Source organism: Ascaphus truei, unplaced genomic scaffold (genome assembly GCF_040206685.1).
Source record: "Ascaphus truei isolate aAscTru1 unplaced genomic scaffold, aAscTru1.hap1 HAP1_SCAFFOLD_371, whole genome shotgun sequence".
Taxonomy (NCBI): Eukaryota; Metazoa; Chordata; class Amphibia; order Anura; family Ascaphidae; genus Ascaphus; species Ascaphus truei.
This window is the reverse complement of record NW_027456702.1, coordinates 259,665-382,660: the sequence shown is the minus strand read 5'-3', so window position 1 is coordinate 382,660 and position 122,996 is coordinate 259,665. Positions and strand designations below refer to the sequence as shown.

Sequence of the window (122,996 nt, the reverse complement as noted above, 5' to 3'; positions counted from 1 at the left end):
CGTTTGTTTGTATGGCAGAAGCAACGAAATCTCAGAAACGGCACCACGTAGCACCACAAAATTTTCACTGTACATTCTGCTGCGGATTTGTAGGCCAACGCAACTATTTTGATCTTCCAATGTGACTCACATCCCAAATTATGGACATTCTAATGTCCAGCAAATCTCTTACAGCAGGAGCAGGGAGGGGGTGGGCGTGGCTACTAAGGGAGGGGGCATGGCTACCAAGGGAGGGGCGTGTTTGTGCCTGCTTCATTGCTGTGTGTCTGATGTGAGATGTGACGGGGGGGGGAGAAAACGGAGTGAGTGGGGGAAACGGAGTGAGTGGGGGAGGAGAAAACTGAGTGAGTGGGGGAGGAGAAAACAGAGTGAGTGGGGGGAGAAAACGGAGTGAGTGGAGGGAGAAACCGGAGTGGAAGGGGGGAGAAAACGGAGTGAGTGGGGGAGAAAACAGAGTGAGTGGTGGGGGGTGGAGTGAGTGGGGGGGAGAAAATTGAGTGGGGGAAGAAAATGGAGTGAGTGGGGGGGCAGAAAATGGAGTGAGTGGGGAGAGAAAACAGAGTGAGGGGGAGAGAAAATGGAGTGAGTGTGGGGGGAATGGAGTGGGGGGATAAAACAGAGTGAGGGGGGGGAGAAAACAAAGTGAGTGAAGGGGGGAGAACACAGAGGGAGTGAGGGAGGGGTAGAAACAGAGGGAGTGAGGGGAAGAAGAAAATCGAGTGAATGGGGGGAGAAGAAAACAGAGTGAGTGGGTGGGGGGAATGGAGTGAGTGGGGGGAATGGAGTGAGTGGGGGGAACAGAGTGAGTGGGGGGAGGAGAAAATAGAGTGAGTGGGGGAGGGAGAAAACTAGCAGTATTTATTTATTAGTGTCTCAACCAAAATGATGCTAAAAATATCACCACATTTATTATAGAAAATATAAAATTCTAGTAGAAAACACCTTTTTTATTAGATAAATCTGGGGGAATGGGGTTGTACCTGAATTATCCTAGTTTTGCAAGGCAGAGGGAACGCAGAAAGAGGATGATCAGGATAGAAAGGTGTGTGTGTGTCCGGTACAAATGGAGGGAGACAAAAGGAAGACTGCAAGAGATAATCACAGCACACAGCACTCACAGCACACAGCACTCACAGCACACAGCACTCACAGCACACTCTCACAGCACACTCTCAGCACACAGCACACTACACCACACCTCCCACTCCCCCTCCCTACCTTTGGTGTCGGCTGCTGAGATCGGAGCGGAGCTGGCATCAGGAGGAGGGGGTGTCGGGAGGGGGGGGTTGTCGGGAGTAAGGGAGGGGGGGGGTGTCGGGAGGAGGGGGGGGGGTGAGTGAGGAGCAGGCTGGGACTCGGAGGGCCGCGTGGGCTATGCCGCCGAGGGAAGGTAGGTGTGGGAGCCTGGGGGGGGAGGAAATGGATGCCGGTTGGTGGGAGGTAAGGAGCAGGTTGCGGCTGGACTTGCCATTGCTAGGGGACGTGTAGGGCTTCCGGCCACCTTCCTTTCTTCCTTCCCTCCTCACTCCCTCCCAATCAGGCGTGCGGCGGCCATTTTTTTTAAAAAATTAGCGCGACCCCGGTTCTAGCGTGGTCGGATCGGGTGGCCCCCGAGGACCGCGCTATAACGGGGTTTAGCTAGCTGTATGTTTAATATTTAGGAGCATACCACTGCCATCTAGTGGTTGAATAAACGTGAACAACACATCATTATACTGGGAAAACAGAAAACAGCCTGGATTGTAAATTGCTATATTGACTAAATATTGAAGGCATTAATTAAAAATTCTCCTTCAAATCATACAAATAGGATACATGTACTGTCGCGGCCGAGTTTATTCTAACACTTACCCGGTCTCGGCCGCAACAGAAACCGGGCGCGCGCCGGGGTGTCCCGTGCGCGCGCCGAAGCCTCGGAGGAACGGTCCTCCGATCGGGGCTTCCCCCTCCCCTCTCCGGGTCCGCCGGGTCCCCCGGAACCCCCCACCGCCATCCCCCACATCTCTGGACACCAGGGCTCCCTCGGGGAGCCCTGGGCACGCGCGCATGGCGCGCACGCACCCGATGAAGCGTGACCGCGCGTCACGCCGAGGGGATTTGTTTAGAAAGCCGGGAAACCTCCCGGCTTGTGGCTCTAGCCGAATTTAAATAAAACGTGTCGCCACTGTATGTGCAAATCTATGATTCCGGTATGTGATTATCGCAATAAAGATGTGAAACAGAAATAATGTATATGCATATTACTCATACTAAATATTTTGTATCCCAAGTTGTAATATTACATTTACCATATATAGATAACAGTAAAGGCAGCTAGCCAAGATCAGTTATATGCCTTAAAATGATACTGGTTTATAACTAACTTTATAGTCTAATAACAGTAGAAATATGAAAATAGAAATTCTTGATTGTCAGCAGAGTTATAATAATAGACATTATTTCAACTTGAGAATAAATGTAAAGAAATCAAGTCAAACTCAATATTGTGGAAAGCAAAATACCCGGGCGCTACCTGTATGTATAATAAGTACGGGATATAGGTATAATAACAACCTTAGAAGTTCGTAAGGTATCCCTCCGCTTCTTTGTCTCCTCCTGTGACTCAAACAACCCCAAAAAGGATCTACCCGGGATCCTTAATAATACAGGGAAACAAGAGAAAGAGATGGGGGAGCACAGGTGGAAGGGTGAAATAGAATAAAATATGGTTCAGGTGTGTTAAACCCTGAAGCAATAACAGTGGGGTTTTTAAGTGTGTATTAAATCTTAACACTCACAAGGCCTTGTGCAAATGCTGTCGCATCAAGGTATCTTTTGGTCTTCCCCTCTCTGTCTTGTAGATTCGTTCTCCACTCTGCATCTGCGCTCTTCTTCTTTCGTGTGGTATCACCCTCAGGATAAACGAATAAACATATGAGCAGAAAGCATTCACAATATTATAATGTTCCAAGGGATACAAACAGGGTTAAAATATACTATAAACACACACGGGCATGTGTGAGTGCACTCTTTGGGGGGGGCTTCTTTGGACTCCAGGGAACAGTACCGATTCTCCAATAGAGTATAAAAGGTCTGTGATCAAACCCAAAAATATGTCAAGCAATGGGAGGTATATAACAGGGTACTACTACTCACACGGCCAAGTGTGAGTACACACTTGGAATGGTATCTTTGTTGCTCCTCCTGTAATCCCCGGGTCGAAATTCAAAGCGGGGTGGGGTGATGAATTCTCACTCCAGAGTGGTAAGTAAAGGTTTTAAACCCAGAAGGTAAAAGCCAAAGTTTTTATTAAAACAATTCACAGAAAAACACCGCTGACTCAACAAGTGAGCCACGCTGTACAGTAGCAAATAAAAAAGCCAGTCTTTAGGAAATATAGTGCAGGACTCGTGGTTTTGCAGCAAACTCCCTCTGCGTCCGGATGTAGTGCTGCGCTTCCCTTGTCCAACTCCCGACGGTGGCTGCAAAGGTTCAAAACATTGGGGGTTTTGAGCTATGCGTTTCGCCCTTTTGGGCTTCCTCAGGCTCCGTAGTAAGAACGGAAGTTACTACGGTGCCTGAGGAAGCCCAAAAGGGCGAAACGCATAGCTCAAAACCCCCCAATGTTTTGAACCTTTGCAGCCACCGTCGGGAGTGGGACAAGGGAAGCGCAGCACTACATCCAGACACGGAGGGAGTTTGCTGCAAAACCACGAGTCCTGCACTATATTCCCTAAAGACTGGCTTTTTTATTTGCTACAGCGCGGCTCACTTGTTGAGTCAGCAGTGTTTTTCTGTGAATTGTTTTAATAAAAACTTTGGCTTTTACCTTCTGGGTTTAAAACCTTTACTTACCACTCTGGAGTGAGAATTCATCACCCCACCCCGCTTTGAATTTCGACCCGGGGATTACAGGAGGAGCAACAAAGATACCATTCCAAGTGTGTACTCACACTTGGCCGTGTGAGTAGTAGTACCCTGTTATATACCTCCCATTGCTTGACATATTTTTGGGTTTGATCACAGACCTTTTATACTCTATTGGAGAATCGGTACTGTTCCCTGAAGTCCAAAGAAGCCCCCCCAAAGAGTGCACTCACACATGCCCGTGTGAGTGTTTGTAGTATATTTTAACCCTGTTTGTATCCCTTGGAACATTATAATATTGTGAATGCTTTCTGCTCATATGTTTATTCGTTTATCCCGAGGGTGATACCACACCAAAGAAGAAGGAGAAGAAAAGCGCAGACGCAGAGTGGAGAACGAATCTACAAGACAGAGAGGAGAACACCAAAAGATACCTTGATGCATCAAACTCAATATTGTGCCCCAGAGGGGACAGGTTTTTTTTTATGTTTCCATAAGAGTTAAGATATTTTTTTTTTACAAAAATAAAATCAATAATTGTCAGAGTGCTATATTACAAAGTAAACTTGTGTGAGCAAAACATTGTCGACATTTAGAGCAAACATCATTTTTCTCCGGTGTGAATTCTCTGATGTTTAACAAGACATAACTTATAAGCAAAACATTTCCCACATTCAGAACACACAAATGGTCTTTCTCCTGTGTGAATTTTCTGATGATTAACAAGATTAGAGTTCTGGGTAAAACATTTCCCACATTCAGAACATACAAATGGTCTTTCTCCTGTGTGAATTTTCTGATGTGTAACAAGAGTAGAGTTACGGGTAAAACATTTCCCACATTCAGAACATACAAATGGTCTTTCTCTTGTGTGAATTTTCTGATGTGTAACAAGAGTAGAGTTCTGGGTAAAACATTTCCCACATTGAGAACATACAAATGGTCTTTCTCCTGTATGACTTCTCTGATGTGTAACAAGATGAGAGTTAAATGTGAAACATTTCTCACATTCAGAACATACAAATGGTCTTTCTCCTGTGTGACTTTTCTGATGTGTAACAAGATTAGAGTTACGGGTAAAACATTTCCCACATTCAGAACATACAAAGGGTCTTTCTCCTGTGTGAATTTTCTGATGTGTAACAAGAGTAGAGTTCTGGGCAAAACATTTCCCACATTGAGAACATACAAATGGTCTTTCTCCTGTATGACTTCTCTGATGTGTAACAAGATGAGAGTTAACTGTGAAACATTTCCCACATTCAGAACATACAAATGGTCTTACTCCTGTGTGTATTATCTGATGTGTAACGAGATTATAGTTATTTGTGAAACATTTCCCACATTCAGAACATGCAAATGGTCTTTCTCCTGTGTGACATCGCTGATGTTCAAAAAGACTAGAGTTCTGAGTAAAACATTTCCCACATTCAGAACATACAAATGGTCTTTCTCCTGTGTGTAGTCTCTGATGTCTTCCAAGATCAGAGTTCTGGGTAAAACATTTACCACATTCAGAACATACAAAGGGTCTTTCTCCTATATGAATTCTCTGATGTTTAAGGAGAGTACAGTTATATGTGAAACATTTCCCACATTCAGAACATACAAATGGTCTTTCTTTTACTGACAAGTTCTTGTGAACGTTCCCTGCATTCATGTTTCCTTTGTTACACGTTGTAATAGGAGTAGATGCATAGTCCGTCCCTGTATGTTCTCTGATAGTATAAATGTGGGATTCTGGGAGATTTCCTTCTTCCTGTGAGGTTGATTCCTTAACCATAATGCTCACAGTTTCTCTCAGACTCTGGTTTGGTAAATCCTGACTAATGTGATTTGCTCCGGGATACATTTGGGTAACACTGGTATCTTCCATTACACAATCTGGTGAACAGAGCAAAATGTGATATCCTTCAGGGAAATTCCTGCTCACGAATCCATCAGCTGGGGAAAAAAATTGGAGTAAAGAAAAGCATTAACATCCGACACAAAAATGATTTTCAAACGGCAGATTTAGTTTAAGGCCGAGTCCACGCTGCCCTGAGCTCGCTCATGTTTGAGAGCATTGACATCAACATGAGCAATAGGCTGTCCTGCAAATTTTTGGAGCAGGAGCGGGGGGGGGGGGAATATCGGGTATTGCAATAAACTTAATTTGTGAGGATATTGCCTACCAGCGATATATATATATATATGAATAAATCTACCAGTCCAGGGAGAGATTATGCGCCTGAACCGTCGTCCAAACGTGTGACACACACACACACACACACATACATACATACATACATTCATACATACGTATACCACATACATTTCCACTTTATTATGGGAAAGGTAAAGTTACAAAAGGACATTAGAACTTGATAGATATACTAATTTGTGATAAAGTTTCTTTTTTTTATGAAATATGCTATATAATTATTGTTCCTAGAGCACGCACCACTTGTAAGGAATTGGGGGAACACATCCCTTGCGACATGTTCCCTCCTTACCTGCCACTGCTGCTGCCTCCGTTCCGGTCCCTGGTCATGTGCGCACCCCCGCTCTAATTACAGAGCGCGTGCACACCCGAAGCTCTTCAGGCCGTGCCACTGAGCTCGAATCCGCCCCCCGGATGTGTCACGCCTCCCTCACGCGCGGCACGCACACGTGACGACGTGCACCGATACCCAGCTGCGAGTCAACACTGCTAAGTGCCCCTTGTCTCCTGCAGCCTATAATAGCCTCCGCAGAGGCCGCGCCTCCGCTCCTCCTCCCTCCCTACTGGTTCCTGTTTCCTTTAAATACCTGGTTCAGTCATTCAGTCCTTGCTCAGTCATTCAGTCCTTGCTCAGTCATTCAGTCCTTGCTCAGTCATTCAGTCCTTGCTCAGTCATTCAGTCCTTGCTCAGTCATTCAGTCCTTGCTCAGTCATTCAGTCCTTGCTCAGTCATTCAGTCCTTGCTCAGCCTTGTTGCTTCCACGTCAGTTGTGCCTTGCCTTCTCCAGTCTTGTTTTGCAGATTAACCTCTTGTGTACCGACCCGGCTTGTAAGTGAACCCCTCTGGATAGTAACCTCGGTTTACCCTCGACTACGGCTCCTTCTCCAACCCACAATCACGGAACCACGGACTTTGACAATTCTGATATCTACAATCCCAGACCACTTCTTAATGGACTTCTACGATTCTGCTCTCCAACCCAAGGACCCAGCAAGTGTACGGATTAACCCGCTCTCTGCAACCCAGACCGGCAACGCGAAACAATCCGCCTTCCAGGCACGCCTCCGCTGCTGTGAGTGCGTGGTTTCCTACCTTCCCACCTCAGTGCCGGGGTCTTAACTTGTTTGTGGGTAGCGCAAGCGTTACACCACTAAAGTATAAATTACTCACCAGTGCTGATATCTGTAGGACTTTCCTTCTCCTTATACTGCTGGGGACCCCTTAAATACGGCTCTTCTCCGCGCTCAATCATTGATACAATCTCAGGCGTCACATTGACACATCCTGTATATGTAAGGGGAGATACGTATATATTTAATGTGTTTGCACCATAGAAAATTCTTATTCCCATTATCTGCTGTATTATTGTGTCACGGTATTACTGCTGTGCAGTGCTATGTACACGGATATCGCTATATAAAGATATACAGTCAGTTCCTGTAGTTTTGGAAATCAAATTACACACCCACACACACACATATTTTCTAACCTAGAGAGCAGAGAGCCTGGTAATTCTCCATCATCACATCCTTGTAAAGTTCCTTCTGTTCTTCTGTTAAATAATCCCACTCGTCCTTGGAGAAGTAAATTGCAACTTTATCAAACTCAACTGGTTCCTGAAACAGAGAATTCTCCAATTGTTGTTGTTTGTTGGTCAGGAGGAACAAAATCATCAGAGCTGCCTCTGTTATTTCTGAGAGCCTCTTACTGTTCAATAAAGTGTCTTGTGGCATCGCTCAGACTCTGCAATCAGTACATAGTGTATTCCCTGCTATATTACATTATCTGTCCTACTATTAGGGGAGTATCTTCTACAGTATGTTACTAAACAGTTAGAATGCGAGGCTAAAATATAAAGTAGTATCAACAACAGAATCAGTCTGTATAAAAGCTTATAATTACTACATAATGATCCGTTGTAAGTTGTACATAAAATTATGAAAAAACAGTTTACAGAGAAAAATGAATAGAAATATAACAAATATAAAACGGCACAATTTCTGTGCACTTTTGTCTTCTCGTTTTGCATTTTTGATGCTAAATTGTACATTGCTGATTAAATTATCCCGTTCATTTATTTATGTGAAACACCCATCATTTTGTACTTGCTGGAAGATTATAGTAGGAATGTATTGTCAATTATTGGTTACCTAAAGGCCATTAAAATTGACTGAAATCATTATCCATTAACCTAGTTTTTTTATCTGTTGATTCTTCTACCTATTAAGTCAATATGTTTGGAAGTTTCAAATGTTTCTCCAAAATCATGTTATTATATGTTGTACAAATCAGATCTCCGAGTAAACACTGATTAATATTTCATTTGCAACAAAATAGGTGAATATAACATTGAATCTATATTGTACTGCAGGGAAATTAACATGAATAAAACATATAAAAATGAACAAGTAAACATAAATAGCACAAGTTAAATAAAATGCAATCTAACAAACAAGTCGTGCGAAATAAATCTCAATATAAATACAACATCAAAGTATGAATTGTATAAAGTGATGTATATTTAGCCAAATACTCACCATCTGGAGCTGGTTCAGGAGCTGGAAGACAAAGGGACATGTTGTAGAAAGATGATCACAAACACACTGATAAGAACTGTATCAGCTCCCGCCTTTTATACCATGACCTGCTGTGTCCTGGTCCCTCCTCCGCCTCCTCTGTCCAATAGGGAGCTCTGGTCAGATCCCTGACCAATCAGAACATTGGAAATGGCCACACTTATTTATATTATACACTGTGATTATTATATTTCCTGCTCTTGATGCCTTAATAGTGTTAGTTGTGTGAGGGAGAGGATAACATTGTGACAATTAATGCTATTCTCACCTAATGATTCAGGACATACAGGATATGTAAGGATTATTTGCACAATAACTGTACAGCTGAGTGTTACGGTGAGACAAGATGGGGGGGGGGGTGACCTGCCGACTGTGTCACTGTGCATCTGTCACACTCTCTCTCTGACACACACACATACACACTCTCTCTGACACACACACACACACACACACACACACACACACACACACACACAATGTGCATTGAGAGCAGGGAGGGCTCTGAATAGCTCCGCCCCCTCTAAATAGCTCCACCCCCTCTGAATAGCTCCGCCCCCGGTCACTATCTAGCCCTGCTGCAGTTCTCACCCGGCCGGTGCCTCCCGGTCTCCCATCTCCCCTCACTGAGAATCAGGTCAGTCACCTCTGAATAGCTCCGCCCCCGGTCACTATCTAGCCCTGCTGCAGTTCTCACCCGGCCGGTGCCTCCCGGTCTCCCATCTCCCCTCACTGAGAATCAGGTCAGTCACCTCTGTGCACACAGGTGCATGCGGGGGGACAGGGCACTATAGGCACCCGCTAGTTCCATCCCTGCACTGACTACAATGTTATATATAGAAGTAGTGCGAGTGTATATATAGAGTTTACACTAAGAACTGATAGAACAAACGTCCCAGATGGGGCGATTGGATCAGTGAAAAAAACCCTATTGAACAGCACTCAATCACATAATGTAAGTGTAAAAGTATATTGTAAGGTTCGAGCTAAGATGTCCATAATGTGATATGATGATAATACTAAAAACACTTTTAATAGTAGAAAAAAATAAAACACAGGGTGTTAAATATACCCAAACAGGCAATTAAGCTACAACAAATTGAAGCATAAACCTAAAAAGGTAGGATGATGACTGAGGCAGGTAAGCCTATCAAAAATAGAACTTGAGCCTATTAAGAGGAAGAGAGTTCCTAAGCAAACTCCCCCCTTCCACGACCACTCTACAACTGGAAACTATATTAAATTGTAAACAGAAACCAAAAATAGTGTGTATAGATCAGTACATGGTAACTATGGGTCACTGCAAACAAGTGCACAGCATGTGCTGTACATATACAGACCAACCCACCAAATACTTGACATATGTATAGGTGGGGACTGATAGTTGTAATCAGTAATGACAAAATCTGTATACTTACTGTATAGGGCAAATAGTGTCCAAGATGTAGTGAACTCTAAGCACACAAAAATAATGATAATGCTAGTGTGATATCCCTGAATAGATAACCAGGAAAAGAGAGATCCATATATAGGCATTAACAAAGTACAATACTTGCATTATGGTGATCTCTCAAAGAAGCGCCTACACATGCTCCCTATGTAGTGCCCATAAGGACGGCCGTTTCGCAAAGGCGCTTTGTCCATACAGAGTGTAAGCTCTGTGGGACAGTAACTCTCTCACACTGATTAGACTGTTATATATACAGTAGAGGCAACGCTTATTCTAACATTTGCCTTAAACTAGCCGGGTTACATTCAGGGTATGTGCTGGGTATGTTCTGGGCTAGTTTGAGGCACGTTTAAGGCATTTCTGCATTGACTAACGACCCATAGGATTAACACAGCAGGGATCCCTGGCAGTCCAATTCAGTTTGAATGGGACTGCCAGGGACCCCCGCTGTTAATCTGATAGGCCATTAATCAATGCAAAAATGCTGGGGCTAGTTTAAGGAAATGTATTCAGAATGTACCTGGGTCTTTTGGGGAATTGCCACTGGTTTTTGTTAGAATAATCGCTGCCTCTACTGTACAAGTAGTTTGCGTGTATATACAGTGTAAGCACTGTGGGATAGTAACTCTCTCACACTGATAACAATGTTATATATAGAAGTAGTGTGAGTGTATATATAGAGTGTAAGCTCTGCGGGGCAGTAACTATCTCACACTGATAACAATGTTATATATAGAAGTATTGTGAGTGTATATATAGAATGTAAACTCTGCGGGTCAGTAACTCTCACACTGATTACAATGTTATATGCAGAAGTAGTGTGAGTGTATATATAGCAGTGATTCCCACCCTTTTTTGTTTGGAGGAACCCTTTAAGTATTTCATGAAATGTCGGGGAACCCCTATCTGGAAGACACATTTTCGACAGTGGTAAATCACAAAATCGACGTGTAAAGCAGTAGGGGTAATAAATAATAATGAACTCGTACTTTTGAATAAACAATGTGTACATATTTTGTAATGATTTTGGTTTAAACATCACCCCCCCCTTGCATCTCTCAAAACCCCCATGGATCGATCCCTCTCCCTCCTTTCTCCTCTCCCCCCTTCTCTCTCCTCTCCCTCTCTCCCTTCTCTCCTCTCCATCCTTCTCTCTCCTCTCACTCTCTCCCTCCTCCTCTCCCCCTCATCTTCCTTTCACCCTCCTTCTGACACTCTCTCTCTCACACACGCTCTCCCTTCTCGCGCTCTCTCCCTCCTCGTACTCTCTACCTCCTTGCCCTCTCTCTACCTTCTCGCGCTCTCTCTCTCTCCTCGCGCTCTCTCCCTTCTCGTGCTCTCTCCCTCCTCGCACTCTCTCTCCCTCCTTGCGCTCTCCCTCCTCGCGCTCTCTCTCCCTCATCGCACACTCTCTCCCTCCTCGCGCTCTCTCTCCCTCCTCACACACACATGCAAACAGCGTTTACAGCAGAAGCTGTAGCTCAAATGCAAAGTTACAGCCGACACCACGGATCACCCTCTCCCCCTTCCCCCGGTGCAGCAGTGAGTGCGGGCGGCCAGGCGGAACCCCTGCCACTGCTTCGCGGAGCCCCGGTTAAGAATCACTGATATATAGAGTGTAAGCTCTGTGGGATAGTAACTCTCTCACCCTGATTACAATGTTATATATAGAAGCAGTGTAGTGTGTATATCTGTATATATATATAACTGAAACTGTTGTTTGTGAGTCCCTGTAGACCATTTGATTGGTCCGTTGGTCTGCCCCCCACGGCTCATTGGACGGTGTGTTTGGCCCCCCCGTGTGTCCCGCCCCCCCACGCTACACTGCGTGTCCCTCTGAGCGGGAGACAAACGCAGTGCAGCCACAGATTCTCCTCCTCACCTAGCGCTGCCAGCCGCTGCAATCCCCCAGCTCACACCCTACACCCAGCCCGCCACCTCACCTCCATCCGCACCCCCGGCGGATCAGTCCCTCACTCCGCCACCTCACATACACCCGCCCCGCCATCAGTCCCTATCACCGCCGCCTCCAACCTACACCCGGGCCGCCGCATCACCGCACTCACGCTGTCCTGCCCGCCGCCTCTCTCCACGCACGCCATTCTCCCAGTCAGGATCTGGATTGGCAATTCATTCAGGCATCAGGTAACAAGTAGTTGTAGTCACGAAGACTCCACGAAAACACAAACGAAGACAATGGGTATAGGGTTTACACTGGTTTATATGGGATTCCAGCCCTATACATTCACAGAGAGTGTCATGCATTGGACATCAATTACCTCCACCCAACGACCCTTTGCCAGCTAACGTGGGAAGCATTGTTAGATCATGCCCCAGTTAGTTGGTACATGCGCACATCTGGCCCTTGGGGTCTCATTTCTTTAGCCCCACACAAAACTCATGGCGCCTAAAAGTCTACCAGACTTGTATCTGGTCAGGAAATCCTTTGTCTGTAAGTGTGAATCACAGCACTTACAGACCCCTCAAGCCCTGCGTTTCTCCGCCCTAATCTATACAACCAGAGTGGTTGAGTCTTTGATCAGGGGGTCTGTTGTAGACAAATGGGTCGCCCCCCTGAGCATTAACATTACACAGAGCCAGTGACTTTCCGGGCTCTTATACCAGCCTTGCAAAACAGTATATTCTTTAATATCTACACATATTAAAATAATCCATTCGGCTGGACTGAGTGGGTTGATAGTTGCCGGACCCTCATGCCGGAGGGGACTCTCCATGGTGGCCAAGTTTCAGCTCGCTGTGACCCACCGAACCGGAGATACACACTTACACACTTACAGGTTTAAAAGCACATTTTCCAAAGAGGCTTTTTTCTACCATGCAAGTCAATGGCAGAAACCCCAACTTTACAATTACCTTGACTCCGTTATGTTGCCCCGAGAGGGTCGGTATTTGCCATGCAATCCTGCCGGAATTAGGACTACATGGTGGCCGAATCTCAGCCCTCTAGGTTGAACAGAACCGGAGTTATGGGTTCAAGGTGCTCATTCCGACTTAGGGGTCTATGCACTAAGCAGCGGAAAAATGCATTAGCCAGGTTTTGAATTCTCCATGTTTTTGGAGTGTTAACCTCGCTGTATGCAGGAAGGGCTTAATCCCTGGTGAATTAATGCGCCAGCACCATTTAAAATAAGGGCGAATAACCTGTGACTAACCTGGCGAGAAGCTGTCAAGAAGCCGTCCCCTGCCAAGATGTGTTTGCAGCAGAGAGAGATCCACTGCTCTCTCGGCGCAAACATTGGCACATTAAAAATTATTTTAAATACAATTTTATTCATAGTGTACATGTGCAGGGGGTCTCCGGAGCTGAATCGCATTGGTTTCAGGTCCGGGGACCCCCTGCTTCCTGAGATACAGGCCCCTTTATGAGGTGCCGGTATCCCTCTGCATTTAAATGTCCTGATCACGTGACCGCGGAATGTAAACAAAGCAGAGGGATACCGGCACCCCCTAAAGGGGCCTGTATCTCGGGAAGCAGGGGGTTCCCAGACCTAAAACCAAAGCGGTTCAGCTCCGGAGACCCTCTGCACATTTACAGTATGAATAAAACACAGATATCAATAAACACTCATTCCTTACCTTTGCGGCTATGTGCTATGGTAACGAAGCAGCATGAATGTATTTTTAATAATATTGTACAGTGAGCAGGGGGTCCCCTGAGCTGAACCGCATTGCTTTGTGGACCAGGGACCCCCTGCTTCCCGAATTACAGGCCCCGGTATGTGTCATCGGGTGGCAGTGTCGCTGCCATCTTTATAGCCTCACATGGTACGGTAGCCAACCAGAGCGTGGGAAATACATCCCAACTCTGATTGGCTCTAGTACCATGTGACAGGCTTTCAATGACGTCACATCCGTTCTCCCCCAAGCCTATGTCAGATGGTCTACTAGAGCCAATCAGATTAGGGATGTAGTTCCCACGCTCTGATTGGCTACCGTACCATGTGAGGCCGGCCATGTTTCTTTTCATGGCGTCATCTTAAAGGCAATTGAAGCACAGCCATTCTGATTGGCTGTGCTTTCATTGCCTTTAAATTGACGTCATAATTTTTTTTTGTTCGGCCAAATTCACATGTTTTTTACGGCCCAATCAGGACCGTGGGAAACATTTGAGCAAAATGTGACATCATAGGCCTATAAAAGCCTATGTCACCTCATTTTGAAGCTAGTCGCCGAGGAGGGAACATCTCCCCTCCTAAGTAGAGAAGAAGGGCGTGGCCTAAGAAGATGGAAGAAGCCGGAGAAGACCCCAAAAGAAGAAAAGAAGACCCCAAGACAGACGGGAAGGATTACAAATAGAAGAACAAGACACTGTTATGGATTGTAATGGTTTTTTATTTTATGGTTTACCTGTGGATTGGTTCCTGTGCTTCCGGGCTGCCTGGATTTCGGTGAGTGGGCATCTAATGGTGAGTGAACAAAAGAAATGTTTATTATTTTTACTTTTACAGGTTTTTTTGATTTTTCATTCATGTCTTTTATTTTTTCAGTCCCATTTAATGCCCGTGAATGTAGCTATGTACCTATCTATATACATACATTCACGGACACTGAATGGGTGTATTATATGTGATTTTTGTATGGAAATGCATTGTTTTTTATGCTGTATTATTGCCCCTGTATTTTATGTATATCTATCTATATGGATAGACATACAGGGATAATAATTGATTGTTTTGCTAATGTTTATGTTCTTTTCATGTATGGCTAATGTATGTATCAGCTTTATTTTGTCATTGTTGTGAATAATGTAATTTGTATTTAGTTACAGGTTAATTGTAATGGCTTCTTTATGGTACTTAGATTAGAATGATGGTTGTTACTTTAAATTAGAATTGTTTTGGCAATGGTTTGGCTTTAGGAATTGAATAGGGAATTGTATAATTGAATTGTATTGTATTATAATTGTTTGAGGAAATGGATTAATTGATTGATGCTAATTGTATTGATGTTGCTTAGTTTATATTGGATTCTCCTGATGGCATTGCTGGTTAACCACCCGAGGTCCCTGAGACACCTGTGGGTCTGACCCGGGGCTCCCAGACATCCGCAGGCCTACTGTGGGGACCCAATTGTGGCCCACAGTGACCCGCGGAGACCACCTGGGGGCCATGGCGCTTGGTGGGACCCACCAACAGGCCTCCAGAGCCTGTATGAAACAAGTTGCTGGTACCCTGTAGGTCTGACACGTCAGGCCCGCCAGGGACTCGCATGGGGCTGGGGTATGAACCCCGTATGTAAAAGAATAAATCATGTATTTATGGGGGGGCACAGGGGGTGGGTAATGTATTTAATAAATAAAATAATGTTTATTGTGGGTCTGTGTATTGTTTTAATTGTGGGTACTGGGGGTGGGGGGAGGGGGTATTGGCCCCAAGGGTATGTGGGTAGGCCTCCCTTGTGGGTAGTGGGTGAGGGTGGTTAGGCCTCACGGGGTGGGGGGTTAGTGGGGGAGGGTATCTAGGCCTCCCGAGTGGTGGGTGAGGGCGGGTTAACCCCTTAATGACTGTACCGGTTAATAACCGCTATGGTGAGTAAGGGGTTAGGGGACATTACTTTAGATGTTTTTATTCTTGTTTCTGTTTTGCAGCAGTGGAGGGGGCATTAGCAGGATGAAGATGAGGATAGCCTTCATCGTGGCAGCCGGGCAAGGGTGAGTGCTATATGTATTTAATGTATTTTTTGTTCTGTATGTTTCTAAAATGGGCACATTCACTGTTATCCATTTGTGGATAATAGTAATTGTGCCCATTACTATACTGTATGTGCATATATGTGTATGTTAGGGGGGTATAGGGGTTGTTGGGGTAATTTTATATATATATATATATATAGATATATATAGATATATTTATTTATTTATATTTATTTATTTATTTAGTGTGGGAATGTTGTGTGTGTTTTCTTTTTATTGTAGGTAGCGGGGGTGGGTGAAAGGGGTATTTAGCCCTTGTTGTTTGTTTAGGGCTTGCGGGTGGGTAGCGGGAGGGCTTAACCCCTTCATGACCGTAGCGGTATTAATCGCTAAGGTCGTGAAGGGGTTAAGTGCACCCGCAACCCCCCCGCAAGCCCTAAACAAACAACAAGGACCAAATACCCCCTTCACCCACCCCTGCTACACACAATAAACCTGGCACGGCGGCTTAACCCCTTCATTGCCTTAGCGGTTAGCCGCTAAGGTAATGAAGTGGCCTTTAAATGCATTTTTCCTGCCTCGGATGCATGCCGGGTGAGTCCGGTGCTGGTATTAATCGTATCAGCTCCGGAGACCCCCGGCATCAATCACAGCCAGGAAAAAGGCCTGAATTTTTTCTAAGTGCCGATCCGCCGCCCATCCGCAGCATCCGCAGCCTCTCAGCATCAACTTGCCTACTTTTTGTGATGTGTCGGATTCGCCAGAAAAACGCCATTCTAGAGTGGCGAATAGTGGCGCAAAACTACTCGCCACTACTAGAATTGAGCGTGGCGGAAAAAATGGGAAGTTGAGGCGAAAAGTGCCTTTTCGCCCGCGCCGATGGCGGGAAAAAAAAAAACGCCAAACACATTGGCGGTTTTTTTTGCTTTTCGCCTAGTTTTTTTTATATATATATATATATATATCTTATATATATATATATATATCTTAACCCTGGCTGTGCTCAAAGCTGTGACCCTACAGCAAGCTTAAGCCTATAGGGAACCATGTATAAAATGGTTTTTGAAGCAAAAAGTGGCACTGTGTGCTCATTTGCATGTCATTTCCCAGAATCCCTTGCTGCAGTGGAAGTGCTGTGTGCTGGGTGATAACGGTGAAAGGCGGGGTTGCAGACCTGCCTAAGAAATGCAAATGAGTATACAGTATATTTGCATTTGCTATATATATTTGCTATATATATATATACAAATACAAATATATATATACAAATATACTGTATACTCATTTGCATTTCTTAGGCAGGTCTGCAACCCCGCCTTTCACCGTTATCACCCAGCACACAGCACTTCCACTGCAGCAAGGGATTCTGGGAAATGACATGCAAATGAGCACACAGTGCCACTTTTTGCTTCAAAAACCATTTTATACATGGTTCCCTATAGGCTTAAGCTTGCTGTAGGGTCACAGCTTTGAGCACAGCCAGGGTTAAGATGCATAGCCAGAAAACCCACCCACAGACAGCTGTATCGACCTTAATGGGTCTCATCAGTGTGGGGTTGGTTAACTGGCTATGCAATGAAGTGAAAGGATGGGGTTTACCATACTGAGTTAAGTTATGGTGAGTAAAAAAAGTGACAAAAACCTTCCACAGCAAAGCATATAGCAAATGCAAATATACTTTATGCTCATTTGCATGTCTTAGGCAGGTCTGCAACCCCGCCTTTCACCATTATATATATATGTATATATAAAAACATTTTTGAAACTTAAAGTTTTATTGGGTTTACACAGACTATCCAGATAACATCTCGTTTTTTGAAATTAACAAATAATATCCAATGACCGCAACCCTTCAAAATCTCTGTGGGGAGGGGGGGTAGTAAAGCGGGGAGGGCAAATGTTCTCTTTTATCTTTTGGTCCATGTCTTCGATGTTTTATCTTTCCCTTGTTGCCATCTTGTGCCTTATCCTCTCCCATGCGGTCTCGAACACCTATTATCGCCACTAGGGTCGGGTATAGACCTCCTAATCTTCTATCTCTTTTTAGACTGTTAATGTAATATTGTTGGAATGAACATACTGTAGAAATTGATGACATGTGGATGACATTGACTGGGGGGGGGGGGGGTCTCTGGAGATGAGGGTGTTGATGATGTGCAGAATCTATTCCGTCTCCATTTTGTCTGTCTTTGTCTCACAAGTCTCTGTCTTACTGTGTGTCTCACACTGTGTTCCTGCAATCATTCACATGTGAAAGAATGTGTATGCTGCAAGTGTATCAGGTTGGCTACCAGGAGAATCAAGGACAAAATCGGCCTATGGCTCAATGCCCAGAAATGAGGAGGAAGCTCGTATTCTGCAGCATATTCAGACTCAGAGATACAGATGTATCCTAATATACCGTGTCCATTGAAAAGAAAGATAAAATCACCCGGCTCTCTTGTGAAAAAGCTAATAATGATAAACAATGTATATAATAATAAATAAAAATATCTAAAGTGTATAGTGAAAATATTACAATATGTATACAATAAAGTGGTAATAATGGTTATAAGACAGCTTTAAGAGAAAGCTCTCTATCTGTGCTCGGAAAAAAGCTTACATCATGTAGTGTATCCAAATGTAACATCACTCCCACATTAATAACAGGTAATAAGCCTTTATAATGCCTTGCTTGAAGAATCAGTCAGGTGATTCTCCTTTTAGACGGAGGGATGAGTCAAAATTACACATCTAGGTTGACCAAACTATTGAAATGAAATGAACAGCAGGACCCCAGTTAGCAACTTCATGTACATCAGAGCCCCTCCCCTGGAGCGAGACTGAGGAGCAGTAAAGTACTGTAATGACACCCAGATAAAGGAAAGTACTCACATGTAGCCACTGATCCTCTAGTCTGCGTGCAGCTGCGAGATAGATACTGAGGGTAATGCCCAAGGAAAGGACGTGCAGGCAGAGCACAGCTTGTAGGTAGTGAGAGCAAAACCAGGTGCGACGGTGGCGGGGTCACTTTAGCAATAAAAATAGCTTCTTTATGAAAGATCTAACACAGTTACATGGCGCTGTGAAGAGGTGCTCTGATGCGTTTCAGGCTCCCCGCCCTTTATCAAAGAGTATAATACTTCTTAATCAAGTGCCGGTATAAGAAGGGAGCCCCCTGCTGCGCGTCCCGTCCACATCGTGACATCACGAAGGTAAAAGCCAATGGGAGGAACGAAGGGGGCGGATGCACCACACACACCAATCAACCCCGCGGCGACGGAGTCTCAGACAGGCACAGGCACCACAAACACAATCTCAGACAGTGAAGAGTATTAGGCAACAACAAGGGGGGAGAGGAGGGGAGAGAAGGTGAGGGAGAGGGGATGAGGGGGGAGAGGAGAGGGGGAAGAGAGAGGGAGGATTGAAGGGGGGGAGAGGGGAGCGGTTCCTGAGATCATCAGCCCTTTGATGCAGCGATCTGAAAGCATTTTACTGATGTGCCTGTTATTTCTGCTACATTGTAAGCAGCCTCTGTTGCTTGCGCAATAGTTTTGCTCATAAACGTACTTCACCATATTGGTATTTTTTTCATTAATAGGTATATCTCGTGGTGGAATTCGAATATAGGACTTGTTCCCGTATTTATCCTTCAGGTGTTGTGTATCTATGCACCTGTATCTCTGATTTGCGCCTTTGGGGTGTTTTTTGTATTTTGTATTCTCTTTGGGGTGGTGTACACCCATTACATTGGCAGCACTCATAGACATCATTGCAACACTATTTTAAATCAGTTTTGCGCACCTTGCAAATTTTTTCTTTTTATATATATATATATATATATATATATATATATATATATATATATATATATATACATGTGTGTCAAATGACATCGCGTTACTATGGCAACTCAAAGCCATGTGACATTCACGGCGTCATTTGATGCTGCGATTCGCAAGGAGGAGGAAGGCGGCAGCAAGGAGGCGTCTGATCATATATATAGCAAGCATAAACACACACAGCTAAACTTATGCAGCCCCTGCAAGCTCAGATTCCAAAACCAGCACTGCTAAAGCTAACCCAGGCCCTCATTCTCTCCCGTCTCGACTATTGTAACCTCCTGCTGTCTGGCCTTCCTGCCTCTCACCTGTCTCCCCTACAATCTGTAACTGTGCTCTGTATATATTGTATTCTCTCCCGTCTCCTGTAACCTCCTGCTGTCCGGCCTTCCTGCCTCTCACCCGTCTCCCCTACAATCTGTAACTGTGCTCTGTGTATATTGTATTCTCTCCCCTCTCATGTAACCTCCTGCTGTCCGGCCTTCCTGCCACTCACCCGTCTCCCCTACAATCTGTAACTGTACTCTGTATATATTGTATTCTCTCTCGTCTCCTGTAACCTCCTGCTGTCTGGCCTTCCTGCCTCTCACCTGTCTCCCCTCCAATCTGTAACTGTACTCTGTATATATTGTATTCTCTCCCGTCTCCTGTAACCTCCTGCTGTCCGGCCTTCCTGCCTCTCACATGTCTCCCCTACAATCTGTAACTGTGCTCTGTATATATTGTATTCTCTCCCGTCTCCTGTAACCTCCTGCTGTCCGGCCTTCCTGCCTCTCACCTGTCTCCCCTACAATCTGTAACTGTGCTCAATATATATAGTATTCTCTCCCGCCTCCTGTAACCTCCTGCTGTCTGGTCTTCCTGCCTCTCACCTGTCTCCCCTACAATCTGTAACTGTACTCTGTATATATTGTATTCTCTCCCGTCTCCTTATCAAGAAACTCTATCTTTCTCTGTTGAATTACCCAGATACAATTACCATTTCCCCACACGATAAAATGTTATGACATGTGACTTCCACGGCGTCATTTGATGCTGCAATTCGCAAGGAGGAGGAAGGCGGCAGCAAGGAGGCGTCTGATCATATATATAGCAAGCATAAACACACACAGCTAAACTTACGCAGCCCCTGCAAGCTCAGATTCCAAAACCAGCACTGCTAAAGCTAACCCAGGCCCTCATTCTCTCCCGTCTCGACTATTGTAACCTCCTGCTGTCTAGCCTTCCTGCCTCTCACCTGTCTCCCCTACAATTTGTAACTGTGCTCTGTATATATTGTATTCTCTCCCGTCTCCTGTAACCTCCTGCTGTCCGGCCTTCCTGCCTCTCACCCGTCTCCCCTACAATCTGTAACTGTGCTCTGTGTATATTGTATTCTCTCCCCTCTCATGTGACCTCCTGCTGTCCGGCCTTCCTGCCTCTCACCCGTCTTCCCTACAACCTGCAACTGGGCTCTGTATATATCGTATTCTCTCCCGTCTCCTGTAACCTCCTGCTGTCCGGCCTTCCTGCCTCTCACCCGTCTCCCCTACAATCTGTAACTGTACTCTGTATATATTGTATTCTCTCTCGTCTCCTGTAACGTCCTGCTGTCTGGCCTTCCTGCCTCTCACCTGTCTCCCCTCCAATCTGTAACTGTACTCTGTATATATTGTATTCTCTCCCGTCTCCTGTAACCTCCTGCTGTCCGGCCTTCCTGCCTCTCACATGTCTCCCCTACAATCTGTAACTGTGCTCTGTATATATTGTATTCTCTCCCGTCTCCTGTAACCTCCTGCTGTCCGGCCTTCCTGCCTCTCACCTGTCTCCCCTACAATCTGTAACTGTGCTCAATATATATAGTATTCTCTCCCGCCTCCTGTAACCTCCTGCTGTCTGGTCTTCCTGCCTCTCACCTGTCTCCCCTACAATCTGTAACTGTACTCTGTATATATTGTATTCTCTCCCGTCTCCTTATCAAGAAACTCTATCTTTCTCTGTTGAATTACCCAGATACAATTACCATTTCCCCACACGATAAAATGTTATGACATGTGACTTAAGCCCCAGTGGCCTAATGGATAAGGCACTGGCCTCCTAAGCCAGGGATTGTGGGTTCAAGTCCCATCTGGGGTGGTTATATTTCATCCGCAAAACGTTAGTTTTTATTTCAAAACATATTCAGTCCAGTGTTACTTATCATGAATAAATTAGGCAACAATTCCAAATGTTTTCATACAGACCAAGCAATGTGACGTATTTTACCCAGGTACAGACAGGATTGCGGGATCTTATTCACGACATCATGTAGCTTCTCGTTGCCACGTCAACGCGACGCCATTTGACGCAGCGTGGCCATTTTAACTGGAGCTGCAGGGGGTAAAGATGAATTTGTAGGAGAAGACTGGGAGACGCCGGGGGACTCTGTCGCAGGTAAACAGTCGACAGCGGACAAAATGCAGTCGCCCGTGACAACCGATCTAGTGCATTTATCGACCCCTGGCTATAGGTAACCAAGGAAACCTTAAACATGTCATGCACATTGCTCTGGGGAGTTCCTAACACAGCCTACAGGAACACTCATGCACCATTCGCATCACAATCCAAAAAAATTATAAAAACTAAATGCCAAGATATCATTCTAAAGCAAAGAATTCTCACTGAAGAAATCTGATGCCCTGTTATACACTTTTTTCAATGTTTCCACTTCTTGAGTCATTTCTTTCTACTTTTATCGGTGTATACGTTCTTTTCATAGTACATATTAAAAATAGTTGAAGAACAATACACAATAAAGCCTCACAAAGTACAATGATTAAAGGATGCATGGGGAAAAAAATACCCAATACTGACACACTGTAACAGATTTTTTTAAACTTTGCCCCCCAAGCTGAACCTGTCATTACTGACCATTCATGTTCTATCTTTTTAAATTTACCCTTTACCTATTGAGAAACAATTTCTCCTTCTTTTAATTGTTTTTGTAAAACTGGAAGTCAACCTTCTTCTTTCTTAATTTTTACACATAGGAAATTATTCTTTCACTATTTCATTGTTCTCAATACGACCTAAAATGAAGTGTGATTATGAAAGCATGAGTGATAAATAATCTTGGCCTGGTGTGGTAAACAAATTAATTTAGAATTCAAATATAAACAAGCAATAAATTTTACATGTTCAAATCTTGCCGGAATGGTGTAAAAAAAAAAATCAGGACTTTGGAGATTATAAACTAATAAATGAGTATTGCTAATGAGTATTCCTAGCACTGTCTTAGGAAGTAAAACTCGTTCATTTCCTAGTATGGGTATTAAAGAATTAGTTGTACATACATCATTTTTACATCCCAACCACTTATTTACCCATAAATCTGTATGATTTAGAACAAATACACATTTTTCTGGCAAACTTTGTCGTATTCCTAGGATGTCATACACCCTTGTACTTTTTTCCCAATAGTAATAGAAATAATAGATTTTTTGTTCTTTTTCCTAAAAAGTGAAAACATATTTAGTCCCATAGGTGATTCTTTGCTTTAAAACACAATATTTTGACATATTTAGAGCCCAGCTGACTACATACAGGCATACCCCACATTAACGTACACAATGGGACCGGAGCATGTATGTAAAGCGAAAATGTACTTAAAGTGAAGCACTACCTTTTTTCCACTTATCGATGCATGTTCTGTACTGCAATCATCATATACGTGCAGAACTGATGTAAATAACGCATGTGTAACAGGCTCTATAGTCTCCCTGCTTGTGCACAGCTTCGGTAAAGGTAGGGAGCCGGTATAGCTGATCAGGACGTGCTGACATGCGTGAGCTGCCGTTTGACTATTGGGCCATATGTACTTAGTCGCGAGTGTACTTAAAGTGAATGTCCTTAAACCGGGGTATGCCTGTATACTGGATATATAATGCAACAGTGCCACCATGTAGGTATTGTTACCAATATTGTCCTGGAACAGGATTGCATATTTTCTGTATTTTTTTCTCGGCTCTCACACTGTCAGCTCTCCCCAGGGAAGTTACATCTTTTTTCCAAGCTCTGAAGAAACCAGAGCTGTGTATATTGCAACATAGTTGTTACAAGTAATCCCCTTTACACAGCCTCTAGTCAGTTGCCCTGGCAACCTCCCAATGCTCATATTTGAGTATGTTTTAGTCCTCCCCCCCTGCTTTATCTGCATATTGTTATGCCCCTTAGTGTGTTTCTGTCTGACAGGAAAGTGTGCTCCCTCTTTTCAACAAGCAGTCAAAGTGAGTAGACACATCTTCCACTGCTCCCTCAGAAAGGAAATCCTTTTAACCTTCCCCTCAGAGAGGCACTTCCACATAGCAGGACACCTTCCTCTCATCAAGCAATTCTCCTCACAAGGGACATCCACTATTACATTCCACATACAAGAACTTATATACTCCTCTTATAACTGTTATAACTCCCTCAATAATGTTGAAGAAAACAGAAGTGTGCTTTAAAAGGGGACGAGTTAAGCTACAGTACATGGACTTACTCATATGCCACATATGAGCCTGGGTCCAGAATAGATATCCTTCTATTTTTCAATAAAACACTTTTTTTGCTAAATAAAACTTGCGTTGGCCGGGAATCGAACCCGGGTCAACTGCTTGGAAGGCAGCTATGCTCGCCACTATACCACCAACGCATAGTGCTGTATTCTGTAGTGCAGCAATACAGTGCTGGAATATAGTGCAGGAATATAGTGCTGGACTATTTATCCAGAAACTCTATCTTTCTCTGTTGAATTACCCAGATACAATTACCATTACCCCACACGATACAATGTTATAAGACATGCGACATAAGCCCCAGTGGCCTAATGGATAAGGCACTGGCCTCCTAAGCCAGGGATTGTGGGTTCAAGTCCCATCTGGGGTGGTTATATTTCATCCGCAAAACGTTAGTTTTTATTTCAAAACATATTCAGTCCGGTGTTAGTTATCATTAATAAATTAGGCAACAATTCCAAATGTTTTCATACAGACCAAGCAATCTGACGTATTTTACCCAGGTACAGACAGGATTGCGGGATCTATTTCACGACACCATGCAGCTTCTCGTTGCCACGTCAACGCGACGTCATTTGAAGCAGCGTGGCCATTTTAACTGGAGCTGCAGGGGGAAAAGATGAATTTGTAGGAGAAAACTGGGAGACGCTGGGGGATTCTGCCGCAGGTAAGCAGTCGACAACGGACAAAATGCAGTCGCCCATGACAACCGGTCGAGTGCATTTGTCGACCCCTGGCTATAGGTAACCAAGGAAACCTTAAACAGGTCATGCACATTGCTCTGGGGAGTTCTTAACACAGCCTACAGGAACACTCATGCACCATTCGCATCACATTCCAAAAAAATTATAAAAACTAAATGCCAAGATATCATTCTAAAGCAAAGAATTCTCACTGAAGAAATCTGATGCCCTGTTATACACTTTTGTCAATGTTTCCACTTCTTGAGTCATTTCTTTCTACTTTTATCGGTGTATACGTTCTTTTCATAGTACATATTAAAAATAGTTGAAGAACAATACACAATAAAGCCTCACAAAGTACAATGATTAAAGGATGCATGGGAAAAAAAATACCCAATACTGACACATTGTAACAGATTTTTTTAAACTTTGCCCCCCAAGCTGAACCTGTCATTACTGACCATTCATGTTCTATCTTTTTAAATGTACCCTTTTCCTATTGAGAAACAATTTCTCCTTCTTTAAATTGTTTTTGTAAAACTGGAAGTCAACCTTCTTCTTTCTTAATTTCTTACACATAGGAAATTATTCTTTCACTATTTCATTATTTTCAATACGACCTAAAATGAAGTGTGATTATGAAAGCATGAGTGATAAATAATCTTGGCCTGGTGTGGTAAACAAATTAATTTAGAATTCAAATATAAACAAGCAATACATTTTACATGTTCAAATCTTGCCAGAATGCTGTAAAAAAAAAAAATCAGGACATTGGAGATTATAAACTAATAAATGAGTATTGCTAATGAGTATTCCTAGCACTGTCATAGGAAGTAAAACTCGTTCATTTCCTAGTATGGGTATTAAAGAATTAGTTGTACATACATCATTTTTACATCCCAACCACTTATTTACCCATAAATCTGTATGATTTAGAACAAATACACATTTTTCTGGCAAACTTTGTCGTATTCCTAGGATGTCATACACCCTTGTACTTTTTTCCCAATAGTAATAGAAATAATAGATTTTTTGTTCTTTTTCCTAAAAAGTGAAAACATATTTAGTCCCATAGGTGATTCTTTGCTTTAAAACACAATATTTTGACATATTTAGAGCCCAGCTGACTACATACACTGGATATATAATGCAACAGTGCCACCATGTGGTAGGTATTGTTACCAATATTGTCCTGGAACAGGATTGCATATTTTCTGTATATTTTTCTCGGCTCTCACACTGTCAGCTCTCCCCAGGGAAGTTACATGTTTTTTCCAAGCCCTGAAGAAGCCAGAGCTGTGTATATTGCAACATAGTTGTTACAAGTAATCCCCTTTACACAGCCTCTAGTCAGTTGCCCTGGCAACCTCCCAATGCTCATATTTGAGTATGTTTTAGTCCTCTCCCCCTGCTTTATATGCATATTGTTATGCCCCTTAGTGTGTTCCTGTCTGACAGGAAAGTGTGCTCCCTCTTTTCAACAAGCAGTCAAAGTGAGTAGACACATCTTCCACTGCTCCCTCAGAAAGGAAATCCTTTTAACCTTCCCCTCAGAGAGGCACTTCCACATAGCAGGACACCTTCCTCTCATCAAGCAATTCTCCTCACAAGGGACATCCACTATTACATTCCATATACAAGAACTTATATACTCCTCTTATAACTGTTATACTGTAACTCCCTCAATAAAGTTGAAGAAAACAGAAGTGTGCTTTAAAAGGGGACGAGTTAAGCTACAGTACATGGACTTACTCATATGCCACATATGAGCCTGGGTCCAGAATAGATATCCTTCTATTTTTCAATAAAACACTTTTTTTGCTAAATAAAACTTGCGTTGGCCGGGAATCGAACCCGGGTCAACTGCTTGGAAGGCAGCTATGCTCACCACTATACCACCAACGCATAGTGCTGTATTCTGTAGTGCAGCAATACAGTGCTGGAATATAGTGCAGGAATATAGTGCTGGACTATTTATCCAGAAACTCTATCTTTCTCTGTTGAATTACCCAGATACAATTACCATTACCCCACACGATACAATGTTATAAGACATGCGACATAAGCCCCAGTGGCCTAATGGATAAGGCACTGGCCTCCTAAGCCAGGGATTGTGGGTTCAAGTCCCATCTGGGGTGGTTATATTTCATCCGCAAAACGTTAGTTTTTATTTCAAAACATATTCAGTCCGGTGTTAGTTATCATTAATAAATTAGGCAACAATTCCAAATGTTTTCATACAGACCAAGCAATCTGACGTATTTTACCCAGGTACAGACAGGATTGCGGGATCTATTTCACGACATCATGCAGCTTCTCGTTGCCACGTCAACGCGACGTCATTTGAAGCAGCGTGGCCATTTTAACTGGAGCTGCAGGGGGAAAAGATGAATTTGTAGGAGAAAACTGGGAGACGCCGGGGGATTCTGCCGCAGGTAAGCAGTCGACAGCGGACAAAATGCAGTCGCCCATGACAACCGGTCGAGTGCATTTGTCGACCCCTGGCTATAGGTAACCAAGGAAACCTTAAACAGGTCATGCACATTGCTCTGGGGAGTTCCTAACACAGCCTACAGGAACACTCATGCACCATTCGCATCACATTCCAAAAAAATTATAAAAACTAAATGCCAAGATATCATTCTAAAGCAAAGAATTCTCACTTAAAGAAATCTGATGCCCTGTTATACACTTTTGTCAATGTTTCCACTTCTTGAGTAATTTCTTTCTACTTTTATCGGTGTATACGTTCTTTTCATAGTGCATATTAAAAATAGTTGAAGAACAATACACAATAAAGCCTCACAAAGTACAATGATTAAAGGATGCATGGGGAAAAAAATACCCAATACTGACACATTGTAACAGATTTTTTTAAACTTTGCCCCCCAAGCTGAACCTGTCATTACTGACCATTCATGTTCTATCTTTTTAAATGTACCCTTTTCCTATTGAGAAACAATTTCTCCTTCTTTAAATTGTTTTTGTAAAACTGGAAGTCAACCTTCTTCTTTCTTAATTTCTTACACATAGGAAATTATTCTTTCACTATTTCATTATTTTCAATACGACCTAAAATGAAGTGTGATTATGAAAGCATGAGTGATAAATAATCTTGGCCTGGTGTGGTAAACAAATTAATTTAGAATTCAAATATAAACAAGCAATAAATTTTACATGTTCAAATCTTGCCAGAATGGTGTAAAAAAAAAAAATCAGGACATTGGAGATTATAAACTAATAAATGAGTATTGCTAATGAGTATTCCTAGCACTGTCATAGGAAGTAAAACTCGTTCATTTCCTAGTATGGGTATTAAAGAATTAGTTGTACATACATCATTTTTACATCCCAACCACTTATTTACCCATAAATCTGTATGATTTAGAACAAATACACATTTTTCTGGCAAACTTTGTCGTATTCCTAGGATGTCATACACCCTTGTACTTTTTTCCCAATAGTAATAGAAATAATAGATTTTTTGTTCTTTTTCCTAAAAAGTGAAAACATATTTAGTCCCATAGGTGATTCTTTGCTTTAAAACACAATATTTTGACATATTTAGAGCCCAGCTGACTACATACACTGGATATATAATGCAACAGTGCCACCATGGGGTAGGTATTGTAACCAATGTTGTCCTGGAACAGGATTGCATATTTTCTGTATATTTTTCTCGGCTCTCACACTGTCAGCTCTCCCCAGGGAAGTTACATGTTTTTTCCAAGCCCTGAAGAAGCCAGAGCTGTGTATATTGCAACATAGTTGTTACAAGTAATCCCCTTTACACAGCCTCTAGTCAGTTGCCCTGGCAACCTCCCAATGCTCATATTTGAGTATGTTTTAGTCCTCTCCCCCTGCTTTATCTGCATATTGTTATGCCCCTTAGTGTGTTCCTGTCTGACAGGAAAGTGTGCTCCCTCTTTTCAACAAGCAGTCAAAGTGAGTAGACACATCTTCCACTGCTCCCTCAGAAAGGAAATCCTTTTAACCTTCCCCTCAGAGAGGCACTTCCACATAGCAGGACACCTTCCTCTCATCAAGCAATTCTCCTCACAAGGGACATCCACTATTACATTCCATATACAAGAACTTATATACTCCTCTTATAACTGTTATACTGTAACTCCCTCAATAAAGTTGAAGAAAACAGAAGTGTGCTTTAAAAGGGGACGAGTTAAGCTACAGTACATGGACTTACTCATATGCCACATATGAGCCTGGGTCCAGAATAGATATCCTTCTATTTTTCAATAAAACACTTTTTTTGCTAAATAAAACTTGCGTTGGCCGGGAATCAAACCCGGGTCAACTGCTTGGAAGGCAGCTATGCTCACCACTATACCACCAACGCATAGTGCTGTATTCTGTAGTGCAGCAATACAGTGCTGGAATATAGTGCAGGAATATAGTGCTGGACTATTTATCCAGAAACTCTATCTTTCTCTGTTGAATTACCCAGATACAATTACCATTACCCCACACGATACAATGTTATAAGACATGCGACATAAGCCCTAGTGGCCTAATGGATAAGGCACTGGCCTCCTAAGCCAGGGATTGTGGGTTCAAGTCCCATCTGGGGTGGTTATATTTCATCCGCAAAACGTTAGTTTTTATTTCAAAACATATTCAGTCCGGTGTTAGTTATCATTAATAAATTAGGCAACAATTCCAAATGTTTTCATACAGACCAAGCAATCTGACGTATTTTACCCAGGTACAGACAGGATTGCGGGATCTATTTCACGACATCATGCAGCTTCTCGTTGCCACGTCAACGCGACGTCATTTGAAGCAGCGTGGCCATTTTAACTGGAGCTGCAGGGGGAAAAGATGAATTTGTAGGAGAAAACTGGGAGACGCCGGGGGATTCTGCCGCAGGTAAGCAGTCGACAGCGGACAAAATGCAGTCGCCCATGACAACCGGTCGAGTGCATTTGTCGACCCCTGGCTATAGGTAACCAAGGAAACCTTAAACAGGTCATGCACATTGCTCTGGGGAGTTCCTAACACAGCCTACAGGAACACTCATGCACCATTCGCATCACATTCCAAAAAAATTATAAAAACTAAATGCCAAGATATCATTCTAAAGCAAAGAATTCTCACTTAAAGAAATCTGATGCCCTGTTATACACTTTTGTCAATGTTTCCACTTCTTGAGGCATTTCTTTCTACTTTTATCAGTGTATACGTTCTTTTCATAGTGCATATTAAAAATAGTTGAAGAACAATACACAATAAAGCCTCACAAAGTACAATGATTAAAGGATGCATGGGGAAAAAAATACCCAATACTGACACATTGTAACAGATTTTTTTAAACTTTGCCCCCCAAGCTGAACCTGTCATTACTGACCATTCATGTTCTATCTTTTTAAATGTACCCTTTTCCTATTGAGAAACAATTTCTCCTTCTTTAAATTGTTTTTGTAAAACTGGAAGTCAACCTTCTTCTTTCTTAATTTCTTACACATAGGAAATTATTCTTTCACTATTTCATTATTTTCAATACGACCTAAAAGGAAGTGTGATTATGAAAGCATGAGTGATAAATAATCTTGGCCTGGTGTGGTAAACAAATTAATTTAGAATTCAAATATAAACAAGCAATACATTTTACATGTTCAAATCTTGCCAGAATGGTGTAAAAAAAAAAATCAGGACATTGGAGATTATAAACTAATAAATGAGTATTGCTAATGAGTATTCCTAGCACTGTCATAGGAAGTAAAACTCGTTCATTTCCTAGTATGGGTATTAAAGAATTAGTTGTACATACATCATTTTTACATCCCAACCACTTATTTACCCATAAATCTGTATGATTTACAACAAATACACATTTTTCTGGCAAACTTTGTCGTATTCCTAGGATGTCATACACCCTTGTACTTTTTTCCCAATAGTAATAGAAATAATAGATTTTTTGTTCTTTTTCCTAAAAAGTGAAAACATATTTAGTCCCATAGGTGATTCTTTGCTTTAAAACACAATATTTTGACATATTTAGAGCCCAGCTGACTACATACACTGGATATATAATGCAACAGTGCCACCATGGGGTAGGTATTGTTACCAATATTGTCCTGGAACAGGATTGCATATTTTCTGTATATTTTTCTCGGCTCTCACACTGTCAGCTCTCCCCAGGGAAGTTACATGTTTTTTCCAAGCCCTGAAGAAGCCAGAGCTGTGTATATTGCAACATAGTTGTTACAAGTAATCCCCTTTACACAGCCTCTAGTCAGTTGCCCTGGCAACCTCCCAATGCTCATATTTGAGTATGTTTTAGTCCTCTCCCCCTGCTTTATCTGCATATTGTTATGCCCCTTAGTGTGTTCCTGTCTGACAGGAAAGTGTGCTCCCTCTTTTCAACAAGCAGTCAAAGTGAGTAGACACATCTTCCACTGCTCCCTCAGAAAGGAAATCCTTTTAACCTTCCCCTCAGAGAGGCACTTCCACATAGCAGGACACCTTCCTCTCATCAAGCAATTCTCCTCACAAGGGACATCCACTATTACATTCCATATACAAGAACTTATATACTCCTCTTATAACTGTTATACTGTAACTCCCTCAATAAAGTTGAAGAAAACAGAAGTGTGCTTTAAAAGGGGACGAGTTAAGCTACAGTACATGGACTTACTCATATGCCACATATGAGCCTGGGTCCAGAATAGATATCCTTCTATTTTTCAATAAAACACTTTTTTTGCTAAATAAAACTTGCGTTGGCCGGGAATCGAACCCGGGTCAACTGCTTGGAAGGCAGCTATGCTCACCACTATACCACCAACGCATAGTGCTGTATTCTGTAGTGCAGCAATACAGTGCTGGAATATAGTGCAGGAATATAGTGCTGGACTATTTATCCAGAAACTCTATCTTTCTCTGTTGAATTACCCAGATACAATTACCATTACCCCACACGATACAATGTTATAAGACATGCGACATAAGCCCCAGTGGCCTAATGGATAAGGCACTGGCCTCCTAAGCCAGGGATTGTGGGTTCAAGTCCCATCTGGGGTGGTTATATTTCATCCGCAAAACGTTAGTTTTTATTTCAAAACATATTCAGTCCGGTGTTAGTTATCATTAATAAATTAGGCAACAATTCCAAATGTTTTCATACAGACCAAGCAATCTGACGTATTTTACCCAGGTACAGACAGGATTGCGGGATCTATTTCACGACATCATGCAGCTTCTCGTTGCCACGTCAACGCGACGTCATTTGAAGCAGCGTGGCCATTTTAACTGGAGCTGCAGGGGGAAAAGATGAATTTGTAGGAGAAAACTGGGAGACGCCGGGGGATTCTGCCGCAGGTAAGCAGTCGACAGCGGACAAAATGCAGTCGCCCATGACAACCGGTCGAGTGCATTTGTCGACCCCTGGCTATAGGTAACCAAGGAAACCTTAAACAGGTCATGCACATTGCTCTGGGGAGTTCCTAACACAGCCTACAGGAACACTCATGCACCATTCGCATCACATTCCAAAAAAATTATAAAAACTAAATGCCAAGATATCATTCTAAAGCAAAGAATTCTCACTGAAGAAATCTGATGCCCTGTTATACACTTTTGTCAATGTTTCCACTTCTTGAGTCATTTCTTTCTACTTTTATCGGTGTATACGTTCTTTTCATAGTACATATTAAAAATAGTTGAAGAACAATACACAATAAAGCCTCACAAAGTACAATGATTAAAGGATGCATGGGAAAAAAAATACTCAATACTGACACATTGTAATAGATTTTTTTAAACTTTGCCCCCCAAGCTGAACCTGTCATTACTGACCATTCATGTTCCATCTTTTTAAATGTACCCTTTTCCTATTGAGAAACAATTTCTCCTTCTTTAAATTGTTTTTGTAAAACTGGAAGTCAACCTTCTTCTTTCTTAATTTCTTACACATAGGAAATTATTCTTTCACTATTTCATTATTTTCAATACGACCTAAAAGGAAGTGTGATTATGAAAGCATGAGTGATAAATAATCTTGGCCTGGTGTGGTAAACAAATTAATTTAGAATTCAAATATAAACAAGCAATAAATTTTACATGTTCAAATCTTGCCAGAATGGTGTAAAAAAAAAAATCAGGACATTGGAGATTATAAACTAATAAATGAGTATTGCTAATGAGTATTCCTAGCACTGTCATAGGAAGTAAAACTCGTTCATTTCCTAGTATGGGTATTAAAGAATTAGTTGTACATACATCATTTTTACATCCCAACCACTTATTTACCCATAAATCTGTATGATTTAGAACAAATACACATTTTTCTGGCAAACTTTGTCGTATTCCTAGGATGTCATACACCCTTGTACTTTTTTCCCAATAGTAATAGAAATAATAGATTTTTTGTTCTTTTTCCTAAAAAGTGAAAACATATTTAGTCCCATAGGTGATTCTTTGCTTTAAAACACAATATTTTGACATATTTAGAGCCCAGCTGACTACATACACTGGATATATAATGCAACAGTGCCACCATGGGGTAGGTATTGTAACCAATGTTGTCCTGGAACAGGATTGCATATTTTCTGTATATTTTTCTCGGCTCTCACACTGTCAGCTCTCCCCAGGGAAGTTACATGTTTTTTCCAAGCCCTGAAGAAGCCAGAGCTGTGTATATTGCAACATAGTTGTTACAAGTAATCCCCTTTACACAGCCTCTAGTCAGTTGCGCTGGCAACCTCCCAATGCTCATATTTGAGTATGTTTTAGTCCTCTCCCCCTGCTTTATCTGCATATTGTTATGCCCCTTAGTGTGTTCCTGTCTGACAGGAAAGTGTGCTCCCTCTTTTCAACAAGCAGTCAAAGTGAGTAGACACATCTTCCACTGCTCCCTCAGAAAGGAAATCCTTTTAACCTTCCCCTCAGAGAGGCACTTCCACATAGCAGGACACCTTCCTCTCATCAAGCAATTCTCCTCACAAGGGACATCCACTATTACATTCCATATACAAGAACTTATATACTCCTCTTATAACTGTTATACTGTAACTCCCTCAATAAAGTTGAAGAAAACAGAAGTGTGCTTTAAAAGGGGACGAGTTAAGCTACAGTACATGGACTTACTCATATGCCACATATGAGCCTGGGTCCAGAATAGATATCCTTCTATTTTTCAATAAAACACTTTTTTTGCTAAATAAAACTTGCGTTGGCCGGGAATCAAACCCGGGTCAACTGCTTGGAAGGCAGCTATGCTCACCACTATACCACCAACGCATAGTGCTGTATTCTGTAGTGCAGCAATACAGTGCTGGAATATAGTGCAGGAATATAGTGCTGGACTATTTATCCAGAAACTCTATCTTTCTCTGTTGAATTACCCAGATACAATTACCATTACCCCACACGATACAATGTTATAAGACATGCGACATAAGCCCCAGTGGCCTAATGGATAAGGCACTGGCCTCCTAAGCCAGGGATTGTGGGTTCAAGTCCCATCTGGGGTGGTTATATTTCATCCGCAAAACGTTAGTTTTTATTTCAAAACATATTCAGTCCGGTGTTAGTTATCATTAATAAATTAGGCAACAATTCCAAATGTTTTCATACAGACCAAGCAATCTGACGTATTTTACCCAGGTACAGACAGGATTGCGGGATCTATTTCACGACATCATGCAGCTTCTCGTTGCCACGTCAACGCGACGTCATTTGAAGCAGCGTGGCCATTTTAACTGGAGCTGCAGGGGGAAAAGATGAATTTGTAGGAGAAAACTGGGAGACGCCGGGGGATTCTGCCGCAGGTAAGCAGTCGACAGCGGACAAAATGCAGTCGCCCATGACAACCGGTCGAGTGCATTTGTCGACCCCTGGCTATAGGTAACCAAGGAAACCTTAAACAGGTCATGCACATTGCTCTGGGGAGTTCCTAACACAGCCTACAGGAACACTCATGCACCATTCGCATCACATTCCAAAAAAATTATAAAAACTAAATGCCAAGATATCATTCTAAAGCAAAGAATTCTCACTTAAAGAAATCTGATGCCCTGTTATACACTTTTGTCAATGTTTCCACTTCTTGAGGCATTTCTTTCTACTTTTATCAGTGTATACGTTCTTTTCATAGTGCATATTAAAAATAGTTGAAGAACAATACACAATAAAGCCTCACAAAGTACAATGATTAAAGGATGCATGGGAAAAAAAATACCCAATACTGACACATTGTAACAGATTTTTTTAAACTTTGCCCCCCAAGCTGAACCTGTCATTACTGACCATTCATGTTCTATCTTTTTAAATGTACCCTTTTCCTATTGAGAAACAATTTCTCCTTCTTTAAATTGTTTTTGTAAAACTGGAAGTCAACCTTCTTCTTTCTTAATTTCTTACACATAGGAAATTATTCTTTCACTATTTCATTATTTTCAATACGACCTAAAAGGAAGTGTGATTATGAAAGCATGAGTGATAAATAATCTTGGCCTGGTGTGGTAAACAAATTAATTTAGAATTCAAATATAAACAAGCAATACATTTTACATGTTCAAATCTTGCCAGAATGGTGTAAAAAAAAAAATCAGGACATTGGAGATTATAAACTAATAAATGAGTATTGCTAATGAGTATTCCTAGCACTGTCATAGGAAGTAAAACTCGTTCATTTCCTAGTATGGGTATTAAAGAATTAGTTGTACATACATCATTTTTACATCCCAACCACTTATTTACCCATAAATCTGTATGATTTACAACAAATACACATTTTTCTGGCAAACTTTGTCGTATTCCTAGGATGTCATACACCCTTGTACTTTTTTCCCAATAGTAATAGAAATAATAGATTTTTTGTTCTTTTTCCTAAAAAGTGAAAACATATTTAGTCCCATAGGTGATTCTTTGCTTTAAAACACAATATTTTGACATATTTAGAGCCCAGCTGACTACATACACTGGATATATAATGCAACAGTGCCACCATGGGGTAGGTATTGTTACCAATATTGTCCTGGAACAGGATTGCATATTTTCTGTATATTTTTCTCGGCTCTCACACTGTCAGCTCTCCCCAGGGAAGTTACATGTTTTTTCCAAGCCCTGAAGAAGCCAGAGCTGTGTATATTGCAACATAGTTGTTACAAGTAATCCCCTTTACACAGCCTCTAGTCAGTTGCCCTGGCAACCTCCCAATGCTCATATTTGAGTATGTTTTAGTCCTCTCCCCCTGCTTTATCTGCATATTGTTATGCCCCTTAGTGTGTTCCTGTCTGACAGGAAAGTGTGCTCCCTCTTTTCAACAAGCAGTCAAAGTGAGTAGACACATCTTCCACTGCTCCCTCAGAAAGGAAATCCTTTTAACCTTCCCCTCAGAGAGGCACTTCCACATAGCAGGACACCTTCCTCTCATCAAGCAATTCTCCTCACAAGGGACATCCACTATTACATTCCATATACAAGAAGTTATATACTCCTCTTATAACTGTTATACTGTAACTCCCTCAATAAAGTTGAAGAAAACAGAAGTGTGCTTTAAAAGGGGACGAGTTAAGCTACAGTACATGGACTTACTCATATGCCACATATGAGCCTGGGTCCAGAATAGATATCCTTCTATTTTTCAATAAAACACTTTTTTTGCTAAATAAAACTTGCGTTGGCCGGGAATCGAACCCGGGTCAACTGCTTGGAAGGCAGCTATGCTCACCACTATACCACCAACGCATAGTGCTGTATTCTGTAGTGCAGCAATACAGTGCTGGAATATAGTGCAGGAATATAGTGCTGGACTATTTATCCAGAAACTCTATCTTTCTCTGTTGAATTACCCAGATACAATTACCATTACCCCACACGATACAATGTTATAAGACATGCGACATAAGCCCCAGTGGCCTAATGGATAAGGCACTGGCCTCCTAAGCCAGGGATTGTGGGTTCAAGTCCCATCTGGGGTGGTTATATTTCATCCGCAAAACGTTAGTTTTTATTTCAAAACATATTCAGTCCGGTGTTAGTTATCATTAATAAATTAGGCAACAATTCCAAATGTTTTCATACAGACCAAGCAATCTGACGTATTTTACCCAGGTACAGACAGGATTGCGGGATCTATTTCACGACATCATGCAGCTTCTCGTTGCCACGTCAACGCGACGTCATTTGAAGCAGCGTGGCCATTTTAACTGGAGCTGCAGGGGGAAAAGATGAATTTGTAGGAGAAAACTGGGAGACGCCGGGGGATTCTGCCGCAGGTAAGCAGTCGACAGCGGACAAAATGCAGTCGCCCATGACAACCGGTCGAGTGCATTTGTCGACCCCTGGCTATAGGTAACCAAGGAAACCTTAAACAGGTCATGCACATTGCTCTGGGGAGTTCCTAACACAGCCTACAGGAACACTCATGCACCATTCGCATCACATTCCAAAAAAATTATAAAAACTAAATGCCAAGATATCATTCTAAAGCAAAGAATTCTCACTGAAGAAATCTGATGCCCTGTTATACACTTTTGTCAATGTTTCCACTTCTTGAGTCATTTCTTTCTACTTTTATCGGTGTATACGTTCTTTTCATAGTACATATTAAAAATAGTTGAAGAACAATACACAATAAAGCCTCACAAAGTACAATGATTAAAGGATGCATGGGAAAAAAAATACTCAATACTGACACATTGTAACAGATTTTTTTAAACTTTGCCCCCCAAGCTGAACCTGTCATTACTGACCATTCATGTTCCATCTTTTTAAATGTACCCTTTTCCTATTGAGAAACAATTTCTCCTTCTTTAAATTGTTTTTGTAAAACTGGAAGTCAACCTTCTTCTTTCTTAATTTCTTACACATAGGAAATTATTCTTTCACTATTTCATTATTTTCAATACGACCTAAAAGGAAGTGTGATTATGAAAGCATGAGTGATAAATAATCTTGGCCTGGTGTGGTAAACAAATTAATTTAGAATTCAAATATAAACAAGCAATAAATTTTACATGTTCAAATCTTGCCAGAATGGTGTAAAAAAAAAAATCAGGACATTGGAGATTATAAACTAATAAATGAGTATTGCTAATGAGTATTCCTAGCACTGTCATAGGAAGTAAAACTCGTTCATTTCCTAGTATGGGTATTAAAGAATTAGTTGTACATACATCATTTTTACATCCCAACCACTTATTTACCCATAAATCTGTATGATTTAGAACAAATACACATTTTTCTGGCAAACTTTGTCGTATTCCTAGGATGTCATACACCCTTGTACTTTTTTCCCAATAGTAATAGAAATAATAGATTTTTTGTTCTTTTTCCTAAAAAGTGAAAACATATTTAGTCCCATAGGTGATTCTTTGCTTTAAAACACAATATTTTGACATATTTAGAGCCCAGCTGACTACATACACTGGATATATAATGCAACAGTGCCACCATGGGGTAGGTATTGTTACCAATATTGTTCTGGAACAGGATTGCATATTTTCTGTATATTTTTCTCGGCTCTCACACTGTCAGCTCTCCCCAGGGAAGTTACATGTTTTTTCCAAGCCCTGAAGAAGCCAGAGCTGTGTATATTGCAACATAGTTGTTACAAGTAATCCCCTTTACACAGCCTCTAGTCAGTTGCCCTGGCAACCTCCCAATGCTCATATTTGAGTATGTTTTAGTCCTCTCCCCCTGCTTTATCTGCATATTGTTATGCCCCTTAGTGTGTTCCTGTCTGACAGGAAAGTGTGCTCCCTCTTTTCAACAAGCAGTCAAAGTGAGTAGACACATCTTCCACTGCTCCCTCAGAAAGGAAATCCTTTTAACCTTCCCCTCAGAGAGGCACTTCCACATAGCAGGACACCTTCCTCTCATCAAGCAATTCTCCTCACAAGGGACATCCACTATTACATTCCATATACAAGAACTTATATACTCCTCTTATAACTGTTATACTGTAACTCCCTCAATAAAGTTGAAGAAAACAGAAGTGTGCTTTAAAAGGGGACGAGTTAAGCTACAGTACATGGACTTACTCATATGCCACATATGAGCCTGGGTCCAGAATAGATATCCTTCTATTTTTCAATAAAACACTTTTTTTGCTAAATAAAACTTGCGTTGGCCGGGAATCGAACCCGGGTCAACTGCTTGGAAGGCAGCTATGCTCACCACTATACCACCAACGCATAGTGCTGTATTCTGTAGTGCAGCAATACAGTGCTGGAATATAGTGCAGGAATATAGTGCTGGACTATTTATCCAGAAACTCTATCTTTCTCTGTTGAATTACCCAGATACAATTACCATTACCCCACACGATACAATGTTATAAGACATGCGACATAAGCCCCAGTGGCCTAATGGATAAGGCACTGGCCTCCTAAGCCAGGGATTGTGGGTTCAAGTCCCATCTGGGGTGGTTATATTTCATCCGCAAAACGTTAGTTTTTATTTCAAAACATATTCAGTCCGGTGTTAGTTATCATTAATAAATTAGGCAACAATTCCAAATGTTTTCATACAGACCAAGCAATCTGACGTATTTTACCCAGGTACAGACAGGATTGCGGGATCTATTTCACGACATCATGCAGCTTCTCGTTGCCACGTCAACGCGACGTCATTTGAAGCAGCGTGGCCATTTTAACTGGAGCTGCAGGGGGAAAAGATGAATTTGTAGGAGAAAACTGGGAGACGCCGGGGGATTCTGCCGCAGGTAAGCAGTCGACAGCGGACAAAATGCAGTCGCCCATGACAACCGGTCGAGTGCATTTGTCGACCCCTGGCTATAGGTAACCAAGGAAACCTTAAACAGGTCATGCACATTGCTCTGGGGAGTTCCTAACACAGCCTACAGGAACACTCATGCACCATTCGCATCACATTCCAAAAAAATTATAAAAACTAAATGCCAAGATATCATTCTAAAGCAAAGAATTCTCACTGAAGATATCTGATGCCCTGTTATACACTTTTGTCAATGTTTCCACTTCTTGAGTCATTTCTTTCTACTTTTATCGGTGTATACGTTCTTTTCATAGTACATATTAAAAATAGTTGAAGAACAATACACAATAAAGCCTCACAAAGTACAATGATTAAAGGATGCATGGGAAAAAAAATACCCAATACTGACACATTGTAACAGATTTTTTTAAACTTTGCCCCCCAAGCTGAACCTGTCATTACTGACCATTCATGTTCCATCTTTTTAAATGTACCCTTTTCCTATTGAGAAACAATTTCTCCTTCTTTAAATTGTTTTTGTAAAACTGGAAGTCAACCTTCTTCTTTCTTAATTTCTTACACATAGGAAATTATTCTTTCACTATTTCATTATTTTCAATACGACCTAAAAGGAAGTGTGATTATGAAAGCATGAGTGATAAATAATCTTGGCCTGGTGTGGTAAACAAATTAATTTAGAATTCAAATATAAACAAGCAATAAATTTTACATGTTCAAATCTTGCCAGAATGGTGTAAAAAAAAAAATCAGGACATTGGAGATTATAAACTAATAAATGAGTATTGCTAATGAGTATTCCTAGCACTGTCATAGGAAGTAAAACTCGTTCATTTCCTAGTATGGGTATTAAAGAATTAGTTGTACATACATCATTTTTACATCCCAACCACTTATTTACCCATAAATCTGTATGATTTAGAACAAATACACATTTTTCTGGCAAACTTTGTCGTATTCCTAGGATGTCATACACCCTTGTACTTTTTTCCCAATAGTAATAGAAATAATAGATTTTTTGTTCTTTTTCCTAAAAAGTGAAAACATATTTAGTCCCATAGGTGATTCTTTGCTTTAAAACACAATATTTTGACATATTTAGAGCCCAGCTGACTACATACACTGGATATATAATGCAACAGTGCCACCATGGGGTAGGTATTGTTACCAATATTGTCCTGGAACAGGATTGCATATTTTCTGTATATTTTTCTCGGCTCTCACACTGTCAGCTCTCCCCAGGGAAGTTACATGTTTTTTCCAAGCCCTGAAGAAGCCAGAGCTGTGTATATTGCAACATAGTTGTTACAAGTAATCCCCTTTACACAGCCTCTAGTCAGTTGCCCTGGCAACCTCCCAATGCTCATATTTGAGTATGTTTTAGTCCTCTCCCCCTGCTTTATCTGCATATTGTTATGCCCCTTAGTGTGTTCCTGTCTGACAGGAAAGTGTGCTCCCTCTTTTCAACAAGCAGTCAAAGTGAGTAGACACATCTTCCACTGCTCCCTCAGAAAGGAAATCCTTTTAACCTTCCCCTCAGAGAGGCACTTCCACATAGCAGGACACCTTCCTCTCATCAAGCAATTCTCCTCACAAGGGACATCCACTATTACATTCCATATACAAGAAGTTATATACTCCTCTTATAACTGTTATACTGTAACTCCCTCAATAAAGTTGAAGAAAACAGAAGTGTGCTTTAAAAGGGGACGAGTTAAGCTACAGTACATGGACTTACTCATATGCCACATATGAGCCTGGGTCCAGAATAGATATCCTTCTATTTTTCAATAAAACACTTTTTTTGCTAAATAAAACTTGCGTTGGCCGGGAATCGAACCCGGGTCAACTGCTTGGAAGGCAGCTATGCTCACCACTATACCACCAACGCATAGTGCTGTATTCTGTAGTGCAGCAATACAGTGCTGGAATATAGTGCAGGAATATAGTGCTGGACTATTTATCCAGAAACTCTATCTTTCTCTGTTGAATTACCCAGATACAATTACCATTACCCCACACGATACAATGTTATAAGACATGCGACATAAGCCCCAGTGGCCTAATGGATAAGGCACTGGCCTCCTAAGCCAGGGATTGTGGGTTCAAGTCCCATCTGGGGTGGTTATATTTAATCCGCAAAACGTTAGTTTTTATTTCAAAACATATTCAGTCCGGTGTTAGTTATCATTAATAAATTAGGCAACAATTCCAAATGTTTTCATACAGACCAAGCAATCTGACGTATTTTACCCAGGTACAGACAGGATTGCGGGATCTATTTCACGACATCATGCAGCTTCTCGTTGCCACGTCAACGCGACGTCATTTGAAGCAGCGTGGCCATTTTAACTGGAGCTGCAGGGGGAAAAGATGAATTTGTAGGAGAAAACTGGGAGACGCCGGGGGATTCTGCCGCAGGTAAGCAGTCGACAGCGGACAAAATGCAGTCGCCCATGACAACCGGTCGAGTGCATTTGTCGACCCCTGGCTATAGGTAACCAAGGAAACCTTAAACAGGTCATGCACATTGCTCTGGGGAGTTCCTAACACAGCCTACAGGAACACTCATGCACCATTCGCATCACATTCCAAAAAAATTATAAAAACTAAATGCCAAGATATCATTCTAAAGCAAAGAATTCTCACTGAAGATATCTGATGCCCTGTTATACACTTTTGTCAATGTTTCCACTTCTTGAGTCATTTCTTTCTACTTTTATCGGTGTATACGTTCTTTTCATAGTACATATTAAAAATAGTTGAAGAACAATACACAATAAAGCCTCACAAAGTACAATGATTAAAGGATGCATGGGAAAAAAAATACCCAATACTGACACATTGTAACAGATTTTTTTAAACTTTGCCCCCCAAGCTGAACCTGTCATTACTGACCATTCATGTTCTATCTTTTTAAATGTACCCTTTTCCTATTGAGAAACAATTTCTCCTTCTTTAAATTGTTTTTGTAAAACTGGAAGTCAACCTTCTTCTTTCTTAATTTCTTACACATAGGAAATTATTCTTTCACTATTTCATTATTTTCAATACGACCTAAAATGAAGTGTGATTATGAAAGCATGAGTGATAAATAATCTTGGCCTGGTGTGGTAAACAAATTAATTTAGAATTCAAATATAAACAAGCAATACATTTTACATGTTCAAATCTTGCCAGAATGGTGTAAAAAACAAAAAATCAGGACATTGGAGATTATAAACGAATAAATGAGTATTGCTAATGAGTATTCCTAGCACTGTCATAGGAAGTAAAACTCGTTCATTTCCTAGTATGGGTATTAAAGAATTAGTTGTACATACATCATTTTTACATCCCAACCACTTATTTACCCATAAATCTGTATGATTTAGAACAAATACACATTTTTCTGGCAAACTTTGTCGTATTCCTAGGATGTCATACACCCTTGTACTTTTTCCCAATAGTAATAGAAATAATAGATTTTTTGTTCTTTTTCCTAAAAAGTGAAAACATATTTAGTCCCATAGGTGATTCTTTGCTTTAAAACACAATATTTTGACATATTTAGAGCCCAGCTGACTACATACACTGGATATATAATGCAACAGTGCCACCATGGGGTAGGTATTGTTACCAATATTGTCCTGGAACAGGATTGCATATTTTCTGTATATTTTTCTCGGCTCTCACACTGTCAGCTCTCCCCAGGGAAGTTACATGTTTTTTCCAAGCCCTGAAGAAGCCAGAGCTGTGTATATTGCAACATAGTTGTTACAAGTAATCCCCTTTACACAGCCTCTAGTCAGTTGCCCTGGCAACCTCCCAATGCTCATATTTGAGTATGTTTTAGTCCTCTCCCCCTGCTTTATCTGCATATTGTTATGCCCCTTAGTGTGTTCCTGTCTGACAGGAAAGTGTGCTCCCTCTTTTCAACAAGCAGCCAAAGTGAGTAGACACATCTTCCACTGCTCCCTCAGAAAGGAAATCCTTTTAACCTTCCCCACAGAGAGGAACTTCCACATAGCAGGACACCTTCCTCTCATCAAGCAATTCTCCTCACAAGGGACATCCATATACAAGAACTTATATACTCCTCTTATAACTGTTATACTGTAACTCCCTCAATAAAGTTGAAGAAAACAGAAGTGTGCTTTAAAAGGGGACGAGTTAAGCTACAGTACATGGACTTACTCATATGCCACATATGAGCCTGGGTCCAGAATAGATATCCTTCTATTTTTCAATAAAACACTTTTTTTGCTAAATAAAACTTGCGTTGGCCGGGAATCGAACCCGGGTCAACTGCTTGGAAGGCAGCTATGCTCACCACTATACCACCAACGCATAGTGCTGTATTCTGTAGTGCAGCAATACAGTGCTGGAATATAGTGCAGGAATATAGTGCTGGACTATTTATCCAGAAACTCTATCTTTCTCTGTTGAATTACCCAGATACAATTACAATTACCCCACACGATACAATGTTATAAGACATGCGACATAAGCCCCAGTGGCCTAATGGATAAGGCACTGGCCTCCTAAGCCAGGGATTGTGGGTTCAAGTCCCATCTGGGGTGGTTATATTTCATCCGCAAAACGTTAGTTTTTATTTCAAAACATATTCAGTCCGGTGTTAGTTATCATTAATAAATTAGGCAACAATTCCAAATGTTTTCATACAGACCAAGCAATCTGACGTATTTTACCCAGGTACAGACAGGATTGCGGGATCTATTTCACGACATCATGCAGCTTCTCGTTGCCACGTCAACGCGACGTCATTTGAAGCAGCGTGGCCATTTTAACTGGAGCTGCAGGGGGAAAAGATGAATTTGTAGGAGAAAACTGGGAGACGCCGGGGGATTCTGCCGCAGGTAAGCAGTCGACAGCGGACAAAATGCAGTCGCCCATGACAACCGGTCGAGTGCATTTGTCGACCCCTGGCTATAGGTAACCAAGGAAACCTTAAACAGGTCATGCACATTGCTCTGGGGAGTTCCTAACACAGCCTACAGGAACACTCATGCACCATTCGCATCACATTCCAAAAAAATTATAAAAACTAAATGCCAAGATATCATTCTAAAGCAAAGAATTCTCACTGAAGATATCTGATGCCCTGTTATACACTTTTGTCAATGTCTCCACTTCTTGAGTCATTTCTTTCTACTTTTATCAGTGTATACGTTCTTTTCATAGTGCATATTAAAAATAGTTGAAGAACAATACACAATAAAGCCTCACAAAGTACAATGATTAAAGGATGCATGGGAAAAAAAATACCCAATACTGACACATTGTAACAGATTTTTTTAAACTTTGCCCCCCAAGCTGAACCTGTCATTACTGACCATTCATGTTCTATCTTTTTAAATGTACCCTTTTCCTATTGAGAAACAATTTCTCCTTCTTTAAATTGTTTTTGTAAAACTGGAAGTCAACCTTCTTCTTTCTTAATTTCTTACACATAGGAAATTATTCTTTCACTATTTCATTATTTTCAATACGACCTAAAAGGAAGTGTGATTATGAAAGCATGAGTGATAAATAATCTTGGCCTGGTGTGGTAAACAAATTAATTTAGAATTCAAATATAAACAAGCAATACATTTTACATGTTCAAATCTTGCCAGAATGGTGTAAAAAAAAAAATCAGGACATTGGAGATTATAAACTAATAAATGAGTATTGCTAATGAGTATTCCTAGCACTGTCATAGGAAGTAAAACTCGTTCATTTCCTAGTATGGGTATTAAAGAATTAGTTGTACATACATCATTTTTACATCCCAACCACTTATTTACCCATAAATCTGTATGATTTAGAACAAATACACATTTTTCTGGCAAACTTTGTCGTATACCTAGGATGTCATACACCCTTGTACTTTTTTCCCAATAGTAATAGAAATAATAGATTTTTTGTTCTTTTTCCTAAAAAGTGAAAACATATTTAGTCCCATAGGTGATTCTTTGCTTTAAAACACAATATTTTGACATATTTAGAGCCCAGCTGACTACATACACTGGATATATAATGCAACAGTGCCACCATGGGGTAGGTATTGTTAAACATACTGGACACCTAACAAGCTCCTATTAAACCCCCAAAATACCCACAACATATATATATAAGCATATGAGTATCAGAGGAGTGCTACTGAGCATGGCAATATGCATTAAAACCAGAGACATAACATAAAACACAGACAAAGCTCAGTTTTTAGCACATCTAGTGAAACTCATACACGGTACAGTGCCTAAATATATATGGATAAATATCTAATAAGTAAATGGTCTTTTAGTTTGACATTTTTGGCCAAAATTGTTGTAAGCCCCTGAGCCAACGCCAAGGCAGACCACATATCAGGGGTCCCTAACGCTAATATAAATTCTTAATAACCTGTTTAATAACAGGAAGAATGATTTATAGTAAATCTGTCAATATTAGCTGCAAAGTTCTGTCTGACTGAAGCTTTTATTAACCTGTACATTACCAGGAAAAGCACTCTGTATTAGAGATGTCACAGCCAAACTGCAAGCAGGCAAGTTCCCCTGAGTGGAAGATGCTATGGAGTGAGCCCATAACCATTTAAATGTGGGAGGGGGTGAGCTTAAATTAAGTAGGAGGTTGCCAACCTCCAATCAGCCATGACTAGCTGGACAATAATTGTAAAACATACTGGACACCTAACAAGCTCCTATTAAACCCCCAAAATACCCACAACATATATATATAAGCATATGAGTATCAGAGGAGTGCTACTGAGCATGGCAATATGCATTAAAATCAGAGACTCACCCCCTCCCACATTTAAATGGTTATGGGCTCACTCCATAGCATCTTCCACTCAGGGGAACTTGCCTGCTTGCAGTTTGGCTGTGACATCTCTAATACAGAGTGCTTTTCCTGGTAATGTACAGGTTAATAAAAGCTTCAGTCAGACAGAACTTTGCAGCTAATATTGACAGATTTACTATAAATCATTCTTCCTGTTATTAAACAGGTTATTAAGAATTTATATTAGCGTTAGGGACCCCTGATATGTGGTCTGCCTTGGCGTTGGCTCAGGGGCTTACAACAATTTTGGCCAAAAATGTCAAACTAAAAGACCATTTACTTATTAGATATTTATCCATATATATTTAGGCACTGTACCGTGTATGAGTTTCACTAGATGTGCTAAAAACTGAGCTTTGTCTGTGTTTTATGTTATGTCTCTGGTTTTAAGGTAGGTATTGTTACCAATATTGTCCTGGAACAGGATTGCATATTTTCTGTATATTTTTCTCGGCTCTCACACTGTCAGCTCTCCCCAGGGAAGTTACATGTTTTTTCCAAGCCCTGAAGAAGCCAGAGCTGTGTATATTGCAACATAGTTGTTACAAGTAATCCCCTTTACACAGCCTCTAGTCAGTTGCCCTGGCAACCTCCCAATGCTCATATTTGAGTATGTTTTAGTCCTCTCCCCCTGCTTTATCTGCATATTGTTATGCCCCTTAGTGTGTTCCTGTCTGACAGGAAAGTGTGCTCCCTCTTTTCAACAAGCAGTCAAAGTGAGTAGACACATCTTCCACTGCTCCCTCAGAAAGGAAATCCTTTTAACCTTCCCCTCAGAGAGGCACTTCCACATAGCAGGACACCTTCCTCTCATCAAGCAATTCTCCTCACAAGGGACATCCACTATTACATTCCATATACAAGAACTTATATACTCCTCTTATAACTGTTATACTGTAACTCCCTCAATAAAGTTGAAGAAAACAGAAGTGTGCTTTAAAAGGGGACGAGTTAAGCTACAGTACATGGACTTACTCATATGCCACATATGAGCCTGGGTCCAGAATAGATATCCTTCTATTTTTCAATAAAACACTTTTTTTGCTAAATAAAACTTGCGTTGGCCGGGAATCAAACCCGGGTCAACTGCTTGAAAGGCAGCTATGCTCACCACTATACCACCAACGCATAGTGCTGTATTCTGTAGTGCAGCAATACAGTGCTGGAATATAGTGCAGGAATATAGTGCTGGACTATTTATCCAGAAACTCTATCTTTCTCTGTTGAATTACCCAGATACAGTTACCATTACCCCACACGATACAATGTTATAAGACATGCGACATAAGCCCCAGTGGCCTAATGGATAAGGCACTGGCCTCCTAAGCCAGGGATTGTGGGTTCAAGTCCCATCTGGGGTGGTTATATTTCATCCGCAAAACGTTAGTTTTTATTTCAAAACATATTCAGTCCGGTGTTAGTTATCATTAATAAATTAGGCAACAATTCCAAATGTTTTCATACAGACCAAGCAATCTGACGTATTTTACCCAGGTACAGACAGGATTGCGGGATCTATTTCACGACATCATGCAGCTTCTCGTTGCCACGTCAACGCGACGTCATTTGAAGCAGCGTGGCCATTTTAACTGGAGCTGCAGGGGGAAAAGATGAATTTGTAGGAGAAAACTGGGAGACGCCGAGGGGGATTCTGCCGCAGGTAAGCAGTCGACAGCGGACAAAATGCAGTCGCCCATGACAACCGGTCGAGTGCATTTGTCGACCCCTGGCTATAGGTAACCAAGGAAACCTTAAACAGGTCATGCACATTGCTCTGGGGAGTTCCTAACACAGCCTACAGGAACACTCATGCACCATTCGCATCACATTCCAAAAAAATTATAAAAACTAAATGCCAAGATATCATTCTAAAGCAAAGAATTCTCACTGAAGAAATCTGATGCCCTGTTATACACTTTTGTCAATGTTTCCACTTCTTGAGTCATTTCTTTCTACTTTTATCGGTGTATACGTTCTTTTCATAGTACATATTAAAAATAGTTGAAGAACAATACACAATAAAGCCTCACAAAGTACAATGATTAAAGGATGCATGGGAAAAAAAATACCCAATACTGACACATTGTAACAGATTTTTTTAAACTTTGCCCCCCAAGCTGAACCTGTCATTACTGACCATTCATGTTCTATCTTTTTAAATGTACCCTTTTCCTATTGAGAAACAATTTCTCCTTCTTTAAATTGTTTTTGTAAAACTGGAAGTCAACCTTCTTCTTTCTTAATTTCTTACACATAGGAAATTATTCTTTCACTATTTCATTATTTTCAATACGACCTAAAATGAAGTGTGATTATGAAAGCATGAGTGATAAATAATCTTGGCCTGGTGTGGTAAACAAATTAATTTAGAATTCAAATATAAACAAGCAATAAATTTTACATGTTCAAATCTTGCCAGAATGGTGTAAAAAAAAAAAATCAGGACATTGGAGATTATAAACTAATAAATGAGTATTGCTAATGAGTATTCCTAGCACTGTCATAGGAAGTAAAACTCGTTCATTTCCTAGTATGGGTATTAAAGAATTAGTTGTACATACATCATTTTTACATCCCAACCACTTATTTACCCATAAATCTGTATGATTTAGAACAAATACACATTTTTCTGGCAAACTTTGTCGTATTCCTAGGATGTCATACACCCGTGTACTTTTTTCCCAATAGTAATAGAAATAATAGATTTTTTGTTCTTTTTCCTAAAAAGTGAAAACATATTTAGTCCCATAGGTGATTCTTTGCTTTAAAACACAATATTTTGACATATTTAGAGCCCAGCTGACTACATACACTGGATATATAATGCAACAGTGCCACCATGTGGTAGGTATTGTTACCAATATTGTCCTGGAACAGGATTGCATATTTTCTGTATATTTTTCTCGGCTCTCACACTGTCAGCTCTCCCCAGGGAAGTTACATGTTTTTTCCAAGCCCTGAAGAAGCCAGAGCTGTGTATATTGCAACATAGTTGTTACAAGTAATCCCCTTTACACAGCCTCTAGTCAGTTGCCCTGGCAACCTCCCAATGCTCATATTTGAGTATGTTTTAGTCCTCTCCCCCTGCTTTATCTGCATATTGTTATGCCCCTTAGTGTGGTCCTGTCTGACAGGAAAGTGTGCTCCCTCTTTTCAACAAGCAGCCAAAGTGAGTAGACACATCTTCCACTGCTCCCTCAGAAAGGAAATCCTTTTAACCTTCCCCTCAGAGAGGCACTTCCACATAGCAGGACACCTTCCTCTCATCAAGCAATTCTCCTCACAAGGGACATCCACTATTACATTCCATATACAAGAACTTATATACTCCTCTTATAACTGTTATACTGTAACTCCCTCAATAAAGTTGAAGAAAACAGAAGTGTGCTTTAAAAGGGGACGAGTTAAGCTACAGTACATGGACTTACTCATATGCCACATATGAGCCTGGGTCCAGAATAGATATCCTTCTATTTTTCAATAAAACACTTTTTTTGCTAAATAAAACTTGCGTTGGCCGGGAATCGAACCCGGGTCAACTGCTTGGAAGGCAGCTATGCTCACCACTATACCACCAACGCATAGTGCTGTATTCTGTAGTGCAGCAATACAGTGCTGGAATATAGTGCAGGAATATAGTGCTGGACTATTTATCCAGAAACTCTATCTTTCTCTGTTGAATTACCCAGATACAATTACCATTACCCCACACGATACAATGTTATAAGACATGTGACATAAGCCCCAGTGGCCTAATGGATAAGGCACTGGCCTCCTAAGCCAGGGATTGTGGGTTCAAGTCCCATCTGGGGTGGTTATATTTCATCCGCAAAACGTTAGTTTTTATTTCAAAACATATTCAGTCCGGTGTTAGTTATCATTAATAAATTAGGCAACAATTCCAAATGTTTTCATACAGACCAAGCAATCTGACGTATTTTACCCAGGTACAGACAGGATTGCGGGATCTATTTCACGACATCATGCAGCTTCTCGTTGCCACGTCAACGCGACGTCATTTGAAGCAGCGTAGCCATTTTAACTGGAGCTGCAGGGGGAAAAGATGAAAATTGTAGGAGAAAACTGGGAGACGCCGGGGGATTCTGCCGCAGGTAAGCAGTCGACAGCGGACAAAATGCAGTCGCCCATGACAACCGGTCGAGTGCATTTGTCGACCCCTGGCTATAGGTAACCAAGGAAACCTTAAACAGGTCATGCACATTGCTCTGGGGAGTTCCTAACACAGCCTACAGGAACACTCATGCACCATTCGCATCACATTCCAAAAAAATTATAAAAACTAAATGCCAAGATATCATTCTAAAGCAAAGAATTCTCACTGAAGAAATCTGATGCCCTGTTATACACTTTTGTCAATGTTTCCACTTCTTGAGTCATTTCTTTCTACTTTTATCGGTGTATACGTTCTTTTCATAGTACATATTAAAAATAGTTGAAGAACAATACACAATAAAGCCTCACAAAGTACAATGATTAAAGGATGCATGGGAAAAAAAATACCCAATACTGACACATTGTAACAGATTTTTTTAAACTTTGCCCCCCAAGCTGAACCTGTCATTACTGACCATTCATGTTCTATCTTTTTAAATGTACCCTTTTCCTATTGAGAAACAATTTCTCCTTCTTTAAATTGTTTTTGTAAAACTGGAAGTCAACCTTCTTTTTTCTTAATTTCTTACACATAGGAAATTATTCTTTCACTATTTCATTATTTTCAATACGACCTAAAATGAAGTGTGATTATGAAAGCATGAGTGATAAATAATCTTGGCCTGGTGTGGTAAACAAATTAATTTAGAATTCAAATATAAACAAGCAATAAATTTTACATGTTCAAATCTTGCCAGAATGGTGTAAAAAAAAAAATCAGGACATTGGAGATTATAAACTAATAAATGAGTATTGCTAATGAGTATTCCTAGCACTGTCATAGGAAGTAAAACTCGTTCATTTCCTAGTATGGGTATTAAAGAATTAGTTGTACATACATCATTTTTACATCCCAACCACTTATTTACCCATAAATCTGTATGATTTAGAACAAATACATATTTTTCTGGCAAACTTTGTCGTATTCCTAGGATGTCATACACCCTTGTACTTTTTTCCCAATAGTAATAGAAATAATAGATTTTTTGTTCTTTTTCCTAAAAAGTGAAAACATATTTAGTCCCATAGGGGATTCTTTGCTTTAAAACACAATATTTTGACATATTTAGAGCCCAGCTGACTACATACACTGGATATATAATGCAACAGTGCCACCATGTGGTAGGTATTGTTACCAATATTGTCCTGGAACAGGATTGCATATTTTCTGTATATTTTTCTCGGCTCTCACACTGTCAGCTCTCCCCAGGGAAGTTACATGTTTTTTCCAAGCCCTGAAGAAGCCAGAGCTGTGTATATTGCAACATAGTTGTTACAAGTAATCCCCTTTACACAGCCTCTAGTCAGTTGCCCTGGCAACCTCCCAATGCTCATATTTGAGTATGTTTTAGTCCTCTCCCCCTGCTTTATCTGCATATTGTTATGCCCCTTAGTGTGTTCCTGTCTGACAGGAAAGTGTGCTCCCTCTTTTCAACAAGCAGCCAAAGTGAGTAGACACATCTTCCACTGCTCCCTCAGAAAGGAAATCCTTTTAACCTTCCCCTCAGAGAGGCACTTCCACATAGCAGGACACCTTCCTCTCATCAAGCAATTCTCCTCACAAGGGACATCCACTATTACATTCCATATACAAGAAGTTATATACTCCTCTTATAACTGTTATACTGTAACTCCCTCAATAAAGTTGAAGAAAACAGAAGTGTGCTTTAAAAGGGGACGAGTTAAGCTACAGTACATGGACTTACTCATATGCCACATATGAGCCTGGGTCCAGAATAGATATCCTTCTATTTTTCAATAAAACACTTTTTTTGCTAAATAAAACTTGCGTTGGCCGGGAATCAAACCCGGGTCAACTGCTTGGAAGGCAGCTATGCTCACCACTATACCACCAACGCATAGTGCTGTATTCTGTAGTGCAGCAATACAGTGCTGGAATATAGTGCAGGAATATAGTGCTGGACTATTTATCCAGAAACTCTATCTTTCTCTGTTGAATTACCCAGATACAATTACCATTACCCCACACGATACAATGTTATAAGACATGCGACATAAGCCCCAGTGGCCTAATGGATAAGGCACTGGCCTCCTAAGCCAGGGATTGTGGGTTCAAGTCCCATCTGGGGTGGTTATATTTCATCCGCAAAACGTTAGTTTTTATTTCAAAACATATTCAGTCCGGTGTTAGTTATCATTAATAAATTAGGCAACAATTCCAAATGTTTTCATACAGACCAAGCAATCTGACGTATTTTACCCAGGTACAGACAGGATTGCGGGATCTATTTCACGACATCATGCAGCTTCTCGTTGCCACGTCAACGCGACGTCATTTGAAGCAGCGTGGCCATTTTAACTGGAGCTGCAGGGGGAAAAGATGAAAATTGTAGGAGAAAACTGGGAGACGCCGGGGGATTCTGCCGCAGGTAAGCAGTCGACAGCGGACAAAATGCAGTCGCCCATGACAACCGGTCGAGTGCATTTGTCGACCCCTGGCTATAGGTAACCAAGGAAACCTTAAACAGGTCATGCACATTGCTCTGGGGAGTTCCTAACACAGCCTACAGGAACACTCATGCACCATTCGCATCACATTCCAAAAAAATTATAAAAACTAAATGCCAAGATATCATTCTAAAGCAAAGAATTCTCACTGAAGAAATCTGATGCCCTGTTATACACTTTTGTCAATGTTTCCACTTCTTGAGTCATTTCTTTCTACTTTTATCGGTGTATACGTTCTTTTCATAGTACATATTAAAAATAGTTGAAGAACAATACACAATAAAGCCTCACAAAGTACAATGATTAAAGGATGCATGGGAAAAAAAATACCCAATACTGACACATTGTAACAGATTTTTTTAAACTTTGCCCCCCAAGCTGAACCTGTCATTACTGACCATTCATGTTCTATCTTTTTAAATGTACCCTTTTCCTATTGAGAAACAATTTCTCCTTCTTTAAATTGTTTTTGTAAAACTGGAAGTCAACCTTCTTTTTTCTTAATTTCTTACACATAGGAAATTATTCTTTCACTATTTCATTATTTTCAATACGACCTAAAATGAAGTGTGATTATGAAAGCATGAGTGATAAATAATCTTGGCCTGGTGTGGTAAACAAATTAATTTAGAATTCAAATATAAACAAGCAATACATTTTACATGTTCAAATCTTGCCAGAATGGTGTAAAAAAAAAAAATCAGGACATTGGAGATTATAAACTAATAAATGAGTATTGCTAATGAGTATTCCTAGCACTGTCATAGGAAGTAAAACTCGTTCATTTCCTAGTATGGGTATTAAAGAATTAGTTGTACATACATCATTTTTACATCCCAACCACTTATTTACCCATAAATCTGTATGATTTAGAACAAATACATATTTTTCTGGCAAACTTTGTCGTATTCCTAGGATGTCATACACCCTTGTACTTTTTTCCCAATAGTAATAGAAATAATAGATTTTTTGTTCTTTTTCCTAAAAAGTGAAAACATATTTAGTCCCATAGGTGATTCTTTGCTTTAAAACACAATATTTTGACATATTTAGAGCCCAGCTGACTACATACACTGGATATATAATGCAACAGTGCCACCATGTGGTAGGTATTGTTACCAATATTGTCCTGGAACAGGATTGCATATTTTCTGTATATTTTTCTCGGCTCTCACACTGTCAGCTCTCCCCAGGGAAGTTACATGGTTTTTTCCAAGCCCTGAAGAAGCCAGAGCTGTGTATATTGCAACATAGTTGTTACAAGTAATCCCCTTTACACAGCCTCTAGTCAGTTGCCCTGGCAACCTCCCAATGCTCATATTTGAGTATGTTTTAGTCCTCTCCCCCTGCTTTATCTGCATATTGTTATGCCCCTTAGTGTGTTCCTGTCTGACAGGAAAGTGTGCTCCCTCTTTTCAACAAGCAGCCAAAGTGAGTAGACACATCTTCCACTGCTCCCTCAGAAAGGAAATCCTTTTAACCTTCCCCTCAGAGAGGCACTTCCACATAGCAGGACACCTTCCTCTCATCAAGCAATTCTCCTCACAAGGGACATCCACTATTACATTCCATATACAAGAACTTATATACTCCTCTTATAACTGTTATACTGTAACTCCCTCAATAAAGTTGAAGAAAACAGAAGTGTGCTTTAAAAGGGGACGAGTTAAGCTACAGTACATGGACTTACTCATATTCCACATATGAGCCTGGGTCCAGAATAGATATCCTTCTATTTTTCAATAAAACACTTTTTTTGCTAAATAAAACTTGCGTTGGCCGGGAATCAAACCCGGGTCAACTGCTTGGAAGGCAGCTATGCTCACCACTATACCACCAACGCATAGTGCTGTATTCTGTAGTGCAGCAATACAGTGCTGGAATATAGTGCAGGAATATAGTGCTGGACTATTTATCCAGAAACTCTATCTTTCTCTGTTGAATTACCCAGATACAATTACCATTACCCCACACGATACAATGTTATAAGACATGCGACATAAGCCCCAGTGGCCTAATGGATAAGGCACTGGCCTCCTAAGCCAGGGATTGTGGGTTCAAGTCCCATCTGGGGTGGTTATATTTCATCCGCAAAACGTTAGTTTTTATTTCAAAACATATTCAGTCCGGTGTTAGTTATCATTAATAAATTAGGCAACAATTCCAAATGTTTTCATACAGACCAAGCAATCTGACGTATTTTACCCAGGTACAGACAGGATTGCGGGATCTATTTCACGACATCATGCAGCTTCTCGTTGCCACGTCAACGCGACGTCATTTGAAGCAGCGTGGCCATTTTAACTGGAGCTGCAGGGGGAAAAGATGAATTTGTAGGAGAAAACTGGGAGACGCCGGGGGATTCTGCCGCAGGTAAGCAGTCGACAGCGGACAAAATGCAGTCGCCCATGACAACCGGTCGAGTGCATTTGTCGACCCCTGGCTATAGGTAACCAAGGAAACCTTAAACAGGTCATGCACATTGCTCTGGGGAGTTCCTAACACAGCCTACAGGAACACTCATGCACCATTCGCATCACATTCCAAAAAAATTATAAAAACTAAATGCCAAGATATCATTCTAAAGCAAAGAATTCTCACTTAAAGAAATCTGATGCCCTGTTATACACTTTTGTCAATGTTTCCACTTCTTGAGTCATTTCTTTCTACTTTTATCGGTGTATACGTTCTTTTCATAGTGCATATTAAAAATAGTTGAAGAACAATACACAATAAAGCCTCACAAAGTACAATGATTAAAGGATGCATGGGAAAAAAAATACCCAATACTGACACATTGTAACAGATTTTTTTAAACTTTGCCCCCCAAGCTGAACCTGTCATTACTGACCATTCATGTTCTATCTTTTTAAATGTACCCTTTTCCTATTGAGAAACAATTTCTCCTTCTTTAAATTGTTTTTGTAAAACTGGAAGTCAACCTTCTTCTTTCTTAATTTCTTACACATAGGAAATTATTCTTTCACTATTTCATTATTTTCAATACGACCTAAAAGGAAGTGTGTTTATGAAAGCATGAGTGATAAATAATCTTGGCCTGGTGTGGTAAACAAATTAATTTAGAATTCAAATATAAACAAGCAATACATTTTACATGTTCAAATCTTGCCAGAATGGTGTAAAAAAAAAAATCAGGACATTGGAGATTATAAACTAATAAATGAGTATTGCTAATGAGTATTCCTAGCACTGTCATAGGAAGTAAAACTCGTTCATTTCCTAGTATGGGTATTAAAGAATTAGTTGTACATACATCATTTTTACATCCCAACCACTTATTTACCCATAAATCTGTATGATTTAGAACAAATACACATTTTTCTGGCAAACTTTGTCGTATTCCTAGGATGTCATACACCCTTGTACTTTTTTCCCAATAGTAATAGAAATAATAGATTTTTTGTTCTTTTTCCTAAAAAGTGAAAACATATTTAGTCCCATAGGTGATTCTTTGCTTTAAAACACAATATTTTGACATATTTAGAGCCCAGCTGACTACATACACTGGATATATAATGCAACAGTGCCACCATGGGGTAGGTATTGTTACCAATATTGTCCTGGAACAGGATTGCATATTTTCTGTATATTTTTCTCGGCTCTCACACTGTCAGCTCTCCCCAGGGAAGTTACATGTTTTTTCCAAGCCCTGAAGAAGCCAGAGCTGTGTATATTGCAACATAGTTGTTACAAGTAATCCCCTTTACACAGCCTCTAGTCAGTTGCCCTGGCAACCTCCCAATGCTCATATTTGAGTATGTTTTAGTCCTCTCCCCCTGCTTTATCTGCATATTGTTATGCCCCTTAGTGTGTTCCTGTCTGACAGGAAAGTGTGCTCCCTCTTTTCAACAAGCAGTCAAAGTGAGTAGACACATCTTCCACTGCTCCCTCAGAAAGGAAATCCTTTTAACCTTCCCCTCAGAGAGGCACTTCCACATAGCAGGACACCTTCCTCTCATCAAGCAATTCTCCTCACAAGGGACATCCACTATTACATTCCATATACAAGAACTTATATACTCCTCTTATAACTGTTATACTGTAACTCCCTCAATAAAGTTGAAGAAAACAGAAGTGTGCTTTAAAAGGGGACGAGTTAAGCTACAGTACATGGACTTACTCATATGCCACATATGAGCCTGGGTCCAGAATAGATATCCTTCTATTTTTCAATAAAACACTTTTTTTGCTAAATAAAACTTGCGTTGGCCGGGAATCGAACCCGGGTCAACTGCTTGGAAGGCAGCTATGCTCACCACTATACCACCAACGCATAGTGCTGTATTCTGTAGTGCAGCAATACAGTGCTGGAATATAGTGCAGGAATATAGTGCTGGACTATTTATCCAGAAACTCTATCTTTCTCTGTTGAATTACCCAGATACAATTACCATTACCCCACACGATACAATGTTATAAGACATGCGACATAAGCCCCAGTGGCCTAATGGATAAGGCACTGGCCTCCTAAGCCAGGGATTGTGGGTTCAAGTCCCATCTGGGGTGGTTATATTTCATCCGCAAAACGTTAGTTTTTATTTCAAAACATATTCAGTCCGGTGTTAGTTATCATTAATAAATTAGGCAACAATTCCAAATGTTTTCATACAGACCAAGCAATCTGACGTATTTTACCCAGGTACAGACAGGATTGCGGGATCTATTTCACGACATCATGCAGCTTCTCGTTGCCACGTCAACGCGACGTCATTTGAAGCAGCGTGGCCATTTTAACTGGAGCTGCAGGGGGAAAAGATGAAAATTGTAGGAGAAAACTGGGAGACGCCGGGGGATTCTGCCGCAGGTAAGCAGTCGACAGCGGACAAAATGCAGTCGCCCATGACAACCGGTCGAGTGCATTTGTCGACCCCTGGCTATAGGTAACCAAGGAAACCTTAAACAGGTCATGCACATTGCTCTGGGGAGTTCCTAACACAGCCTACAGGAACACTCATGCACCATTCGCATCACATTCCAAAAAAATTATAAAAACTAAATGCCAAGATATCATTCTAAAGCAAAGAATTCTCACTGAAGAAATCTGATGCCCTGTTATACACTTTTGTCAATGTTTCCACTTCTTGAGTCATTTCTTTCTACTTTTATCGGTGTATACGTTCTTTTCATAGTACATATTAAAAATAGTTGAAGAACAATACACAATAAAGCCTCACAAAGTACAATGATTAAAGGATGCATGGGAAAAAAAATACCCAATACTGACACATTGTAACAGATTTTTTTAAACTTTGCCCCCCAAGCTGAACCTGTCATTACTGACCATTCATGTTCTATCTTTTTAAATGTACCCTTTTCCTATTGAGAAACAATTTCTCCTTCTTTAAATTGTTTTTGTAAAACTGGAAGTCAACCTTCTTTTTTCTTAATTTCTTACACATAGGAAATTATTCTTTCACTATTTCATTATTTTCAATACGACCTAAAATGAAGTGTGATTATGAAAGCATGAGTGATAAATAATCTTGGCCTGGTGTGGTAAACAAATTAATTTAGAATTCAAATATAAACAAGCAATACATTTTACATGTTCAAATCTTGCCAGAATGGTGTAAAAAAAAAAAATCAGGACATTGGAGATTATAAACTAATAAATGAGTATTGCTAATGAGTATTCCTAGCACTGTCATAGGAAGTAAAACTCGTTCATTTCCTAGTATGGGTATTAAAGAATTAGTTGTACATACATCATTTTTACATCCCAACCACTTATTTACCCATAAATCTGTATGATTTAGAACAAATACATATTTTTCTGGCAAACTTTGTCGTATTCCTAGGATGTCATACACCCTTGTACTTTTTTCCCAATAGTAATAGAAATAATAGATTTTTTGTTCTTTTTCCTAAAAAGTGAAAACATATTTAGTCCCATAGGTGATTCTTTGCTTTAAAACACAATATTTTGACATATTTAGAGCCCAGCTGACTACATACACTGGATATATAATGCAACAGTGCCACCATGTGGTAGGTATTGTTACCAATATTGTCCTGGAACAGGATTGCATATTTTCTGTATATTTTTCTCGGCTCTCACACTGTCAGCTCTCCCCAGGGAAGTTACATGTTTTTTCCAAGCCCTGAAGAAGCCAGAGCTGTGTATATTGCAACATAGTTGTTACAAGTAATCCCCTTTACACAGCCTCTAGTCAGTTGCCCTGGCAACCTCCCAATGCTCATATTTGAGTATGTTTTAGTCCTCTCCCCCTGCTTTATCTGCATATTGTTATGCCCCTTAGTGTGTTCCTGTCTGACAGGAAAGTGTGCTCCCTCTTTTCAACAAGCAGCCAAAGTGAGTAGACACATCTTCCACTGCTCCCTCAGAAAGGAAATCCTTTTAACCTTCCCCTCAGAGAGGCACTTCCACATAGCAGGACACCTTCCTCTCATCAAGCAATTCTCCTCACAAGGGACATCCACTATTACATTCCATATACAAGAACTTATATACTCCTCTTATAACTGTTATACTGTAACTCCCTCAATAAAGTTGAAGAAAACAGAAGTGTGCTTTAAAAGGGGACGAGTTAAGCTACAGTACATGGACTTACTCATATTCCACATATGAGCCTGGGTCCAGAATAGATATCCTTCTATTTTTCAATAAAACACTTTTTTTGCTAAATAAAACTTGCGTTGGCCGGGAATCAAACCCGGGTCAACTGCTTGGAAGGCAGCTATGCTCACCACTATACCACCAACGCATAGTGCTGTATTCTGTAGTGCAGCAATACAGTGCTGGAATATAGTGCAGGAATATAGTGCTGGACTATTTATCCAGAAACTCTATCTTTCTCTGTTGAATTACCCAGATACAATTACCATTACCCCACACGATACAATGTTATAAGACATGCGACATAAGCCCCAGTGGCCTAATGGATAAGGCACTGGCCTCCTAAGCCAGGGATTGTGGGTTCAAGTCCCATCTGGGGTGGTTATATTTCATCCGCAAAACGTTAGTTTTTATTTCAAAACATATTCAGTCCGGTGTTAGTTATCATTAATAAATTAGGCAACAATTCCAAATGTTTTCATACAGACCAAGCAATCTGACGTATTTTACCCAGGTACAGACAGGATTGCGGGATCTATTTCACGACATCATGCAGCTTCTCGTTGCCACGTCAACGCGACGTCATTTGAAGCAGCGTGGCCATTTTAACTGGAGCTGCAGGGGGAAAAGATGAATTTGTAGGAGAAAACTGGGAGACGCCGGGGGATTCTGCCGCAGGTAAGCAGTCGACAGCGGACAAAATGCAGTCGCCCATGACAACCGGTCGAGTGCATTTGTCGACCCCTGGCTATAGGTAACCAAGGAAACCTTAAACAGGTCATGCACATTGCTCTGGGGAGTTCCTAACACAGCCTACAGGAACACTCATGCACCATTCGCATCACATTCCAAAAAAATTATAAAAACTAAATGCCAAGATATCATTCTAAAGCAAAGAATTCTCACTTAAAGAAATCTGATGCCCTGTTATACACTTTTGTCAATGTTTCCACTTCTTGAGTCATTTCTTTCTACTTTTATCGGTGTATACGTTCTTTTCATAGTGCATATTAAAAATAGTTGAAGAACAATACACAATAAAGCCTCACAAAGTACAATGATTAAAGGATGCATGGGAAAAAAAATACCCAATACTGACACATTGTAACAGATTTTTTTAAACTTTGCCCCCCAAGCTGAACCTGTCATTACTGACCATTCATGTTCTATCTTTTTAAATGTACCCTTTTCCTATTGAGAAACAATTTCTCCTTCTTTAAATTGTTTTTGTAAAACTGGAAGTCAACCTTCTTCTTTCTTAATTTCTTACACATAGGAAATTATTCTTTCACTATTTCATTATTTTCAATACGACCTAAAAGGAAGTGTGTTTATGAAAGCATGAGTGATAAATAATCTTGGCCTGGTGTGGTAAACAAATTAATTTAGAATTCAAATATAAACAAGCAATACATTTTACATGTTCAAATCTTGCCAGAATGGTGTAAAAAAAAAAATCAGGACATTGGAGATTATAAACTAATAAATGAGTATTGCTAATGAGTATTCCTAGCACTGTCATAGGAAGTAAAACTCGTTCATTTCCTAGTATGGGTATTAAAGAATTAGTTGTACATACATCATTTTTACATCCCAACCACTTATTTACCCATAAATCTGTATGATTTAGAACAAATACACATTTTTCTGGCAAACTTTGTCGTATTCCTAGGATGTCATACACCCTTGTACTTTTTTCCCAATAGTAATAGAAATAATAGATTTTTTGTTCTTTTTCCTAAAAAGTGAAAACATATTTAGTCCCATAGGTGATTCTTTGCTTTAAAACACAATATTTTGACATATTTAGAGCCCAGCTGACTACATACACTGGATATATAATGCAACAGTGCCACCATGGGGTAGGTATTGTTACCAATATTGTCCTGGAACAGGATTGCATATTTTCTGTATATTTTTCTCGGCTCTCACACTGTCAGCTCTCCCCAGGGAAGTTACATGTTTTTTCCAAGCCCTGAAGAAGCCAGAGCTGTGTATATTGCAACATAGTTGTTACAAGTAATCCCCTTTACACAGCCTCTAGTCAGTTGCCCTGGCAACCTCCCAATGCTCATATTTGAGTATGTTTTAGTCCTCTCCCCCTGCTTTATCTGCATATTGTTATGCCCCTTAGTGTGTTCCTGTCTGACAGGAAAGTGTGCTCCCTCTTTTCAACAAGCAGTCAAAGTGAGTAGACACATCTTCCACTGCTCCCTCAGAAAGGAAATCCTTTTAACCTTCCCCTCAGAGAGGCACTTCCACATAGCAGGACACCTTCCTCTCATCAAGCAATTCTCCTCACAAGGGACATCCACTATTACATTCCATATACAAGAACTTATATACTCCTCTTATAACTGTTATACTGTAACTCCCTCAATAAAGTTGAAGAAAACAGAAGTGTGCTTTAAAAGGGGACGAGTTAAGCTACAGTACATGGACTTACTCATATGCCACATATGAGCCTGGGTCCAGAATAGATATCCTTCTATTTTTCAATAAAACACTTTTTTTGCTAAATAAAACTTGCGTTGGCCGGGAATCGAACCCGGGTCAACTGCTTGGAAGGCAGCTATGCTCACCACTATACCACCAACGCATAGTGCTGTATTCTGTAGTGCAGCAATACAGTGCTGGAATATAGTGCTGGAATATAGTGCAGGAATATAGTGCTGGACTATTTATCCAGAAACTCTATCTTTCTCTGTTGAATTACCCAGATACAATTACCATTACCCCACACGATACAATGTTATAAGACATGAGACATAAGCCCCAGTGGCCTAATGGATAAGGCACTGGCCTCCTAAGCCAGGGATTGTGGGTTCAAGTCCCATCTGGGGTGGTTATATTTCATCCGCAAAATGTTAGTTTTTATTTCAAAACATATTCAGTCCGGTGTTAGTTATCATTAATAAATTAGGCAACAATTCCAAATGTTTTCATACAGACCAAGCAATCTGACGTATTTTACCCAGGTACAGACAGGATTGCGGGATCTATTTCACGACATCATGCAGCTTCTCGTTGCCACGTCAACGCGACGTCATTTGAAGCAGCGTGGCCATTTTAACTGGAGCTGCAGGGGGAAAAGATGAATTTGTAGGAGAAAACTGGGAGACGCCGGGGGATTCTGCCGCAGGTAAGCAGTCGACAGCGGACAAAATGCAGTCGCCCATGACAACCGGTCGAGTGCATTTGTCGACCCCTGGCTATAGGTAACCAAGGAAACCTTAAACAGGTCATGCACATTGCTCTGGGGAGTTCCTAACACAGCCTACAGGAACACTCATGCACCATTCGCATCACATTCCAAAAAAATTATAAAAACTAAATGCCAAGATATCATTCTAAAGCAAAGAATTCTCACTGAAGAAATCTGATGCCCTGTTATACACTTTTGTCAATGTTTCCACTTCTTGAGTCATTTCTTTCTACTTTTATCGGTGTATACGTTCTTTTCATAGTACATATTAAAAATAGTTGAAGAACAATACACAATAAAGCCTCACAAAGTACAATGATTAAAGGATGCATGGGAAAAAAAATACCCAATACTGACACATTGTAACAGATTTTTTTAAACTTTGCCCCCCAAGCTGAACCTGTCATTACTGACCATTCATGTTCCATCTTTTTAAATGTACCCTTTTCCTATTGAGAAACAATTTCTCCTTCTTTAAATTGTTTTTGTAAAACTGGAAGTCAACCTTCTTCTTTCTTAATTTCTTACACATAGGAAATTATTCTTTCACTATTTCATTATTTTCAATACGACCTAAAATGAAGTGTGATTATGAAAGCATGAGTGATAAATAATCTTGGCCTGGTGTGGTAAACAAATTAATTTAGAATTCAAATATAAACAAGCAATACATTTTACATGTTCAAATCTTGCCAGAATGGTGTAAAAAAAAAAAATCATGACATTGGAGATTATAAACTAATAAATGAGTATTGCTAATGAGTATTCCTAGCACTGTCATAGGAAGTAAAACTCGTTCATTTCCTAGTATGGGTATTAAAGAATTAGTTGTACATACATCATTTTTACATCCCAACCACTTATTTACCCATAAATCTGTATGATTTAGAACAAATACACATTTTTCTGGCAAACTTTGTCGTATTCCTAGAATGTCATACACCCTTGTACTTTTTTCCCAATAGTAATAGAAATAATAGATTTTTTGTTCTTTTTCCTAAAAAGTGAAAACATATTTAGTCCCATAGGTGATTCTTTGCTTTAAAACACAATATTTTGACATATTTAGAGCCCAGCTGACTACATACACTGGATATATAATGCAACAGTGCCACCATGGGGTAGGTATTGTTACCAATATTGTCCTGGAACAGGATTGCATATTTTCTGTATATTTTTCTCGGCTCTCACACTGTCAGCTCTCCCCAGGGAAGTTACATGTTTTTTCCAAGCCCTGAAGAAGCCAGAGCTGTGTATATTGCAACATAGTTGTTACAAGTAATCCCCTTTACACAGCCTCTAGTCAGTTGCCCTGGCAACCTCCCAATGCTCATATTTGAGTATGTTTTAGTCCTCTCCCCCTGCTTTATCTGCATATTGTTATGCCCCTTAGTGTGTTCCTGTCTGACAGGAAAGTGTGCTCCCTCTTTTCAACAAGCAGTCAAAGTGAGTAGACACATCTTCCACTGCTCCCTCAGAAAGGAAATCCTTTTAACCTTCCCCTCAGAGAGGCACTTCCACATAGCAGGACACCTTCCTCTCATCAAGCAATTCTCCTCACAAGGGACATCCACTATTACATTCCATATACAAGAACTTATATACTCCTCTTATAACTGTTATACTGTAACTCCCTCAATAAAGTTGAAGAAAACAGAAGTGTGCTTTAAAAGGGGACGAGTTAAGCTACAGTACATGGACTTACTCATATGCCACATATGAGCCTGGGTCCAGAATAGATATCCTTCTATTTTTCAATAAAACACTTTTTTTGCTAAATAAAACTTGCGTTGGCCGGGAATCGAACCCGGGTCAACTGCTTGGAAGGCAGCTATGCTCACCACTATACCACCAACGCATAGTGCTGTATTCTGTAGTGCAGCAATACAGTGCTGGAATATAGTGCTGGAATATAGTGCAGGAATATAGTGCTGGACTATTTATCCAGAAACTCTATCTTTCTCTGTTGAATTACCCAGATACAATTACCATTACCCCACACGATACAATGTTATAAGACATGAGACATAAGCCCCAGTGGCCTAATGGATAAGGCACTGGCCTCCTAAGCCAGGGATTGTGGGTTCAAGTCCCATCTGGGGTGGTTATATTTCATCCGCAAAATGTTAGTTTTTATTTCAAAACATATTCAGTCCGGTGTTAGTTATCATTAATAAATTAGGCAACAATTCCAAATGTTTTCATACAGACCAAGCAATCTGACGTATTTTACCCAGGTACAGACAGGATTGCGGGATCTATTTCACGACATCATGCAGCTTCTCGTTGCCACGTCAACGCGACGTCATTTGAAGCAGCGTGGCCATTTTAACTGGAGCTGCAGGGGGAAAAGATGAATTTGTAGGAGAAAACTGGGAGACGCCGGGGGATTCTGCCGCAGGTAAGCAGTCGACAGCGGACAAAATGCAGTCGCCCATGACAACCGGTCGAGTGCATTTGTCGACCCCTGGCTATAGGTAACCAAGGAAACCTTAAACAGGTCATGCACATTGCTCTGGGGAGTTCCTAACACAGCCTACAGGAACACTCATGCACCATTCGCATCACATTCCAAAAAAATTATAAAAACTAAATGCCAAGATATCATTCTAAAGCAAAGAATTCTCACTGAAGAAATCTGATGCCCTGTTATACACTTTTGTCAATGTTTCCACTTCTTGAGTCATTTCTTTCTACTTTTATCGGTGTATACGTTCTTTTCATAGTACATATTAAAAATAGTTGAAGAACAATACACAATAAAGCCTCACAAAGTACAATGATTAAAGGATGCATGGGAAAAAAAATACCCAATACTGACACATTGTAACAGATTTTTTTAAACTTTGCCCCCCAAGCTGAACCTGTCATTACTGACCATTCATGTTCCATCTTTTTAAATGTACCCTTTTCCTATTGAGAAACAATTTCTCCTTCTTTAAATTGTTTTTGTAAAACTGGAAGTCAACCTTCTTCTTTCTTAATTTCTTACACATAGGAAATTATTCTTTCACTATTTCATTATTTTCAATACGACCTAAAATGAAGTGTGATTATGAAAGCATGAGTGATAAATAATCTTGGCCTGGTGTGGTAAACAAATTAATTTAGAATTCAAATATAAACAAGTAATACATTTTACATGTTCAAATCTTGCCAGAATGGTGTAAAAAAAAAAAATCATGACATTGGAGATTATAAACTAATAAATGAGTATTGCTAATGAGTATTCCTAGCACTGTCATAGGAAGTAAAACTCGTTCATTTCCTAGTATGGGTATTAAAGAATTAGTTGTACATACATCATTTTTACATCCCAACCACTTATTTACCCATAAATCTGTATGATTTAGAACAAATACACATTTTTCTGGCAAACTTTGTCGTATTCCTAGAATGTCATACACCCTTGTACTTTTTTCCCAATAGTAATAGAAATAATAGATTTTTTGTTCTTTTTCCTAAAAAGTGAAAACATATTTAGTCCCATAGGTGATTCTTTGCTTTAAAACACAATATTTTGACATATTTAGAGCCCAGCTGACTACATACACTGGATATATAATGCAACAGTGCCACCATGGGGTAGGTATTGTTACCAATATTGTCCTGGAACAGGATTGCATATTTTCTGTATATTTTTCTCGGCTCTCACACTGTCAGCTCTCCCCAGGGAAGTTACATGTTTTTTCCAAGCCCTGAAGAAGCCAGAGCTGTGTATATTGCAACATAGTTGTTACAAGTAATCCCCTTTACACAGCCTCTAGTCAGTTGCCCTGGCAACCTCCCAATGCTCATATTTGAGTATGTTTTAGTCCTCTCCCCCTGCTTTATCTGCATATTGTTATGCCCCTTAGTGTGTTCCTGTCTGACAGGAAAGTGTGCTCCCTCTTTTCAACAAGCAGCCAAAGTGAGTAGACACATCTTCCACTGCTCCCTCAGAAAGGAAATCCTTTTAACCTTCCCCTCAGAGAGGCACTTCCACATAGCAGGACACCTTCCTCTCATCAAGCAATTCTCCTCACAAGGGACATCCACTATTACATTCCATATACAAGAACTTATATACTCCTCTTATAACTGTTATACTGTAACTCCCTCAATAAAGTTGAAGAAAACAGAAGTGTGCTTTAAAAGGGGACGAGTTAAGCTACAGTACATGGACTTACTCATATGCCACATATGAGCCTGGGTCCAGAATAGATATCCTTCTATTTTTCAATAAAACACTTTTTTTGCTAAATAAAACTTGCGTTGGCCGGGAATCGAACCCGGGTCAACTGCTTGGAAGGCAGCTATGCTCACCACTATACCACCAACGCATAGTGCTGTGTTCTGTAGTGCAGCAATACAGTGCTGGAATATAGTGCAGGAATATAGTGCTGGACTATTTATCCAGAAACTCTATCTTTCTCTGTTGAATTACCCAGATACAATTACTATTACCCCACACGATACAATTCAATAAGACATGCGACATAAGCCCCAGTGGCCTAATGGATAAGGCACTGGCCTCCTAAGCCAGGGATTGTGGGTTCAAGTCCCATCTGGGGTGGTTATATTTCATCCGCAAAACGTTAGTTTTTATTTCAAAACATATTCAGTCCGGTGTTAGTTATCATTAATAAATTAGGCAACAATTCCAAATGTTTTCATACAGACCAAGCAATCTGACGTATTTTACCCAGGTACAGACAGGATTGCGGGATCTATTTCACGACATCATGTAGCTTCTCGTTGCCACGTCAACGCGACGTCATTTGAAGCAGCGTGGCCATTTTAACTGGAGCTGCAGGGGGAAAAGATGAATTTGTAGGAGAAAACTGGGAGACGCCGGGGGATTCTGCCGCAGGTAAGCAGTCGACAGCGGACAAAATGCAGTCGCCCATGACAACCGGTCGAGTGCATTTGTCGACCCCTGGCTATAGGTAACCAAGGAAACCTTAAACAGGTCATGCACATTGCTCTGGGGAGTTCCTAACACAGCCTACAGGAACACTCATGCACCATTCGCATCACATTCCAAAAAAATTATAAAAACTAAATGCCAAGATATCATTCTAAAGCAAAGAATTCTCACTGAAGAAATCTGATGCCCTGTTATACACTTTTGTCAATGTTTCCACTTCTTGAGTCATTTCTTTCTACTTTTATCGGTGTATACGTTCTTTTCATAGTACATATTAAAAATAGTTGAAGAACAATACACAATAAAGCCTCACAAAGTACAATGATTAAAGGATGCATGGGAAAAAAAATACCCAATACTGACACATTGTAACAGATTTTTTTAAACTTTGCCCCCCAAGCTGAACCTGTCATTACTGACCATTCATGTTCCATCTTTTTAAATGTACCCTTTTCCTATTGAGAAACAATTTCTCCTTCTTTAAATTGTTTTTGTAAAACTGGAAGTCAACCTTCTTCTTTCTTAATTTCTTACACATAGGAAATTATTCTTTCACTATTTCATTATTTTCAATACGACCTAAAATGAAGTGTGATTATGAAAGCATGAGTGATAAATAATCTTGGCCTGGTGTGGTAAACAAATTAATTTAGAATTCAAATATAAACAAGTAATACATTTTACATGTTCAAATCTTGCCAGAATGGTGTAAAAAAAAAAAATCATGACATTGGAGATTATAAACTAATAAATGAGTATTGCTAATGAGTATTCCTAGCACTGTCATAGGAAGTAAAACTCGTTCATTTCCTAGTATGGGTATTAAAGAATTAGTTGTACATACATCATTTTTACATCCCAACCACTTATTTACCCATAAATCTGTATGATTTAGAACAAATACACATTTTTCTGGCAAACTTTGTCGTATTCCTAGAATGTCATACACCCTTGTACTTTTTTCCCAATAGTAATAGAAATAATAGATTTTTTGTTCTTTTTCCTAAAAAGTGAAAACATATTTAGTCCCATAGGTGATTCTTTGCTTTAAAACACAATATTTTGACATATTTAGAGCCCAGCTGACTACATACACTGGATATATAATGCAACAGTGCCACCATGGGGTAGGTATTGTTACCAATATTGTCCTGGAACAGGATTGCATATTTTCTGTATATTTTTCTCGGCTCTCACACTGTCAGCTCTCCCCAGGGAAGTTACATGTTTTTTCCAAGCCCTGAAGAAGCCAGAGCTGTGTATATTGCAACATAGTTGTTACAAGTAATCCCCTTTACACAGCCTCTAGTCAGTTGCCCTGGCAACCTCCCAATGCTCATATTTGAGTATGTTTTAGTCCTCTCCCCCTGCTTTATCTGCATATTGTTATGCCCCTTAGTGTGTTCCTGTCTGACAGGAAAGTGTGCTCCCTCTTTTCAACAAGCAGCCAAAGTGAGTAGACACATCTTCCACTGCTCCCTCAGAAAGGAAATCCTTTTAACCTTCCCCTCAGAGAGGCACTTCCACATAGCAGGACACCTTCCTCTCATCAAGCAATTCTCCTCACAAGGGACATCCACTATTACATTCCATATACAAGAACTTATATACTCCTCTTATAACTGTTATACTGTAACTCCCTCAATAAAGTTGAAGAAAACAGAAGTGTGCTTTAAAAGGGGACGAGTTAAGCTACAGTACATGGACTTACTCATATGCCACATATGAGCCTGGGTCCAGAATAGATATCCTTCTATTTTTCAATAAAACACTTTTTTTGCTAAATAAAACTTGCGTTGGCCGGGAATCGAACCCGGGTCAACTGCTTGGAAGGCAGCTATGCTCACCACTATACCACCAACGCATAGTGCTGTATTCTGTAGTGCAGCAATACAGTGCTGGAATATAGTGCAGGAATATAGTGCTGGACTATTTATCCAGAAACTCTATCTTTCTCTGTTGAATTACCCAGATACAATTACCATTACCCCACACGATACAATGTTATAAGACATGCGACATAAGCCCCAGTGGCCTAATGGATAAGGCACTGGCCTCCTAAGCCAGGGATTGTGGGTTCAAGTCCCATCTGGGGTGGTTATATTTCATCCGCAAAACGTTAGTTTTTATTTCAAAACATATTCAGTCCGGTGTTAGTTATCATTAATAAATTAGGCAACAATTCCAAATGTTTTCATACAGACCAAGCAATCTGACGTATTTTACCCAGGTACAGACAGGATTGCGGGATCTATTTCACGACATCATGCAGCTTCTCGTTGCCACGTCAACGCGACGTCATTTGAAGCAGCGTGGCCATTTTAACTGGAGCTGCAGGGGGAAAAGATGAATTTGTAGGAGAAAACTGGGAGACGCCGGGGGATTCTGCCGCAGGTAAGCAGTCGACAGCGGACAAAATGCAGTCGCCCATGACAACCGGTCGAGTGCATTTGTCGACCCCTGGCTATAGGTAACCAAGGAAACCTTAAACAGGTCATGCACATTGCTCTGGGGAGTTCCTAACACAGCCTACAGGAACACTCATGCACCATTCGCATCACATTCCAAAAAAATTATAAAAACTAAATGCCAAGATATCATTCTAAAGCAAAGAATTCTCACTGAAGAAATCTGATGCCCTGTTATACACTTTTGTCAATGTTTCCACTTCTTGAGTCATTTCTTTCTACTTTTATCGGTGTATACGTTCTTTTCATAGTACATATTAAAAATAGTTGAAGAACAATACACAATAAAGCCTCACAAAGTACAATGATTAAAGGATGCATGGGAAAAAAAATACCCAATACTGACACATTGTAACAGATTTTTTTAAACTTTGCCCCCCAAGCTGAACCTGTCATTACTGACCATTCATGTTCCATCTTTTTAAATGTACCCTTTTCCTATTGAGAAACAATTTCTCCTTCTTTAAATTGTTTTTGTAAAACTGGAAGTCAACCTTCTTCTTTCTTAATTTCTTACACATAGGAAATTATTCTTTCACTATTTCATTATTTTCAATACGACCTAAAATGAAGTGTGATTATGAAAGCATGAGTGATAAATAATCTTGGCCTGGTGTGGTAAACAAATTAATTTAGAATTCAAATATAAACAAGCAATACATTTTACATGTTCAAATCTTGCCAGAATGGTGTAAAAAAAAAAAAATCATGACATTGGAGATTATAAACTAATAAATGAGTATTGCTAATGAGTATTCCTAGCACTGTCATAGGAAGTAAAACTCGTTCATTTCCTAGTATGGGTATTAAAGAATTAGTTGTACATACATCATTTTTACATCCCAACCACTTATTTACCCATAAATCTGTATGATTTAGAACAAATACACATTTTTCTGGCAAACTTTGTCGTATTCCTAGAATGTCATACACCCTTGTACTTTTTTCCCAATAGTAATAGAAATAATAGATTTTTTGTTCTTTTTCCTAAAAAGTGAAAACATATTTAGTCCCATAGGTGATTCTTTGCTTTAAAACACAATATTTTGACATATTTAGAGCCCAGCTGACTACATACACTGGATATATAATGCAACAGTGCCACCATGGGGTAGGTATTGTTACCAATATTGTCCTGGAACAGGATTGCATATTTTCTGTATATTTTTCTCGGCTCTCACACTGTCAGCTCTCCCCAGGGAAGTTACATGTTTTTTCCAAGCCCTGAAGAAGCCAGAGCTGTGTATATTGCAACATAGTTGTTACAAGTAATCCCCTTTACACAGCCTCTAGTCAGTTGCCCTGGCAACCTCCCAATGCTCATATTTGAGTATGTTTTAGTCCTCTCCCCCTGCTTTATCTGCATATTGTTATGCCCCTTAGTGTGTTCCTGTCTGACAGGAAAGTGTGCTCCCTCTTTTCAACAAGCAGCCAAAGTGAGTAGACACATCTTCCACTGCTCCCTCAGAAAGGAAATCCTTTTAACCTTCCCCTCAGAGAGGCACTTCCACATAGCAGGACACCTTCCTCTCATCAAGCAATTCTCCTCACAAGGGACATCCACTATTACATTCCATATACAAGAACTTATATACTCCTCTTATAACTGTTATACTGTAACTCCCTCAATAAAGTTGAAGAAAACAGAAGTGTGCTTTAAAAGGGGACGAGTTAAGCTACAGTACATGGACTTACTCATATGCCACATATGAGCCTGGGTCCAGAATAGATATCCTTCTATTTTTCAATAAAACACTTTTTTTGCTAAATAAAACTTGCGTTGGCCGGGAATCGAACCCGGGTCAACTGCTTGGAAGGCAGCTATGCTCACCACTATACCACCAACGCATAGTGCTGTGTTCTGTAGTGCAGCAATACAGTGCTGGAATATAGTGCAGGAATATAGTGCTGGACTATTTATCCAGAAACTCTATCTTTCTCTGTTGAATTACCCAGATACAATTACTATTACCCCACACGATACAATTCAATAAGACATGCGACATAAGCCCCAGTGGCCTAATGGATAAGGCACTGGCCTCCTAAGCCAGGGATTGTGGGTTCAAGTCCCATCTGGGGTTGTTATATTTCATCCGCAAAACGTTAGTTTTTATTTCAAAACATATTCAGTCCGGTGTTAGTTATCATTAATAAATTAGGCAACAATTCCAAATGTTTTCATACAGACCAAGCAATCTGACGTATTTTACCCAGGTACAGACAGGATTGCGGGATCTATTTCACGACATCATGTAGCTTCTCGTTGCCACGTCAACGCGACGTCATTTGAAGCAGCGTGGCCATTTTAACTGGAGCTGCAGGGGGAAAAGATGAATTTGTAGGAGAAAACTGGGAGACGCCGGGGGATTCTGCCGCAGGTAAGCAGTCGACAGCGGACAAAATGCAGTCGCCCATGACAACCGGTCGAGTGCATTTGTCGACCCCTGGCTATAGGTAACCAAGGAAACCTTAAACAGGTCATGCACATTGCTCTGGGGAGTTCCTAACACAGCCTACAGGAACACTCATGCACCATTCGCATCACATTCCAAAAAAATTATAAAAACTAAATGCCAAGATATCATTCTAAAGCAAAGAATTCTCACTGAAGAAATCTGATGCCCTGTTATACACTTTTGTCAATGTTTCCACTTCTTGAGTCATTTCTTTCTACTTTTATCGGTGTATACGTTCTTTTCATAGTACATATTAAAAATAGTTGAAGAACAATACACAATAAAGCCTCACAAAGTACAATGATTAAAGGATGCATGGGAAAAAAAATACCCAATACTGACACATTGTAACAGATTTTTTTAAACTTTGCCCCCCAAGCTGAACCTGTCATTACTGACCATTCATGTTCCATCTTTTTAAATGTACCCTTTTCCTATTGAGAAACAATTTCTCCTTCTTTAAATTGTTTTTGTAAAACTGGAAGTCAACCTTCTTCTTTCTTAATTTCTTACACATAGGAAATTATTCTTTCACTATTTCATTATTTTCAATACGACCTAAAATGAACTGTGATTATGAAAGCATGAGTGATAAATAATCTTGGCCTGGTGTGGTAAACAAATTAATTTAGAATTCAAATATAAACAAGCAATACATTTTACATGTTCAAATCTTGCCAGAATGGTGTAAAAAAAAAAAATCATGACATTGGAGATTATAAACTAATAAATGAGTATTGCTAATGAGTATTCCTAGCACTGTCATAGGAAGTAAAACTCGTTCATTTCCTAGTATGGGTATTAAAGAATTAGTTGTACATACATCATTTTTACATCCCAACCACTTATTTACCCATAAATCTGTATGATTTAGAACAAATACACATTTTTCTGGCAAACTTTGTCGTATTCCTAGAATGTCATACACCCTTGTACTTTTTTCCCAATAGTAATAGAAATAATAGATTTTTTGTTCTTTTTCCTAAAAAGTGAAAACATATTTAGTCCCATAGGTGATTCTTTGCTTTAAAACACAATATTGTGACATATTTAGAGCCCAGCTGACTACATACACTGGATATATAATGCAACAGTGCCACCATGGGGTAGGTATTGTTACCAATATTGTCCTGGAACAGGATTGCATATTTTCTGTATATTTTTCTCGGCTCTCACACTGTCAGCTCTCCCCAGGGAAGTTACATGTTTTTTCCAAGCCCTGAAGAAGCCAGAGCTGTGTATATTGCAACATAGTTGTTACAAGTAATCCCCTTTACACAGCCTCTAGTCAGTTGCCCTGGCAACCTCCCAATGCTCATATTTGAGTATGTTTTAGTCCTCTCCCCCTGCTTTATCTGCATATTGTTATGCCCCTTAGTGTGTTCCTGTCTGACAGGAAAGTGTGCTCCCTCTTTTCAACAAGCAGCCAAAGTGAGTAGACACATCTTCCACTGCTCCCTCAGAAAGGAAATCCTTTTAACCTTCCCCTCAGAGAGGCACTTCCACATAGCAGGACACCTTCCTCTCATCAAGCAATTCTCCTCACAAGGGACATCCACTATTACATTCCATATACAAGAACTTATATACTCCTCTTATAACTGTTATACTGTAACTCCCTCAATAAAGTTGAAGAAAACAGAAGTGTGCTTTAAAAGGGGACGAGTTAAGCTACAGTACATGGACTTACTCATATGCCACATATGAGCCTGGGTCCAGAATAGATATCCTTCTATTTTTCAATAAAACACTTTTTTTGCTAAATAAAACTTGCGTTGGCATCGAACCCGGGTCAACTGCTTGGAAGGCAGCTATGCTCACCACTATACCACCAACGCATAGTGCTGAATTCTGTAGTGCAGCAATACAGTGCTGGAATATAGTGCAGGAATATAGTGCTGGACTATTTATCCAGAAACTCTATCTTTCTCTGTTGAATTACCCAGATACAATTACCATTACCCCACACGATACAATTCTATAAGACATGCGACATAAGCCCCAGTGGCCTAATGGATAAGGCACTGGCCTCCTAAGCCAGGGATTGTGGGTTCAAGTCCCATCTGGGGTGGTTATATTTCATCCGCAAAACGTTAGTTTTTATTTCAAAACATATTCAGTCCGGTGTTAGTTATCATTAATAAATTAGGCAACAATTCCAAATGTTTTCATACAGACCAAGCAATCTGACGTATTTTACCCAGGTACAGACAGGATTGCGGGATCTATTTCACGACATCATGCAGCTTCTCGTTGCCACGTCAACGCGACGTCATTTGAAGCAGCGTGGCCATTTTAACTGGAGCTGCAGGGGGAAAAGATGAATTTGTAGGAGAAAACTGGGAGACGCCGGGGGATTCTGCCGCAGGTAAGCAGTCGACAGCGGACAAAATGCAGTCGCCCATGACAACCGGTCGAGTGCATTTGTCGACCCCTGGCTATAGGTAACCAAGGAAACCTTAAACAGGTCATGCACATTGCTCTGGGGAGTTCCTAACACAGCCTACAGGAACACTCATGCACCATTCGCATCACATTCCAAAAAAATTATAAAAACTAAATGCCAAGATATCATTCTAAAGCAAAGAATTCTCACTGAAGAAATCTGATGCCCTGTTATACACTTTTGTCAATGTTTCCACTTCTTGAGTCATTTCTTTCTACTTTTATCGGTGTATACGTTCTTTTCATAGTACATATTAAAAATAGTTGAAGAACAATACACAATAAAGCCTCACAAAGTACAATGATTAAAGGATGCATGGGAAAAAAAATACCCAATACTGACACATTGTAACAGATTTTTTTAAACTTTGCCCCCCAAGCTGAACCTGTCATTACTGACCATTCATGTTCCATCTTTTTAAATGTACCCTTTTCCTATTGAGAAACAATTTCTCCTTCTTTAAATTGTTTTTGTAAAACTGGAAGTCAACCTTCTTCTTTCTTAATTTCTTACACATAGGAAATTATTCTTTCACTATTTCATTATTTTCAATACGACCTAAAATGAAGTGTGATTATGAAAGCATGAGTGATAAATAATCTTGGCCTGGTGTGGTAAACAAATTAATTTAGAATTCAAATATAAACAAGCAATACATTTTACATGTTCAAATCTTGCCAGAATGGTGTAAAAAAAAAAAAATCATGACATTGGAGATTATAAACTAATAAATGAGTATTGCTAATGAGTATTCCTAGCACTGTCATAGGAAGTAAAACTCGTTCATTTCCTAGTATGGGTATTAAAGAATTAGTTGTACATACATCATTTTTACATCCCAACCACTTATTTACCCATAAATCTGTATGATTTAGAACAAATACACATTTTTCTGGCAAACTTTGTCGTATTCCTAGAATGTCATACACCCTTGTACTTTTTTCCCAATAGTAATAGAAATAATAGATTTTTTGTTCTTTTTCCTAAAAAGTGAAAACATATTTAGTCCCATAGGTGATTCTTTGCTTTAAAACACAATATTTTGACATATTTAGAGCCCAGCTGACTACATACACTGGATATATAATGCAACAGTGCCACCATGGGGTAGGTATTGTTACCAATATTGTCCTGGAACAGGATTGCATATTTTCTGTATATTTTTCTCGGCTCTCACACTGTCAGCTCTCCCCAGGGAAGTTACATGTTTTTTCCAAGCCCTGAAGAAGCCAGAGCTGTGTATATTGCAACATAGTTGTTACAAGTAATCCCCTTTACACAGCCTCTAGTCAGTTGCCCTGGCAACCTCCCAATGCTCATATTTGAGTATGTTTTAGTCCTCTCCCCCTGCTTTATCTGCATATTGTTATGCCCCTTAGTGTGTTCCTGTCTGACAGGAAAGTGTGCTCCCTCTTTTCAACAAGCAGCCAAAGTGAGTAGACACATCTTCCACTGCTCCCTCAGAAAGGAAATCCTTTTAACCTTCCCCTCAGAGAGGCACTTCCACATAGCAGGACACCTTCCTCTCATCAAGCAATTCTCCTCACAAGGGACATCCACTATTACATTCCATATACAAGAACTTATATACTCCTCTTATAACTGTTATACTGTAACTCCCTCAATAAAGTTGAAGAAAACAGAAGTGTGCTTTAAAAGGGGACGAGTTAAGCTACAGTACATGGATTTACTCATATGCCACATATGAGCCTGGGTCCAGAATAGATATCCTTCTATTTTTCAATAAAACACTTTTTTTGCTAAATAAAACTTGCGTTGGCCGGGAATCGAACCCAGGTCAACTGCTTGGAAGGCAGCTATGCTCACCACTATACCACCAACGCATAGTGCTGTATTCTGTAGTGCAGCAATACAGTGCTGGAATATAGTGCAGGAATATAGTGCTGGACTATTTATCCAGAAACTCTATCTTTCTCTGTTGAATTACCCAGATACAATTACCATTACCCCACACGATACAATGTTATAAGACATGCGACATAAGCCCCAGTGGCCTAATGGATAAGGCACTGGCCTCCTAAGCCAGGGATTGTGGGTTCAAGTCCCATCTGGGGTGGTTATATTTCATCCGCAAAACGTTAGTTTTTATTTCAAAACATATTCAGTCCGGTGTTAGTTATCATTAATAAATTAGGCAACAATTCCAAATGTTTTCATACAGACCAAGCAATCTGACGTATTTTACCCAGGTACAGACAGGATTGCGGGATCTATTTCACGACATCATGCAGCTTCTCGTTGCCACGTCAACGCGACGTCATTTGAAGCAGCGTGGCCATTTTAACTGGAGCTGCAGGGGGAAAAGATGAAAATTGTAGGAGAAAACTGGGAGACGCCGGGGGATTCTGCCGCAGGTAAGCAGTCGACAGCGGACAAAATGCAGTCGCCCATGACAACCGGTCGAGTGCATTTGTCGACCCCTGGCTATAGGTAACCAAGGAAACCTTAAACAGGTCATGCACATTGCTCTGGGGAGTTCCTAACACAGCCTACAGGAACACTCATGCACCATTCGCATCACATTCCAAAAAAATTATAAAAACTAAATGCCAAGATATCATTCTAAAGCAAAGAATTCTCACTGAAGAAATCTGATGCCCTGTTATACACTTTTGTCAATGTTTCCACTTCTTGAGTCATTTCTTTCTACTTTTATCGGTGTATACGTTCTTTTCATAGTACATATTAAAAATAGTTGAAGAACAATACACAATAAAGCCTCTCAAAGTTCAATGATTAAAGGATGCATGGGAAAAAAAATACCCAATACTGACACATTGTAACAGATTTTTTTAAACTTTGCCCCCCAAGCTGAACCTGTCATTACTGACCATTCATGTTCCATCTTTTTAAATGTACCCTTTTCCTATTGAGAAACAATTTCTCCTTCTTTAAATTGTTTTTGTAAAACTGAAAGTCAACCTTCTTCTTTCTTAATTTCTTACACATAGGAAATTATTCTTTCACTATTTCATTATTTTCAATACGACCTAAAATGAAGTGTGATTATGAAAGCATGAGTGATAAATAATCTTGGCCTGGTGTGGTAAACAAATTAATTTAGAATTCAAATATAAACAAGCAATACATTTTACATGTTCAAATCTTGCCAGAATGGTGTAAAAAAAAAAAATCATGACATTGGAGATTATAAACTAATAAATGAGTATTGCTAATGAGTATTCCTAGCACTGTCATAGGAAGTAAAACTCGTTCATTTCCTAGTATGGGTATTAAAGAATTAGTTGTACATACATCATTTTTACATCCCAACCACTTATTTACCCATAAATCTGTATGATTTAGAACAAATACACATTTTTCTGGCAAACTTTGTCGTATTCCTAGAATGTCATACACCCTTGTACTTTTTTCCCAATAGTAATAGAAATAATAGATTTTTTGTTCTTTTTCCTAAAAAGTGAAAACATATTTAGTCCCATAGGTGATTCTTTGCTTTAAAACACAATATTTTGACATATTTAGAGCCCAGCTGACTACATACACTGGATATATAATGCAACAGTGCCACCATGGGGTAGGTATTGTTACCAATATTGTCCTGGAACAGGATTGCATATTTTCTGTATATTTTTCTCGGCTCTCACACTGTCAGCTCTCCCCAGGGAAGTTACATGTTTTTTCCAAGCCCTGAAGAAGCCAGAGCTGTGTATATTGCAACATAGTTGTTACAAGTAATCCCCTTTACACAGCCTCTAGTCAGTTGCCCTGGCAACCTCCCAATGCTCATATTTGAGTATGTTTTAGTCCTCTCCCCCTGCTTTATCTGCATATTGTTATGCCCCTTAGTGTGTTCCTGTCTGACAGGAAAGTGTGCTCCCTCTTTTCAACAAGCAGCCAAAGTGAGTAGACACATCTTCCACTGCTCCCTCAGAAAGGAAATCCTTTTAACCTTCCCCTCAGAGAGGCACTTCCACATAGCAGGACACCTTCCTCTCATCAAGCAATTCTCCTCACAAGGGACATCCACTATTACATTCCATATACAAGAACTTATATACTCCTCTTATAACTGTTATACTGTAACTCCCTCAATAAAGTTGAAGAAAACAGAAGTGTGCTTTAAAAGGGGACGAGTTAAGCTACAGTACATGGACTTACTCATATGCCACATATGAGCCTGGGTCCAGAATAGATATCCTTCTATTTTTCAATAAAACACTTTTTTTGCTAAATAAAACTTGCGTTGGCATCGAACCCGGGTCAACTGCTTGGAAGGCAGCTATGCTCACCACTATACCACCAACGCATAGTGCTGAATTCTGTAGTGCAGCAATACAGTGCTGGAATATAGTGCAGGAATATAGTGCTGGACTATTTATCCAGAAACTCTATCTTTCTCTGTTGAATTACCCAGATACAATTACCATTACCCCACACGATACAATTCTATAAGACATGCGACATAAGCCCCAGTGGCCTAATGGATAAGGCACTGGCCTCCTAAGCCAGGGATTGTGGGTTCAAGTCCCATCTGGGGTGGTTATATTTCATCCGCAAAACGTTAGTTTTTATTTCAAAACATATTCAGTCCGGTGTTAGTTATCATTAATAAATTAGGCAACAATTCCAAATGTTTTCATACAGACCAAGCAATCTGACGTATTTTACCCAGGTACAGACAGGATTGCGGGATCTATTTCACGACATCATGCAGCTTCTCGTTGCCACGTCAACGCGACGTCATTTGAAGCAGCGTGGCCATTTTAACTGGAGCTGCAGGGGGAAAAGATGAATTTGTAGGAGAAAACTGGGAGACGCCGGGGGATTCTGCCGCAGGTAAGCAGTCGACAGCGGACAAAATGCAGTCGCCCATGACAACCGGTCGAGTGCATTTGTCGACCCCTGGCTATAGGTAACCAAGGAAACCTTAAACAGGTCATGCACATTGCTCTGGGGAGTTCCTAACACAGCCTACAGGAACACTCATGCACCATTCGCATCACATTCCAAAAAAATTATAAAAACTAAATGCCAAGATATCATTCTAAAGCAAAGAATTCTCACTGAAGAAATCTGATGCCCTGTTATACACTTTTGTCAATGTTTCCACTTCTTGAGTCATTTCTTTCTACTTTTATCGGTGTATACGTTCTTTTCATAGTACATATTAAAAATAGTTGAAGAACAATACACAATAAAGCCTCACAAAGTACAATGATTAAAGGATGCATGGGAAAAAAAATACCCAATACTGACACATTGTAACAGATTTTTTTAAACTTTGCCCCCCAAGCTGAACCTGTCATTACTGACCATTCATGTTCCATCTTTTTAAATGTACCCTTTTCCTATTGAGAAACAATTTCTCCTTCTTTAAATTGTTTTTGTAAAACTGGAAGTCAACCTTCTTCTTTCTTAATTTCTTACACATAGGAAATTATTCTTTCACTATTTCATTATTTTCAATACGACCTAAAATGAAGTGTGATTATGAAAGCATGAGTGATAAATAATCTTGGCCTGGTGTGGTAAACAAATTAATTTAGAATTCAAATATAAACAAGCAATACATTTTACATGTTCAAATCTTGCCAGAATGGTGTAAAAAAAAAAAAATCATGACATTGGAGATTATAAACTAATAAATGAGTATTGCTAATGAGTATTCCTAGCACTGTCATAGGAAGTAAAACTCGTTCATTTCCTAGTATGGGTATTAAAGAATTAGTTGTACATACATCATTTTTACATCCCAACCACTTATTTACCCATAAATCTGTATGATTTAGAACAAATACACATTTTTCTGGCAAACTTTGTCGTATTCCTAGAATGTCATACACCCTTGTACTTTTTTCCCAATAGTAATAGAAATAATAGATTTTTTGTTCTTTTTCCTAAAAAGTGAAAACATATTTAGTCCCATAGGTGATTCTTTGCTTTAAAACACAATATTTTGACATATTTAGAGCCCAGCTGACTACATACACTGGATATATAATGCAACAGTGCCACCATGGGGTAGGTATTGTTACCAATATTGTCCTGGAACAGGATTGCATATTTTCTGTATATTTTTCTCGGCTCTCACACTGTCAGCTCTCCCCAGGGAAGTTACATGTTTTTTCCAAGCCCTGAAGAAGCCAGAGCTGTGTATATTGCAACATAGTTGTTACAAGTAATCCCCTTTACACAGCCTCTAGTCAGTTGCCCTGGCAACCTCCCAATGCTCATATTTGAGTATGTTTTAGTCCTCTCCCCCTGCTTTATCTGCATATTGTTATGCCCCTTAGTGTGTTCCTGTCTGACAGGAAAGTGTGCTCCCTCTTTTCAACAAGCAGCCAAAGTGAGTAGACACATCTTCCACTGCTCCCTCAGAAAGGAAATCCTTTTAACCTTCCCCTCAGAGAGGCACTTCCACATAGCAGGACACCTTCCTCTCATCAAGCAATTCTCCTCACAAGGGACATCCACTATTACATTCCATATACAAGAACTTATATACTCCTCTTATAACTGTTATACTGTAACTCCCTCAATAAAGTTGAAGAAAACAGAAGTGTGCTTTAAAAGGGGACGAGTTAAGCTACAGTACATGGATTTACTCATATGCCACATATGAGCCTGGGTCCAGAATAGATATCCTTCTATTTTTCAATAAAACACTTTTTTTGCTAAATAAAACTTGCGTTGGCCGGGAATCGAACCCAGGTCAACTGCTTGGAAGGCAGCTATGCTCACCACTATACCACCAACGCATAGTGCTGTATTCTGTAGTGCAGCAATACAGTGCTGGAATATAGTGCAGGAATATAGTGCTGGACTATTTATCCAGAAACTCTATCTTTCTCTGTTGAATTACCCAGATACAATTACCATTACCCCACACGATACAATGTTATAAGACATGCGACATAAGCCCCAGTGGCCTAATGGATAAGGCACTGGCCTCCTAAGCCAGGGATTGTGGGTTCAAGTCCCATCTGGGGTGGTTATATTTCATCCGCAAAACGTTAGTTTTTATTTCAAAACATATTCAGTCCGGTGTTAGTTATCATTAATAAATTAGGCAACAATTCCAAATGTTTTCATACAGACCAAGCAATCTGACGTATTTTACCCAGGTACAGACAGGATTGCGGGATCTATTTCACGACATCATGCAGCTTCTCGTTGCCACGTCAACGCGACGTCATTTGAAGCAGCGTGGCCATTTTAACTGGAGCTGCAGGGGGAAAAGATGAAAATTGTAGGAGAAAACTGGGAGACGCCGGGGGATTCTGCCGCAGGTAAGCAGTCGACAGCGGACAAAATGCAGTCGCCCATGACAACCGGTCGAGTGCATTTGTCGACCCCTGGCTATAGGTAACCAAGGAAACCTTAAACAGGTCATGCACATTGCTCTGGGGAGTTCCTAACACAGCCTACAGGAACACTCATGCACCATTCGCATCACATTCCAAAAAAATTATAAAAACTAAATGCCAAGATATCATTCTAAAGCAAAGAATTCTCACTGAAGAAATCTGATGCCCTGTTATACACTTTTGTCAATGTTTCCACTTCTTGAGTCATTTCTTTCTACTTTTATCGGTGTATACGTTCTTTTCATAGTACATATTAAAAATAGTTGAAGAACAATACACAATAAAGCCTCTCAAAGTTCAATGATTAAAGGATGCATGGGAAAAAAAATACCCAATACTGACACATTGTAACAGATTTTTTTAAACTTTGCCCCCCAAGCTGAACCTGTCATTACTGACCATTCATGTTCCATCTTTTTAAATGTACCCTTTTCCTATTGAGAAACAATTTCTCCTTCTTTAAATTGTTTTTGTAAAACTGAAAGTCAACCTTCTTCTTTCTTAATTTCTTACACATAGGAAATTATTCTTTCACTATTTCATTATTTTCAATACGACCTAAAATGAAGTGTGATTATGAAAGCATGAGTGATAAATAATCTTGGCCTGGTGTGGTAAACAAATTAATTTAGAATTCAAATATAAACAAGCAATACATTTTACATGTTCAAATCTTGCCAGAATGGTGTAAAAAAAAAAAATCATGACATTGGAGATTATAAACTAATAAATGAGTATTGCTAATGAGTATTCCTAGCACTGTCATAGGAAGTAAAACTCGTTCATTTCCTAGTATGGGTATTAAAGAATTAGTTGTACATACATCATTTTTACATCCCAACCACTTATTTACCCATAAATCTGTATGATTTAGAACAAATACACATTTTTCTGGCAAACTTTGTCGTATTCCTAGAATGTCATACACCCTTGTACTTTTTTCCCAATAGTAATAGAAATAATAGATTTTTTGTTCTTTTTCCTAAAAAGTGAAAACATATTTAGTCCCATAGGTGATTCTTTGCTTTAAAACACAATATTTTGACATATTTAGAGCCCAGCTGACTACATACACTGGATATATAATGCAACAGTGCCACCATGGGGTAGGTATTGTTACCAATATTGTCCTGGAACAGGATTGCATATTTTCTGTATATTTTTCTCGGCTCTCACACTGTCAGCTCTCCCCAGGGAAGTTACATGTTTTTTCCAAGCCCTGAAGAAGCCAGAGCTGTGTATATTGCAACATAGTTGTTACAAGTAATCCCCTTTACACAGCCTCTAGTCAGTTGCCCTGGCAACCTCCCAATGCTCATATTTGAGTATGTTTTAGTCCTCTCCCCCTGCTTTATCTGCATATTGTTATGCCCCTTAGTGTGTTCCTGTCTGACAGGAAAGTGTGCTCCCTCTTTTCAACAAGCAGCCAAAGTGAGTAGACACATCTTCCACTGCTCCCTCAGAAAGGAAATCCTTTTAACCTTCCCCTCAGAGAGGCACTTCCACATAGCAGGACACCTTCCTCTCATCAAGCAATTCTCCTCACAAGGGACATCCACTATTACATTCCATATACAAGAACTTATATACTCCTCTTATAACTGTTATACTGTAACTCCCTCAATAAAGTTGAAGAAAACAGAAGTGTGCTTTAAAAGGGGACGAGTTAAGCTACAGTACATGGACTTACTCATATGCCACATATGAGCCTGGGTCCAGAATAGATATCCTTCTATTTTTCAATAAAACACTTTTTTTGCTAAATAAAACTTGCGTTGGCCGGGAATCGAACCCGGGTCAACTGCTTGGAAGGCAGCTATGCTCACCACTATACCACCAACGCATAGTGCTGTGTTCTGTAGTGCAGAAATACAGTGCTGGAATATAGTGCAGGAATATAGTGCTGGACTATTTATCCAGAAACTCTATCTTTCTCTGTTGAATTACCCAGATACAATTACCATTACCCCACACGATACAATTCTATAAGACATGCGACATAAGCCCCAGTGGCCTAATGGATAAGGCACTGGCCTCCTAAGCCAGGGATTGTGGGTTCAAGTCCCATCTGGGGTGGTTATATTTCATCCGCAAAACGTTAGTTTTTATTTCAAAACATATTCAGTCCGGTGTTAGTTATCATTAATAAATTAGGCAACAATTCCAAATGTTTTCATACAGACCAAGCAATCTGACGTATTTTACCCAGGTACAGACAGGATTGCGGGATCTATTTCACGACATCATGCAGCTTCTCGTTGCCACGTCAACGCGACGTCATTTGAAGCAGCGTGGCCATTTTAACTGGAGCTGCAGGGGGAAAAGATGAATTTGTAGGAGAAAACTGGGAGACGCCGGGGGATTCTGCCGCAGGTAAGCAGTCGACAGCGGACAAAATGCAGTCGCCCATGACAACCGGTCGAGTGCATTTGTCGACCCCTGGCTATAGGTAACCAAGGAAACCTTAAACAGGTCATGCACATTGCTCTGGGGAGTTCCTAACACAGCCTACAGGAACACTCATGCACCATTCGCATCACATTCCAAAAAAATTATAAAAACTAAATGCCAAGATATCATTCTAAAGCAAAGAATTCTCACTGAAGAAATCTGATGCCCTGTTATACACTTTTGTCAATGTTTCCACTTCTTGAGTCATTTCTTTCTACTTTTATAGGTGTATACGTTCTTTTCATAGTACATATTAAAAATAGTTGAAGAACAATACACAATAAAGCCTCACAAAGTACAATGATTAAAGGATGCATGGGAAAAAAAATACCCAATACTGACACATTGTAACAGATTTTTTTAAACTTTGCCCCCCAAGCTGAACCTGTCATTACTGACCATTCATGTTCCATCTTTTTAAATGTACCCTTTTCCTATTGAGAAACAATTTCTCCTTCTTTAAATTGTTTTTGTAAAACTGGAAGTCAACCTTCTTCTTTCTTAATTTCTTACACATAGGAAATTATTCTTTCACTATTTCATTATTTTCAATACGACCTAAAATGAAGTGTGATTATGAAAGCATGAGTGATAAATAATCTTGGCCTGGTGTGGTAAACAAATTAATTTAGAATTCAAATATAAACAAGCAATACATTTTACATGTTCAAATCTTGCCAGAATGGTGTAAAAAAAAAAAATCATGACATTGGAGATTATAAACTAATAAATGAGTATTGCTAATGAGTATTCCTAGCACTGTCATAGGAAGTAAAACTCGTTCATTTCCTAGTATGGGTATTAAAGAATTAGTTGTACATACATCATTTTTACATCCCAACCACTTATTTACCCATAAATCTGTATGATTTAGAACAAATACACATTTTTCTGGCAAACTTTGTCGTATTCCTAGAATGTCATACACCCTTGTACTTTTTTCCCAATAGTAATAGAAATAATAGATTTTTTGTTCTTTTTCCTAAAAAGTGAAAACATATTTAGTCCCATAGGTGATTCTTTGCTTTAAAACACAATATTTTGACATATTTAGAGCCCAGCTGACTACATACACTGGATATATAATGCAACAGTGCCACCATGGGGTAGGTATTGTTACCAATATTGTCCTGGAACAGGATTGCATATTTTCTGTATATTTTTCTCGGCTCTCACACTGTCAGCTCTCCCCAGGGAAGTTACATGTTTTTTCCAAGCCCTGAAGAAGCCAGAGCTGTGTATATTGCAACATAGTTGTTACAAGTAATCCCCTTTACACAGCCTCTAGTCAGTTGCCCTGGCAACCTCCCAATGCTCATATTTGAGTATGTTTTAGTCCTCTCCCCCTGCTTTATCTGCATATTGTTATGCCCCTTAGTGTGTTCCTGTCTGACAGGAAAGTGTGCTCCCTCTTTTCAACAAGCAGCCAAAGTGAGTAGACACATCTTCCACTGCTCCCTCAGAAAGGAAATCCTTTTAACCTTCCCCTCAGAGAGGCACTTCCACATAGCAGGACACCTTCCTCTCATCAAGCAATTCTCCTCACAAGGGACATCCACTATTACATTCCATATACAAGAACTTATATACTCCTCTTATAACTGTTATACTGTAACTCCCTCAATAAAGTTGAAGAAAACAGAAGTGTGCTTTAAAAGGGGACGAGTTAAGCTACAGTACATGGACTTACTCATATGCCACATATGAGCCTGGGTCCAGAATAGATATCCTTCTATTTTTCAATAAAACACTTTTTTTGCTAAATAAAACTTGCGTTGGCCGGGAATCGAACCCGGGTCAACTGCTTGGAAGGCAGCTATGCTCACCACTATACCACCAACGCATAGTGCTGTATTCTGTAGTGCAGAAATACAGTGCTGGAATATAGTGCAGGAATATAGTGCTGGACTATTTATCCAGAAACTCTATCTTTCTCTGTTGAATTACCCAGATACAATTACCATTACCCCACACGATACAATTCTATAAGACATGCGACATAAGCCCCAGTGGCCTAATGGATAAGGCACTGGCCTCCTAAGCCAGGGATTGTGGGTTCAAGTCCCATCTGGGGTGGTTATATTTCATCCGCAAAACGTTAGTTTTTATTTCAAAACATATTCAGTCCGGTGTTAGTTATCATTAATAAATTAGGCAACAATTCCAAATGTTTTCATACAGACCAAGCAATCTGACGTATTTTACCCAGGTACAGACAGGATTGCGGGATCTATTTCACGACATCATGCAGCTTCTCGTTGCCACGTCAACGCGACGTCATTTGAAGCAGCGTGGCCATTTTAACTGGAGCTGCAGGGGGAAAAGATGAATTTGTAGGAGAAAACTGGGAGACGCCGGGGGATTCTGCCGCAGGTAAGCAGTCGACAGCGGACAAAATGCAGTCGCCCATGACAACCGGTCGAGTGCATTTGTCGACCCCTGGCTATAGGTAACCAAGGAAACCTTAAACAGGTCATGCACATTGCTCTGGGGAGTTCCTAACACAGCCTACAGGAACACTCATGCACCATTCGCATCACATTCCAAAAAAATTATAAAAACTAAATGCCAAGATATCATTCTAAAGCAAAGAATTCTCACTGAAGAAATCTGATGCCCTGTTATACACTTTTGTCAATGTTTCCACTTCTTGAGTCATTTCTTTCTACTTTTATAGGTGTATACGTTCTTTTCATAGTACATATTAAAAATAGTTGAAGAACAATACACAATAAAGCCTCACAAAGTACAATGATTAAAGGATGCATGGGAAAAAAAATACCCAATACTGACACATTGTAACAGATTTTTTTAAACTTTGCCCCCCAAGCTGAACCTGTCATTACTGACCATTCATGTTCCATCTTTTTAAATGTACCCTTTTCCTATTGAGAAACAATTTCTCCTTCTTTAAATTGTTTTTGTAAAACTGGAAGTCAACCTTCTTCTTTCTTAATTTCTTACACATAGGAAATTATTCTTTCACTATTTCATTATTTTCAATACGACCTAAAATGAAGTGTGATTATGAAAGCATGAGTGATAAATAATCTTGGCCTGGTGTGGTAAACAAATTAATTTAGAATTCAAATATAAACAAGCAATACATTTTACATGTTCAAATCTTGCCAGAATGGTGTAAAAAAAAAAAATCATGACATTGGAGATTATAAACTAATAAATGAGTATTGCTAATGAGTATTCCTAGCACTGTCATAGGAAGTAAAACTCGTTCATTTCCTAGTATGGGTATTAAAGAATTAGTTGTACATACATCATTTTTACATCCCAACCACTTATTTACCCATAAATCTGTATGATTTAGAACAAATACACATTTTTCTGGCAAACTTTGTCGTATTCCTAGAATGTCATACACCCTTGTACTTTTTTCCCAATAGTAATAGAAATAATAGATTTTTTGTTCTTTTTCCTAAAAAGTGAAAACATATTTAGTCCCATAGGTGATTCTTTGCTTTAAAACACAATATTTTGACATATTTAGAGCCCAGCTGACTACATACACTGGATATATAATGCAACAGTGCCACCATGGGGTAGGTATTGTTACCAATATTGTCCTGGAACAGGATTGCATATTTTCTGTATATTTTTCTCGGCTCTCACACTGTCAGCTCTCCCCAGGGAAGTTACATGTTTTTTCCAAGCCCTGAAGAAGCCAGAGCTGTGTATATTGCAACATAGTTGTTACAAGTAATCCCCTTTACACAGCCTCTAGTCAGTTGCCCTGGCAACCTCCCAATGCTCATATTTGAGTATGTTTTAGTCCTCTCCCCCTGCTTTATCTGCATATTGTTATGCCCCTTAGTGTGTTCCTGTCTGACAGGAAAGTGTGCTCCCTCTTTTCAACAAGCAGCCAAAGTGAGTAGACACATCTTCCACTGCTCCCTCAGAAAGGAAATCCTTTTAACCTTCCCCTCAGAGAGGCACTTCCACATAGCAGGACACCTTCCTCTCATCAAGCAATTCTCCTCACAAGGGACATCCACTATTACATTCCATATACAAGAACTTATATACTCCTCTTATAACTGTTATACTGTAACTCCCTCAATAAAGTTGAAGAAAACAGAAGTGTGCTTTAAAAGGGGACGAGTTAAGCTACAGTACATGGACTTACTCATATGCCACATATGAGCCTGGGTCCAGAATAGATATCCTTCTATTTTTCAATAAAACACTTTTTTTGCTAAATAAAACTTGCGTTGGCCGGGAATCGAACCCGGGTCAACTGCTTGGAAGGCAGCTATGCTCACCACTATACCACCAACGCATAGTGCTGTATTCTGTAGTGCAGCAATACAGTGCTGGAATATAGTGCAGGAATATAGTGCTGGACTATTTATCCAGAAACTCTATCTTTCTCTGTTGAATTACCCAGATACAATTACCATTACCCCACACGATACAATTCTATAAGACATGCGACATAAGCCCCAGTGGCCTAATGGATAAGGCACTGGCCTCCTAAGCCAGGGATTGTGGGTTCAAGTCCCATCTGGGGTGGTTATATTTCATCCGCAAAACGTTAGTTTTTATTTCAAAACATATTCAGTCCGGTGTTAGTTATCATTAATAAATTAGGCAACAATTCCAAATGTTTTCATACAGACCAAGCAATCTGACGTATTTTACCCAGGTACAGACAGGATTGCGGGATCTATTTCACGACATCATGCAGCTTCTCGTTGCCACGTCAACGCGACGTCATTTGAAGCAGCGTGGCCATTTTAACTGGAGCTGCAGGGGGAAAAGATGAATTTGTAGGAGAAAACTGGGAGACGCCGGGGGATTCTGCCGCAGGTAAGCAGTCGACAGCGGACAAAATGCAGTCGCCCATGACAACCGGTCGAGTGCATTTGTCGACCCCTGGCTATAGGTAACCAAGGAAACCTTAAACAGGTCATGCACATTGCTCTGGGGAGTTCCTAACACAGCCTACAGGAACACTCATGCACCATTCGCATCACATTCCAAAAAAATTATAAAAACTAAATGCCAAGATATCATTCTAAAGCAAAGAATTCTCACTGAAGAAATCTGATGCCCTGTTATACACTTTTGTCAATGTTTCCACTTCTTGAGTCATTTCTTTCTACTTTTATCGGTGTATACGTTCTTTTCATAGTACATATTAAAAATAGTTGAAGAACAATACACAATAAAGCCTCACAAAGTACAATGATTAAAGGATGCATGGGAAAAAAAATACCCAATACTGACACATTGTAACAGATTTTTTTAAACTTTGCCCCCCAAGCTGAACCTGTCATTACTGACCATTCATGTTCCATCTTTTTAAATGTACCCTTTTCCTATTGAGAAACAATTTCTCCTTCTTTAAATTGTTTTTGTAAAACTGGAAGTCAACCTTCTTCTTTCTTAATTTCTTACACATAGGAAATTATTCTTTCACTATTTCATTATTTTCAATACGACCTAAAATGAAGTGTGATTATGAAAGCATGAGTGATAAATAATCTTGGCCTGGTGTGGTAAACAAATTAATTTAGAATTCAAATATAAACAAGCAATAAATTTTACATGTTCAAATCTTGCCAGAATGGTATAAAAAAAATAATCAGGACATTGGAGATTATAAACTAATAAATGAGTATTGCTAATGAGTATTCCTAGCACTGTCATAGGAAGTAAAACTCGTTCATTTCCTAGTATGGGTATTAAAGAATTAGTTGTACATACATCATTTTTACATCCCAACCACTTATTTACCCATAAATCTGTATGATTTAGAACAAATATATATTTTTCTGGCAAACTTTGTCGTATTCCTAGGATGTCATACACCCTTGTACTTTTTTCCCAATAGTAATAGAAATAATAGATTTTTTGTTCTTTTTCCTAAAAAGTGAAAACATATTTAGTCCCATAGGTGATTCTTTGCTTTAAAACACAATATTTTGACATATTTAGAGCCCAGCTGACTACATACACTGGATATATAATGCAACAGTGCCACCATGGGGTAGGTATTGTTACCAATATTGTCCTGGAACAGGATTGCATATTTTCTGTATATTTTTCTCGGCTCTCACACTGTCAGCTCTCCCCAGGGAAGTTACATGTTTTTTCCAAGCCCTGAAGAAGCCAGAGCTGTGTATATTGCAACATAGTTGTTACAAGTAATCCCCTTTACACAGCCTCTAGTCAGTTGCCCTGGCAACCTCCCAATGCTCATATTTGAGTATGTTTTAGTCCTCTCCCCCTGCTTTATCTGCATATTGTTATGCCCCTTAGTGTGTTCCTGTCTGACAGGAAAGTGTGCTCCCTCTTTTCAACAAGCAGCCAAAGTGAGTAGACACATCTTCCACTGCTCCCTCAGAAAGGAAATCCTTTTAACCTTCCCCTCAGAGAGGCACTTCCACATAGCAGGACACCTTCCTCTCATCAAGCAATTCTCCTCACAAGGGACATCCACTATTACATTCCATATACAAGAACTTATATACTCCTCTTATAACTGTTATACTGTAACTCCCTCAATAAAGTTGAAGAAAACAGAAGTGTGCTTTAAAAGGGGACGAGTTAAGCTACAGTACATGGATTTACTCATATGCCACATATGAGCCTGGGTCCAGAATAGATATCCTTCTATTTTTCAATAAAACACCTTTTTTGCTAAATAAAACTTGCGTTGGCCGGGAATCGAACCCAGGTCAACTGCTTGGAAGGCAGCTATGCTCACCACTATACCACCAACGCATAGTGCTGTATTCTGTAGTGCAGCAATACAGTGCTGGAATATAGTGCAGGTATATAGTGCTGGACTATTTATCCAGAAACTCTATCTTTCTCTGTTGAATTACCCAGATACAATTACCATTACCCCACACGATACAATGCTATAAGACATGCGACATAAGCCCCAGTGGATAATGGATAAGGCACTGGCCTCCTAAGCCAGGGATTGTGGGTTCAAGTCCCATCTGGGGTGGTTATATTTCATCCGCAAAACGTTAGTTTTTATTTCAAAACATATTCAGTCCGGTGTTAGTTATCATTAATAAATTAGGCAACAATTCCAAATGTTTTCATACAGACCAAGCAATCTGACGTATTTTACCCAGGTACAGACAGGATTGCGGGATCTATTTCACGACATCATGCAGCTTCTCGTTGCCACGTCAACGCGACGTCATTTGAAGCAGCGTGGCCATTTTAACTGGAGCTGCAGGGGGAAAAGTTGAAAATTGTAGGAGAAAACTGGGAGACGCCGGGGGATTCTGCCGCAGGTAAGCAGTCGACAGCGGACAAAATGCAGTCGCCCATGACAACCGGTCGAGTGCATTTGTCGACCCCTGGCTATAGGTAACCAAGGAAACCTTAAACAGGTCATGCACATTGCTCTGGGGAGTTCCTAACACAGCCTACAGGAACACTCATGCACCATTCTCATCACATTCCAAAAAAATTATAAAAACTAAATGCCAAGATATCATTCTAAAGCAAAGAATTCTCACTGAAGAAATCTGATGCCCTGTTATACACTTTTGTCAATGTTTCCACTTCTTGAGTCATTTCTTTCTACTTTTATCGGTGTATACGTTCTTTTCATAGTACATATTAAAAATAGTTGAAGAACAATACACAATAAAGCCTCACAAAGTACAATGATTAAAGGATGCATGGGAAAAAAATACCCAATACTGACACATTGTAACAGATTTTTTTAAACTTTGCCCCCCAAGCTGAACCTGTCATTACTGACCATTCATGTTCTATCTTTTTAAATGTACCCTTTTCCTATTGAGAAACAATTTCTCCTTCTTTAAATTGTTTTTGTAAAACTGGAAGTCAACCTTCTTTTTTCTTAATTTCTTACACATAGGAAATTATTCTTTCACTATTTCATTATTTTCAATACGACCTAAAATGAAGTGTGATTATGAAAGCATGAGTGATAAATAATCTTGGCCTGGTGTGGTAAACAAATTAATTTAGAATTCAAATATAAACAAGCAATAAATTTTACATGTTCAAATCTTGCCAGAATGGTGTAAAAAAAATAATCAGGACATTGGAGATTATAAACTAATAAATGAGTATTGCTAATGAGTATTCCTAGCACTGTCATAGGAAGTAAAACTCGTTCATTTCCTAGTATGGGTATTAAAGAATTAGTTGTACATACATCATTTTTACATCCCAACCACTTATTTACCCATAAATCTGTATGATTTAGAACAAATATATATTTTTCTGGCAAACTTTGTCGTATTCCTAGGATGTCATACACCCTTGTACTTTTTTCCCAATAGTAATAGAAATAATAGATTTTTTGTTCTTTTTCCTAAAAAGTGAAAACATATTTAGTCCCATAGGTGATTCTTTGCTTTAAAACACAATATTTTGACATATTTAGAGCCCAGCTGACTACATACACTGGATATATAATGCAACAGTGCCACCATGTGGTAGGTATTGTTACCAATATTGTCCTGGAACAGGATTGCATATTTTCTGTATATTTTTCTCGGCTCTCACACTGTCAGCTCTCCCCAGGGAAGTTACATGTTTTTTCCAAGCCCTGAAGAAGCCAGAGCTGTGTATATTGCAACATAGTTGTTACAAGTAATCCCCTTTACACAGCCTCTAGTCAGTTGCCCTGGCAACCTCCCAATGCTCATATTTGAGTATGTTTTAGTCCTCTCCCCCTGCTTTATCTGCATATTGTTATGCCCCTTAGTGTGTTCCTGTCTGACAGGAAAGTGTGCTCCCTCTTTTCAACAAGCAGCCAAAGTGAGTAGACACATCTTCCACTGCTCCCTCAGAAAGGAAATCCTTTTAACCTTCCCCTCAGAGAGGCACTTCCACATAGCAGGACACCTTCCTCTCATCAAGCAATTCTCCTCACAAGGGACATCCACTATTACATTCCATATACAAGAACTTATATACTCCTCTTATAACTGTTATACTGTAACTCCCTCAATAAAGTTGAAGAAAACAGAAGTGTGCTTTAAAAGGGGACGAGTTAAGCTACAGTACATGGACTTACTCATATGCCACATATGAGCCTGGGTCCAGAATAGATATCCTTCTATTTTTCAATAAAACACTTTTTTTGCTAAATAAAACTTGCGTTGGCCGGGAATCGAACCCAGGTCAACTGCTTGGAAGGCAGCTATGCTCACCACTATACCACCAACGCATAGTGCTGTATTCTGTAGTGCAGCAATACAGTGCTGGAATATAGTGCAGGAATATAGTGCAGGAATATAGTGCTGGACTATTTATCCAGAAACTCTATCTTTCTCTGTTGAATTACCCAGATACAATTACCATTACCCCACACGATACAACGTTATAAGACATCCGACATAAGCCCCAGTGGCCTAATGGATAAGGCACTGGCCTCCTAAGCCAGGGATTGTGGGTTCAAGTCCCATCTGGGGTGGTTATATTTCATCCGCAAAATGTTAGTTTTTATTTCAAAACATATTCAGTCCGGTGTTAGTTATCATTAATAAATTAGGCAACAATTCCAAATGTTTTCATACAGACCAAGCAATCTGACGTATTTTACCCAGGTACAGACAGGATTGCGGGATCTATTTCACGACATCATGCAGCTTCTCGTTGCCACGTCAACGCGACGTCATTTGAAGCAGCGTGGCCATTTTAACTGGAGCTGCAGGGGGAAAAGATGAAAATTGTAGGAGAAAACTGGGAGACGCCGGGGGATTCTGCCGCAGGTAAGCAGTCGACAGCGGACAAAATGCAGTCGCCCATGACAACCGGTCGAGTGCATTTGTCGACCCCTGGCTATAGGTAACCAAGGAAACCTTAAACAGGTCATGCACATTGCTCTGGGGAGTTCCTAACACAGCCTACAGGAACACTCATGCACCATTCGCATCACATTCCAAAAAAATTATAAAAACTAAATGCCAAGATATCATTCTAAAGCAAAGAATTCTCACTGAAGAAATCTGATGCCCTGTTATACACTTTTGTCAATGTTTCCACTTCTTGAGTCATTTCTTTCTACTTTTATCGGTGTATACGTTCTTTTCATAGTACATATTAAAAATAGTTGAAGAACAATACACAATAAAGCCTCACAAAGTACAATGATTAAAGGATGCATGGGAAAAAAAATACCCAATACTGACACATTGTAACAGATTTTTTTAAACTTTGCCCCCCAAGCTGAACCTGTCATTACTGACCATTCATGTTCTATCTTTTTAAATGTACCCTTTTCCTATTGAGAAACAATTTCTCCTTCTTTAAATTGTTTTTGTAAAACTGGAAGTCAACCTTCTTTTTTCTTAATTTCTTACACATAGGAAATTATTCTTTCACTATTTCATTATTTTCAATACGACCTAAAATGAAGTGTGATTATGAAAGCATGAGTGATAAATAATCTTGGCCTGGTGTGGTAAACAAATTAATTTAGAATTCAAATATAAACAAGCAATAAATTTTACATGTTCAAATCTTGCCAGAATGGTGTAAAAAAAAAAATCAGGACATTGGAGATTATAAACTAATAAATGAGTATTGCTAATGAGTATTCCTAGCACTGTCATAGGAAGTAAAACTCGTTCATTTCCTAGTATGGGTATTAAAGAATTAGTTGTACATACATCATTTTTACATCCCAACCACTTATTTACCCATAAATCTGTATGATTTAGAACAAATACATATTTTTCTGGCAAACTTTGTCGTATTCCTAGGATGTCATACACCCTTGTACTTTTTTCCCAATAGTAATAGAAATAATAGATTTTTTGTTCTTTTTCCTAAAAAGTGAAAACATATTTAGTCCCATAGGTGATTCTTTGCTTTAAAACACAATATTTTGACATATTTAGAGCCCAGCTGACTACATACACTGGATATATAATGCAACAGTGCCACCATGTGGTAGGTATTGTTACCAATATTGTCCTGGAACAGGATTGCATATTTTCTGTATATTTTTCTCGGCTCTCACACTGTCAGCTCTCCCCAGGGAAGTTACATGTTTTTTCCAAGCCCTGAAGAAGCCAGAGCTGTGTATATTGCAACATAGTTGTTACAAGTAATCCCCTTTACACAGCCTCTAGTCAGTTGCCCTGGCAACCTCCCAATGCTCATATTTGAGTATGTTTTAGTCCTCTCCCCCTGCTTTATCTGCATATTGTTATGCCCCTTAGTGTGTTCCTGTCTGACAGGAAAGTGTGCTCCCTCTTTTCAACAAGCAGCCAAAGTGAGTAGACACATCTTCCACTGCTCCCTCAGAAAGGAAATCCTTTTAACCTTCCCCTCAGAGAGGCACTTCCACATAGCAGGACACCTTCCTCTCATCAAGCAATTCTCCTCACAAGGGACATCCACTATTACATTCCATATACAAGAACTTATATACTCCTCTTATAACTGTTATACTGTAACTCCCTCAATAAAGTTGAAGAAAACAGAAGTGTGCTTTAAAAGGGGACGAGTTAAGCTACAGTACATGGACTTACTCATATGCCACATATGAGCCTGGGTCCAGAATAGATATCCTTCTATTTTTCAATAAAACACTTTTTTTGCTAAATAAAACTTGCGTTGGCCGGGAATCGAACCCGGGTCAACTGCTTGGAAGGCAGCTATGCTCACCACTATACCACCAACGCATAGTGCTGTATTCTGTAGTGCAGCAATACAGTGCTGGAATATAGTGCAGGAATATAGTGCTGGACTATTTATCCAGAAACTCTATCTTTCTCTGTTGAATTACCCAGATACAATTACCATTACCCCACACGATACAATTCTATAAGACATGCGACATAAGCCCCAGTGGCCTAATGGATAAGGCACTGGCCTCCTAAGCCAGGGATTGTGGGTTCAAGTCCCATCTGGGGTGGTTATATTTCATCCGCAAAACGTTAGTTTTTATTTCAAAACATATTCAGTCCGGTGTTAGTTATCATTAATAAATTAGGCAACAATTCCAAATGTTTTCATACAGACCAAGCAATCTGACGTATTTTACCCAGGTACAGACAGGATTGCGGGATCTATTTCACGACATCATGCAGCTTCTCGTTGCCACGTCAACGCGACGTCATTTGAAGCAGCGTGGCCATTTTAACTGGAGCTGCAGGGGGAAAAGATGAATTTGTAGGAGAAAACTGGGAGACGCCGGGGGATTCTGCCGCAGGTAAGCAGTCGACAGCGGACAAAATGCAGTCGCCCATGACAACCGGTCGAGTGCATTTGTCGACCCCTGGCTATAGGTAACCAAGGAAACCTTAAACAGGTCATGCACATTGCTCTGGGGAGTTCCTAACACAGCCTACAGGAACACTCATGCACCATTCGCATCACATTCCAAAAAAATTATAAAAACTAAATGCCAAGATATCATTCTAAAGCAAAGAATTCTCACTGATGAAATCTGATGCCCTGTTATACACTTTTGTCAATGTTTCCACTTCTTGAGTCATTTCTTTCTACTTTTATCGGTGTATACGTTCTTTTCATAGTACATATTAAAAATAGTTGAAGAACAATACACAATAAAGCCTCACAAAGTACAATGATTAAAGGATGCATGGGAAAAAAAATACCCAATACTGACACATTGTAACAGATTTTTTTAAACTTTGCCCCCCAAGCTGAACCTGTCATTACTGACCATTCATGTTCCATCTTTTTAAATGTACCCTTTTCCTATTGAGAAACAATTTCTCCTTCTTTAAATTGTTTTTGTAAAACTGGAAGTCAACCTTCTTCTTTCTTAATTTCTTACACATAGGAAATTATTCTTTCACTATTTCATTATTTTCAATACGACCTAAAATGAAGTGTGATTATGAAAGCATGAGTGATAAATAATCTTGGCCTGGTGTGGTAAACAAATTAATTTAGAATTCAAATATAAACAAGCAATACATTTTACATGTTCAAATCTTGCCAGAATGGTGTAAAAAAAAAAAATCATGACATTGGAGATTATAAACTAATAAATGAGTATTGCTAATGAGTATTCCTAGCACTGTCATAGGAAGTAAAACTCGTTCATTTCCTAGTATGGGTATTAAAGAATTAGTTGTACATACATCATTTTTACATCCCAACCACTTATTTACCCATAAATCTGTATGATTTAGAACAAATACACATTTTTCTGGCAAACTTTGTCGTATTCCTAGAATGTCATACACCCTTGTACTTTTTTCCCAATAGTAATAGAAATAATAGATTTTTTGTTCTTTTTCCTAAAAAGTGAAAACATATTTAGTCCCATAGGTGATTCTTTGCTTTAAAACACAATATTTTGACATATTTAGAGCCCAGCTGACTACATACACTGGATATATAATGCAACAGTGCCACCATGGGGTAGGTATTGTTACCAATATTGTCCTGGAACAGGATTGCATATTTTCTGTATATTTTTCTCGGCTCTCACACTGTCAGCTCTCCCCAGGGAAGTTACATGTTTTTTCCAAGCCCTGAAGAAGCCAGAGCTGTGTATATTGCAACATAGTTGTTACAAGTAATCCCCTTTACACAGCCTCTAGTCAGTTGCCCTGGCAACCTCCCAATGCTCATATTTGAGTATGTTTTAGTCCTCTCCCCCTGCTTTATCTGCATATTGTTATGCCCCTTAGTGTGTTCCTGTCTGACAGGAAAGTGTGCTCCCTCTTTTCAACAAGCAGCCAAAGTGAGTAGACACATCTTCCACTGCTCCCTCAGAAAGGAAATCCTTTTAACCTTCCCCTCAGAGAGGCACTTCCACATAGCAGGACACCTTCCTCTCATCAAGCAATTCTCCTCACAAGGGACATCCACTATTACATTCCATATACAAGAACTTATATACTCCTCTTATAACTGTTATACTGTAACTCCCTCAATAAAGTTGAAGAAAACAGAAGTGTGCTTTAAAAGGGGACGAGTTAAGCTACAGTACATGGATTTACTCATATGCCACATATGAGCCTGGGTCCAGAATAGATATCCTTCTATTTTTCAATAAAACACCTTTTTTGCTAAATAAAACTTGCGTTGGCCGGGAATCGAACCCAGGTCAACTGCTTGGAAGGCAGCTATGCTCACCACTATACCACCAACGCATAGTGCTGTATTCTGTAGTGCAGCAATACAGTGCTGGAATATAGTGCAGGAATATAGTGCTGGACTATTTATCCAGAAACTCTATCTTTCTCTGTTGAATTACCCAGATACAATTACCATTACCCCACACGATACAATGCTATAAGACATGCGACATAAGCCCCAGTGGATAATGGATAAGGCACTGGCCTCCTAAGCCAGGGATTGTGGGTTCAAGTCCCATCTGGGGTGGTTATATTTCATCCGCAAAACGTTAGTTTTTATTTCAAAACATATTCAGTCCGGTGTTAGTTATCATTAATAAATTAGGCAACAATTCCAAATGTTTTCATACAGACCAAGCAATCTGACGTATTTTACCCAGGTACAGACAGGATTGCGGGATCTATTTCACGACATCATGCAGCTTCTCGTTGCCACGTCAACGCGACGTCATTTGAAGCAGCGTGGCCATTTTAACTGGAGCTGCAGGGGGAAAAGATGAAAATTGTAGGAGAAAACTGGGAGACGCCGGGGGATTCTGCCGCAGGTAAGCAGTCGACAGCGGACAAAATGCAGTCGCCCATGACAACCGGTCGAGTGCATTTGTCGACCCCTGGCTATAGGTAACCAAGGAAACCTTAAACAGGTCATGCACATTGCTCTGGGGAGTTCCTAACACAGCCTACAGGAACACTCATGCACCATTCGCATCACATTCCAAAAAAATTATAAAAACTAAATGCCAAGATATCATTCTAAAGCAAAGAATTCTCACTGAAGAAATCTGATGCCCTGTTATACACTTTTGTCAATGTTTCCACTTCTTGAGTCATTTCTTTCTACTTTTATCGGTGTATACGTTCTTTTCATAGTACATATTAAAAATAGTTGAAGAACAATACACAATAAAGCCTCACAAAGTACAATGATTAAAGGATGCATGGGAAAAAAAATACCCAATACTGACACATTGTAACAGATTTTTTTAAACTTTGCCCCCCAAGCTGAACCTGTCATTACTGACCATTCATGTTCTATCTTTTTAAATGTACCCTTTTCCTATTGAGAAACAATTTCTCCTTCTTTAAATTGTTTTTGTAAAACTGGAAGTCAACCTTCTTTTTTCTTAATTTCTTACACATAGGAAATTATTCTTTCACTATTTCATTATTTTCAATACGACCTAAAATGAAGTGTGATTATGAAAGCATGAGTGATAAATAATCTTGGCCTGGTGTGGTAAACAAATTAATTTAGAATTCAAATATAAACAAGCAATAAATTTTACATGTTCAAATCTTGCCAGAATGGTGTAAAAAAAATAATCAGGACATTGGAGATTATAAACTAATAAATGAGTATTGCTAATGAGTATTCCTAGCACTGTCATAGGAAGTAAAACTCGTTCATTTCCTAGTATGGGTATTAAAGAATTAGTTGTACATACATCATTTTTACATCCCAACCACTTATTTACCCATAAATCTGTATGATTTAGAACAAATATATATTTTTCTGGCAAACTTTGTCGTATTCCTAGGATGTCATACACCCTTGTACTTTTTTCCCAATAGTAATAGAAATAATAGATTTTTTGTTCTTTTTCCTAAAAAGTGAAAACATATTTAGTCCCATAGGTGATTCTTTGCTTTAAAACACAATATTTTGACATATTTAGAGCCCAGCTGACTACATACACTGGATATATAATGCAACAGTGCCACCATGTGGTAGGTATTGTTACCAATATTGTCCTGGAACAGGATTGCATATTTTCTGTATATTTTTCTCGGCTCTCACACTGTCAGCTCTCCCCAGGGAAGTTACATGTTTTTTCCAAGCCCTGAAGAAGCCAGAGCTGTGTATATTGCAACATAGTTGTTACAAGTAATCCCCTTTACACAGCCTCTAGTCAGTTGCCCTGGCAACCTCCCAATGCTCATATTTGAGTATGTTTTAGTCCTCTCCCCCTGCTTTATCTGCATATTGTTATGCCCCTTAGTGTGTTCCTGTCTGACAGGAAAGTGTGCTCCCTCTTTTCAACAAGCAGCCAAAGTGAGTAGACACATCTTCCACTGCTCCCTCAGAAAGGAAATCCTTTTAACCTTCCCCTCAGAGAGGCACTTCCACATAGCAGGACACCTTCCTCTCATCAAGCAATTCTCCTCACAAGGGACATCCACTATTACATTCCATATACAAGAACTTATATACTCCTCTTATAACTGTTATACTGTAACTCCCTCAATAAAGTTGAAGAAAACAGAAGTGTGCTTTAAAAGGGGACGAGTTAAGCTACAGTACATGGACTTACTCATATGCCACATATGAGCCTGGGTCCAGAATAGATATCCTTCTATTTTTCAATAAAACACTTTTTTTGCTAAATAAAACTTGCGTTGGCCGGGAATCGAACCCAGGTCAACTGCTTGGAAGGCAGCTATGCTCACCACTATACCACCAACGCATAGTGCTGTATTCTGTAGTGCAGCAATACAGTGCTGGAATATAGTGCAGGAATATAGTGCTGGACTATTTATCCAGAAACTCTATCTTTCTCTGTTGAATTACCCAGATACAATTACCATTACCCCACACGATACAATGCTATAAGACATGCGACATAAGCCCCAGTGGATAATGGATAAGGCACTGGCCTCCTAAGCCAGGGATTGTGGGTTCAAGTCCCATCTGGGGTGGTTATATTTCATCCGCAAAACGTTAGTTTTTATTTCAAAACATATTCAGTCCGGTGTTAGTTATCATTAATAAATTAGGCAACAATTCCAAATGTTTTCATACAGACCAAGCAATCTGACGTATTTTACCCAGGTACAGACAGGATTGCGGGATCTATTTCACGACATCATGCAGCTTCTCGTTGCCACGTCAACGCGACGTCATTTGAAGCAGCGTGGCCATTTTAACTGGAGCTGCAGGGGGAAAAGATGAAAATTGTAGGAGAAAACTGGGAGACGCCGGGGGATTCTGCCGCAGGTAAGCAGTCGACAGCGGACAAAATGCAGTCGCCCATGACAACCGGTCGAGTGCATTTGTCGACCCCTGGCTATAGGTAACCAAGGAAACCTTAAACAGGTCATGCACATTGCTCTGGGGAGTTCCTAACACAGCCTACAGGAACACTCATGCACCATTCGCATCACATTCCAAAAAAATTATAAAAACTAAATGCCAAGATATCATTCTAAAGCAAAGAATTCTCACTGAAGAAATCTGATGCCCTGTTATACACTTTTGTCAATGTTTCCACTTCTTGAGTCATTTCTTTCTACTTTTATCGGTGTATACGTTCTTTTCATAGTACATATTAAAAATAGTTGAAGAACAATACACAATAAAGCCTCACAAAGTACAATGATTAAAGGATGCATGGGAAAAAAAATACCCAATACTGACACATTGTAACAGATTTTTTTAAACTTTGCCCCCCAAGCTGAACCTGTCATTACTGACCATTCATGTTCTATCTTTTTAAATGTACCCTTTTCCTATTGAGAAACAATTTCTCCTTCTTTAAATTGTTTTTGTAAAACTGGAAGTCAACCTTCTTTTTTCTTAATTTCTTACACATAGGAAATTATTCTTTCACTATTTCATTATTTTCAATACGACCTAAAATGAAGTGTGATTATGAAAGCATGAGTGATAAATAATCTTGGCCTGGTGTGGTAAACAAATTAATTTAGAATTCAAATATAAACAAGCAATAAATTTTACATGTTCAAATCTTGCCAGAATGGTGTAAAAAAAATAATCAGGACATTGGAGATTATAAACTAATAAATGAGTATTGCTAATGAGTATTCCTAGCACTGTCATAGGAAGTAAAACTCGTTCATTTCCTAGTATGGGTATTAAAGAATTAGTTGTACATACATCATTTTTACATCCCAACCACTTATTTACCCATAAATCTGTATGATTTAGAACAAATATATATTTTTCTGGCAAACTTTGTCGTATTCCTAGGATGTCATACACCCTTGTACTTTTTTCCCAATAGTAATAGAAATAATAGATTTTTTGTTCTTTTTCCTAAAAAGTGAAAACATATTTAGTCCCATAGGTGATTCTTTGCTTTAAAACACAATATTTTGACATATTTAGAGCCCAGCTGACTACATACACTGGATATATAATGCAACAGTGCCACCATGTGGTAGGTATTGTTACCAATATTGTCCTGGAACAGGATTGCATATTTTCTGTATATTTTTCTCGGCTCTCACACTGTCAGCTCTCCCCAGGGAAGTTACATGTTTTTTCCAAGCCCTGAAGAAGCCAGAGCTGTGTATATTGCAACATAGTTGTTACAAGTAATCCCCTTTACACAGCCTCTAGTCAGTTGCCCTGGCAACCTCCCAATGCTCATATTTGAGTATGTTTTAGTCCTCTCCCCCTGCTTTATCTGCATATTGTTATGCCCCTTAGTGTGTTCCTGTCTGACAGGAAAGTGTGCTCCCTCTTTTCAACAAGCAGCCAAAGTGAGTAGACACATCTTCCACTGCTCCCTCAGAAAGGAAATCCTTTTAACCTTCCCCTCAGAGAGGCACTTCCACATAGCAGGACACCTTCCTCTCATCAAGCAATTCTCCTCACAAGGGACATCCACTATTACATTCCATATACAAGAACTTATATACTCCTCTTATAACTGTTATACTGTAACTCCCTCAATAAAGTTGAAGAAAACAGAAGTGTGCTTTAAAAGGGGACGAGTTAAGCTACAGTACATGGACTTACTCATATGCCACATATGAGCCTGGGTCCAGAATAGATATCCTTCTATTTTTCAATAAAACACTTTTTTTGCTAAATAAAACTTGCGTTGGCCGGGAATCGAACCCAGGTCAACTGCTTGGAAGGCAGCTATGCTCACCACTATACCACCAACGCATAGTGCTGTATTCTGTAGTGCAGCAATACAGTGCTGGAATATAGTGCAGGAATATAGTGCTGGACTATTTATCCAGAAACTCTATCTTTCTCTGTTGAATTACCCAGATACAATTACCATTACCCCACACGATACAATGTTATAAGACATCCGACATAAGCCCCAGTGGCCTAATGGATAAGGCACTGGCCTCCTAAGCCAGGGATTGTGGGTTCAAGTCCCATCTGGGGTGGTTATATTTCATCCGCAAAATGTTAGTTTTTATTTCAAAACATATTCAGTCCGGTGTTAGTTATCATTAATAAATTAGGCAACAATTCCAAATGTTTTCATACAGACCAAGCAATCTGACGTATTTTACCCAGGTACAGACAGGATTGCGGGATCTATTTCACGACATCATGCAGCTTCTCGTTGCCACGTCAACGCGACGTCATTTGAAGCAGCGTGGCCATTTTAACTGGAGCTGCAGGGGGAAAAGATGAAAATTGTAGGAGAAAACTGGGAGACGCCGGGGGATTCTGCCGCAGGTAAGCAGTCGACAGCGGACAAAATGCAGTCGCCCATGACAACCGGTCGAGTGCATTTGTCGACCCCTGGCTATAGGTAACCAAGGAAACCTTAAACAGGTCATGCACATTGCTCTGGGGAGTTCCTAACACAGCCTACAGGAACACTCATGCACCATTCGCATCACATTCCAAAAAAATTATAAAAACTAAATGCCAAGATATCATTCTAAAGCAAAGAATTCTCACTGAAGAAATCTGATGCCCTGTTATACACTTTTGTCAATGTTTCCACTTCTTGAGTCATTTCTTTCTACTTTTATCGGTGTATACGTTCTTTTCATAGTACATATTAAAAATAGTTGAAGAACAATACACAATAAAGCCTCACAAAGTACAATGATTAAAGGATGCATGGGAAAAAAAATACCCAATACTGACACATTGTAACAGATTTTTTTAAACTTTGCCCCCCAAGCTGAACCTGTCATTACTGACCATTCATGTTCTATCTTTTTAAATGTACCCTTTTCCTATTGAGAAACAATTTCTCCTTCTTTAAATTGTTTTTGTAAAACTGGAAGTCAACCTTCTTTTTTCTTAATTTCTTACACATAGGAAATTATTCTTTCACTATTTCATTATTTTCAATACGACCTAAAATGAAGTGTGATTATGAAAGCATGAGTGATAAATAATCTTGGCCTGGTGTGGTAAACAAATTAATTTAGAATTCAAATATAAACAAGCAATAAATTTTACATGTTCAAATCTTGCCAGAATGGTGTAAACAAAAAAATCAGGACATTGGAGATTATAAACTAATAAATGAGTATTGCTAATGAGTATTCCTAGCACTGTCATAGGAAGTAAAACTCGTTCATTTCCTAGTATGGGTATTAAAGAATTAGTTGTACATACATCATTTTTACATCCCAACCACTTATTTACCCATAAATCTGTATGATTTAGAACAAATACATATTTTTCTGGCAAACTTTGTCGTATTCCTAGGATGTCATACACCCTTGTACTTTTTTCCCAATAGTAATAGAAATAATAGATTTTTTGTTCTTTTTCCTAAAAAGTGAAAACATATTTAGTCCCATAGGGGATTCTTTGCTTTAAAACACAATATTTTGACATATTTAGAGCCCAGCTGACTACATACACTGGATATATAATGCAACAGTGCCACCATGTGGTAGGTATTGTTACCAATATTGTCCTGGAACAGGATTGCATATTTTCTGTATATTTTTCTCGGCTCTCACACTGTCAGCTCTCCCCAGGGAAGTTACATGTTTTTTCCAAGCCCTGAAGAAGCCAGAGCTGTGTATATTGCAACATAGTTGTTACAAGTAATCCCCTTTACACAGCCTCTAGTCAGTTGCCCTGGCAACCTCCCAATGCTCATATTTGAGTATGTTTTAGTCCTCTCCCCCTGCTTTATCTGCATATTGTTATGCCCCTTAGTGTGTTCCTGTCTGACAGGAAAGTGTGCTCCCTCTTTTCAACAAGCAGCCAAAGTGAGTAGACACATCTTCCACTGCTCCCTCAGAAAGGAAATCCTTTTAACCTTCCCCTCAGAGAGACACTTCCACATAGCAGGACACCTTCCTCTCATCAAGCAATTCTCCTCACAAGGGACATCCACTATTACATTCCATATACAAGAACTTATATACTCCTCTTATAACTGTTATACTGTAACTCCCTCAATAAAGTTGAAGAAAACAGAAGTGTGCTTTAAAAGGGGACGAGTTAAGCTACAGTACATGGACTTACTCATATGCCACATATGAGCCTGGGTCCAGAATAGATATCCTTCTATTTTTCAATAAAACACTTTTTTTGCTAAATAAAACTTGCGTTGGCTGGGAATCGAACCCGGGTCAACTGCTTGGAAGGCAGCTATGCTCACCACTATACCACCAACGCATAGTGCTGTATTCTGTAGTGCAGCAATACAGTGCTGGAATATAGTGCAGGAATATAGTGCTGGACTATTTATCCAGAAACTCTATCTTTCTCTGTTGAATTACCCAGATACAATTACCATTACCCCACACGATACAATGTTATAAGACATGCGACATAAGCCCCAGTGGCCTAATGGATAAGGCACTGGCCTCCTAAGCCAGGGATTGTGGGTTCAAGTCCCATCTGGGGTGGTTATATTTCATCCGCAAAACGTTAGTTTTTATTTCAAAACATATTCAGTCCGGTGTTAGTTATCATTAATAAATTAGGCAACAATTCCAAATGTTTTCATACAGACCAAGCAATCTGACGTATTTTACCCAGGTACAGACAGGATTGCGGGATCTATTTCACGACATCATGCAGCTTCTCGTTGCCACGTCAATGCGACGTCATTTGAAGCAGCGTGGCCATTTTAACTGGAGCTGCAGGGGGAAAAGATGAAAATTGTAGGAGAAAACTGGGAGACGCCGGGGGATTCTGCCGCAGGTAAGCAGTCGACAGCGGACAAAATGCAGTCGCCCATGACAACCGGTCGAGTGCATTTGTCGACCCCTGGCTATAGGTAACCAAGGAAACCTTAAACAGGTCATGCACATTGCTCTGGGGAGTTCCTAACACAGCCTACAGGAACACTCATGCACCATTCGCATCACATTCCAAAAAAATTATAAAAACTAAATGCCAAGATATCATTCTAAAGCAAAGAATTCTCACTGAAGAAATCTGATGCCCTGTTATACACTTTTGTCAATGTTTCCACTTCTTGAGTCATTTCTTTCTACTTTTATCGGTGTATACGTTCTTTTCATAGTACATATTAAAAATAGTTGAAGAACAATACACAATAAAGCCTCACAAAGTACAATGATTAAAGGATGCATGGGAAAAAAAATACCCAATACTGACACATTGTAACAGATTTTTTTAAACTTTGCCCCCCAAGCTGAACCTGTCATTACTGACCATTCATGTTCTATCTTTTTAAATGTACCCTTTTCCTATTGAGAAACAATTTCTCCTTCTTTAAATTGTTTTTGTAAAACTGGAAGTCAACCTTCTTTTTTCTTAATTTCTTACACATAGGAAATTATTCTTTCACTATTTCATTATTTTCAATACGACCTAAAATGAAGTGTGATTATGAAAGCATGAGTGATAAATAATCTTGGCCTGGTGTGGTAAACAAATTAATTTAGAATTCAAATATAAACAAGCAATAAATTTTACATGTTCAAATCTTGCCAGAATGGTGTAAAAAAAAAAATCAGGACATTGGAGATTATAAACTAATAAATGAGTATTGCTAATGAGTATTCCTAGCACTGTCATAGGAAGTAAAACTCGTTCATTTCCTAGTATGGGTATTAAAGAATTAGTTGTACATACATCATTTTTACATCCCAACCACTTATTTACCCATAAATCTGTATGATTTAGAACAAATACATATTTTTCTGGCAAACTTTGTCGTATTCCTAGGATGTCATACACCCTTGTACTTTTTTCCCAATAGTAATAGAAATAATAGATTTTTTGTTCTTTTTCCTAAAAAGTGAAAACATATTTAGTCCCATAGGTGATTCTTTGCTTTAAAACACAATATTTTGACATATTTAGAGCCCAGCTGACTACATACACTGGATATATAATGCAACAGTGCCACCATGTGGTAGGTATTGTTACCAATATTGTCCTGGAACAGGATTGCATATTTTCTGTATATTTTTCTCGGCTCTCACACTGTCAGCTCTCCCCAGGGAAGTTACATGTTTTTTCCAAGCCCTGAAGAAGCCAGAGCTGTGTATATTGCAACATAGTTGTTACAAGTAATCCCCTTTACACAGCCTCTAGTCAGTTGCCCTGGCAACCTCCCAATGCTCATATTTGAGTATGTTTTAGTCCTCTCCCCCTGCTTTATCTGCATATTGTTATGCCCCTTAGTGTGTTCCTGTCTGACAGGAAAGTGTGCTCCCTCTTTTCAACAAGCAGCCAAAGTGAGTAGACACATCTTCCACTGCTCCCTCAGAAAGGAAATCCTTTTAACCTTCCCCTCAGAGAGGCACTTCCACATAGCAGGACACCTTTCTCTCATCAAGCAATTCTCCTCACAAGGGACATCCACTATTACATTCCATATACAAGAACTTATATACTCCTCTTATAACTGTTATACTGTAACTCCCTCAATAAAGTTGAAGAAAACAGAAGTGTGCTTTAAAAGGGGACGAGTTAAGCTACAGTACATGGACTTACTCATATGCCACATATGAGCCTGGGTCCAGAATAGATATCCTTCTATTTTTCAATAAAACACTTTTTTTGCTAAATAAAACTTGCGTTGGCCGGGAATCGAACCCGGGTCAACTGCTTGGAAGGCAGCTATGCTCACCACTATACCACCAACGCATAGTGCTGTATTCTGTAGTGCAGCAATACAGTGCTGGAATATAGTGCAGGAATATAGTGCTGGACTATTTATCCAGAAACTCTATCTTTCTCTGTTGAATTACCCAGATACAATTACCATTACCCCACACGATACAATGTTATAAGACATGCGACATAAGCCCCAGTGGCCTAATGGATAAGGCACTGGCCTCCTAAGCCAGGGATTGTGGGTTCAAGTCCCATCTGGGGTGGTTATATTTCATCCGCAAAACGTTAGTTTTTATTTCAAAACATATTCAGTCCGGTGTTAGTTATCATTAATAAATTAGGCAACAATTCCAAATGTTTTCATACAGACCAAGCAATCTGACGTATTTTACCCAGGTACAGACAGGATTGCGGGATCTATTTCACGACATCATGCAGCTTCTCGTTGCCACGTCAACGCGACGTCATTTGAAGCAGCGTGGCCATTTTAACTGGAGCTGCAGGGGGAAAAGATGAAAATTGTAGGAGAAAACTGGGAGACGCCGGGGGATTCTGCCGCAGGTAAGCAGTCGACAGCGGACAAAATGCAGTCGCCCATGACAACCGGTCGAGTGCATTTGTCGACCCCTGGCTATAGGTAACCAAGGAAACCTTAAACAGGTCATGCACATTGCTCTGGGGAGTTCCTAACACAGCCTACAGGAACACTCATGCACCATTCGCATCACATTCCAAAAAAATTATAAAAACTAAATGCCAAGATATCATTCTAAAGCAAAGAATTCTCACTGAAGAAATCTGATGCCCTGTTATACACTTTTGTCAATGTTTCCACTTCTTGAGTCATTTCTTTCTACTTTTATCGGTGTATACGTTCTTTTCATAGTACATATTAAAAATAGTTGAAGAACAATACACAATAAAGCCTCACAAAGTACAATGATTAAAGGATGCATGGGAAAAAAATACCCAATACTGACACATTGTAACAGATTTTTTTAAACTTTGCCCCCCAAGCTGAACCTGTCATTACTGACCATTCATGTTCTATCTTTTTAAATGTACCCTTTTCCTATTGAGAAACAATTTCTCCTTCTTTAAATTGTTTTTGTAAAACTGGAAGTCAACCTTCTTTTTTCTTAATTTCTTACACATAGGAAATTATTCTTTCACTATTTCATTATTTTCAATACGACCTAAAATGAAGTGTGATTATGAAAGCATGAGTGATAAATAATCTTGGCCTGGTGTGGTAAACAAATTAATTTAGAATTCAAATATAAACAAGCAATAAATTTTACATGTTCAAATCTTGCCAGAATGGTGTAAAAAAAAAAATCAGGACATTGGAGATTATAAACTAATAAATGAGTATTGCTAATGAGTATTCCTAGCACTGTCATAGGAAGTAAAACTCGTTCATTTCCTAGTATGGGTATTAAAGAATTAGTTGTACATACATCATTTTTACATCCCAACCACTTATTTACCCATAAATCTGTATGATTTAGAACAAATACATATTTTTCTGGCAAACTTTGTCGTATTCCTAGGATGTCATACACCCTTGTACTTTTTTCCCAATAGTAATAGAAATAATAGATTTTTTGTTCTTTTTCCTAAAAAGTGAAAACATATTTAGTCCCATAGGTGATTCTTTGCTTTAAAACACAATATTTTGACATATTTAGAGCCCAGCTGACTACATACACTGGATATATAATGCAACAGTGCCACCATGTGGTAGGTATTGTTACCAATATTGTCCTGGAACAGGATTGCATATTTTCTGTATATTTTTCTCGGCTCTCACACTGTCAGCTCTCCCCAGGGAAGTTACATGTTTTTTCCAAGCCCTGAAGAAGCCAGAGCTGTGTATATTGCAACATAGTTGTTACAAGTAATCCCCTTTACACAGCCTCTAGTCAGTTGCCCTGGCAACCTCCCAATGCTCATATTTGAGTATGTTTTAGTCCTCTCCCCCTGCTTTATCTGCATATTGTTATGCCCCTTAGTGTGTTCCTGTCTGACAGGAAAGTGTGCTCCCTCTTTTCAACAAGCAGCCAAAGTGAGTAGACACATCTTCCACTGCTCCCTCAGAAAGGAAATCCTTTTAACCTTCCCCTCAGAGAGGCACTTCCACATAGCAGGACACCTTCCTCTCATCAAGCAATTCTCCTCACAAGGGACATCCACTATTACATTCCATATACAAGAACTTATATACTCCTCTTATAACTGTTATACTGTAACTCCCTCAATAAAGTTGAAGAAAACAGAAGTGTGCTTTAAAAGGGGACGAGTTAAGCTACAGTACATGGACTTACTCATATGCCACATATGAGCCTGGGTCCAGAATAGATATCCTTCTATTTTTCAATAAAACACTTTTTTTGCTAAATAAAACTTGCGTTGGCCGGGAATCGAACCCGGGTCAACTGCTTGGAAGGCAGCTATGCTCACCACTATACCACCAACGCATAGTGCTGTATTCTGTAGTGCAGCAATACAGTGCTGGAATATAGTGCAGGAATATAGTGCTGGACTATTTATCCAGAAACTCTATCTTTCTCTGTTGAATTACCCAGATACAATTACCATTACCCCACACGATACAATGTTATAAGACATGCGACATAAGCCCCAGTGGCCTAATGGATAAGGCACTGGCCTCCTAAGCCAGGGATTGTGGGTTCAAGTCCCATCCCAATTTAGAATTCAAATATAAACAAGCAATAAATTTTACATGTTCAAATCTTGCCAGAATGGTGTAAAAAAAAAAATCAGGACATTGGAGATTATAAACTAATAAATGAGTATTGCTAATGAGTATTCCTAGCACTGTCATAGGAAGTAAAACTCGTTCATTTCCTAGTATGGGTATTAAAGAATTAGTTGTACATACATCATTTTTACATCCCAACCACTTATTTACCCATAAATCTGTATGATTTAGAACAAATACATATTTTTCTGGCAAACTTTGTCGTATTCCTAGGATGTCATACACCCTTGTACTTTTTTCCCAATAGTAATAGAAATAATAGATTTTTTGTTCTTTTTCCTAAAAAGTGAAAACATATTTAGTCCCATAGGTGATTCTTTGCTTTAAAACACAATATTTTGACATATTTAGAGCCCAGCTGACTACATACACTGGATATATAATGCAACAGTGCCACCATGTGGTAGGTATTGTTACCAATATTGTCCTGGAACAGGATTGCATATTTTCTGTATATTTTTCTCGGCTCTCACACTGTCAGCTCTCCCCAGGGAAGTTACATGTTTTTTCCAAGCCCTGAAGAAGCCAGAGCTGTGTATATTGCAACATAGTTGTTACAAGTAATCCCCTTTACACAGCCTCTAGTCAGTTGCCCTGGCAACCTCCCAATGCTCATATTTGAGTATGTTTTAGTCCTCTCCCCCTGCTTTATCTGCATATTGTTATGCCCCTTAGTGTGTTCCTGTCTGACAGGAAAGTGTGCTCCCTCTTTTCAACAAGCAGCCAAAGTGAGTAGACACATCTTCCACTGCTCCCTCAGAAAGGAAATCCTTTTAACCTTCCCCTCAGAGAGGCACTTCCACATAGCAGGACACCTTTCTCTCATCAAGCAATTCTCCTCACAAGGGACATCCACTATTACATTCCATATACAAGAACTTATATACTCCTCTTATAACTGTTATACTGTAACTCCCTCAATAAAGTTGAAGAAAACAGAAGTGTGCTTTAAAAGGGGACGAGTTAAGCTACAGTACATGGACTTACTCATATGCCACATATGAGCCTGGGTCCAGAATAGATATCCTTCTATTTTTCAATAAAACACTTTTTTTGCTAAATAAAACTTGCGTTGGCCGGGAATCGAACCCGGGTCAACTGCTTGGAAGGCAGCTATGCTCACCACTATACCACCAACGTATAGTGCTGTATTCTGTAGTGCAGCAATACAGTGCAGCAATACAGTGCTGGAATACAGTGCTGGAATATAGTGCAGGAATATAGTGCTGGACTATTTATCAAGAAACTCTATCTTTCTCTGTTGAATTACCCAGATACAATTACCATTACCCCACACGCTACAATGTTATAAGACATGTGACATAAGCCCCAGTGGCCTAATGGATAAGGCACTGGCCTCCTAAGCCAGGGATTGTGGGTTCAAGTCCCATCTGGGGTGGTTATATTTCATCCGCAAAACGTTAGTTTTTATTTCAAAACATATTCAGTCCGGTGTAAGTTATCATTAATAAATTAGGCAACAATTCCAAATGTTTTTATACAGACCAAGCAGACCATTCATGTTCTTTTATACAGACCATTCATGTTCTATCTTTTTAAATGTACCCTTTTCCTATTGAGAAACAATTTCTCCTTCTTTTAATTGTTTTTGTAAAACTGGAAGTCAACCTTCTTCTTTCTTAATTTCTTACACATAGGAAATTATTCTTTCACTATTTCATTATTCTCAATACGACCTAAAATGAAGTGTGATTATGAAAGCATGAGTGATAAATAATCTTGGCCTGGTGTGGTAAACAAATTAATTTAGAATTCAAATATAAACAAGCAATAAAATTTACATGTTCAAATCTTGCCAGAATGGTGTAAAAAAAAAAAAAATCAGGACATTGGAAATTATAAAATAATAAATGAGTATTGCTAATGAGTATTCCTAGCACTGTCATAGGAAGTAAAACTCGTTCATTTCCTAGTATGGGTATTAAAGAATTAGTTGTACAGTAGAGGCAACGTTTATTCTAACATTTGCTGTAAACTAGCCGGGTTACATTCTGGGTATGTGCTGGGTATGTGCTGGGTATGTTCTGGGCTAGTTTGAGGCACGTTTAAGGCATTTCTGCATTGACTAACGACCCATAGGATTAACACAGCAGGGATCCCTGGCAGTCCAATTCAGTTTGAATGGGACTGCCAGGGACCCCCGCTGTTAATCTGATAGGCCATTAATCAATGCAGAAATGCTGGGGCTAGTTTAAGGAAAGTTTAAGGCATGTATTCAGAATGTACCTGGGTGTTTCCTGTTTTTTTTGGGGAATTGCCACTGGTTTTTGTTCGAATAAGAGTTGCCTCTACTGTACATACATCATTTTTACATCCCAACCACTTATTTACCCATAAATCTGTATGATTTAGAACAAATACACATTTTTCTGGCAAAATTTGTCGTATTCCTAGGATGTCATAAACCCTTGTACTTTGTTCCCAATAGTAATAGAAATAATAGACTTTTTGTTCTTTTTCCTAAAAAGTGAAAACATTTCTCTGTACAATTACCCAGATATAATTACCATTATCCCACACGATACAATGTTATAAGACATTGGAGTCAGGAAGGAATACATTTTTCCCCTTAATGGGGTTTTTTGTTTGCCTTCCTCTGGATCAATAAGTAATTATAGATATAGAATAAAGTATCTGTTGTCTAAATTTAGCATAGGTTGAACTTGATGGACGTACGTCTTTTTTCAACCTCATCTACTATGTAACTATGTAACTATGTAACTATGTAACTATATCACCTGTGACATAAGCCCCAGTGGCCTAATGGATAAGGCACTGGCCTCCTAAGCCAGGGATTGTGGGTTCAAGTCCCATCTGGGGTTGTTATATTTCATCCGTATAACGTTAGTTTTTTATTTCAAAACATATTCAGTCCGGAGACTTCCGGTGACGTCACCGCTGATGGAAGCTTGAGGAGAGAGCTCCGGAGCACTCCATTGAATAAACTTGCCAAATTGCCCCAATCAAAAGATTGCACCCCCAGAAAACAACACAGAAGGCCAGATGAAGCTATACAGCATGAGCAGCAAGAACAAAAAAGCAGGCCAACAGTCTGTGTCGAGCTATTTCCCTCTTAGTCAGCGGATCACGGGTAGCTGCGAGGCCTCCCAAGATGGCAGCCTGACCAACACGCGGGAGGGCCCGAGCAGAGCGCAGGAACAAGACATGGCAAACATCGAAATAAATAAAGATTATCTGGAAAACCTCTTCACCAGAATGAGGAGAGAGTTCCAGTAAGATCTGGCCAAAGCGGTCAACACTCTAAGGGCTGATATGAACTTACTAGTGGCCAAAACAGACACCCTGAGTCACAAAGTGGAAGCCCTAGAACAGGCCCAATCCTCCGCGGAGGACGAAATCAATCACCTGCATTGGGAAATAAGGGGGCTCAAAGAAAGTGCAGAGGGCCAGGAAAATCGTGATCGGCGACAAAACCTAAGGCTAAGGTATGTCCCAGAATCAGTTGAAACCGAGCAGCTGCGCACGTACCTGGTAGACCTATTCACACATCTAGTACCTGATTTTCACCCTGATAAAATTGAGATGGACCGAGCCCACAGAGCCCCGGGACCCAAGTCAATGGACCCCAGGACGGCCAGGGAGATCCTAATCAGATTCCACTATTATTCTACGAAAGAAAGAATACTAACGGCTAGCAGAGAGAAAGGAAACCTGCAATTTCGTAATGCACGTATTGAAATTTACAGCGACCTCTCGAGGGCTACTGCGGAGAGGAGAAAGGAGCTCAAACCCCTCACACAGCAATTAAGGGACAACAAGATAAAATACAGCTGGGGATTCCCCTTTAAAATTGTGGTCCACGCGGGGGGTAAATTCCACACCCTATCCTACCCGGAAGAGGCGCCGCGATTCCTGAGAGGCCTGGGCATCCCGCAAGCGAATGGAGGATCTGCCCCTGAAGATGCGGATGAGGACCGGAACCAAAGGCCGACAGAGAGGGTGCCACGGGCCTCCCAGAGAATAGCCACCCAGCGGGACCAAGCGGGAGGGGAATGAGAGGCACGACCCATAAAAATGACCTGGCCTGGCGGGGCCCACAAGTCTGGGACCTCCGCTCCCCTCTCGCCCCCCCCCTCCTGAAGGTCTGGAGGCGATGACTCACCTATCTACCCTACCCAGCGATTTCCCTCTTACCTGCTGCCTGAAGAGGACATTTGTTGCTGGAACCTTGGCGTCTCCCATCTCTCATCGGACCAACGAAAAACACCCCAAGTTGAGAGCACGGAGCAACGAGACAGAGCCTCGCAACCGGCAGAGAGCTACTGAATCACCGATTGAACGCGGGGAGGGATGAGGGGGGGAGTGCTTTTTGCTGATGGGGGGGGGGCGGCTGGCAGGAGGAAGGGAGAGTCGCTCCGTCTGCCCCCCCTCTCCCCGTCGAGTTAGCGGTCACACCTGCAGAGCCCAACAAGGCGGGTTCAGATATGACCCCTGGAGAGTAAAGGAAAGTCCAAAAGAGAGACACTTGTGGACTCAGGTTGTACAGTGGGTTATTTTGTTTTCAACGCATAACATGTAAGAGTTCTATTGGAATCTTTAAAGTAACTAGTGGCTCAACAAGTTAATACCAGCTAAATGATATATCTCCTTATGATTTGTGTGGCCTTAAGGTTGCGGCAAGCCTACTCAAGGCAACAGACGCTCCACCTAGAGGGGGAAAAGCTACAAATGAAGAAAAGGCGCCATCTAGTGCCACATTTAATAACTGACTAGTGCAGTCAAATGGCTCCTGCAATGGCAAGAGATAGGATTAAGATACCTTTAATTGTGGAACTCCTGAGGAGGCTATTGTTAGAATTATAGAGTTGCAGGTTTTAAATGTAAACCAACTCGGTAATAATCAAATGGACCCTTCCCCCCCTACCCTCTCTCCCCACACCCATATCCCGCTTCCCCCCACCCCCTACCCCTCCACCCCCCTCCACCCAGACCCCTCACCCCCCTTCTCCCTTCTCCCTGCCCCTCACGCCTCTCCCTCCCTTCCCCCCTGGAGAGCTCTAAAACAACAGAACTAAGAGGCTCTCGTTCCTCCCCCCCCCCTCTATGTACAGACAACCTCCCCATCTTCACTGCCAAATAAGAGGTCTCCATACCATTTAAGTAAGATGACGTAGGAAAGGTAGACAGGAAATTCAAAATGAACAACCCTGAAGTTTTAAGGTTAAATAAGTTATGTGTGTTTTAATATGATTGGCTTCACTGTTTTTTATGTAGGAGGGCTCTCCAACCTCCCTGATGGCTTTCAGGATGCGGTATTTGGGGAAGTCTCCCAGAGGCAATATGCCCACCACCCTCATCCTTAGAGAGATGAGGATTCCTAATACTGGGCTCTCCGACAGCCCACTTTCTTCTCTTTTTCCATCTTACTCTCACCTTCTCTCTCCTTTGCCCTCTCCCCAGCTTTCCCACGCTCCCCCAACCACTTCCGCCCACAAAAGGAAAACACGAGGCTTCCATAAAACTGACGCCCATGTATACCAGACATTGCCTATGAAAATGTCTGAGATAAAAGTTAATATAAACTTACCTTTTTGTCCATGCATACCCAACTGGGATAAACACAGAAGCAGTCGAGCTGAATGGCCAGCAGCAAAGACTCCGCAAAAACACCACACTGACCCCATGACAAGATATGGCTGTAGACATCCCCCCCACCTTGGAAAAGTGGAGGGAAAGGCAGACTCCCTGGGACACCAAAAAATAAAAAATGACCCTTAAAACAACACTCAAACTAGTGTCTTCAAATGTTAGAGGATTAAATTCGGTAATCAAAAGAAAGCTTGCGCTACAGGAGCTCAAAAAAACGAAGGGGGATATACTCAATACATTCCTTTATTTTCTATTGTAATATTACGAGGTGTAATGGGTGAGATCGTTCTGGTGTAGTGGAGAGCGGGTTGTTTTGGTTTGTTGCGCTGGATGTATTTGGTTTGTTATACCTGACTGCTCATTAGAGTGTTTTCAGCATACAACACGCAGTTTGGATGCTTGAACATAGCGTCCGTTTTTCGTAATATTACTCATCTATCATGATTATTGATATCATTAGACTGCGGATACACATACATCTTGCCTCACACCCACACCCCACCCAGATATATTAAGCTCTATTAAGAGTTTGGTGGGCACTTATGTGATAACTGGGTGTACATACCTGCCCGGTGATATATCTATTCAGATTTACACATTGTTATTCCACATTAGATCTAGTCACCTACCTAGGTAATAAATCCCCCTTCTTGGTATCACCCACACTTTGCGTTTTAATTGTTTTTAACCAGAATTAGAGCATATATCACCAATTACGCGTTATTATTTTGTTATTAATAACATTTTATTGTTTTGGCTATTATAGGCTTTCTTGGTAGCTGTCCTCCCACAGTGTTGGGAGCGGTTACTTACCTGTACCTCTTGCAGCTTATATTCAACAATCGTTGGGGGATATTTGAACCCCTGTTACATATATCAGCCTTGCTGTGCAGTTAACTGGGATCTTGCAGGAGACTCCTTTTGTCTCCTTATGTGTTTTTGTCTGTCATCACTATCCCTTTGCACCGGCTGTATCTATTAATGACTTCATTAGGATTAATTGTTCATTGGTGAGCGGTATCTCACAAGTTATCTATATCTATATAATTGAAAATCTTGTTTGTGAGTCTCTGTAGACCATTTGATTGGTCCATCGGTCCGCCTGCCCTTCCACAGCTCTCATTGGCTGGTGTGTCTCCCCCACCCCGTATATCCCGCCCCCCCAAGGCTCTCATTGGCCGGTGCGCTCTAACCCAGAGGTCCCCACCACACTGCTGCTGCTTCCTGAGGTGACAAAATGCTCCATGGTGCTGCCGGCTGTTGCTGCTACTGCTGGGGGGAGGCTTAACTGAGACATGTGAGTATTTCCCCCCCCATCCATCCCCCCCAGCTCTGTTTTTGACCCGACCCCAGCTGTTTTTGACCCCCCAGCTCCGTTTTTGACCCCCCAGCTCCGTTTTTGACCCCCCAGCTCCGTTTTTGACCCCCCCAGATCTGTTTTTGACCCCCCAGCTCCGTTTTTGACCCCCCCAGCTCCGTTTTTGACCCCCCCCCAGCTCCGTTTTTGACCCCCCGGCTCCATTTTTGCCCCCCCCCCGACACACACAGTGACACACACACATACAGTGACACACACACACAGTGACAAACACATTACACACAACACAACAGACACAAACACACACGACAGACACACATGACAGACACACACACACAAACATGACACACACACATGACAGACAGACACACAAACACACATGACAGACACACACGTGACAGACACATACACACATGACAACACACACACACACATGACAGACACACATGACAGACACACACAAGACACACACACACGACACACACACACACACAGACAGACACACACACACATACACAGACACACACAGACACACACAGACACACACACATGACAGACACACATGACAGACACACATGACAGACACACATGACAGAGACACATGACACACAGTGACGCCTTGCCGCCCCCCTGCCTTCACCTGCCCCTACCTTCACCCGCCCCTGCCTTCCCCCCCCCTCCCGCCTTGCCGCCCCTGCCTTCCTTCTCCCCACCGCCGCCCCTGCCTTTCCCCACCGCCCCTGCCTAACCCACCCCCCCCCCTGCCTTTCCCACCCCCCTCCCCCCGCCCCTGCCTTTCCCACCCCCCCGCCCGCACTCAACACACACCTGCCGCCTCCCGCACTTATGCATTGACATCACTGACCAGCTGCCGCACTCACCCGGCGCCTCCTGCCTCACACCTACCTGCCGCACTCACACCCCTACGCACGGACATCACTGACCAGCCGCCGCCCGCACTCACCACACACTCACCGCCTCACACCCTTGTGGTAGACCCACCCAAAGCCATCATTCACTACCCACCCGCCACCCGTACTCAACACCCACCCGATGCCTCACACCCTAGCGGGACACACACCTCACATTTTACATCATTTATGTCACCAAAATATACATTGTACTGTGGTGTGTTTACAATAAACCATTTTTTAAACAATATCGTATTAGATTTTCTTCCATGTTTCTTTTCAACATCATTATACAACCTTTCCACCAAATAGTCATCCTATTGTTCCTCTATTTATAAATAATACTACCTATTACGCATTTACATCCCGGGCAACGCCGGGTATATCAGCTAGTATAATTATAAATGTTTAAAAGAATACCACAGTGGTCCAATGTAAATTGGCCTTGGGACTGAAGAAGTTACAATAATGTATCAATTTAGGCATTTTCATATTAAAAAATACAAGCACAGTCCCGACATGAGTGCACAACTGCAGTCCGTGTTCCAAAACCCCGACAGAACGTACGCTTGTTTAATATGGGCCGCGATTAATGCCACAGATGATAAGATGGCAACAGTTGTTCAAATTTATCAGTATTTTATCGAAAACTATGACTTTTACAAATTTTCGCGAGATGCTCATGTGTGGAAGCATGCAATAAGGAAAAAGTTATATATCGATCCATGTTTTTTTCGTATTGATCCCGAAGTTATTGGAGGGTATTGGTGTGTATCACCGGGTCTTTCCCGTATCTATGACCATGGAGACTTCAAAAGGCGAAAGGTCATGTTAAAACCAACTAAGAAACGTCAGTCGCTGGCAAGCAATGCACCAGCACCAGCACCGGCTTCCAATAACGGTCTGACCGTCAGTGAAAAGCTGGTGACCGACAACCCTTGCTGTCTGTCCCCGCCCGGATACCTGCAGCCTGAGCCGGATTTCGCATACAGATTCCAGCAAGCTTGCATGTACCTGAGCGATTTCCAGCCTCTTCAGCTGACTACAGGTGTAGTAGTCCCGCTGTCACCTGTCAACTATGTGTATGATCAAGAATACGGGACTGGCAGTGGCTCGGCGCCAGCTGATTGGCAAAGTCTATGGTGAGTAATGTTGCCGTATTTTATTCTGTTTTTGAAATATCTATCAATATCAATGCACAGTCAAGCGAGTCTCCTTTAAGCAATATCATTGGCTGAGCAGCTTCTACAGTAGATACTGCACAATTGGTGGAAAGCTAGGCGCATGCGCATTGTAACCTTCTTGAAACGCATATGTGTGTGATCACATCGCCAGTAGGCGCATGCGCATGTGAACAGGAGACGCCCCCCTAGAAAATTATTGGTGGGACTGACTGTGGGAACTTCTTTAGGGGACTGACTGACCATTACAGTAAAACTTTGACTTTTGTTTTTCCTCAGAAAAGAAAACTGTCATCTCATGCGGAAAACGGCACATGGAGGGATTTCGATGGATAATATCGCTTTGTGTTACAATGCCTGCACATTGCTGAATCGGATTTAAAAAAACACGTACCGGAGTTTACAGTTTAGTGGCCGTTGTTATTGATTAGGATAGAATACTGTAACTGAGAGCTTCATAGAAAACCTGAAACAGTATGCTGTTGTTTTCAGAACATATACAATACATTTTTTTATATACTGTATAATAAACCTGAAAAATAAAAAGTATGCATTTATTCTACATGTATTCCAGTACATATGTGTATTCTAAACCCGTACAGCATGTATTGTTTTAATACTCTTGTGATGTACAGTACTGAGCATGCCTACAGTAAACAGTACAGTACTGTACAGTATTCCTGGATAGTACTGTACAGTGAAACACTGTATTTTGTTACAGTATAAAAGGAGACAATGGAACAATATAAAACAAATCAACATTTTCTTTTATTGGTGGAGTAAGTACAAAAACATTTATTTACATTTTAAATATTTTAAGTGTACAGCAATTCAAAACATTAACAGGTGTATGGTTTACTGCTAGTGAATGCAATAAAACATTTAAAGCCGCACACCATAAGAAATGTATAAAGATACTTGCTAAGACCGGTGCTCCTGGTTCAGGGATATATGCCTGGAACATCCAACATAGAGGAAAGCAGAAAGATCCAGGGCAACTTCGGATTTCTTTAGAAAACTTTAATCAGCACAAAAACACAACATTTCATAAAAACGTTGTGTTTTTGTGCTGATTAAATTTTTCTAAAGAAATCCTAAGTTGCCCTGGATCTTTCTGCTTTCCTTACTGCTAGTGGAAACATTTATGTACAGAAAGTCAAAACATTTACAGTAGGATGGTGTACAGAACAGTCAGTCAGGCCTGCACATCTTCAGTCCCGGTTTTAAGGATAACATTGAAAAATGGGACTGTTTGCGGCCATGGGGGACTGTAATTGTGCAGGTCTTGTGTACAGTAAGTAAAAACATTTCTTTATTAATACAAGTTAAAACACGCAACATCTCCTTTATTAAAGTACAGAAAGTCAAAACATTTACAAAAACATTTACAAAAAATAAACAACTGTTGAACAGTCACACAAATTCAATCCCCACCAGATTGTCCTTCCAGGGCTGATGCCTTGTATGGCGCAAAATGCCATTAATGGAGTCTCGAATGATTTTCATTAAAGGATCTGAAATGTAAAATTAGCGCCGCAATTCCTCCACAATAGTCCTTCTTAAATTTCCAGGAAGCGTCCTTTTTTCGCGATTTCCTTTGTAGTTGATATTTTTGGCCCACCCGCAGTACACCAAGTAGGACACGTGGTGCTTAAAAATTAACAGGCCATACTTCTGGGGTAAACCAGCACTCATCACCCTATACTTCTCCCTGAGTGCCGATGGCAGCTCGCACAGGATGATGTAGGGCACCGTATCGATGCAAGCGTATGAAAGTTGGGTTCTGGGAGCAGGTGTGCTTCTGGGAGCGGGTGTGCTTGTGGCAGTGGGCGAGGGTAGGTTGTCTGGGAGGAAGCTTTCCTCCTGTCTTGGTCTCCATGTTGTCTCCTGGCGTGGTCTTGACGGGGTTGTCATGTTATCCTATTCCTCAACGGCATACATGTACACAAATTCTTCTGGTGGAGGGGGTGCGCTTGGTGTTGGAAGGCTGTCGAAGGTCCCATTCATCACATCCATGCCACCCTCCTGCTCCGGCGTTGGGGATACAGGGGCATGAACACCGAGCAAATTATGTATCCCCGCTATGTCAGTCTCTATCTTCTCCATCCATCGATCCATCTTCTCCATCCGTTGATTCATATTTAGCATGGTCTCTAAAAGCAGATCTATCTTTACCAGCATAGTAGAGTTCCCGGGGATATCCACACTTAATCCATTCAGCATGTGGTCTAACGAGCTGGTTCTTGTGCATGGTGTGCTGTGAACATCTGGGTGGATGGGTGCTACGGAGGATGAGATAGGGGTTCCATGGAGAGAAGCGGCAGCGTTGTCGAAGAAGGATGGAGAAAGCGACCCGTGGATTTCCGGGAGAGAAGCGGCAGAGTCATCTAAGCGTAATGGAGAAAGTGACCCGTGAATTTCAGGGACACCAGCGGCAAAGTCGTCGAAGAGCAGTGGAGAAGATGGGCTGTGGGTT

At 40.1% G+C, this 122,996-nt stretch overlaps 1 protein-coding gene and 53 non-coding genes across 54 annotated transcripts; 35 read left to right on the top strand and 19 right to left on the bottom strand.

Moving 5' to 3' along the window:
- Window positions 1-4,390: 4,390 nt before the first annotated feature.
- On the bottom strand, window positions 4,391-8,657 carry LOC142483776 (uncharacterized). The gene is made up of 4 exons (XM_075583763.1): window positions 8,588-8,657; window positions 7,540-7,666; window positions 7,221-7,334; window positions 4,391-5,790 (listed from the first exon to the last, which is right to left on the bottom strand). The coding sequence occupies exons 1-4, from the start codon at window positions 8,588-8,590 to the stop codon at window positions 4,451-4,453; spliced, it is 1,584 nt and encodes a 527-aa protein (XP_075439878.1). The 5' UTR covers window positions 8,591-8,657; the 3' UTR covers window positions 4,391-4,450.
- Window positions 8,658-21,589: 12,932 nt separating this feature from the next.
- Window positions 21,590-21,662, top strand: TRNAR-CCU (transfer RNA arginine (anticodon CCU)). Its single transcript has one exon. It is a non-coding gene; the product is annotated as a tRNA-Arg (tRNA).
- A 2,696-nt stretch (window positions 21,663-24,358) lies between these two features.
- On the top strand, window positions 24,359-24,431 carry TRNAR-CCU (transfer RNA arginine (anticodon CCU)). Its single transcript has one exon. It is a non-coding gene; the product is annotated as a tRNA-Arg (tRNA).
- A 2,146-nt stretch (window positions 24,432-26,577) lies between these two features.
- Window positions 26,578-26,649, bottom strand: TRNAG-UCC (transfer RNA glycine (anticodon UCC)). The gene has a single exon. It is a non-coding gene; the product is annotated as a tRNA-Gly (tRNA).
- A 160-nt stretch (window positions 26,650-26,809) lies between these two features.
- TRNAR-CCU (transfer RNA arginine (anticodon CCU)) lies at window positions 26,810-26,882 on the top strand. The gene has a single exon. It is a non-coding gene; the product is annotated as a tRNA-Arg (tRNA).
- A 2,379-nt stretch (window positions 26,883-29,261) lies between these two features.
- Window positions 29,262-29,334, top strand: TRNAR-CCU (transfer RNA arginine (anticodon CCU)). Its single transcript has one exon. It is a non-coding gene; the product is annotated as a tRNA-Arg (tRNA).
- A 2,146-nt stretch (window positions 29,335-31,480) lies between these two features.
- Window positions 31,481-31,552, bottom strand: TRNAG-UCC (transfer RNA glycine (anticodon UCC)). Its single transcript has one exon. It is a non-coding gene; the product is annotated as a tRNA-Gly (tRNA).
- A 160-nt stretch (window positions 31,553-31,712) lies between these two features.
- Window positions 31,713-31,785, top strand: TRNAR-CCU (transfer RNA arginine (anticodon CCU)). Its single transcript has one exon. It is a non-coding gene; the product is annotated as a tRNA-Arg (tRNA).
- A 2,377-nt stretch (window positions 31,786-34,162) lies between these two features.
- Window positions 34,163-34,235, top strand: TRNAR-CCU (transfer RNA arginine (anticodon CCU)). The gene has a single exon. It is a non-coding gene; the product is annotated as a tRNA-Arg (tRNA).
- A 2,146-nt stretch (window positions 34,236-36,381) lies between these two features.
- On the bottom strand, window positions 36,382-36,453 carry TRNAG-UCC (transfer RNA glycine (anticodon UCC)). Its single transcript has one exon. It is a non-coding gene; the product is annotated as a tRNA-Gly (tRNA).
- Window positions 36,454-36,613: 160 nt separating this feature from the next.
- TRNAR-CCU (transfer RNA arginine (anticodon CCU)) lies at window positions 36,614-36,686 on the top strand. The gene has a single exon. It is a non-coding gene; the product is annotated as a tRNA-Arg (tRNA).
- Window positions 36,687-38,831: 2,145 nt separating this feature from the next.
- On the bottom strand, window positions 38,832-38,903 carry TRNAG-UCC (transfer RNA glycine (anticodon UCC)). The gene has a single exon. It is a non-coding gene; the product is annotated as a tRNA-Gly (tRNA).
- A 160-nt stretch (window positions 38,904-39,063) lies between these two features.
- Window positions 39,064-39,136, top strand: TRNAR-CCU (transfer RNA arginine (anticodon CCU)). Its single transcript has one exon. It is a non-coding gene; the product is annotated as a tRNA-Arg (tRNA).
- Window positions 39,137-41,281: 2,145 nt separating this feature from the next.
- Window positions 41,282-41,353, bottom strand: TRNAG-UCC (transfer RNA glycine (anticodon UCC)). The gene has a single exon. It is a non-coding gene; the product is annotated as a tRNA-Gly (tRNA).
- A 160-nt stretch (window positions 41,354-41,513) lies between these two features.
- Window positions 41,514-41,586, top strand: TRNAR-CCU (transfer RNA arginine (anticodon CCU)). The gene has a single exon. It is a non-coding gene; the product is annotated as a tRNA-Arg (tRNA).
- A 2,133-nt stretch (window positions 41,587-43,719) lies between these two features.
- TRNAG-UCC (transfer RNA glycine (anticodon UCC)) lies at window positions 43,720-43,791 on the bottom strand. Its single transcript has one exon. It is a non-coding gene; the product is annotated as a tRNA-Gly (tRNA).
- A 160-nt stretch (window positions 43,792-43,951) lies between these two features.
- On the top strand, window positions 43,952-44,024 carry TRNAR-CCU (transfer RNA arginine (anticodon CCU)). The gene has a single exon. It is a non-coding gene; the product is annotated as a tRNA-Arg (tRNA).
- Window positions 44,025-47,343: 3,319 nt separating this feature from the next.
- On the bottom strand, window positions 47,344-47,415 carry TRNAE-UUC (transfer RNA glutamic acid (anticodon UUC)). Its single transcript has one exon. It is a non-coding gene; the product is annotated as a tRNA-Glu (tRNA).
- Window positions 47,416-47,575: 160 nt separating this feature from the next.
- Window positions 47,576-47,648, top strand: TRNAR-CCU (transfer RNA arginine (anticodon CCU)). Its single transcript has one exon. It is a non-coding gene; the product is annotated as a tRNA-Arg (tRNA).
- Window positions 47,649-49,796: 2,148 nt separating this feature from the next.
- Window positions 49,797-49,868, bottom strand: TRNAG-UCC (transfer RNA glycine (anticodon UCC)). The gene has a single exon. It is a non-coding gene; the product is annotated as a tRNA-Gly (tRNA).
- A 160-nt stretch (window positions 49,869-50,028) lies between these two features.
- On the top strand, window positions 50,029-50,101 carry TRNAR-CCU (transfer RNA arginine (anticodon CCU)). Its single transcript has one exon. It is a non-coding gene; the product is annotated as a tRNA-Arg (tRNA).
- Window positions 50,102-52,479: 2,378 nt separating this feature from the next.
- Window positions 52,480-52,552, top strand: TRNAR-CCU (transfer RNA arginine (anticodon CCU)). The gene has a single exon. It is a non-coding gene; the product is annotated as a tRNA-Arg (tRNA).
- Window positions 52,553-54,932: 2,380 nt separating this feature from the next.
- Window positions 54,933-55,005, top strand: TRNAR-CCU (transfer RNA arginine (anticodon CCU)). Its single transcript has one exon. It is a non-coding gene; the product is annotated as a tRNA-Arg (tRNA).
- A 2,146-nt stretch (window positions 55,006-57,151) lies between these two features.
- TRNAG-UCC (transfer RNA glycine (anticodon UCC)) lies at window positions 57,152-57,223 on the bottom strand. The gene has a single exon. It is a non-coding gene; the product is annotated as a tRNA-Gly (tRNA).
- A 160-nt stretch (window positions 57,224-57,383) lies between these two features.
- Window positions 57,384-57,456, top strand: TRNAR-CCU (transfer RNA arginine (anticodon CCU)). The gene has a single exon. It is a non-coding gene; the product is annotated as a tRNA-Arg (tRNA).
- A 2,379-nt stretch (window positions 57,457-59,835) lies between these two features.
- On the top strand, window positions 59,836-59,908 carry TRNAR-CCU (transfer RNA arginine (anticodon CCU)). Its single transcript has one exon. It is a non-coding gene; the product is annotated as a tRNA-Arg (tRNA).
- A 2,146-nt stretch (window positions 59,909-62,054) lies between these two features.
- On the bottom strand, window positions 62,055-62,126 carry TRNAG-UCC (transfer RNA glycine (anticodon UCC)). Its single transcript has one exon. It is a non-coding gene; the product is annotated as a tRNA-Gly (tRNA).
- A 173-nt stretch (window positions 62,127-62,299) lies between these two features.
- Window positions 62,300-62,372, top strand: TRNAR-CCU (transfer RNA arginine (anticodon CCU)). Its single transcript has one exon. It is a non-coding gene; the product is annotated as a tRNA-Arg (tRNA).
- Window positions 62,373-64,518: 2,146 nt separating this feature from the next.
- Window positions 64,519-64,590, bottom strand: TRNAG-UCC (transfer RNA glycine (anticodon UCC)). The gene has a single exon. It is a non-coding gene; the product is annotated as a tRNA-Gly (tRNA).
- Window positions 64,591-64,763: 173 nt separating this feature from the next.
- Window positions 64,764-64,836, top strand: TRNAR-CCU (transfer RNA arginine (anticodon CCU)). The gene has a single exon. It is a non-coding gene; the product is annotated as a tRNA-Arg (tRNA).
- Window positions 64,837-66,982: 2,146 nt separating this feature from the next.
- On the bottom strand, window positions 66,983-67,054 carry TRNAG-UCC (transfer RNA glycine (anticodon UCC)). The gene has a single exon. It is a non-coding gene; the product is annotated as a tRNA-Gly (tRNA).
- Window positions 67,055-67,214: 160 nt separating this feature from the next.
- TRNAR-CCU (transfer RNA arginine (anticodon CCU)) lies at window positions 67,215-67,287 on the top strand. Its single transcript has one exon. It is a non-coding gene; the product is annotated as a tRNA-Arg (tRNA).
- A 2,146-nt stretch (window positions 67,288-69,433) lies between these two features.
- TRNAG-UCC (transfer RNA glycine (anticodon UCC)) lies at window positions 69,434-69,505 on the bottom strand. The gene has a single exon. It is a non-coding gene; the product is annotated as a tRNA-Gly (tRNA).
- Window positions 69,506-69,665: 160 nt separating this feature from the next.
- On the top strand, window positions 69,666-69,738 carry TRNAR-CCU (transfer RNA arginine (anticodon CCU)). The gene has a single exon. It is a non-coding gene; the product is annotated as a tRNA-Arg (tRNA).
- Window positions 69,739-71,885: 2,147 nt separating this feature from the next.
- Window positions 71,886-71,957, bottom strand: TRNAG-UCC (transfer RNA glycine (anticodon UCC)). Its single transcript has one exon. It is a non-coding gene; the product is annotated as a tRNA-Gly (tRNA).
- Window positions 71,958-72,117: 160 nt separating this feature from the next.
- Window positions 72,118-72,190, top strand: TRNAR-CCU (transfer RNA arginine (anticodon CCU)). The gene has a single exon. It is a non-coding gene; the product is annotated as a tRNA-Arg (tRNA).
- A 2,373-nt stretch (window positions 72,191-74,563) lies between these two features.
- Window positions 74,564-74,636, top strand: TRNAR-CCU (transfer RNA arginine (anticodon CCU)). Its single transcript has one exon. It is a non-coding gene; the product is annotated as a tRNA-Arg (tRNA).
- Window positions 74,637-77,015: 2,379 nt separating this feature from the next.
- TRNAR-CCU (transfer RNA arginine (anticodon CCU)) lies at window positions 77,016-77,088 on the top strand. Its single transcript has one exon. It is a non-coding gene; the product is annotated as a tRNA-Arg (tRNA).
- Window positions 77,089-79,462: 2,374 nt separating this feature from the next.
- On the top strand, window positions 79,463-79,535 carry TRNAR-CCU (transfer RNA arginine (anticodon CCU)). Its single transcript has one exon. It is a non-coding gene; the product is annotated as a tRNA-Arg (tRNA).
- A 2,379-nt stretch (window positions 79,536-81,914) lies between these two features.
- Window positions 81,915-81,987, top strand: TRNAR-CCU (transfer RNA arginine (anticodon CCU)). The gene has a single exon. It is a non-coding gene; the product is annotated as a tRNA-Arg (tRNA).
- A 2,147-nt stretch (window positions 81,988-84,134) lies between these two features.
- TRNAG-UCC (transfer RNA glycine (anticodon UCC)) lies at window positions 84,135-84,206 on the bottom strand. The gene has a single exon. It is a non-coding gene; the product is annotated as a tRNA-Gly (tRNA).
- A 160-nt stretch (window positions 84,207-84,366) lies between these two features.
- Window positions 84,367-84,439, top strand: TRNAR-CCU (transfer RNA arginine (anticodon CCU)). The gene has a single exon. It is a non-coding gene; the product is annotated as a tRNA-Arg (tRNA).
- A 2,146-nt stretch (window positions 84,440-86,585) lies between these two features.
- TRNAG-UCC (transfer RNA glycine (anticodon UCC)) lies at window positions 86,586-86,657 on the bottom strand. Its single transcript has one exon. It is a non-coding gene; the product is annotated as a tRNA-Gly (tRNA).
- A 160-nt stretch (window positions 86,658-86,817) lies between these two features.
- Window positions 86,818-86,890, top strand: TRNAR-CCU (transfer RNA arginine (anticodon CCU)). Its single transcript has one exon. It is a non-coding gene; the product is annotated as a tRNA-Arg (tRNA).
- Window positions 86,891-89,036: 2,146 nt separating this feature from the next.
- TRNAG-UCC (transfer RNA glycine (anticodon UCC)) lies at window positions 89,037-89,108 on the bottom strand. The gene has a single exon. It is a non-coding gene; the product is annotated as a tRNA-Gly (tRNA).
- A 160-nt stretch (window positions 89,109-89,268) lies between these two features.
- Window positions 89,269-89,341, top strand: TRNAR-CCU (transfer RNA arginine (anticodon CCU)). Its single transcript has one exon. It is a non-coding gene; the product is annotated as a tRNA-Arg (tRNA).
- Window positions 89,342-94,180: 4,839 nt separating this feature from the next.
- On the top strand, window positions 94,181-94,253 carry TRNAR-CCU (transfer RNA arginine (anticodon CCU)). Its single transcript has one exon. It is a non-coding gene; the product is annotated as a tRNA-Arg (tRNA).
- Window positions 94,254-96,399: 2,146 nt separating this feature from the next.
- On the bottom strand, window positions 96,400-96,471 carry TRNAG-UCC (transfer RNA glycine (anticodon UCC)). Its single transcript has one exon. It is a non-coding gene; the product is annotated as a tRNA-Gly (tRNA).
- A 160-nt stretch (window positions 96,472-96,631) lies between these two features.
- TRNAR-CCU (transfer RNA arginine (anticodon CCU)) lies at window positions 96,632-96,704 on the top strand. Its single transcript has one exon. It is a non-coding gene; the product is annotated as a tRNA-Arg (tRNA).
- Window positions 96,705-103,982: 7,278 nt separating this feature from the next.
- Window positions 103,983-104,055, top strand: TRNAR-CCU (transfer RNA arginine (anticodon CCU)). The gene has a single exon. It is a non-coding gene; the product is annotated as a tRNA-Arg (tRNA).
- A 2,378-nt stretch (window positions 104,056-106,433) lies between these two features.
- TRNAR-CCU (transfer RNA arginine (anticodon CCU)) lies at window positions 106,434-106,506 on the top strand. The gene has a single exon. It is a non-coding gene; the product is annotated as a tRNA-Arg (tRNA).
- Window positions 106,507-108,884: 2,378 nt separating this feature from the next.
- On the top strand, window positions 108,885-108,957 carry TRNAR-CCU (transfer RNA arginine (anticodon CCU)). The gene has a single exon. It is a non-coding gene; the product is annotated as a tRNA-Arg (tRNA).
- Window positions 108,958-112,805: 3,848 nt separating this feature from the next.
- On the top strand, window positions 112,806-112,878 carry TRNAR-CCU (transfer RNA arginine (anticodon CCU)). Its single transcript has one exon. It is a non-coding gene; the product is annotated as a tRNA-Arg (tRNA).
- Window positions 112,879-114,249: 1,371 nt separating this feature from the next.
- On the top strand, window positions 114,250-114,322 carry TRNAR-CCU (transfer RNA arginine (anticodon CCU)). The gene has a single exon. It is a non-coding gene; the product is annotated as a tRNA-Arg (tRNA).
- Window positions 114,323-122,996: the final 8,674 nt, after the last annotated feature.

Coding starts and splice junctions, on each gene's coding strand:
- LOC142483776 (XM_075583763.1), bottom strand. Junction 7,335..7,539: donor CCAGGCTCTCTGCTCTCTAG/GTTAGAAAATAT, acceptor TTACATATACAG/GATGTGTCAATGTGACGCCT. Junction 5,791..7,220: donor TCCTACAGATATCAGCACTG/GTGAGTAATTTA, acceptor TTTTTTCCCCAG/CTGATGGATTCGTGAGCAGG.